The 132,213-nt window shown below is 34.2% G+C and overlaps 19 protein-coding genes and 1 long non-coding RNA gene across 35 annotated transcripts; 10 read left to right on the top strand and 10 right to left on the bottom strand.

Annotated features, from left to right (window-relative positions):
- Positions 1 to 3,423: 3,423 nt before the first annotated feature.
- On the bottom strand, positions 3,424 to 6,295 carry LOC127248681 (uncharacterized). Its single transcript, XM_051271148.1, has 3 exons — positions 5,553 to 6,295; positions 4,842 to 5,029; positions 3,424 to 4,270 (listed from the first exon to the last, which is right to left on the bottom strand). The coding sequence occupies exons 1-3, from the start codon at positions 6,142 to 6,144 to the stop codon at positions 3,725 to 3,727; spliced, it is 1,326 nt and encodes a 441-aa protein (XP_051127105.1). The 5' UTR covers positions 6,145 to 6,295; the 3' UTR covers positions 3,424 to 3,724.
- Positions 6,296 to 13,757: 7,462 nt separating this feature from the next.
- Positions 13,758 to 14,719, top strand: LOC127248775 (basic leucine zipper 1-like). Its single transcript, XM_051271296.1, has one exon. It carries the CDS (start codon positions 13,793 to 13,795, stop codon positions 14,423 to 14,425), a length of 633 nt encoding a protein of 210 aa, XP_051127253.1. The 5' UTR covers positions 13,758 to 13,792; the 3' UTR covers positions 14,426 to 14,719.
- Positions 14,720 to 22,033: 7,314 nt separating this feature from the next.
- Positions 22,034 to 25,067, bottom strand: LOC127248826 (growth-regulating factor 1-like). Of its 3 annotated transcripts, XM_051271370.1 has the most exons (5): positions 24,571 to 25,067; positions 23,953 to 24,156; positions 23,349 to 23,700; positions 23,040 to 23,124; positions 22,623 to 22,787 (listed from the first exon to the last, which is right to left on the bottom strand). In XM_051271370.1, the coding sequence occupies exons 1-5, from the start codon at positions 24,917 to 24,919 to the stop codon at positions 22,758 to 22,760; spliced, it is 1,020 nt and encodes a 339-aa protein (XP_051127327.1). In that variant the 5' UTR covers positions 24,920 to 25,067; the 3' UTR covers positions 22,623 to 22,757. The 3 variants fall into 3 exon arrangements, with proteins under 3 accessions (XP_051127326.1, XP_051127325.1, XP_051127327.1); XM_051271368.1 differs by lacking the exon at positions 23,040 to 23,124 and having other exon boundaries at positions 22,035 to 22,787; positions 24,571 to 25,065; XM_051271369.1 differs by lacking the exons at positions 23,040 to 23,124; positions 23,953 to 24,156 and having other exon boundaries at positions 22,034 to 22,787; positions 24,571 to 25,066.
- Positions 25,068 to 36,508: 11,441 nt separating this feature from the next.
- On the top strand, positions 36,509 to 39,884 carry LOC127248614 (AP2-like ethylene-responsive transcription factor ANT). Of its 2 annotated transcripts, none has more exons than XM_051271054.1 (9): positions 36,509 to 37,114; positions 37,203 to 37,851; positions 37,964 to 38,046; positions 38,205 to 38,213; positions 38,334 to 38,422; positions 38,522 to 38,595; positions 38,690 to 38,740; positions 38,842 to 38,918; positions 39,011 to 39,884. In XM_051271054.1, exons 1-9 carry the CDS (start codon positions 36,814 to 36,816, stop codon positions 39,550 to 39,552), a joined length of 1,875 nt encoding a protein of 624 aa, XP_051127011.1. In that variant the 5' UTR covers positions 36,509 to 36,813; the 3' UTR covers positions 39,553 to 39,884. The 2 variants fall into 2 exon arrangements, with proteins under 2 accessions (XP_051127011.1, XP_051127010.1); XM_051271053.1 differs by having other exon boundaries at positions 38,839 to 38,918.
- Positions 39,885 to 41,486: 1,602 nt separating this feature from the next.
- Positions 41,487 to 42,618, top strand: LOC127248617 (receptor-like protein 44). The gene has a single exon (XM_051271056.1). The coding sequence runs from the start codon at positions 41,567 to 41,569 to the stop codon at positions 42,380 to 42,382; it is 816 nt and encodes a 271-aa protein (XP_051127013.1). The 5' UTR covers positions 41,487 to 41,566; the 3' UTR covers positions 42,383 to 42,618.
- Positions 42,619 to 43,466: 848 nt separating this feature from the next.
- On the top strand, positions 43,467 to 49,218 carry LOC127248616 (DEAD-box ATP-dependent RNA helicase 16). The gene is made up of 15 exons (XM_051271055.1): positions 43,467 to 43,808; positions 43,915 to 44,073; positions 44,163 to 44,252; positions 44,357 to 44,485; positions 45,016 to 45,116; positions 45,431 to 45,545; positions 45,731 to 45,862; positions 46,231 to 46,296; positions 46,396 to 46,572; positions 47,293 to 47,388; positions 47,525 to 47,662; positions 48,160 to 48,242; positions 48,350 to 48,387; positions 48,488 to 48,702; positions 49,012 to 49,218. Exons 1-15 carry the CDS (start codon positions 43,662 to 43,664, stop codon positions 49,084 to 49,086), a joined length of 1,761 nt encoding a protein of 586 aa, XP_051127012.1. The 5' UTR covers positions 43,467 to 43,661; the 3' UTR covers positions 49,087 to 49,218.
- A 226-nt stretch (positions 49,219 to 49,444) lies between these two features.
- LOC127248884 (GTP-binding protein At3g49725, chloroplastic) lies at positions 49,445 to 53,537 on the top strand. 2 transcript variants are annotated; one of them, XR_007838184.1, is made up of 14 exons: positions 49,445 to 49,990; positions 50,316 to 50,380; positions 50,484 to 50,546; positions 50,649 to 50,738; positions 50,833 to 50,945; positions 51,096 to 51,164; positions 51,689 to 51,833; positions 51,918 to 51,973; positions 52,131 to 52,181; positions 52,274 to 52,328; positions 52,408 to 52,464; positions 52,549 to 52,668; positions 52,762 to 53,396; positions 53,480 to 53,537. XR_007838184.1 is itself a non-coding variant. In XM_051271434.1 (13 exons), the coding sequence occupies exons 1-13, from the start codon at positions 49,585 to 49,587 to the stop codon at positions 53,302 to 53,304; spliced, it is 1,833 nt and encodes a 610-aa protein (XP_051127391.1). In that variant the 5' UTR covers positions 49,445 to 49,584; the 3' UTR covers positions 53,305 to 53,537. The 2 variants fall into 2 exon arrangements, 1 of the variants encoding a protein (XP_051127391.1); XM_051271434.1 differs by having other exon boundaries at positions 52,762 to 53,537.
- Positions 53,538 to 58,969: 5,432 nt separating this feature from the next.
- LOC127248748 (1-aminocyclopropane-1-carboxylate synthase 3-like) lies at positions 58,970 to 61,106 on the top strand. Its single transcript, XM_051271265.1, has 4 exons — positions 58,970 to 59,356; positions 59,435 to 59,566; positions 59,648 to 59,808; positions 59,903 to 61,106. Exons 1-4 carry the CDS (start codon positions 59,213 to 59,215, stop codon positions 60,879 to 60,881), a joined length of 1,416 nt encoding a protein of 471 aa, XP_051127222.1. The 5' UTR covers positions 58,970 to 59,212; the 3' UTR covers positions 60,882 to 61,106.
- Positions 61,107 to 64,705: 3,599 nt separating this feature from the next.
- LOC127248486 (branched-chain amino acid aminotransferase 2, chloroplastic-like) lies at positions 64,706 to 74,855 on the bottom strand. Of its 4 annotated transcripts, XM_051270845.1 has the most exons (17): positions 74,311 to 74,855; positions 73,645 to 73,854; positions 73,308 to 73,561; positions 72,793 to 73,063; positions 72,635 to 72,718; positions 70,747 to 72,254; positions 70,495 to 70,636; positions 69,447 to 69,524; positions 67,708 to 67,790; positions 67,402 to 67,579; positions 67,143 to 67,319; positions 66,905 to 67,036; positions 66,459 to 66,557; positions 65,990 to 66,106; positions 65,565 to 65,660; positions 65,320 to 65,432; positions 64,706 to 65,029 (listed from the first exon to the last, which is right to left on the bottom strand). In XM_051270845.1, exons 1-17 carry the CDS (start codon positions 74,530 to 74,532, stop codon positions 64,912 to 64,914), a joined length of 3,882 nt encoding a protein of 1,293 aa, XP_051126802.1. In that variant the 5' UTR covers positions 74,533 to 74,855; the 3' UTR covers positions 64,706 to 64,911. The 4 variants fall into 4 exon arrangements, with proteins under 4 accessions (XP_051126802.1, XP_051126805.1, XP_051126804.1 ...); XM_051270848.1 differs by lacking the exons at positions 70,495 to 70,636; positions 70,747 to 72,254; positions 72,635 to 72,718; ... (2 more) ...; positions 73,645 to 73,854; positions 74,311 to 74,855 and adding exons at positions 70,052 to 70,161; positions 70,246 to 70,377; XM_051270847.1 differs by lacking the exons at positions 70,495 to 70,636; positions 70,747 to 72,254; positions 72,635 to 72,718; ... (2 more) ...; positions 73,645 to 73,854; positions 74,311 to 74,855 and adding an exon at positions 70,052 to 70,335.
- A 9,094-nt stretch (positions 74,856 to 83,949) lies between these two features.
- LOC127248389 (homeobox-leucine zipper protein HAT22-like) lies at positions 83,950 to 85,668 on the top strand. Its single transcript, XM_051270702.1, has 3 exons — positions 83,950 to 84,577; positions 84,672 to 84,751; positions 84,945 to 85,668. Exons 1-3 carry the CDS (start codon positions 84,074 to 84,076, stop codon positions 85,228 to 85,230), a joined length of 870 nt encoding a protein of 289 aa, XP_051126659.1. The 5' UTR covers positions 83,950 to 84,073; the 3' UTR covers positions 85,231 to 85,668.
- A 4,869-nt stretch (positions 85,669 to 90,537) lies between these two features.
- LOC127248434 (EPIDERMAL PATTERNING FACTOR-like protein 2) lies at positions 90,538 to 91,812 on the top strand. 2 transcript variants are annotated; one of them, XM_051270766.1, is made up of 3 exons: positions 90,538 to 91,130; positions 91,209 to 91,246; positions 91,315 to 91,812. In XM_051270766.1, the coding sequence occupies exons 1-3, from the start codon at positions 91,016 to 91,018 to the stop codon at positions 91,561 to 91,563; spliced, it is 402 nt and encodes a 133-aa protein (XP_051126723.1). In that variant the 5' UTR covers positions 90,538 to 91,015; the 3' UTR covers positions 91,564 to 91,812. The 2 variants fall into 2 exon arrangements, 1 of the variants encoding a protein (XP_051126723.1); XR_007838098.1 differs by having other exon boundaries at positions 91,007 to 91,130; positions 91,199 to 91,426.
- Positions 91,813 to 91,917: 105 nt separating this feature from the next.
- On the bottom strand, positions 91,918 to 93,438 carry LOC127248436 (uncharacterized). Of its 2 annotated transcripts, XR_007838100.1 has the most exons (4): positions 93,371 to 93,438; positions 93,226 to 93,281; positions 93,001 to 93,132; positions 91,918 to 92,681 (listed from the first exon to the last, which is right to left on the bottom strand). It is a non-coding gene; the product is annotated as an uncharacterized LOC127248436 (long non-coding RNA). The 2 variants fall into 2 exon arrangements; XR_007838099.1 differs by lacking the exon at positions 93,371 to 93,438 and having other exon boundaries at positions 93,226 to 93,339.
- A 1,356-nt stretch (positions 93,439 to 94,794) lies between these two features.
- Positions 94,795 to 96,828, bottom strand: LOC127248433 (cysteine desulfurase, mitochondrial). Its single transcript, XM_051270765.1, has one exon. The coding sequence runs from the start codon at positions 96,611 to 96,613 to the stop codon at positions 95,243 to 95,245; it is 1,371 nt and encodes a 456-aa protein (XP_051126722.1). The 5' UTR covers positions 96,614 to 96,828; the 3' UTR covers positions 94,795 to 95,242.
- Positions 96,829 to 97,064: 236 nt separating this feature from the next.
- LOC127248431 (uncharacterized) lies at positions 97,065 to 99,185 on the top strand. Of its 3 annotated transcripts, XM_051270764.1 has the most exons (3): positions 97,072 to 97,381; positions 97,465 to 98,713; positions 98,801 to 99,185. In XM_051270764.1, exons 2-3 carry the CDS (start codon positions 97,483 to 97,485, stop codon positions 99,025 to 99,027), a joined length of 1,458 nt encoding a protein of 485 aa, XP_051126721.1. In that variant the 5' UTR covers positions 97,072 to 97,381; positions 97,465 to 97,482; the 3' UTR covers positions 99,028 to 99,185. The 3 variants fall into 3 exon arrangements, with proteins under 3 accessions (XP_051126720.1, XP_051126719.1, XP_051126721.1); XM_051270763.1 differs by having other exon boundaries at positions 97,065 to 97,381; positions 97,446 to 99,185; XM_051270762.1 differs by having other exon boundaries at positions 97,070 to 97,381; positions 97,465 to 99,185.
- A 214-nt stretch (positions 99,186 to 99,399) lies between these two features.
- Positions 99,400 to 101,188, bottom strand: LOC127248435 (cytochrome c oxidase subunit 6a, mitochondrial). Its single transcript, XM_051270768.1, has 4 exons — positions 100,935 to 101,188; positions 100,538 to 100,644; positions 100,386 to 100,428; positions 99,400 to 99,669 (listed from the first exon to the last, which is right to left on the bottom strand). Exons 1-4 carry the CDS (start codon positions 101,053 to 101,055, stop codon positions 99,635 to 99,637), a joined length of 306 nt encoding a protein of 101 aa, XP_051126725.1. The 5' UTR covers positions 101,056 to 101,188; the 3' UTR covers positions 99,400 to 99,634.
- Positions 101,189 to 104,493: 3,305 nt separating this feature from the next.
- LOC127248744 (transcription factor NAI1-like) lies at positions 104,494 to 107,708 on the bottom strand. Its single transcript, XM_051271258.1, has 6 exons — positions 107,591 to 107,708; positions 107,413 to 107,456; positions 105,995 to 106,375; positions 105,656 to 105,892; positions 105,060 to 105,422; positions 104,494 to 104,967 (listed from the first exon to the last, which is right to left on the bottom strand). The coding sequence occupies exons 2-6, from the start codon at positions 107,449 to 107,451 to the stop codon at positions 104,890 to 104,892; spliced, it is 1,098 nt and encodes a 365-aa protein (XP_051127215.1). The 5' UTR covers positions 107,452 to 107,456; positions 107,591 to 107,708; the 3' UTR covers positions 104,494 to 104,889.
- A 2,406-nt stretch (positions 107,709 to 110,114) lies between these two features.
- On the top strand, positions 110,115 to 110,971 carry LOC127248831 (transcription factor NAI1-like). The gene is made up of 2 exons (XM_051271374.1): positions 110,115 to 110,518; positions 110,775 to 110,971. The coding sequence occupies exons 1-2, from the start codon at positions 110,282 to 110,284 to the stop codon at positions 110,847 to 110,849; spliced, it is 312 nt and encodes a 103-aa protein (XP_051127331.1). The 5' UTR covers positions 110,115 to 110,281; the 3' UTR covers positions 110,850 to 110,971.
- Positions 110,972 to 114,475: 3,504 nt separating this feature from the next.
- Positions 114,476 to 120,198, bottom strand: LOC127248909 (COMPASS-like H3K4 histone methylase component WDR5A). 3 transcript variants are annotated; one of them, XM_051271470.1, is made up of 4 exons: positions 119,406 to 120,198; positions 116,495 to 117,832; positions 116,288 to 116,372; positions 114,476 to 115,157 (listed from the first exon to the last, which is right to left on the bottom strand). In XM_051271470.1, the coding sequence occupies exons 1-2, from the start codon at positions 120,057 to 120,059 to the stop codon at positions 117,539 to 117,541; spliced, it is 948 nt and encodes a 315-aa protein (XP_051127427.1). In that variant the 5' UTR covers positions 120,060 to 120,198; the 3' UTR covers positions 114,476 to 115,157; positions 116,288 to 116,372; positions 116,495 to 117,538. The 3 variants fall into 3 exon arrangements, with proteins under 3 accessions (XP_051127427.1, XP_051127428.1, XP_051127429.1); XM_051271471.1 differs by having other exon boundaries at positions 114,476 to 115,036; XM_051271472.1 differs by having other exon boundaries at positions 114,476 to 115,031.
- Positions 120,199 to 120,489: 291 nt separating this feature from the next.
- LOC127248907 (uncharacterized) lies at positions 120,490 to 126,858 on the bottom strand. 2 transcript variants are annotated; one of them, XM_051271465.1, is made up of 20 exons: positions 126,484 to 126,858; positions 125,897 to 125,944; positions 125,773 to 125,806; positions 125,616 to 125,700; positions 125,397 to 125,525; positions 124,962 to 125,166; positions 124,320 to 124,454; positions 123,990 to 124,094; positions 123,770 to 123,868; positions 123,137 to 123,266; positions 122,585 to 122,635; positions 122,374 to 122,484; positions 122,033 to 122,142; positions 121,780 to 121,948; positions 121,563 to 121,649; positions 121,411 to 121,482; positions 121,199 to 121,312; positions 121,037 to 121,098; positions 120,861 to 120,957; positions 120,490 to 120,729 (listed from the first exon to the last, which is right to left on the bottom strand). In XM_051271465.1, the coding sequence occupies exons 1-20, from the start codon at positions 126,585 to 126,587 to the stop codon at positions 120,607 to 120,609; spliced, it is 2,070 nt and encodes a 689-aa protein (XP_051127422.1). In that variant the 5' UTR covers positions 126,588 to 126,858; the 3' UTR covers positions 120,490 to 120,606. The 2 variants fall into 2 exon arrangements, with proteins under 2 accessions (XP_051127422.1, XP_051127423.1); XM_051271466.1 differs by having other exon boundaries at positions 125,616 to 125,694.
- Positions 126,859 to 127,051: 193 nt separating this feature from the next.
- Positions 127,052 to 130,406, bottom strand: LOC127248908 (phosphoenolpyruvate carboxykinase (ATP) 1). 2 transcript variants are annotated; one of them, XM_051271467.1, is made up of 13 exons: positions 130,310 to 130,406; positions 129,979 to 130,231; positions 129,581 to 129,762; positions 129,348 to 129,501; positions 129,169 to 129,253; positions 128,957 to 129,057; positions 128,551 to 128,849; positions 128,305 to 128,478; positions 128,164 to 128,229; positions 127,915 to 128,093; positions 127,651 to 127,820; positions 127,387 to 127,555; positions 127,052 to 127,300 (listed from the first exon to the last, which is right to left on the bottom strand). In XM_051271467.1, exons 2-13 carry the CDS (start codon positions 130,227 to 130,229, stop codon positions 127,157 to 127,159), a joined length of 1,974 nt encoding a protein of 657 aa, XP_051127424.1. In that variant the 5' UTR covers positions 130,230 to 130,231; positions 130,310 to 130,406; the 3' UTR covers positions 127,052 to 127,156. The 2 variants fall into 2 exon arrangements, with proteins under 2 accessions (XP_051127424.1, XP_051127426.1); XM_051271469.1 differs by having other exon boundaries at positions 130,341 to 130,406.
- Positions 130,407 to 132,213: the final 1,807 nt, after the last annotated feature.

Here is a 132,213-nt window from a genome sequence, read left to right as displayed (position 1 = left end):
ACAGTTAAACCAAATCAGCTTCATAGAAACTCACTCCGTCCTATTTTATATTTTATGTAAAGGGAAATTAATATGAATTTTGTTCATTCCAAGTATGCATGAGATATACAACCGAAAGAAACAAAGGAAATTGTTGTGAGTGAGATATCGAGCATGTTTTAGAAAGAGAAAAAGTGTGTGAAGCTCTCGTTTTCTATCCATATCGATTTTCCTCAATCTGAATGAGTGTTTGACACTAAAATCCGTCGGAGAGTTCGACAATGATCGGAGTTAAAAGAAGTTTCAATCGGAGAAAATGATCAAAAACTAAGCTGCTATGCTATATAGTCGTTGTCGGTACGAGTTTGTGGCAACAAGAACTTGCAGAGGTATTTTCCTAAGTTAACTATGATAGGAGTTTGGGTCGAAAGAGTTGTGGTGGAATCTCTCATGGATTGGTATCCTTCGAATGTAGGCTGATTCATAACCGAACTGGGTCAACAAATACCTTGTCTTATATGTTGTTTTGATTTCTGCGTTTTTACTTGTTGTCAAGACGTTGTTTAAACAGTGAACTAACCACGTTTCGTGAGTTGGTCTTTATCGAAGTGTTCGAAGGTGTTTCGTTTGTTAATCACTTCCCAACAAGTTGGGACAAATTAACATGATCTACTGAAAAATCAATTGATCGTGTTAGCTATACATCTTGTATTTATATTTGTGTATACACTCATTTTGGTTAATATAATTTTATAATTTTCTCCTAAAAATTTCCTATGCTATTAGAGTTTTTTAGGTTAAATATATGCTAAATTTCATTTTGTTCATCTCCGGCTAGCCATCGTGGACTCTTACCGCCGCCACCATCATCCTCCGGTGAGTCAACCCTATCTATATATCTTGTATTTATATTTATATATACACTCATTTTAGGTTAAAATTTAATTTGATCACATGCTAATGTTTATAATTAATTCAACACTGGTTAGGTTAATAAGATTTCATATTTTTCTCCCAAAAAATTTACAGATCTACTCATGTGTCTTCTTGATTTATTTAAGTATCTTCTCTTATTTCCTTTATTAGGAGACGAAAGGTTTATTTGAAATTGGTTCCTAGCCACATTCTTTTCTTTTTGTTTTTTTTGTTTTTTCTTTTTGTTATTTCATTGGTTTTATGTTCTGTACCATTTTAGTATAATTTCTATTAATTTATTCTCATGCAATCTCAATAAAAATGAATCACTTCATCTTATAAAATATCATATTTAAACTATCATTCAACTAAAAAATCATATTAACGTGATGAGACCCTATTGTCAACTGATGGCACTTCATGATTATATTCTAAAATTTAGGGATATGATTTAGATATTATATTTTAGATTTTAGAGATATGATTAGGATATTATTAGTATAGGCTTAGCCTATAAATATTCATATATTCTCACTTTAACAGGGTATACGTATTTTATACGTAGATCATTCGAACTGGGTTACCAAATTATCGATTTCTTGTGTTCTTGTTCGTCTCATTTTGATTTCCTGAAATTTCCGTAACAAGTGGTATCAAAGCTTGGTTCGTTGATAAGGTGGATTGGGAGGCATCGGATATTGATTGTGGTTGTGGAAATCCCTTGTGGCCTGTGGAGGTGCCTTGTGTCGAAAGTCTCTTGGCGGTGGCGGTGTTGGGTCGGTCCTGACAGTTCTTGTAAGTCAGACAGCGGGTCCCTTTGTGATAGGCGGTGCAAGGTGGGCAGGGAAGGATAAAGGTTTCGGAAAATGCAGCGGATGAGATATCCGATTTGCTCTCATATCAAGTGAGCCTTAGGTTTGTTTGTGGGAGTCAAGATGAGTGATCGTCGTGTTGTCAAGGTATTCGGTGGGATGAACTTCGGTTTCTAGAAAATGCAGATAGAAGATTACCTGTATGGTAAAGATCTAAAGGCGGCGTTGAAGAAGAAACCCGAAGACACGGATGAAGCCGAATACAAGAAGATCGACAGGAAGACGATGAGTGCGGTTCGACTAACCCTTTGGGAGAATGTCTCGACTGAATTTAGATCTGAGGCAAAGGGAAATGATGAAGATCAAGAATGGTCAAAGTTGAAACCGAAGAACAAGGACAAGGAAGATACAAGTCAGGTGGTATGTTAGAATTGTAAAGGGCACTTGAAACGAGAGTGTGGAGCGGCAGAGAAGGATCAGGGTTCAGCATACGCAACGGAGGAAATCTCTGATGCGCTAATTCTGAGTGTCAGCAGTCCAATGGAGTCATAGATTTTGGTCTCAAGAGCGTCGTTCTACTCATGCAGTGATTCGGGAATCATGGATTCCTATACTGTGGGTAATTTTGGTGTTGATTATCTTACAGATGATGAGACACTGAAATTGTAGGTAAATGAATGATTTGAATCAGAACACCAAATGGTGGGAAGTGGAGACTGAATGACGTGAGCCATGTCCCGGGTTTGAAACGAAATTTGATTTCCTTGGGACAATTGGATGAGGTAGGTTACTCGACAGGTTTTTAAACTAAGTCGTGGAAGGTAACCCAAGGATCCATTGTGGTGGCCCAAGGGAAAAGAGATTGAACTCTCTACATGACGAAAACCATGTAAGACGGAATCAGTTCCGTGGCCATAAATAATGACACAAATTTATGACATTCTCGTCTCGGACACATAAGCGAGAAGAGGATAAGGGAGCTCATTCAAAGGGAAGATTGTCAGGTCTCAAGTCCGTCGATATTGGAATATGCGAGAATTGTATCTTTGGGAAGCAACAAAAGGTGGCGTTCTCAAACGGTGGGAGAGACATGAGAAAGAAAAAGTTAGAGTTGATTCATACGGACCTGCGAGAACCAGCTTTTGTATCGACCCTTGGAGGCTTACAGTACTACACCGCGGTCATTGACGACGTTACAAGGGAGGTATGAGTATATTTCATTAAGTGTAAATATGATGCTTTTGATACCTTTAGGAGGTGGAAAGCACATGCAGTGAGTGGGAGTAGTGAACCGATTTATGAACAATTTTGGAAGACAGCCTAAGGTGGTCACCTTAGATTCAATTGGCCTCAATTAGTGAAGAATGAGGCTTGACGCTGTTGTTGTCAATTAAGTAAAATTGAAATGGAAGATGCAATCCCTCTTCAAGTAGAAGATTGTTGAGATATGAAGTTTGATTATATACTAAAATCTAAGAATATGATTTGATATTATATTCTAAATTTTAGAGATATAATTAGGATATTATTGGCATATCCATGTATTCTCAATTTACCCTGGCTTAGCAGCGCCCCAAAAGTAGATCATCGATAACTGGATTACCAAATTATGGTATTGTCCTTATTTTTCTCTTCTTGATTTTTTGAAATTTTCATAACACCAACATATAAACATGAATATCTGTGTATTAATTCACTGCTAATGTGAATGATATAATAAATTTTTAATATTAAATTTGGGTTTATTCACAGAACACTTGAGCACTGACAGGGTATAATCTTCCACATTAAAGCAGCATCTCAAGATTATCCATCAATGCAGTATTTACACCATTTTAATGTTAAAAAACAAAAAACTTTAATTCAAAACAAAGAAAATGAAAAATGAATCTATTCACAGTAATTGAGCAGAGAGTAGTAGAGACACACTTGAGAGGTGATTCAAGTGTCAGCAATGTCCCGGCATCGAGCCGGTTCTTCGACTCTTGGTCATCTTTGGATGATATGGAAGTAGCACTTCAAAGTCGAACCCAATCCGGTGAATCTTTACCAGAACTATAGTTTGATTTTTCAAAACTATTGGAGGCCTCTGGATCATCTTCTTCAAGGTCGCTGAAGGACACATCATCGTCGTCCTCAATGGCAATGGTGGTCTTTGCAGCAGCTTCATCAATCTCAGAAGTCTCTTCCTTCAACCACTCATCTGCATCGTCTTCATCTTTATCTCCCGAAGCATTCGCTCCACCAGATTCGAGGTGTTCATCTTTACCTTGGTCAGCACCCTTCTCTGCCATGGCAGGTTTTTCTTCAATTTGTACCTCTTTCATATCTACAGGGTGGTTCTGAATTTCAGAACTAGCTGTTGCTGCCGGAGTATTATCATTGGGGTCAGTTGTTTTGTCGAGATTGTTTATAGAACCAACAGGCGATGCAATGGAGTGGTGTTCTTCATGAGGAGACAAACTTCCCTCTGAATCGGAAGATTCATTTCCAGACAAGTTTTCCGATACATTTGCCTTTCGGTTCTTTACTTCGTGTGCCAGTAAGCTCCTGGCTTCCATTATCTGCAGGGAGAAGTGATGATGATCATAAACCTCAGAAGTTGAGGAAAAAAGAACTTATTATAAACAAAAATTGCAAATATTAAGAAGTTGAAATAAGTAGTAGGAAGCAAAGCATTATTATTAATCCCATGAAAAGTTTCTGGTAAAACAAAATGTAATATTGCTAACCATAGTCTCTCCAAGATGCACAAACATAATAATTGCCAAAATATTGCAAATCAGAATTATAGATCGAAATGATGCCAAAAGATTGCAACTTACTCCAAAAAGACATCAACCACACGTATATTTTATACAGTGTATTTTTACATAATCCAATAACACAAATAGAAAATTCTTCTTGTTCATCGTAACAAAAGAGAATTCCACACTTCACTAATTTGAGGAATTGTCAACTAGAAAGAATTTAGAAGGGAGAGCTACATTCTTCTCTTTTTCTTTTTTTTTTTTTTCCAGTCATTAAATTAATGATCAAACATATTTGTTCACCTTTCTCACCTTGCACCAAAAGATGAAGTGTTATAAGGATAAGGGAAAGAAGGCAATGACATTAACAACGAAAGAAATCAACCTGCAGCGTCGAAAGAAACTCAGCATCCTGTTCATCTAGTCTAGGGTGAAGGAGCACAAAGTAGATCTTCCAGAAGTTGCTTTCACTCATATATTCTGGGCAGAGCTCAAGCCGTAATGCAGCCAAGCTTGGGGCAAGTCGGTCAATAGCTAAGGCATGCCCTTGTTGAGCATCGGACATCTCAAAACCTAGCATTGGAATAGAACAAACAGCCAATTAACTGAATTCTATAAATACTACATTGTAAAAACATCAGAAGAATTTTCAGCTGACATAAGTGCCTCCATTGTAACATGCCAAGAATAGACATTATTATAGAAACATCTAAAGATGTTTGTGTCGGAATAGATTCAACCTTATGAGAGATTGATTGAAGGAATGCATTCATAAAGCATTCAACAACAAAGCATTATGCATAATGGTGGCTTTTACATAGTTCCTGAAACCCCTAAACTCCCAACTCAGCAATTAGAACGAATTCAAATATATGTTGAAATTTGCTGCAATTCGCTTAACAGGGATCAACAAATAAACAACAGTCACTAATAAAAATAGTCTAATCACTATTAGGCATCACCATTCACTCTTATTCACAGTAAACTATGAATTTATGATCAGAAAGATAACTGTGAATCTCTTTCTCCATGAATGAAGATAGATGAACAGAAAGTAGATTATGAAAGAAAGTAAAACTAGCAGGGATTTACATACCAGCACCATATCCATCAATTTCAGGTAATGGAAAGTCCAACCAGGTCTTCGGATGCATTGACATGTCACGAGCAAATGCCAATACTTCCTCAGTCACGCCGATGGCTTCTTTACCCACGGAATCCAAGCTCGTCCTCTTCCCTGACTCTTCACTCTCATCATCCGATTCCAATTGCAGGAGATTCGAGGCAATTTTAGTAATTTCAGAGACGTTGATGTTGTTCGACAGCCGAGAAATTCCGTTCCTGAACTTCCCCCCAATCTCCGCTAAATCGCCTCTCATCCCTAACACTGGATCCCCCTCGGATTCCGGTTCCTCCGAGTCCTCTTGCTGCTCTGGTTGCGGCGGAGGTGCTAAGAATGAAGCGACCCCCCAAAATTGACGCGTTAGGGTTTTGCTAAACTCCGAGAGGTCCTCTTTGACGCCGCGCGACGGAGTCGTCGGAGATGAATCGTCGGTTTCCTGGGACTCAGGGCTCTCGGGGTGTTCATACTCCGGTTTTCGTTCCGAATCAACGCTATCACCATCACCATCATCATCATCATCATCAAATTTCAGCGAGTTTGCTATGGATCGGGCAAGCCATGACATTTTGATTCGTGTACAATCAGCCAATTCCGATGGTTAACGGAATCAAATTTCAGTCTGGATCGCCGGCGATCTACCTTTTGTGGTAACTTGATGTATTGCGCAGATACTGGACCCTTGCTCAACAGATTTGGCCATATTATAATTTTCGCCCCAATTAAACTCATCTTTAATTTTCAATTAACATCCTCAGCTTTCAAGTTCTGGTTCAACTCCCTTTAGAAACACCGTACTTGAGCTAACAAATGCGCGCCGTTTAATGGGCTATTAATAATAAATGGGCTTCCACAATAGGCCCAAAATAGCAGTAATAGTTTAGTTAACAGCCCACATGAACTTTAATTTGACCCAATTTATAGAATGGGTTCAAATTAGCAATACCCAATTTCGATATATCACATCCATCCCCATAAAATAGTATGTTTGTATTACATCCGTCTACACAGACTAATGTCATATTTTCGATTTGAGACGTCCAATAACTATGATTTTATTTTTTTTTTAAACACAGATTTTACTTTTTTATCCTTTATTTATTTATCACTTTTAATATCTACCTTATTATAAATTCATACCAAAAAGACCATTACCTAAAAACCATGCAAATATACTTTAGGACAATTATAAACAGACGGAGGGAGTATTCTATTAATATATTACAAGTACAATATATGAATAAATAGATAAACATATTTTACAAATATGTTCATACAACCCATATACATATATCAACTGACATCACACATTTTCAAATAAAAATAGAATAAAATGTACATAAGAAAGATGTATTTTCACCCTAATCATATATGGTTAGAGACCCTTCTAGTTAACCATTCTTCTTCTTCTTCTTTCCTGTCACAAAGTCTGCCACAGCTTACCTCCACTTGGATATCAACCTGATATATAATAAATTAAATTAATTAAATCATATATATAATCACTTAATAATTCAATCGATTATGTAAATTATATAAGTTTGAGTTTGAGAATGAAGTACTAAGTAACCTGGTTATCCACGTGGATCTTCTTGGCTTCATCGACGGCAGGCGGCTGCGGCGGCGGCGGACCAGCTTCCGATGAAAAGAGGAGAAGGGCCGCCGCGAGGATGAGCAAAGACGAGGACATATTTTGCTTAGGGTGGTCTTCTTCTTTGTTTTGCTTTTGATTGACTTATACACGTTAGAAATTTGTGAACTCATGGACTAGGAAATTAAGACACTCTGCAAGGAAGGTAATTGTAATAACGAATTTGAATTTAATTTCAGTAAATACTAATCTAGAACTACACAAAAAAGACGATGAAGAACTGTGTGTGTATATATATATATATATATATATGAATTTGTTATATTTTAAAATACAGAAGAGATGATTCGTGGACAAGTGAGAAATAATTTCGTGTTCATTGCCTTTCTCTCTCTGCTTTGATTGATTTTGATTGTCTTGGTACGTGTACAATATCGTTATATTAAGAATTGGTTTAGTTTATTTAATTAGACTTATGAGTATGATTTTTATCATATTCAATTATTCATATCTGATGTAGTAATTGAGACACGTGTAGAGTAACAGTTAAGTTTGAGTATATATTCAATATCATATTTTTTAAGCTTTAATTTAAAATATAACTTAAATGAATAATATATAAAATAAGGTAGAAATTCTAAATAAACATATATATATATATATATATAATAAAAGTCTTTAATCGTTACCTCTAGATGCAGATGGTGCTGTTGAAGATGGATCGTTTTGTAGGACCATTTTAGATTCGGTAGAGATTGTAAAAATTTTTCTTCACTACTTTAGAGATGCATGCATGCATGCATGCATTCTATTTCAATACTTTAATAAATAAAATAAAAGGGATTCGAATCACTTTAGTGATTATCTAACCATGGATAATGTAGTACAACTTCAAAGATCACATATTTATTATTTTTATTTGAATTTTGATTGAAATTTTATTTTTGGAATAATAATTTTATATGATATATATTGTTTATTATTTGAAATTAAAAAATAAAATAAACACACCCTATATCCTTCCCCAATATGATATTAAATTTAACATTCTTTGGAGTTATAAAAGAAATGAATTGTTCACTGGCTAGATCAACTTGTTTCAACTTATTTGGTATGTTTCTATTTGGACCTTCTTTTTTTTTTTTTTTTTTGCGTTTAATTTAAAATTTTTATTTCAATAATATTGGATATAATATTTTTATGAGCATTTTCTTGATTTGAAAGATGCCGTTGGGTTAAGCCGAAATTGTCACCATCAAAATTATTCATAGTCAAAATTGCGCATACACTAATTTACATTGATTGATTGAGTAAATATTATTTCAAACAAATTGCCAATAAAACACTGTTGATTATTTATTTAATTAATTCCTCAGTACTTTAGTCACAAAATGCAACACGTAATTTAATTAATTAATTCAACTATATATATATATATAACCAAAATTAAACATCAACCCACCAAAGTTACAAATCATTGTCTAACTTTATTACCACTATCTTCTGAAAATTCCGAGTATCATATTGTTAGTCAAAGACTATATACACACATGCCATATGTGTGTGCATGCATAAACAAGTATTAAAATTGACTCTTCTATTGGTATTTTTACAAAAAAAAAAAAAAAAATGAAAAATTGCATTGATTAATTACAATAAATATTTTGATATCTTCAATAGAAAATAAATAAATAAATTATAGTTGAGATAACACAAACAAATACACTCTTATAAATAAATAAAATTATTGAGATGAATTATTAACTTCTATTTTAATAAGTATTTGATTTGATATTTTAAAAAAATAATAATGAAATAGTAAAAAATTTCAACAAAAAATAAACACAAACCAAAAATTATATTATTAGCTCAATTATATTTTTTAAATAATATTGCAAAATAAATATTAATACGTTTTTATAATATATTACCTATATCAAAAGGCCATAAAAGATGGTCAATACCAAATATTGCCCCCGATAACTTTTGCTACATAATCTTTGGGAAACTTGAGTTGGATTGGTATAGGGGTGGCAATTCTTTTTTATTTTTAAAATTATTTTTTTAAAATTATAAAACAATTTAATAAAATTATTTGAAATATACATGAGAATTGAATTCATGACCCTTAACTAATAAAACAAGAATCCAACCATTAAATTATACTTTTATTTTTAACAAATATTTATTTGTTACTATATTTATAAAATTATTTATTTAAAAATTTATTAAATGTACTAAAACGGGTCAAGCCAGACCCAGCTAAAAAAGTATTCGGATCTATTCTTTAGGCTCAAATACAATTTATTTTTTATATTTTATTTTTTATTTTTTAAGCCACTTAGTTTGTGGCCAATTATAATTAATTATATGTCCTTATTCCTTAATCAATTTTCAGGTAAGGGATCCTTTCGAAACCCCATTTATGTCTTTTCTTCCTTTTAATTCCAAAGTAAAATCAATGAATAATCTTTCCATTTCAATTAAATTGGTATCCTATCACTACAACAATATTCATGGCGTAATTTAATTATCCATCATTTTTATTTCTTGAATTTGTGTCTATTGTTGTGGTGTCACAATGATAAACACACCTACCTATAAAAGTCATGAAATAATTAGCCTTACTTGTTAAGACAAAATGATCAAATTTTTTTAATTATCCCTTTCTCTCGCAATTTAATTTTTTTTACTTCGCATCACATATATGACATGAATGTCGAAGACCCCACAATTTATAATTAACCATAATAAATCATCAAATGGGCATCCCAACAATACTCAGAATTCAATGAAAGCTACAAATTAGATATAAATTAGGAAAAAAAACAAAAACCCACATCTTTCTCTATGCAAAAATTTAATATTATTATAATCAATCAATTTTTTTCCATCTTCTTATAATTTCAGTTTTATTATTCAGACAGCTTATTAATCCATCAATGGCCAAGGACGCCAACTGTACGTGCATTCCGACACGCAGCCCAAATTTCCGTTACGACACCACAAAACGGTCGGCGGAGGCGCCGCCGCCGGTCGCCGCCAATTGCGCGGTGGTGCCGAAGAAACTGTTGGGCGGAGTCATGGCGGCCTTCTTCGCCTCTCTGGAGCGCTGCTCCTGCTTCAATATCGCCACCAAAGATGACGGCGACGGTGACAGTGACGGTGACGGTGACGGCGATTTCCTGCCGTTGATCCGACAGGCGGATGATGACGTCAGATCTGGGGGAGACCTGATGGACTGTCAGGATCAGAAGAAGGCGGCGGTCGGAGGCCGCGCCGGCGGTGATTCGTAAATAAATTGTTTATCATTCTAATTGTTACTTTGTAAAGACTAGTCTAATTAATTTACATTCAAGTAATAAAATAATTTTAAAAAATAAAAATAAAAAAAGCTGCAGAATAATATTCTCAAAGAGAAAAAGGGATTCACTGGCCCTTTTTCTTTTGCATCTTTTTTTTTTTTTTTTTTTTTTTTTTTTTTTTTTTTTGTGTGTGTGTGTGTCTTTAATTTATTATTATTTTCCCAATTTTGCATGTGAGAAATGTGTAGTGATCTGGTAAGTAGGGTGACTTTAATTTTCTTGTTTGAGTGATAATTTTGGGTCTTTTTAGTATTTTACAACTCACTTTTGGGGAATTAAAAAGTAACATCCTTTATTGCTGTGTAATTTTGATTTTATCCACAATTTTGAATTTCATTTTTCCATACTTAGGGCAAAAAAGTATACTATTATGACATTACTAATATAAATTTTTGTTCTAGGTGGTGGTTCCATGAATTTTGTGTTTGTTTGGGGGATTTGATTGAATTTACATTATTCATCTCATTTTTTCTCTAAAAAAATATCAAATCAAACACATATTTTTTATTTTTTATATTATACTAAAAATCAATTTTACATTCACAATATCACATCAACACCTATTTATATCACATCATACAACTATTCAAATTCATAATTTTTATTAATCAAATCCCAACTCAAAATCCAAAACCTCCTAACAAACACACACACAGGTTAGAAGAAATGATGGCTCTGTTGATAGATAGTTTTAATTTTTTGAAGTTTCTTATTTCAAATATATATATATATATACATACTAGTATACATAATTTTTAATAAAAATATAGAATTAATTTTTCTTAAAACATGCAATTTAAATTAGAATTCAAATTCAAATTTAAATCAAAACCAAACAAAGTATTTCACATGTTGAAAATAAAAATATTTGAAGGTTAATTGATATGAAACAAGAAGTCTATTTGGAGCACAAAAAGAAAGTCAAGATACTAAAACAATACCAAACCAATTTGTGGGGGCAGTTGGTTGAAGTGTAAGTATTCTTTTTTACTATTTTAAAAAGTTAAATAAATAAGATCAAAATAGGAGATTTAATTTTTTACTAAATAATTATCGACAATGTATGTTGGAAGTTTTAATCTTAGCAAGATTTTCACAAGTTATTCTTGTAATCACAAATTTTCACCAAGAAAATTCGTAAATTAGTATATAAATTAAAATCAAGATAATCAGAATAATAAATTAATAAATACTACTTCTCCTGTCCCAAACAAGGTGCAATACAAGTTTTTACGTGGATAATATTAAGTAGGATAATTTAGAAATATATATTTTATTTTTTTTATTTGGATGATGCTAGGGGATAAAGGTATATGGTAGAGATTAAGTATAATTAATTATTTTCTATTTTAAAAATATTGCAGAATATTTGGGACATACCAAAAAAGAAAAGTTGCATAAGTCTTTGAGATCGGAGGGAGTATAATTTAAACAAGACCTATCTAGTTAGCATCTGGACCAAAGTGAAATCGGTGCAATAATATTTATAGTTAAAAAATTAGAAAAACAAAAGCCCCACAAAATAGATAGATTCAAGAATTATCATGTATTAATTAGAGTTAATAACTATTCTAATTATTTTCATTATGATAATTGAAAAAAGAATAAAATTTATAATTATTTACGATAATAAAACTCTAAATTGAAACGAATACAAATAATTAAACACGAATATTATAAGATATACAATGAATCAATAATTAATTTTCTATGGATCCTTTTCCCCCTAACTGTAGAAAGGTAAAACAAAAATAAGAATATTCCACTGTTGAAAGTATATAATTGGTGGACACGTGGATTCCTAATCCTACCTACCTTCCATTCTCCCAGCTCACAATGTTTAAAATATATTAGAATTATTTAAAAAAATGTAGTATTTTAATTAAATACTACATCCTTTCGTCCCAGAACGAGTAACTTTTATCCTTGTGAATATATTAGTATAAAAAGTAGTGATAATTGTGTAATAATAATAATAAAAAGTAATGACTGTTTTATAATTGTATGATTATTTATAAAAATAAAACTATTATTTTAGGACGGACAAAAATGGTAAACAATATTATTATATTGAGACGGATGGAGTATATTTTTATCTTATATAAAATTAATTGTATATAAGATAAATAAAAATACTTATATACAAGTTTTGAATATATAAATCTATTCATTTATTTTAAAGATATATATAAATAAATAAATAAAAGTAAATTCAATTAATTTTTTTTTTCAAAAAGTAGTTAAAATAAAATAGATATAAAAATAAATATGCATTATTATTATTATTTGATAAAAAGGGGAGTATGGAGTATGGTGTATGGCCCGGGTTGGCTTTACTCCAAAAAGTTGACTCAGGTAAAACTATTATCCATCCCCCTCCACATATATTTCTGTCTGATTCTAAGTAATAATAATATAGTAATTTTAGGATGTGTTTGATTGTATTAGTGTCTTGTATTTAAATAGTTGATGAAGTATTTTGTAAAATAAAAAATAAAAAACTAAAGTTTTGTAAGAAAAGCAAAACAAACACATCCTTACTTCTGATAAGTAAATTGAGTTTTTTCTTTTTTTAAAAAAATATATTTTGGAGGCGAATGACGAAACGACACCTGGAAATGTCGTTTCGTTTCCTCTTTACTAGGTTGTTTTTTACCAACATGTGAAAAGGGATACTGGACTCGACTCCACTGCAAATCTAATAAAGTAGTTTTCACACTCATTTTTATTTTTATTATTATTATTTTTTTTAAAAAAAGATAAATATTCTATGCCATGTCTGTCCCATGTGATCTCACTAATAAAGACGATATACCATTGCCCAGTTGTCACTCCAAACACCAACTTTATTTTATTTTATTTTTCAATTTTTCGTAACCTTTAATTTGAAATTATATATCTAGTTTTATTTTATTTTTTACAGGCTCTAGCGAGCGAGACCTACGTTGTTCCGAATAGTTCGGTATCCGTCGTGTCGGAACCTGACCCGTTTCTTCATGGGTAAGCCTAAAGTGGGGCCCACCATAAATGCTGACGTCATCCCATGCGCCACTTGGAAAGGCCAGCTCGATAGACGGGCCCCACCACAAGCCGGCCTGATATGATCATATAGCTTGCTTTTTTACCCGCTGAATATGCGGAATGACGAAAGTGCCCCTGCCCACGGTTTCGTTTCGTCGATAAATACCTCTCTCCTACACAGCCATTCTTCCCTTTTCCCTTTCTCTCTATTTCCCCTCCCACTTAACGGTTTTCCGGCAATGCTCTCCGCCTTTCCACCGGCCTTTCCCTTCGATTCCTTCACCGGAAACCAATTTCCGGCGTTCGAACCATGTTTTCCGGCGCCGGAGTTCTACGAACCGGCGGCTTTCACCTCTCTGGTGCAAGAAGAAACCGTCAGTCAAACACACCCCGCGAATTCCGGTTCTGACGGGACGAACCGGGATACCCCGACTCTGACCGAACCGGAACAAACCAATTCCAAAGGATTACCCTCCGGTTCCGACGAGGCCGGCCGGTTCGACCCCATCGTCGACGAGCGGAAGCGGCGGCGCAAAGAATCGAACCGCGAGTCAGCGCGGCGGTCGCGGCTGAGAAAACAGAGACACCTGGAGGATCTAAGGAACCTTGGCGGCCGGCTCAAAGTCGGGAACCGGGAGCTTCTGAACCGGCTGCGGTGGGTCTTGCATCAAACCCGAGTTGTCGCGTCGAAAAACGATTCCCTCCGGTCGGAGGCGGCGCTGCTCCGGCGACGCCTCTGCGACATCCGGCAAACGCTCCTCGTCCGCCACCATTTGATGAATCCTTCCGCCGCATGGCCTTGCATTATAAATAACGCTGCGCCGCCATTAACGGCCGACAGTTTCTGCAACATGCAATATTTGAACAAATAATAATCAACGGTTAAAATCAGTTATCACATCTATCAAACCCTAGATTGTACAAGATATATATATATATATATATATACAAATATTGTGTAATTAAAGTATCAGTGCATGTAATTAAATCAAACCTAGCCAGCTAGTTAGTGAAGGTAAAATTAGAACGAAACATGAGAGTGGCTTTGGGGACAGATTTGGAGATCGATTAGTTGTTGTTGGAAATTAGTAATTATGGCTTCTTGGTGTCTCCCAAGCCCATATAATTAATTAATTAATTAATAATGCATTTTGTAATTAATCAATTAATTAATTAGCATCACATCACATCGTGCAAACTTTCTTTCTCAAGCCTTTTAATTTTGTCCAGACAACTTTTTCTTGTTTGATTTATGTGTTTAATTATATATATATATATATCGCTTTATGCAAATTAACTATTGGTAGTCACTAAAGACGAAATGGCCGGTGGGATAGCAAATCTAAAAGCATTAAATAAATACTATAATAATAATAATAATTTGATGTGTAAACAACAATTAATTACTAATCTCTTGATGGAGGAATTTGGTGGATGATGATGTTAATTTAATTTAATTAATTAATTAGGTTATGGAATAAAGCGATGTCCACATTTACTATATATAATGTATCTTTCCTTCCAACAGTATGTTTAAATTAGGGTAAATTAATCCATCTGGTGGTGTACAATGAATGTAATTAATTGTCTGAAATAAGGTTCCATTAACGTAAGACATACATAATTATTTTCTTGTGCTGTAATGACAAAATTATAAATTAAATTAAATTAAATTAATGTTGTAGCATCCAAACAAATTAATTAAAAGAAACAGAAATAGCAAAACCCTAATACTGAACAAAGAATCGGTCAAATTAAAGACTGCTACTACGACGGCGAATCTGATGCTTTTTGTGCCATCGAAAGCCCTAAACCATTATTATTATTATTATTATTATTATTATTATTATTATTATTATTATTATTATTATTATTATTATTATCTTGTATGTCCAAATACGAAACCTACTTTTTCTTTTTCATCACTAAACTTAATTAACTTGTCTGGTTTGGATTAATTCCAGTACATACAAGATAGTGCCTTTAATATAATATTTAAATACTAAGATATATATGTATTGGATGGTGACAATAATAACATACTATAATTATTATTGACAGATAAATAAATTAATTAAAATGATGCCCCACGAAAATGCTGTCCATTTTATACTCCATACGATAAAGGGACATGATGGATAAACGCCAATATCGTTTTTAAGGAATTATTTTATTTAGTGATTGTTGGATTAAAAAATTCAACTGTAGGTTAAACCTAACTATTTAGGCTATCAGTCAGATTAAGTCTATATTTAGGGCTTAAATATATTTAATAAGTGCGGGCCTCCAATGTGCAGAAACCCGGTAAATTATTAATTGGATGATGAGATCAATTAATAATAAGGGATATAAATAGGGTTGTGATCCCAGGTCTAGACGCGACATCCATTACGTTTTATATCTCATCGTGGGAGTAACGGCATAAACCCTAGTAGTTTTCTCGGGAGAGGTTGCGACATAGGCTTGAAGAACACAAAACTCTCCATTGTTGGCAGATCCGAATTCGACTATGCTAATGGAACAAGGTCAGATTTATTTTGCTTTATTTTTATCTCAATTATGATAACACGGTAGATCCTGAGTTTAGGGTTAAATTCCTGACAAGTTCCAACAATTGGTATCAGAGTCTTTCCGTATTAAGTTATTGAGATATTATATTAGATAAATCATTTGGAATCAGATCTATCCATGTGCGAAATTAATCCTCCGTATTGTTATGTCCAATTAATTTAAATATGTGTGCAAAATTTGGTCATGCATCAATTTTTCTGTCTGTTTTCAATTTGAGAGTTGGTTATTGAAATATACAGGATGTTGCATATAAATATATATATATATATCCAATGACCACATGCGACTTGTCAAATTTCATAGTGAAAATATTAATGACAACGCATTGCTTTCTGCGGATATTTATGTATCCTAATTAGATCATCTAATTATTTAATTAAACCTAGTTATTTAATGGAGATTAATTAAGACAAATCATATGCTTCCACTCGCTGTGTGATGCTTGCACTTATTTTAGTATCTATTGATTAATTAATTATTTAGTTTAATCATTGATCGGTGTATAACGGAATCAGTTTAATCATACACACATTATTTGATCAAATCGTCATTAAAGTTTAATTGAAATAAGGTATGTTAAAGTCCAATTTGTATATGTGTGATTTGGTATTGGATTTTGTTATCCAAGAAATGGTTGGTCAAATTGACCGTGCGTATAAAGTTTACATTGTTTAATATTTAAAATCTTAATTAGATCATTTGATTATTTAATTGTAGAATAAGTTAGCATACATAAATTGGCATACATATGCATTAATGTATCTATAATTAAATTCAATACCTGTGTATATTTATTTATTTTGCTTCTAATTCAATGAATCAGTCTGCAACTCTATATACACTTTATGCATCTGTTGGAAATCATTTGTATGCATGAACAATTATGATTACAGTTCCCTACTTTATAGAATCAGATGCAGTAATATATTGGCTCATTCATTTAGAATTAATTTTCTAGAATCTGGATTGATGTCTTTCTTGAGTGTGCAATTAATTGAAATATAATGGATTGGTTCGATGATATGGAAATATACAGGTATTAAAAGTATTGATATTTATGCATTACATCAAATCGACATTCTTTACTAAAATTTGCAATGTCTATTGCTGGTGTGGCTAATTACTTTTATTGGAAATTCAGAGATTATTTCCATGAGTGCAAACCATACTGATTTATTTATTTTATTGTTGAATTTATTAAACAAGTCAGAATTACAGATTTCTTCTGATTTGTTTAAGATCCAATTAAATTTGGTATACAATAGCATGTGTTCTTTGCAGTATGCATTTGTTTAAATTCGACTCTAATTATTTGGTGTATTAATTTATAATCTCTTTGGGTGGCATGTTTTGCCTATATTATTCCGCTGCATTTAGTCTTTCTTGGACTACTTGATTATTTTAATAAGTCTATTAATTAATTGCTGTTATTATAGCTTTCATATGTAATGAACATACATAATTTATTTAAGGTGAATTTAATTAGCAATAAATAATATAATATATTTCATGAATTGGTTGAAACAGTTATGTTGCCAAAGCAGCCTCTGCTGTGTAAATCAATTTATTTTGTGTATTAGAAAGTTGTGTTAGTGACTTATAAGGCTCCTGATTAACCCAAAGGCAACTCAGCCATTAAGTAGTTACATACGTGTTTAGTGACATTGAATGTGGTGATGATAATTTTGATTGTTTGTATGTAAATAATAGATCTGTCCAAAGATAGGGTGTTGTTTGACACACTACTGTATTGTCACCATTCGATTGTCAAAACAAGTTTAGCACTAGTGAGTCAGTAATTTGTCCAACGACATTTGCTGATGTTGCTTGATAACTTGAGATATAATTGCTACTTTATTTTATAAATTCACATACGAAACATTCAGTAGCTTATAGACATGTGCATTCAGTTGCTAATAAGCATTCTTATTTTTTTTTATAGAATCAGACTCATATACATTGAACGTGATTCTGATTATAATTTAATTTAAGAAAATTATAAATTCATTAATAATAAATGCTGCGTTTTGACAGTGAAGATCAAGTATTTGACGTTGCCAAAGTAACCTCTCTTATATGAGATCTTTTTTTGATAACGTAAGTGTTTATGCGTATTTTAATTCATGTGATTATCTTCGGCCCAAAGGCAGTCGGTAGTTGACAGAATGAATATACATCTGCGATAATATGTATGAGATGATTATATGGATTTAACTTATGTGAATAGTAAATCAGTCCAACTGTTTGACATTACCTTATTATCCGAATATGATTATTGCAACAAGATGACTGCTAGCAATCAATGTTATTGATCTAAAGATTGATCATTGATGTTGGACTTAGTGTCTTGGGATGAGAATGCATCATTATTGAGCTTCATTATGATTTATTTGGTTGCATGAATCATGACTTGACATTAATAATAGACCAACTCACTCATACAATGAAAAACACTGCTCATGAAGGACAATTGTTTGAGAAGTGGGATATGTCCAACGCCTAAGTCTAATTATCATTAAGAAAAGCACTCCATAAATTTTAGGAGTACAATATATGATGATATGGATTCCTTGTCGAAATTAAGAAACGCTTTACCAAAAGCGATAAGGCATAAATGCGTATTCTTCTTAAGAGTCTCATTACCATAAAGTATAACGACAAACATAACATAAGGAGTACATCATGAATATGTCTACTATTGCTACTAAATTGAGGGCACTTAAGTTAGATATTTCGGAGGACATGTTTGTTCTATTGGTCTTGCTTTTGAAATTAATTTAATTTAAGTTCATAGACACACCTGGGGGGTGAATTTTGGTGTAACAACTCACATAAATATGTCTATGCAAGATTATTTCTATTGTCGAAATCAATTGGTGTTAAAAGATACATCTATATGGGTGACGACAAGAAAGTTCAAGTTGAAGTCATTGACAATTATAGATTATTATTGAGTACACGTTACTATTTGAATTTGGATGAGACATTTTTTTTATGGTACCATGTTCAGTCAAAATTTAATTTCCATCTCTATTTTGAACAAATTCAGTTATTAATGTTCATTCGGATATAGAGTTTTGTCTCTTCCAGAATTCAAAATTGGTTTGAACTAGTACATCATTTGATGATAATAATCATCATTTGCTTAATAGTCTACTTCATATTATGAATTAGTTATTGAACATTTTCGTACAGCTTTCGTGATTGTGGATCCGCTTTATTACTAAAGGGTTTCCACATAAGTTCTATAATGAGCATATTGTTCATATGTGAGTGGAACCATATAAGATACTTCGGTTTAGTGGGAGCTAATTAGTAGTGTTCAAATGCTATTAAAGTTACTTTGGTTTACACTGCACAGTTCAGTATTCAATGTTCAATATTCAGTGTGCAGTATTTAGTTATTCTGAATTAAAGTTAAGGTGGATAAGTTGGAAATAGGCATGTTAAGATCACATTACATGAAATTTTCATGTTGTGCATCCGCACTTGATCGAATCTTAGATTATATTAATGTTGTGACCACTGATCGGTCCCATTGCGATAAATGCAGTGACGGCCGCTTTGATCCGCATTGACGTGACTTATAGATAAGATTGGTAATATACATTAAGGATCTGATAGGAAAACATTCATGAGCTCATAAGGTTATTCAGTGTACATTTACCCAAGTGGGAGATTGTTGGATTAAAAATCCAATTGTGGGTTAAATGTAACTATTTAGGCTATCAGTCAGATTAAGCCTATATTAAGTGAACTATAAATTTATTGGGCTTAAATATATTTAGTAAGTGCGGGCCTCCAATGTGCAGAAACTCGGTAAATTATTAATTGGGTGATGAGGTCAATTAATAATAAGGGATATAAATAGGGTTGTGATCCCAAGTCTAGACGCGACATCCATTACGTTCCATATCTCATCGTGGGAGTAACGACAGAAACCCTAGCGGTTTTTTTGGGAGAGGTTGCGCCATAGGCTTGAAAAACACAAAACCCTCCATTGTTGGCAGATCCGAATTCGACTATGCTAATGGAACAAGGTCAGATTTATTTTGCTTTATTTTTATCTTAATTATGATAACACGGTAGATCTTGGGTTTAGGGTTAAATTCCTGACAAGTTCCAACAGTGATATCTTAAAAAACTACGATTTGGTTGGTTTTTCGGCTTGAGTTGATATTATACTTTCAAATTATTTTTTTTAATGTTATATTATATGGATTCATTCAAAAAAATTTAATCGTATTTCTCTCAAGAAAAAAAATATATATATTTATAATAACAACGAGAATTTATATATACCTTAATATTATAAAGGATTGACATTCGAATAAAGAAAATTATATATATATATATGTAAGCACGCACAAATAAAGTTGGATCACAATATCTAGCTAAAGTAAATAAATTTGTGAGTACATGATTTCATGATTACACAAATAATAAATAGCTCAATTAGTTTATTTAGCTCGACACTCTTTTAATAGGGTTCATTCATATATTTAATCATATATGCTTTTGAAGTTTGATATTGAATTTACTTTAAATAATAATTTGAATGTGATGCTATGTAAAAGATAATATTGTTATTTTACGGCCAACTGCGACTCATTCGTATTTTAAAATTACACAAAATTTTCTAACAATTGTATAAAATTCCCAAAAAAAAAAAAAAAAAACTTACAATAGTTTTTAAAATATAAGAGAAACTCATATAATTTCCAAATCATAAAAAACATGATAATTATAAATACTTTTACCTAAACCGATCCACTGCTCTTATACAAACTTTTATATTACAACATTCAATACCCAATAATTAATGTATGTACCAATCAAAGTTGGCTAGATTTGTTATTTAAATTATGTTTATTTTTTTTAGATTGTTTTTTAAGTGTAAAATATTATATATATATTGTATCTTTTTACGATAAAAGACAAACACAAATATTATTATCATTATAACTGTGCTAAAATGTTTTTGAAATGTTTATGAGAGAGAGAGAGATAATATATTATATTGTGTGAACAAATTTATTGCCAAATCAGTTTACGAGATTGATGGGCGATCAATTATACATACACATATTTTATATATATACATTAACTGGTAATAATAATAGTGGTGACTGGTGAGATCTAGTGAGATAGGTAGGAGATGCAGGACAGCATCGATCCATATATCTTACAATATATGATACTGCAGTTTGTTCTTAACAATGGATTTGGCATTGCCATTGCCACTGTATCTCTTCTCCCTGGGCCTGGGAAGTGGTGGAAATATACCTGTCGTCAATGGCAGCTTCAGGTTCGACATTCTCACCAAACTCCCATTTTCTACAGTACACGAATGCTGCTGCTTGCACCACAAACTGCTCAGCCGCCTCACCTGCTTCTTTCCTCTACCGGACGACGTCGACCACATATGTTGTACGACATTATCCACCTTCTGTCTTGATTCCTCCATCCAAACTTCTGTTTTCGTGCACGACTTGAAGGCTGCAAGAAATGGATCCTCGTCATCTAGCCGGCCGCCGGAGAAGCTTCTGCGCACGGCGGCGCATGGAGGAGGGATCAGATTCAGGGGACTGGTGATGGAATTGTGCCCTGTCTTGAATCCCAAGTACGAGGAGGAGGATGACTTGGGAACTCCCGGCCGTTCTTCCCACGAGAACGGGACGTGTCCTTCCGACGGACTCTTCTTATGACTGCTCATTATTTAGCAGAATCCATCGTCTGTTTGAGTGAAGAATTTATTTTGTTTGGGTGAAATTAGACGACGACGATGATAGATGTATGATATTACAACCATTTTGTGAGTGCGGATTAATTGGTATTTAAGAAAGGAATAAAGTTGGCAACAAGACACGTGCAGTCTTAATCCTATGATTAATTACAATTACAATTATTATAACACAAGAAACACCCATGTTTCCAAGATCCCATTTTTATAAGGTATATGTAATGTAAATCACAGAATCTTAATTATATATATATATATATATATATCATCGTCCTCAAATTCACACGGCGAGAAAGTGTACATAAGTTCCGACGACGGATAAGATCGATACATTATTCAAGCTCCTTTTCATCGAGCATTAGTTTAGCTGTTTCACAGCCATGACCGAGCCTTTCTGCAGAGCGGCGGCTGGGGGCAGTCCCGACGGCGGACCAGTAGTCTTCCCGGCTTTCATAGATAAGAGGTTCTCGCCTGCATTCGCCGGGGGGCTGCAGTTCAAGGCCTCCCCGAGTGGGCCGCCCATGGATTTTCCCCACCCCCACGTAACCGGCAGCTGAAACAAATTCTTTGGGCTGGGTTTGTCGGAGTCGTGATTCACCCCCAGGCTCATATGGAGCGGATACTGCTCGGGGGATAGCGCTGGAGTTGATGCAGGGAGCTTGTCATGCGGCAAAGGAAGATGCCGAGCGAACGGGATCGACATTGAGAGCTGAGTCCAGTCGGCATTCAGTTCTTCGGACCAGGAAGGTGAGACATTCGGTGTTTGATCTTTTTTCCAATCTTTGATAAATTGGAGAACCGGGTTTTCGTCCATTGGTTCTGAGCTGGGCGATTCTTCATATGTTGGATTCGACTTTTGAGTAGGGAATGGCGCGGATTTAGACTTCAAATCAGTTGTTGAGGGTTGAAATCCTTGCGATCTGCATTACAATGTTCACCATTTTAGTCGAGAACCAAGAGCAACAATTACTCTACATTAACCATGTGCTTATGTAAGCAATAAATGCCGGAGTCTAACAACGCAATTCTTTTTGACATGAGGCATAAATTTAATATACTTGGCTGTATTATCGAATGGAACATATGCTTAGAGACCACAAGACATCAAATTCGATATTTCAGACAATCACAAAAAACCAAAAGAAAAATGAGATCCGCATTACGTCATCCACCTGTTGCAAACATAAATGCAGATCGAACAATATGCCGCCATCCCAAAAGTACGGGGATACTTCCAAATTGCTCATTCGAATCATTCTTCAAGATCAAGCAGAGATTATTCAGTAAGAACTAAAAATAAAGATTCACGAGAAGGTGAAGAATTAAAACCTAAGTGAATAATCTCCGCATTGCTTGCTTAAAAGTCAGTCTGCCCTCCTCATATCATACGAATCAACATAGAGTGAAACCAAAAATGCACATGTATTTCTTGAATCTTTCAACTTTAGATATAATGAAGAAAAGTAAAAGTAATATATGACCTGGCAGGGGGGTCAAGAGCAGAGTCGGCAGCACTGGGCTGCAAAGGATTCTTTTGATGATGTATCGAACTTATGCGGTTGAGTGCGCTGCTACTGGACATCACTGATGCTTTTTGGGAAGAAGCAACCGGTGTCACCTTCAAAGTAGTGGATCCAGTGATAGCATGGGCAGTGCGGCTTTCCACAGGCTTTCTTGAACGATAACGCCCCCTATTGATATGCCTTTCGCAGTATTTCTGATCGGGAACAGCTTCCCTAGAGCACCGCCATTTCTTCCCATCGGTTCTCCTGCATCTACCCGGCTCAGGATCACCGCTGTTGGAATAACCTACATTGGAATGACCCCATCCCACTGCACACACAAGACGACAAAATTACAAACCAACTCGAATAATAATAGGAAAGAATGGTTCTTTGATCCTCCATTGATGAAACCTGCACTCTACACTTGGCACGGGGCTCTGATCAATTTAATTGCCCTCCCGAGAACAAGGAAATAACAGAATCCAAACCAAACCAAACCAAAAACGTAAAAATGCATAGCGGCTAAAGATCATTATTCTAACGGCAACCGAATTGGTTACTCAACAAAACAAAAACTTACAAAAGTTCATGGTGTAGGATCCAGGTGATCCGTACGGGTACAAGGAATTCTTCATAGGCAACAACAAGTTGTTCGGAACAGGGACATTTGCCACAATGTATTTATAAATTATAGCCTGATGCTCGAGTTCCATCCACTGCGACGGCGTAAAAGGACCCCTTGGCCCCGTAAACATCCCATGAATACCCTCCCTTATCCCCACCCCTGATGTAACAATTGAAGCAAGAAAGGCAGGACTCAGGTTATCCAATTAGGGGAGAAATCCCCAATCAAGAACAGTTAAAGGTATTTCAAACTGTAAGGGCTCATAATTATACATCACGCTACACAGTGTTTAAAGAACAGTGTAACCATGAAGATGCTAAACCTCCATTAATACAAAAGTGGAAGGCTTCCATAGCTACTAATTTAACTGTGCCGATACATTTCTAGATTAATTAACCCTAAACGAACATCATTGCCGAATGAATCTGTTACGAACCATTGACTGTACTTGCGATCAGAAAATGAAAACGAAAACGAAATACAAACCCTAGCAGAAAAGGAATCAAAAGTACCAGAAACGAAGGAAATTAAACCTAGAAATGCGCAAAACAAACTTGAAAAAATTGACCTTACCTCCTCCTGTTCTTCCGTAATGCTCATTCTGCGCGGCGGAAAACTCTATGGTACCGCCTGGAACATTCGCGACAGCGGGCGGAGACTCCGAGGAGGAAAACGACAGCATCTTCTGCCCATCGTCGACCGCCGACGTCCACAGATTGGATCCTGCAAAAGCAGCAAAATTTTCTGTGTCCTTACTGCTAGAGAAATCAGGTTGTTCAGGTTGGAGCACTCGCCAGGCGTCCTCGGCGAGCTCAGATCTTTCGCGTTTGGAATTCAGAGATCCATGGCGGTTTTCGTCGAAGGGGTCAGAAGAAACTCCTTCCGGAGTGGCACGCTTCCCGGTAACCGCCCCAAAATCCATATGAACGAGTTTACGGCTCGCAAAAACAAGAGCATGAGTTTATTTCAAGCAACTCCGCCAGACGAAATATCAGAGGTAGAGAGAGAAAGAGAAAGAGAGAGATATCGCATTGCTTACGCCATGTATATATTTGTAGTCCACTGTCCACCACCGTTTTTGATTTTGTACATTTGTATGTGTAGACTGTAGCTGAGAAACAAGGGAGAAGAGAAATGTGGACGTAAAATTACTACATTGCCCACCAGAAGATGCCGTAATAACATCACTACGAACGTAATTTCAATGGGCGAAAGAGATATTTTGAATGATACCACAAGAGAATGTCACCCGTTACAAGTATTTATTTATTTTTTTAAGTTTTATAAAATTAACAAAAAAGGTAGAAAAGTAATTTGTGTGTTTCTTTTTATTTGGTTTGACAATTTTAAGTTTGATTTTATTATTAAAATTATATATAATGAGATTTTTTTAAAAAAATATATATATTTTGGATTCCCATATTATTAAAAAAAATAATAATAAAATTTCAAACAACTAATTTTCAATACTTTCTGATTATTTGTCACATATAGATAGCTTAGTTATTTGTCTCGTCGGGTCTAATGAATATTAGATTCGATCGAAATTTACGGAGTAAACACTTTCGAATAGCGCCTGCAGATCTCACGTTATTAATAAAAAAGAGAAACTAATGGATTAAAAACCTAACATCATATATTTATCATGTAGTCAAATTAACATGAACAAAAACCAGTCATATTTATAAAAACTAGCGGATTAAATTCCAAATCAATAATATTCTCAAATTAATATTCAAATATTACTGAAAAAAAAGAAAAAAAAAAAAAGATTTTCTACGTGGAAAAAAAGGTGATTCAATATCATATGAGCAATTTGGCTTTAATTTTTTTTTACCTTTCATTTCAATCAAATTATAAATCATTGCATATGTCATATGTGCTCTTTTCATATGTGAATATAAGCTCTTAACTTTTTTACTTTTTATGTAAAATAATTATTACTGAAACTTATAAGGCTAAATTTTATAACAATTTCTTCTATATTTTAGTAAAAATATATTAAAAAATCTTATATTTTATAAAGTTTGAGCGAAATATCATTCTTGTCCAAAATTGATATTTGGTTCTTAATAAAAACCTAAATTATGCAAGTTTTATACAAATAAAAAACGCAAAATATTTTAAATATTTTTTTTCAATAAAATATCTCCAAAAATTATAAAATAAAGTATTAATTATTTATTTATTTATTTTAGACTGCTTGATTGTTGTCTGTAAGTTTAGGGTACTAATAATGTTATTGTATGTAGTTGGAGCAAATGTTAAAATTGATAAATATGGATGATGATGAAGTGTGATGTGTGAGAAATTATTCCTGTTTCTTGGACTTATTATGGAAATCAATTTATATATATATATAGAAAAAAAATTGCGCTATTTTTAATAAATACAAAATTTGTACAAATTATATATGATTTGAATTTAAAGCGGACCATATTCTCTAAATGGGTCATTTGATTCTCCCTTCGGGTCGATTTGTTTTTCAACTTGATTTTCTATGGCTTCTTTGATCCGAAGAGATTTGGTCTTCGGTTTGATTTTTGCCGGACTTTGGAAGACTTTGGTCCCCGTGTAGGTGATTTGATCGTCGGCTTTGGATTTGATGTCCTATTTGAACGATCTGAGGCTTTGATCTTTGATTTGACTTTGCCGCCTTTTGGAGGGCTTTGGTCTCCGTGTAGGCAATTTGATCGTCAGCTTTAGACTTGATGTCTTCTTTGGACGATCCGAGACTTTGATCTTAGATTTGGTTTTGCCGCCTTTTGGAGGATTTTGGTCTCCATGCGGACGATTTGATCCTCACCTTTGGATTTGATGTCTTCTTTGGACAATCCGTAGCTTTGATCTTTGGTTTGTCTTTTCCGTCTTTTGAAGAGCTTCGTTGTGTGGACGATTCGATCGTCGGCTTTGGATTTGATGTCTTCTTTGGACGATCTGTGACTTTGATTTTTGATTTGGCTTTGCCGCCTTTTGGAGGGCTTTGGTCTCCGTGTTGGTGGCTTGATCGTCGGCTTTGGATTTGATGTCTCATTTGGACGATCCGCGACTTTGATCTTTGGTTTGCCTTTTCCGCCTTTTGGAAAACTTCGGTCTTCGTGTGGGCGATTTGATCGTCGGCTTTGGATTTGATGTCCTATTTGAACGATCTGAGGCTTTGATCTTTGATTTGACTTTGCCGCCTTTTGGAGGGCTTTGGTCTCCGTGTAGGCAATTTGATCGTCAGCTTTAGACTTGATGTCTTCTTTGGACGATCCGAGACTTTGATCTTAGATTTGGTTTTGCCGCCTTTTGGAGGATTTTGGTCTCCATGCGGACGATTTGATCCTCACCTTTGGATTTGATGTCTTCTTTGGACAATCCGTAGCTTTGATCTTTGGTTTGTCTTTTCCGTCTTTTGAAGAGCTTCGTTGTGTGGACGATTCGATCGTCGGCTTTGGATTTGATGTCTTCTTTGGACGATCTGTGACTTTGATTTTTTATTTGGCTTTGCCGCCTTTTGGAGGGCTTTGGTCTCCGTGTTGGTGGCTTGATCGTCGGCTTTGGATTTGATGTCTCATTTGGACGATCCGCGACTTTGATCTTTGGTTTGCCTTTTCCGCCTTTTGGAAAATTTCGGTCTTCGTGTGGGCGATTTGATCGTCGGCTTTGGATTTGATGTCTTCTTTAGACGATCTGCGGCTTTGATCTTTGGTTTGTTTTTTCCACCTTTTGGAGAGCTTCGGTCTCCGTGCGGGCAATTTGATCTTTAACTTTGGATTTGATGTCTTCTTTAGACGATCCGCAGTTTTGATCTTTGAGGATGTGGATTTGGTGCTCCATAACACTTTTGGCGGCGTTTCCCTTTAACTTTTGGATCGAAGATGGCTTGGTTGATGCTTTTGACGAAAAACGTGACGAACACTTTGAAGCTTTGGAATGAACTTTGGATGCACTTTCTTGGCTTTGATGGATTCTTCAATGGCTTTTAGAGCTTTGATCCTTAAAGAGGTGGATTTGGTGCTCCATAACACTTTCGGCGGCGTGTCCCTTTGACTTTTGGATCGAAGAGGGCCGAGTTGATGCTTTGGTGGAGAACGCGATGAACACCTCAAAATTTTGGGATAAACTTTGGATGTTTTTCCTTGGCTTTGATGGATTCTTCAACGGCTTTTGGAGCTTTGATTCTTGAAGAGGTAGATTTGGTGCTCCATAGCACTTTTGGCGGCATATCCCTTTGACTTTTGGATCGAAGAGGGCCTAGTTGATACTTTGTGAAAAACACGATGAACATTTTGAAGCTTTGAGAAGAACTTTGAAGACCTTTCCTTGGCTTTGACGAATTCCTCAACGGCTTTGGGACCTTTGATCCTTCCTCCGGCTTGAACATACGACGAATAACGTTAACTCCATCGATTCATCAACCAATATTGAATCATTTGTCTAAATCAGTGACTTTTGACGAAGAACACTTTGAATGACACGAAGAATATGAAAAACAATACAGAGAGAGTCTAAAAGCTTACCATTTTGCTTGAAACCTCGATGTAACTTTGGTGTCTCAAATGAACTGGTCATAGCTCCTATTCTGATTGACCAATATAAAGATTTTATAATCTTTTCTTTTTCGTCAGATGTTGTTTTATATTCTTGACGGATTTGATTGTGCACATTCTTTTCTTGTCAAGATCTTTATATCATTATCCTTTTTTGGAAGATATTAATTTATATTTTTTTTTTATTGACAAAATTAATTTATTCTGATGCCAAATATATTATGACTCTATTTATGCATGTAATATTTGTACGATATCTTCCATCTTAAACAGATTTTTGCATTATTGATTGATATTTGTTGTACGAAATTAACATATATGCATAATTAAATATCATATATTTATTTTATTAAAATTTTATTTTCTTCCAAAATACATTATATTTAATTGAATTTAGACATATATATTTAGAGTCTACAATATATACGTCGGATTTATCTTCATTGTTTGTGTTACATATGTAAGTTTCGTATGTGTTTGTTATTTGTGTTCTTAGTTTGTTGTAAATTCTATATATATATATATATATATATTGTTGCTACGGATAGTGGTAGCAGACACCTACATAATATTTGAAATACATGCAATGTGTAGTATTTTTCTTTTTTATTTTCCACTTTAAGGTTAAATTATTATTATTATTTTTGTAATGCCTTTATAATACGTTGATATAATTAGACTTGTGTTTGTATATAGATATGTATTTATGCATGGTTGCATATAATTAGGTATGGATTATTTATGCATACATATGGAGATTGGGTTTGTGTTGGTGTTGGTGTTGTGTAAGCATATATAAGATTATTTATTGGCATTTATTTATTTTTATTGTAATTTTTACTTGGGCTCCAACTTTATTGCATACCGTCTTGGTTGATGTCAAATTGGGCTATATCCTATTTAGGGTGCAAGTTCATATGCAAAATAAAAACAAAGCAAAAAAAGACAAGGAAAATGTACATATTTAATAATAATAATAATAATAATAATAATAATAATAATCTCACAATTTAATTCATTTTCATACGGGTCAAATGGTCATATTTTTTTATTATAATAAGTTTGGATTATCGTTATAGTCTTAATTGAATAAATAATGTTTTATATTTAATAAATAGAATGTAAGTATATAAAAACTAAATATTTGAACTTGTTAGATTTCACATCTAATAAAAAAAATATGTTAATTGAGAAAGGGAGTAATTTTAAAATAAATAGCTGGACAATAAAAAATAAAAATTATATTTAGGATATTAAATTACATATAAAGTTTTTTTTTAAAAAAAAAAAAATATTACTTTAATATTTAAGATTTCAAATACTCGCACATTTCTATTTATATGAGGACAAATAAGAAAGAGTATCTAACTCTAGTTTTTTTTTTTTTTTTCGAATTACACAAAAAAATAATAATAATAATAATAATTGAAGATTCCAAATTCGTAAGAATATAATATAAAACCATGTGATCATTTTTCAATTCCATTCTTGTTTTATAGTGACATTATAGGCTTATACATAGGATTTCATAATTGGTACAATGATTAATTTGTGGCATCAAAATAAAGATTCCACTTCGTTGTTCGTCATTTTCAGTATTCGCTAGCTACTACCATCTTTAATTAATTAATTAGGGAATATATCAGATCAAATCAAATAAATCATGGCATATTGGCAGAGCCCAAAATCAAATTCCAAACTTTTCTTTTGTAATTTTGTCTTGATGTTATTAGTGGGGCCATATAATTTTGAGACTCGCATGCATGCATTGGGATATATGCCCTAATTCTAACATATATATATATATATATATATATATTATGACATGCATGCATTACGTAGGCTCCATTGGTCAGTGAGAGCACCAAACCAACTTTGTTGTATGTCTGCTTTAGGTATTCAAAGGCAGTCAAGTTCCCAATGTAAATTATTATTACTCCCAATTCTTCTTTTTCCTAAGTCAATCTCATCATTTGTTAATTACTATACTTCTCATTCATAAATGGGCCCCCTCCATACATATATATATATATATATATATTAGTAGTGTATAGAATAACGATCCAAATCAAGGGTGTGTTTAGATAGATGGATATTCAACCTATTGAATAAAAAAAAAAAAACAATGTATTTATTTATAATTTGAATAACAATTTGATATTAAATAGATGTTGATGTGATATTTTGAATGTAAAATTGATTTTTAGTATAATATAAAAAATAAAAAATAGGTATTTGATTTGATATTTTTTGGGAAAAAAATAAAATGAATAGTGTATTTAAAATCCAATCCTCCAAACAAACACACCGTAGGAATATGATTTATCTTTACACTTTTAACATTTAACATTTAACGGGGTGTGTTAAGATATATTTTGGCTTTTATATTTTTTATATAGTCAATATACCACTCCAATCCACTGCATTTATGCAGTGAGTTGTGCAAAAAAATTCCAACCCACCCCCATTTTTGAAGTAATATACAGTGTTACTCCAACCCACCCCCAGAAAATGGAGTAACACTGTGGAGAGGAGGTTTTATGATATTTTGTGGTATTTTTTGTATTTTGATGTATTGTGTAATTTTATTTTTTAAAATATGATATATAATTTTATATATTAAAAAATTATGTATAAATTTATTTTTTAAAAGTGATTGTATAATTTTATTTTTTGAAAAATGATATAGAATTTTATTTTTTTTTAAAATAATGTATAATTTTATTTTTAAAATTAATATATAATTTTATTTTTTTAAAGTTACATGTACTTTTATTTTATAAAAAATTATGTATAATTTTTTTATTTTAAATAGTTATTTGTCTTTAAATAGTTAAATGTTAATTTATATAAAATAAAATATAAATTATATGTTAATGAATTATAATGTAAAAATAATTAAAGTTGGGGTGTAATTTATATATATAAAAAGTTATATAAAATAATACTATAAAAGAAGAATATATAGGGAATATATTTTTGGACTAAAAATTGAAGTTTATAGTTGAAGTAAAAGTACGGTAGATCAATTGCATTTGTACTGTAGCAACTGCAAAAATAAAACGATGGGTTGAAAATAACCTTAGTTCGGTAGTTTTTATTATTTTGTATAAGAATGACTACGGTGTTGATTGGCCACATCAACACATGTAAAAAACCCGGACAACATGGACTTCTATTTAACACAATTGAAACTTGTAAATCATACATTGTTAGTTGATACTTGTAGATGTGTTGAATGAATATACTTCATTAATAGTCCAATTTTTTAATTTTATTTATTTTAAAATAATAGTTTCATTTTTATTTATGGTAATAATTTTTTTACTATTTTACAAAACTATTCTCGTTTTTTTTATAATAATTATATAAAGTATGAACATTTTAATCTTTTAAAAATATATTTACACCGACTATCAATATAATACTATTATTCTTTAATTCTCGTGTCAATCTCAAATGTCTCTATTATTTTTAAACGGAAGGATTATATATTATGTAGATTTACATCATATATTGTTATTTAATAGTATATATATGTTTTAAGTTGACATTATGTATAAGCAATACTTTAAAAAAAAATATATTAAGTACAAAAATACTAATTTTTATTATTTTAAAAAAATTCTAAAATTTAAAAAGTCTCTACGTAAATGAAGTTGTGATAGTTTTTCAAAAAATATATGACTAAGTGCATTTCCATAAGATAACGATGTTTGTTTTAACAAGACGAGAGGCAATGCTCATCTTACTTACATTATGGTGTTTTTATCTAATATTTTTTTTATGATACAATTTTGTATAAATGTTATTAAAAAATTTAATATATACTCCCTCTGTCCCAGATATTTTATTTGGTTTACCGTAGACACGAGAATTTATGAGGGGTATAATTAGTAAATAATTTAAAATATATTAATAAAAATAATTATTGTATAATAAAAATAATTATAAATTAAAATTAAAATAACTCATTAGTATAATTAAAATTTAAAAAATTATAAATTAAATTTTTTTTAAATAAAATTAAAGTGCATAATTTTTTTTTTTTTTAAAAATAAAATAAATAAAACGGACGAAAATAAAAATATGGACATTAGAAGACGGACGGAGGTAATATTATTTATTTATAAAAAAAGTAATAGAGTAATGTTTTTTTACTCGTAATTTTTTTTTGAAAAATCCATGTAGAAGACGTGCATGCATGAATATACATATAAGTCTTTATGTATATGTAGAGAGAGAGAGAGAGAGAAAGAGAATCTTGGGGTGAATATGACAAGACAGTCATGCTTGGGAGTAGGACATTTCAGAGACTACTACTAAAAGGTTAGGAGGAGAGAATAGAATAGATTATATAGAATAGTAGGCTAGGCTATACATACATATATACATTTATATATATATAGGTGATGCCCAATTAATTGTGTAGAGCCTTGCTGCAAGAAATTTGCCATGAGAGTTTTAAATAAATGCTTCCCTTCCCTTCAATTGCTTTAATAAATTTCGGGCCCTACCAAAAGGGCGAATTACTCAGACCCCTTTTCCTCTCTCTCTCTCCCTCTCTCTCTCTCTCTCTCTCATCCACAGATATATATATATATATATATAGATGAGGCTTCTGCTTTCTGATGCTGCTGCTGCTGCTGCTGCTCATTCTGATCAGTTATGTTGCTATCCCTAATCCACTTTATACACAGTTGACTCCTGTTTCACCCTCTAACCTGTCTTCTCTCGCTAGATCTTGTTTGGATCTCCTGATGCTCAAATCCAATTTTCATTTCTTCATTCTTCCGAGGTCCCAGGCGTCCCGCGCCAGATGGGCGGATGGCTCTGTCGTCTGGTGGGATGGAGTTGCACTCCCGGGCCCTCCCAAGAACAAGAATTCCCCATTCCTATTTTGTTCTTTCTTGATTACGTATTGGACTAAAAATCAAGGAAATTATATAAATTCAATTTTATTTATTTATTTATTTATTTTTTTACGTTTGGATCGTGAGTTTGAAAAAAATAAAATAATAATAAAATTAATATGATAATTTAAATAATTTTTTTTGATAAATAAAAGTATAAAACCAAAACGATCGATCAAGTGTCTCCGTGAAAGCATGCATGCAGAAAATGCCAGTGATGACGTGTCATGGGATCTATTGTAGTATTAGGATAATTTAGGGCATGCAGGGTAGAGGCCCTTTTGGTTTTATTGCCATTTTACACATGAAATATTAATTTGCTCTCATTTCTTAATGATTATCATTATTACTAACGTATGTATACTACTAATTGATTAATAAAAATAGCACTTTTAATTAATTTTAATTTAATTGTGCTCAAACATGTTTCTTCATTTATTTATATTTATGGTCTGAATTTGTGATGTCCTGAAATGGAAAGCTTCTGAAATCTTAATGTCTGTCCTTTTTGGATGATAGCAGAGCTATTTAATTAAACTGGTCCTAATACTACTGCTTCTAATTAATTAATTAATCATATCGGACAGAATGCCACGTGTCGGGAGTACGATCCATCATTTGGGTGGACCCCACGGAAGATTAATTGAATTCAACGCTCCTGATTTTGTGGGCTCAACTTGAAGTTCAACTCCAACTCCTTGTTAAAAATTATTACTACTATTCATTATTCCAAACAAACCTAAGCTAATTAAAGCTCTATTTACAGAATACATTTCTATTTATTTGTTACTGTTTATTTTAAAAAAAATATCACATCGAATTAATTTTTTTTTTTTTCACAAAATATTAAATCAATACTAATTTTTTATTTATTTTTTTTTAACTTTCAAATTTTCAAAAACCAACAAAAACTCCTATCTAAACAAACTCGGCTTTGCATTGGATTGCATGCAATAAAAAGACAAGTAATAGTTAAAGAATATTTCTTGAACTATGATAGATATTACGATCCTAATTTAATTAAATCAGCGTGATGATAAAGAATGGATTTGGTTCAATTAACACAACATGTGCTAATCGAAATATATAACTTGACATTTGATATGTATATAGTGTATTGTATAAGTACATTTTTATGGAGCATTAATTAAATGAAATAGAGTAACAAAAATGGTTTTTTTTTTTTTTTTTTTCTTCTAAACACTAGTATGAGGCAGCAGGCCTAAAGGGTTCCAACCAAAGCCCTTTTTCCAAGTCAAAAAACACACCGATAAAGAAAAAGAAATTTTACTACATAATGCTCCAATCTTGTTCTGTGGTTTTGTCTTTCGTGTCTGCCTGTGAACAACTAATTAATCAATATCCCAAAAGATGGATCGATCAAAGTCTCAAAAGCACTTGGAATAATTCATCATATATATACACACAAACATACTCCTTTTTGTATGTATGTATATATATATATGTATATCTATACATCTATAATTAATTCATTATAGAGAGCAATAAATGCATGACAGAGCCGAAGAATGTACAAACAAAAGTCATTAGTAAAATATGTGAAGAAAATGGATGCCCAAATTTGGACAAAGTGCAGAAAGAAGTTCAAATTTATTTCAAACTTCGAACAAACACTAACTTCCCTTTTTTTCTTACCATAGTACAAACAATTGCAATAAAATTAAAATTTTAAAAATTAAAAATTAAATTAAATTAAATTGTTGCCCCACCCACCCACCCACCCCGTAAGCATAAGCATGCTCTCTAGTCTCTCCCTCCTTTCAGTCAAAACCACTTTCTTTTCTTGCTCTATATAATGTAAGTATTCTCTCTTTCTCTCTTTCCTACTGTACGCGCGGCCGCTGCAAACACGCTTTTGGTTCTTTTTCTAATAAGAGTCGCTTTTTCGGAGGATGGTCGAGTGGTAATGAATAATATAGTACCTCTGTGTAATAAGAAGAGTAGATTAGATTAGAATAGATTATAGATACCTATGCTCTATACCAACTGTAGGTACCAGCAGCAGCAGTCGTCCAGAGCTACACAGAACAGGGGCTGGATATACATATATACATATACATATATATTTAGCAAGTCCAGGGTGCGGAGAACCGGGGGTAGGTAGACCGTTGATTGGGCTGAGGAGTGAAGGGATCCGGGAACTGAGGTCCGGGGACTGTCCAAGAATGTGTGAAATGACCGGATCGAGTTTTCCTTTCCTCTGCCTGGAGAAATCCATGTAAAGATTTTGGCTAGCATTGAATCTGATAACCTAAAATTAAGAAAATGGAAATTTTTTAGTTAAGGATGTTAGATATCGTCTAGGGTGGCTGCAGGGGAGTAGGACAGGCCAATTGATTGTTACATCATGTCGTATTAATTCTGCTCACCACAGCATAGTACCCACCCTTTTTCTTTGTTTCTTTCTCTCTATCTCTCTAAAACTCTTGTCTTGGATTGGATTGGATTGGGTGAATAATTCGTGGAATCCATTTGGATGGATGAGGATGATATTTCTAATACATGTCATTGCATTACATTGCATTGTTGGTGTAATAATTGTCTTTCCCGAACAGAGCATCGGGCTTCTCTGGGCAACAATGAACTGTTTTCCTGCATCCCATCAGAATTCCATACTTGGAATGAAGAAGCAAGCTTTAAATTTGGACGTTGCAGCCTTATCGACATAGTGGTAGTAGTAAAAAAAATAAAAATTGAGGAGAATTTCAAATGGCAATTGTGAATTACAAATCAATTATGTAATAATTAATGTATGTATGTATAGTCTCACGTTGTCTGTCTGTCTGTATGTATGTAATGAAAAAAGGGGATTGATTTGTGTAAAAAGGAAAAGAGAGGAGGGAGAAACAGAGAGAGAGAGAGAGAGAGAGAGAGAGGAGCGGAGGTGGAAAAAGCAAAAGAAGGTGTCTTTCTCGGGCTCGGATCCCAATGGAATGCAGGAAGGATGCCCAGCATTGTTTGCTGGAACTCATTCTTTTTGTTTAGTTTAAAGGGCCATGCTTTGTTCTCTTTAGAAATCCTTTCATTTCAGACACACATCTCTCTAAATTAAAGAAAGCAAAAGAAACGGCCATAGATTCAGCCAGAGAGAAGAAGAGATGCCCCTTTGGCTTTGGCTAGATTAGATTTTGGTTTAGATTTTCATTCTGCCGCTACAAAACAAAACAAACATATCCCCACCAACCCCCCTCCTCCTCTTTTAATCTTCTTTCAAATATGGAGGGAAGAAGAAGAAGAAGAAGAACCAGAACCAGTGTAGTGTAGTGTATGATTAGTTTACTTGCTTCCAATCATTGACACACATATCCATCTAAAATCCAATCCAATTAAAAAAAAAAAAAAACAACATGAGTAGTAATCAAAGTGGCGGCAGCAACCAGAGCAACTGGTTGGGATTTTCTCTCTCTGCTCCAACAATGGAGGATTCAGCTCCTCCTCCCCAACACCCACAGCCTCAAGATGATCCTGCTGTCTCCTCTGCTGCTGCTGCACTTCCCATTAACTTTTCTTCTGGTTTAGCCTTTCCAGGAATCTACTACGGGGTCATGGCGGATAATGCCGACTTGTACTCTCATCTCACAGTCATGCCACTCAAGTCTGATGGATCATTGTGCTTGATGGAAGCCATCAACAGATCACATCCCCAAGGTTCCATTTTTAACCCATTTTAAACCCCCTTTTTTTTTTTTTTTTTTGTTTTTTTAGTTTTTGTATGGACTAATGGTTAATTGGACAGCCAAACTGGAGGATTTTTTTGGAGGAGCAACAATGGGGGCCCATAACTATGAAGGGTGTAGTGATGGAGGTATGGCTCTAAGCCTGGACAGTATGTACTACCAGCATAACCCTGAAACCCACACCAACAACGGCCAAGATTTTCTGGGCCATCATCATCATCATCAGGAGGGTTCCAAGCAGCAACAAATTCAGGTTCATGAGTTCCCACACTACCCCCCGCCCCCATTCAGGGGCCAAGAAATGTACCAGGCAGGAGGAGAAGATTGCAATCTCCAGCTCCCAAGAATGGCTGACGACATGAAGAACTGGGTGCCGAGAAACTATTCGGACAGCCAGGGATTGCAGCAGAAAATGGGGATTTGTATTGACGACAATGTCGAGGATTCTGCTTCTGCTTCTGCTGCTGCTGCTGCTGCTATGGGTTCGATGGGGTATGGCGATTTGCAGTCTCTGAGCTTGTCGATGAGCCCTGGCTCCCAGTCAAGCTGTGTCACAGGTTCACAGCACATCCCACCAGCCATGGCTGAATGCTTAGTTTTGGATAACAAGAAAAGGGGCCCTGAAAAGGTTGATCAGAAGCAGATTGTTCATAGGAAATCCATTGATACATTCGGACAAAGAACCTCTCAGTATAGAGGTGTCACAAGGTTCAATTTATTTATTTATATTTTTAAATAACTAATTTCCTTTCCCCCTTTTTTGCTAATCTTTAGACATTATTGTAATAATTCTTCCTCCAATCTCGAATCTGTTTTTCAGGCACAGATGGACAGGCAGATATGAGGCGCATCTATGGGACAACAGCTGTAAGAAGGAGGGCCAGAGCAGGAAGGGAAGACAAGGTTCTTGAAATACTTACCTTATCAAATTTACTTCTTTTCCACATGTATATTTGTCTTTACATTTCTCCTCATTACTAACGTTTGCCCTGTTTTTTCTGTTTTTGTTCCGAAAATCTTGGTTCATCTGGGATGATGACACTTCAATACAACATATCCAGTTTATCTAGGTAACCAACCCCCCCACCCGCCTTTTGTGAATAAATTCTTGCTTTCTAAATAAAGTGTAATAAGATTTGCTACTTAAACCTACAATTGGGACACAATTTGATGCACATGTCAATCTTTAGGAGGGTATGATATGGAAGAAAAGGCTGCAAGAGCTTATGACTTGGCAGCACTCAAGTACTGGGGGCCTTCAACACATATCAATTTTCCAGTGTGTTTTTTGACTTATTGTTTGTCCTTCAGACAACATCGTTTGTTCCTAAGGCAATAAAGTAGTACAATGATGTTCTTGATCAAAACCCTTGTGCAGTTAGAGAATTATCATCAAGAGCTTGAAGATATGCAAAACATGAGCAGACAAGAGTATGTTGCTCACTTAAGAAGGTAGACTGAGGCCCTGTTCAATTCACTTCATTGTTTTAACTAATGATGTAATGAATTAATGATCATCATCAAACTGCCCTTTTTAATGATGTAGGAAAAGCAGTGGATTCTCTAGGGGAGCTTCGATTTACAGAGGAGTGACAAGGTCTTGATATATCACTTCTCTTGAATTGTTTGTGATCTTCTTGATTTGGACATATCTTTTTTAGGTGAAATCTGATCCCCTTATGTAATGTTCTTTAGCAGACATCATCAGCACGGCCGGTGGCAAGCCCGAATTGGCCGCGTGGCCGGAAATAAGGATCTTTACCTCGGCACATTCAGTGAGTCCATAGATCGACAGATCACCGAAAGAACAGCTCTTTTTTAAGGATATTTATACATGTAATGGAAATTCACACATTGTAATTTTCAGGCACACAAGAAGAAGCTGCCGAGGCTTATGATGTGGCTGCGATTAAATTTCGAGGCGTCAACGCAGTGACGAACTTCGACATATCGCGGTACGACGTGGAGAGGATCATGGAAAGCAATGGCCTCATCTCTGGTGAAATGGCGCGCCGCTGCAAAGACATTGTCTCTTGTAACGACAGCAGGATATCTTCTCCTAGGATCAATGTGGAAGAAAAAGACAGCAAATGTGGGATGCCCGATTTTAAGGATCCGAGTTTCTCCGTCCCTGTCGATGAAATGATGATGAGCTCGCGCCAACCGCAAAACGTGAATGAGCCGTCGCTGCCAGCGGCAGCGGGGAAGATGATGAGTTTGAGCTGCTCTAGGGAGGGCAGTCAAGAGAAGAATGCCGTTTTGCCGGTGCAGTTTGCGTTTCCGTCTCCGATTGCGTCGAAGTTTTTCCCGAGCACAGCGACGACGACGGCGTGGATGGCTGCGCCGTCGCCGGGGGTGGCTCAGATGAGGCCTCAGGTGCCATTGTTTTCTGCATGGACTGATGCATGATCGATCTTATGATGTATTGCTGCTTTAGTTGGTGGATTGGGGAGTTTTGGGAGATTAATGAATTTTTAAATCTTTTAATGAAATTTTTATTACGTCGTATGTCGAGCTTTGTTCTGTGGTAAGTGCAAGGAAGAAGATGATGAAGATTTGGGAATGGCAGCTGAATTGAACGTCAACAAGAACAGTGGATGGATGAGACAGATGCAAAATAGCCCAAGAAGTTGACTTGATGGTTGGATTATCATGTCATAATTAATAGGAATGTCATTTCAACGAGTCTGTAATTTTTAGACAACCACCATTTCTATATATGAGAGACCGTTGAGGGTGAAGTCCTTTTTTCGTACAAATTCAATCCACACAAATCAAGATTTAGATTTGCAACATCCATCAATCTCCAGCTGGATATATTATTATTAGTATCCAAAGGGCTAATCAACCAAGGAGTATATAGTTTCCATTCTTCAGGCCCAATGATTTCCTAGTCTTCTGGATTGTGGGGTGTCTTTTGAAACTTTGGTTCAATAGGTACCACACACTTTATGGTTGTTGCACTTTCATTACTCATTTTCTGAGACCTCTCTTCTCTTCTACACATCACCCGCCCACCTATAGATTTCTCTCTCTCTATGCATATATATATATATATATTTGTACGTGTGTTTGTAGAGAGTTTACAAATCAGCATCGAAGGCAAGCATGATTAAAATCTGTTGTCCAATTAGCCCTCCTCTCCCCACTCCCAATTAATGACCCATTCATCATCACTACTGTCTCCAGCATCTCCATCTCATGATGATCACAATCTGATTATTGTTGTATCTATCTATCTATATATATATATATATATGTTCCTGGAAATCAGGACCATCAAACATGTGTCTTACTCAAAACTCACAGCCCAGATCATATATATAATCCCAAAAGTGCTGTATACATACTGAATTGTCATGACAAATTAGGGTTTGGTGTCCGAAATTCTGACCACCATAGAATTTGGTCTCATCGCATCATTATTATATATCATCATCGCCATCGTCATTGCACACTGTCTCTTTGTCTGCCTGCCTGTCTGTCTGTCTATGTGAGGGACCATGACTGACTGCAACAAGAAAATTGAAGAAGAAGAAGAAGTTCTTGCACGGATATCCTTGATCACTTTGTAATTAATGGCCCAGAAAACTACATATGTCTTCGATCGTATAATAATGGAGTTATAGCTTAAACCCCAACAGAATGTTGGCCTTCTGCACTCATCATATTTACTCTTCTTCTTCTTCTTGTTTGCTTGCATCATATCATATCCTCCATCGGATCATTTTTTAATTTATTAAACTTCAATTCTTGTGCAAATTGCTTTCGTAAAAACACTCCTCCAAATCCAGGGCAGAATGGCCAATTTTATGCTTGTCTCTAATTTTACAAATCAACGATAATACACTAATTGAAAACAATTAATCCTAGCTATGTATATGAGTGAGATTAATTTTATATAAAAGTTATATTATCCTATATTTAATTAAACAATATATATCATGTGTTAGATATAATTTACATGTTGTATGTAGTTATAATATGAAGTTGGTCAGCACACAATATATACTGTGACCACTATAACAATGTCTTAATAAATATAAAAATAATTTCTTTTAAGTCAAATTACAAAAAAAGGGAAAGAAAAAATAAAAAAATGCATAGTCCAACTTAATTCAATTTGATATCCCCAAATTTCTCCTCAATAAATAGTGCGTAGGGTCGAATCAAGAATTGCAAACTAAAGGATATTTAAAGTATGAAATTACTATTATACCCCCTGAGACCAGAAGCTGGGGCGTCGCCATCTTCATCGACCCGTGTCACTAATTTAGTGCTGTTTTGCCAAAACCCACCCCCACCCCACCCCATCCCATCCACTACATATATATATATCTACACACAATTTAACCACTCCACCCCCAAATTCCTGCCATGCACCCCCACCCCTCCCACTAAACAAACCTCGCCGGCGGCGCACATGGCTATTTGCCGGGGACATCTACTGGCTGCGGCGGCGGCGGTGGTGCTGTACTTCGCGGCGGCGGACCCGAACGACGAGCTGTGCTTGACCCGGCTGAGCGAGTCCCTGGAGGATCCGACCCGAAAATTGCAGAACTGGAGTAAAGCTACCTTCGCAAACCCTTGCCAGGGATTCAATTCCTTCCTCCAGGGCGCCACCTGCAACAATGGCAGAATCTACAAGCTCTCCCTCCCCAACCTCTCCCTCAAAGGCACCATCTCCCCCTTCCTCTCCAACTGCACCAATTTGCAGGCCCTCGACCTCTCCTCCAACCAGATCGCCGGCGACATCCCCGCCGACTTACAGTACCTCGTCAATCTCGCCGTCCTCAACCTCTCCTCCAACCGCCTCGCCGGCGCAATTCCGCCGCAGCTCGCTCTCTGCGCCTACCTCAACGTCATCGATCTCCACGACAACCGCCTCTCCGGCGCCATCCCGCAGCAGCTGGGGTTGCTCGTCCGCCTCGCCGTCTTCGACGTGTCGAGCAATGAGCTGTCCGGTCCGATTCCGCCGACGCTCGGGAACCGGACCGGGAATCTGGCCCGGTTCAATGCCAGCTCCTATTTGGGGAACAAGGGCCTGTACGGATACCCTTTGCCCCCCATGAAGAGCAGAGGTTTGTCTGTTTTGGCCATTGTCGGAATCGGACTTGGGAGTGGCTTTCTCAGCCTTGTCCTCAGCTTCACCGCCGTCTGCATCTGGTTGAGATTTACAGACAAGAAATTGGCCGATGAAGACGAAGGCAAGATCAGCCAATTGATGCCTGATTATTGATTCATTAATTAATTCATTACTGCAGATTATATGATCATTTCTTTTAGAGATAATACTTGCTATTGATTCAATTAATTTTGCAGGTATGTATGCTTAGTTAATATAATGATTAAGAAAATTAGCACAAGGGTGTGATCACATGGGCTAATGATGACCATAAACATCAACAATGTCTTGTTTCTTTATGCTATTTATCTTGCTGACATTTTTATGAAAGTTATATTGTCAGTCTCTCTTTTCTTTTCAATAAATAAAATGATACTAATAAATCTGATTCATTAAAACCATTTACAAGAAAGTTGGGGGAAGTTTGGCAGAGAGTTGGGTGAGTTTTAAGATTATGTTTGAAGTAATTAATTACTGTTTGGAAATTAAAAGGGACAAAAAGAACAAGAACTCGAGAAGAGTGGAGTTGGGCAGGGCAGACAAGATTATTTATTAGCTCGTTGGTGATGTTTTATTACATTAATGCATGTACAATCAATCAATCAAATCAAATCTAAACCAGTTCAACACTTACAATACAAGTCGACTCAAATTATTAACAGAATGTGGTCCTTGACCTTCATTGCAGTACTTGTTGTACCTCACATTCATCAATACCAATGTTGTAGTAGCAGTGATAGTACTACTACTCTTCGAATTTCTCAATTTGATTATTATTATTATATTATATTTTTTTTTTTTGGGTGCCCTTAATGCTTGAAAAAAAGAAAAGAGAGCCGTTGCGCCGAAAGCAAAGGAGGAAGTCAAAAAAGTTTGGGGGAATGAACTGATAATGGATGTCCAGTTGAATTTTATCAATCATCATGTCCAGTTGAAAGGTACAAAGGGGTTTGTTTGGCATATAATTTCTTTTTTATTTGTATTTTATTTAATAATTTGTATTAAAAATCAATAATTAAATAATAATAAAAAAATATAGTTGATAAAAGAACAACCCAAATATATCCAAGAGATTTGTAGTTAAGGCATCCGCATCAGAATGGAATTGGGCTTTGTACGCTAATTCTAGCCCAATAAATTAAGGCCCATTACACGATATTTTATAATTTGCGTTCAGATTGAATTGAAATTGGAATGTTCCTTGTTTTAGTTAGGGTTTAACAGCGCCCTCGTCTTCCCTTCTTCTTGTTAGGGGTTTTTTTCGCTAAACCCTGAACCCGTCGATTAAGCGATTCAGTATTGTTCGCCTCGGAAATTGAGTTCTTCACATCTGTTATTGTTATAGAGGCAGTTTTTTTTTATCGTCATTTGGATAAACGACATTGGAATAACCATGGTTATAGCAGAAGAAAAAGAAGTGGATGCTGAGGTGCAGAGCTTCGAAGAATTGGGGCTGGATGCGCGCCTCATCCGTGCCCTTACTAAGAAATCAATCGAAAAGCCAACACCAATTCAGACCGTGGCCATCCCTCTTATACTCGTAATTTTATTTTATTTCTTTAATGTCTTCGCCCAATTTCATCAGCTAATTTTCTTGATTAATGTTTTTAGTTTAATTTGTATTTTCTGCGACTGTGTTTTAACAGGAAGGCAAAGATGTGGTAGCCCGGGCGAAAACTGGTTCCGGGAAAACTTTAGCTTACTTGCTTCCGCTACTTCAGAAGCTTTTCGTTGATTCAACTTCGAAAAAGAACAGTGCCCCAACTGCGTTTATTCTTGTTCCTACTCGAGAATTATGCCAGCAGGTACTTGTCTTCGAACCGTTTTCACAAGCCTGCAATTATTTTTTATTTTTTTCTGGTGCTAAATGTCTGTTTTGTAATTTGTTTTTCAGGTTTTCTCTGAAGTGACGTCGCTAATTGAATTATGCAGAGTGCAGTTAAGAGTTGCTCAGCTGACGAGTGCAATGTCTGATTCTGATTTGGTCGGTAAATATAGCTAATCATAGTTTCTGCAGCTTGACGTATTTTGATTTGATTATAATGTGCTATAATTTTTTAAAATGACCCTTGTTAAATATTTTCTCAGAAAACATCTTTGGCTGGGCTTCCCGACATTCTTGTATCTACTCCAGCTTGCGTACAAACATGCCTGAAGAAAGGCATTCTTCAAGCTAAAGCACTTCAAGAATCGCTTTCAGTTCTTGTCCTAGACGAGGTCGACATTTATCCCACTTACTGCCTAACTTCATTCTTTGAAGTAGTGGAAGATTTCCTTGTTAGGACGCTTGCAATTTTTCCAAATCTAGTCGGATGTCAGTATGTGTATAATATATAATATTTGTATCATCCTGGATACTGAAAACATGGTGTCGATCATCATATTATACTCCTTTCAATGTTTTTGAGTTCATTACAGTAAGATGCTAGTTTAATTGTTGGGTAATAATTCAGATTCTTATAAGTTGTTGACATAGAAAGTTGAATTGATATGGATCTAGATTTATTATGGATACAATTTATTATATAATCTAGGGAAAATATGTTCAATTTTCTCTGAAATAATAATTTGAGGTATCTATAGTATCTGTAGTTTTGTTTGTACGCTACTGTCAATTGGCATGAAGCATGTAAGAGGAATTTAGCACTTTTTCATAGCTCTATATGCTTAGGCTGTATGATAGTTGTATGATTTCAATGGTATTTATTTAAATTTAATTTTTAAATTTTTATTTGTAAATAACACAGGCAGATCTACTCTTGTCATTTGGATATGAGGGAGATCTAAAAGCACTGACAACACATATTCCGAAGCGTTGCCAATGCCTTCTTATATCAGCTACTTCAAGGTGGCGATAATTACTTTGTAATCATTACAACCTTTTTATGGTTATATTTGCTAATATCTATATGTTCATCAGCTTGACTACCCTCAAGGTGATGGCTATAAATGTTAAATGTGTGCACATACAAATCCCAAACTTGATCTTTATTTTTTTGATGCATGCTTAATGTACGTTGTCCACGAGACCAACACTGTGTGCATTCATGTATGTGTGTTTGTAAACTATTTATTTTGTCCATATATTTATATCTAACAATTGGGTGAATGAAGAACTAGTAATTGTGAGCTCTGAAGTCTCTTTTCATGGATATTTTGCAGTGCTGATGTTGAAAAGCTGAAAAAGCTTATGTTGCATAATCCTTACATTCTAACATTACCTGAGGTGGGAAATGTAAAGGATGATATCATCCCCAAAAATGTTCAACAATTTTATGTAAGTTTTCCTGTACATTAGAATTTCACATAGTACTTTCTACCTAGATCGGCCATTTAATGTTGTTGATGTTGTTGACAGAAGTATTTTTTCACATATATCTCATTACAAATTTAGTGTTTCTTGTAATGAACAATAAGCTTCTATTGCGTTGATATATATATATATATATATTTTTTATGAAGATTTCATCAAGTGCCGGAGACAAGCTTGTACATATACTTGCCCTTTTGAAGCTGGAGCTCATTCAAAAGAAAGTGCTGATTTTTGCTAATTCAACTGACACGAGTTTTAGGTTAAGGCTGTTTCTCGAGCAGGTAAAGTTGTTTGATTAGATAACTGTACAAGGATAGGCCTGTCATCTTCTATTTTATTTTATTTTTCAGTGGCACTAAAGAAGTTTCTATATTTTTAGTTACCTAGGTGCAATATGGATTATTTTTATGTTGGATTGATATCTCTTAATTCAGTCCAAATTTAAGCTGGGGAATTGGCTTTCTTATTCTAGTTATTTAATGTGCCTTTTTGAGGCGTTTATCTTGTATTAGATGTGCTTTCCCTGGATGGGTAAAGACTCTGCACAAGTTCTGAGGATATAATATATATTTTAGCTGAGGCATAATTCTTGTTATATTTTTTCCATGAACTTGGAATCATGACCCTGATTGTTGTTATGATCTTTCAGTTTGGAATCAAATCTGCTGTTTTAAATTCCGAACTCCCTCAAAACTCACGTCTACATATTCTCGAGGTACTTGATTAAATATCAATTTGTTGAAGTTTGTTGATCCAAAGTTTTATTTCACGTGCTGGTATATCTACTTGGACTCATTATTAACTTTTCAAATAGCAATTCAATGCTGGGCTTTTTGATTATCTTATCGCGACGGATGAAAGTAAATCAGAAGAAGAGCAGAATCCAAAACAAAGTCATGCTGCTACAAAAAAATCTAAGAAGAAATACAAACAGAAGTTTGATGCAGAATTTGGTGTAGTAAGAGGGATAGACTTCAAAAATGTGCACACGGTGAGTCCATATCTGCTGAAGGTGCAGGTTTTTAATCTTGTTTTTTCAGTTTTGTTCTCCCGTAGTTGTCAAATTGCTTGCTACCTATCCGGTTATATCTGGGTTATTCTTTTGACTACAATTAATTGAAATGGCTTAAAATTGAAATATATTGTCCTAATTTTACTTGGAGCAGTTAAAGTGTGGATTTATTGAAACTTGAATATTGTGAGGTCATGTGGGATCTGCTACTAGAAGAAAAAATCCATATTTTGGTTGAACTTAAAGAGGTTATAAGTTTGTTACAGAATTTGTATAAGCTAACATTTACGATGTGGTGAATCCTTATTGGTTAGTTTTAAATACTTTCTGCTTTTTCATTTGGTGCAAGAAATGTACATGTCCAATATTCTTGCAATTGTAAATGTTGAGAATTCCAGGATTGCCTATAGAACAATATAAGCTCAACTACTCACCCGCAAAGGTTATTTGCTTGAAATATCTAACCTCACTTCCAGCTACAGTCATCTCAGAAATTTATTTATGAATGTATGAGTTCTCCTGACAAGCCAGTCACATTTGCCTCCCTTTTATTTCTAACTTCAACGTTTTGTTTAGTTCCTAGGAATGGTTTTTCTATACTCGCATGCTTTTCATATGGATCATTATTTTATGATTTATTTATTATACTTATGTAATTGGCATTTATACCTCATACGTGCTTGATATTACTCTTTCCAGGTAGTGAACTTTGATATGCCTAAAACTGCAGCTGGTTATGTGCATCGCATTGGACGTACTGGAAGGGCATACAACACTGGTGCATCAGTCTCTCTAGTAAGATCCTTAATCTGTAATTCTAGTTTCTCCCCATAAAACTCAAACAGCTGGTTGATTGAGTATTTAAAACCTTTTTTTTTCCCAACACAGTGCAAAATGCTCATTGTTTGATTTGTTCTTACTCCTGGAATAGGTTTCTCCTGAGGAGATGGAAATTTTTGAAGAGATCAAATCTGTTTTGGGTGAAAACGACAGTGAGGATTCAAAATTTATTGCTCCATTCCCTCTGCTTACAAAGAATGCTGTGGAGTCCTTACGGTATAGAGCTGAGGTAAATTCAATTCTCTATGTTTTCCACTTGTCACAATTTTTTTCCCTTAAAAAACATCAAATTAAATATTAAATATTTAGTTTTTATATTATATTAAATATTAATTTTATATTCAAAACATCATATCAAACAACTATTAAATTCAAGATTTTACTATTCAAATCAAAACCACCAAACATCTGCTTTTAAACAAACCTGTTCTGTGGGTGGGGTTTCATAATTCTCCTGCATGCCTGAAAAACAGACATCTATCCTCTTTGAGGGTGCACAAATTTATGTTGCTTGCGGTTTATGATTTACTAGATATGAAATTTGCTGCATAACTTAAAGATGATATTTTCTGCGGTGCCTGGCTCTTTATTTTCTGTAGTGAGAGATGATGAAAAACTTTATAAGTATTGGGTTCTTGCCTACTAAGTGGCTAACATGAACTGTTTTGAGTTTAGTTTTTAGGGCAAACACTACACTGCATAAACTCTATCTTTTGTTATTTCCAGGATGTTGCAAGAAGTGTAACAAAAATTGCAGTGAGGGAATCACGAGCACAAGATCTAAGGAATGAAATCCTCAATTCTGAAAAGTGAGTTATCCTTGCAAGGACTTCTGAAAGAAATACTGAGGTTCTTAGTCGTAGTCTTGACATTTTGTTGAATCTTCTAATGGGATTTGGTCATTTCCTTCTTGCAGGTTAAAAGCTCATTTTCAAGATAACCCGAGGGATTTAGGTAAGAATATACTTGAATCATATCAATGCTCTGTCGGGTCCATATCAAACTTTCTAAATATTTAACAATTGCTGTATCACTGCTGCCTGCATTTAAACAGACCTGTTGAAACATGACAAAGTACTTAGCAAGAAAGCCCCGGCTCCCCACCTACGTGATGTGCCTGAGTACTTATTGGACCCAACTACAAAGGAAGCTAGCAAGATCGTAAAGCTAGCTAGAGCAGCCATGGGAAATCCCAACCGTAAACCCCATAGAGGATCTAGAGGGAAGTCCAAAAAAAGTCGGGATCCTCTGAAAACATTCTCTGCTGAGGTAAAAATTATTATACTCTTCATTCTGACCATTTAGTCCATCTTGTGCATTTGCTATTTCCCCAACAACTTTATTTAATGGAAAATTCATTATGACACCCGATGAAGCCCTGTTGGTAGATGATAGATTTGACTCATCACCTTCAATTGTCAAAACCACACAGCATGCTAGTAGTTTCCAAATCATTTTCTTGTCATATGTGACTTAATACGAGTCTGTATGTTGGGTACATGATCCATTGTCAATCATATTTATTAGATTTGAGAAGAGCTTGGTGGGTGCAATCTTAACAAAGTCATCTTGTTGCAGGGGCCAAAGCGGACACAAAAGGCTGGGATGAAGAGGAAAGCTCAGGACAGAGATGGCGAATTTTCCATTTCATAATAGTAATATATATGGATGATTAATTTTTGTTTTTGGTAGAAGCTTACCTTCCTCAAAAGTGGGAATTTGTCATGTTGCAACGATTGTATTCTGTATTTAGGTAATTATATTGATTTAAATTACACTCTTCAATTCGAGCTCCATTGCACCACTAAAATTACCCAAGGGAAAAAAAAGAGAACATGGCTTCAATCTTCCTTTAATTTTATGCGCTGAGAGTATCAACAAATTTTATTCCTAGTAGAAGTTAACTGTGTGATGAACAAAAAATTATTATTATTAGTATCACCCCAATAAAGAAATATGCACTGCTGATGTCGTTTCAGAAAACACGATTTCGCGCAATAAATGAAAGTCGTGTTTCTGGTCGGCGGACTCTTTTCTTTTGTTGCCTTCTTGATTTGATGCATCGCCGGAAACCAACGCGGTTGAGTTGATCGCGTTTTGAACTGTTGGCCTTTTTTTCCTCGCTCACTGCTCGTAAGGAATCAGTACCAGATGGCGAGAACCATACGGCAGCTGCATTCGCAGCTTTCCCTGAAGTCGCTGTTAATGCCGCTGCTAAACCCTTGTTCATCATCATCGTCATCAGCCCCCTCAAGACTTCCTTCGCAGTTTCCTCCTTTTTCTTATTTTTTCTCCAGCTCGCCAATTTTACAGAGAAAGCACGTTGATCAGGAAGATGATGAATGCAACGGCGATCCCGATGCCCCGCCCAGGCTTTTCGTGATACAGCCCAGGATCAGACCCGAAGCCCATTTGAAGTCGAAGCTTGAGGAGGCGTTGAATCTTGCCAATTCTCTTGAACAACAGCGCGATGGGTTTTATGCGACCGACTTTTTGGAAAAGGATATGCCACCTCATCTTGTAGTTCAGAACCCTGCAGCCAAATCACCTCGGGCAGGTTCATCATTTTATCCCTGCTTGTTACTGTTTCTTCTGTTGCTATGTTTCCTTCTAATGATTATATAATATTTCTGTTATTACATAGCCTAAATGATCATATAATTTAAGCTTATTAGGGCATACTGTTTTTAACATTTGTTGGTTTTAGACTCTTTTTTGTAGTTCTTCATATGCTGTCCTGAAAATTGAAAACTTAGATTCCAATGTGACTCTCTATCTTTTAATTTTTGAGTTTAGATTACAAATAATGGTAATAGCAATTGCACTTGTTGAAGCCTTGTCGACTGCATTAGGGTTTGTATTTACATCTAATGATTTCACAGACACATATTTTGGAATTGGGACGGTGAACAATGTAAAGTGCAACATATATGATTTGGACTCAAAGGTAGGAATGTAATGTTTGAACTCTGTAGCAATTCATTGGAACATTTCATCAATCTTGTGAACATAATGGATTAAACTTTTCATTTTTCTTATTCTATGGACAGGATGGAGTAGACGCTATTTTTGTGAATGCTATCCTCAGTGGTGTTCAGCAACGGAATCTTGAAGTGTGATTTATCTATCTGAATATATGTATATATATATATATATATTGTCGGCTTACTGTGAAAGTAATAATTATGCTGATTCCATATGTTCATGCTTCACAGCGGGCCTGGGGTAAACCTGTTCTAGATCGTGTTGGACTTATAATAGAGATCTTTAATGCTCATGCTCAAACAAAGGAAGCCAAACTGCAGGTAATCTTGTAATCTGCTGTCCTATTCCTGTTTGGCTAAACTAATGAGTTTAGCATTTTTACGACTCATTTTTTTTTGAAAAAAAAAATTACAGGCTGAATTAGCAGCTCTTATGTACAAAAGAAGTAGGCTTGTACGAGTTCGCGGTCCTGATGGGCGTTATACATTTGGTGGTACTGCAGAAGCTGAAGTTGTTAGTGCTAGAGGGCAAGTATATTTACCAATCATAAAGTTCCTAATTATTTAAATGAATGTGTATGATATACACTACTTTCCGAAAATTCTTCTAACTATTTTTACTTCTAACTATAATCACTTAGGTATTATGTTGATTATGTATACCGTATTGGTTTACAGGAGAGGAAGTGGTGGGCGTGGCTTCATTAGTGGTGCTGGAGAAACTGAACTTCAGCTTCAACGGCGGAGGTCTTTTCTAATTATTTAGTATACAGATTGTGGCTTTTCAAGTAATATTTGTACTTTTTGCCACTTGGAGTGATTTTTTTACTCTTCATGAATTATGTTTTCTGTGTTACTATTTTGGAAACTGTCATTTTTTGTACTTGCAATCTTGAATTCCTTATATTAACTGAATGCCATGAAATATATGCAGCTTATAACCCTATCCATGCCTTCCCTTCACCCTTGCCAATTGAATTGGTCGAAGACATTACATAAATCTTCTATTGTAGATGCTTTATTGACAATATTACCCACCCATAGTTTTACCATCTCCCGCATTACATGTTGATAGCTTTCAAAATTATCTGGATGCATCAGGGCTGTTGCTCTGGAAGGATCTACGGGGGCATAAGTCTAATGAGCAGTGACCTTATGGATAGATAAAAAAAAATGAAAATCCTGTGATTCTGAGAATGCATCATAGAAGTATTTGTTTGTCAAACTTTATAGTTGATGAGAATTTCATTTTACTTATTTTTTTGTTTTAGAATATTGGATCGACGAAAGAAGTTATTATCTGAAATCCAAGATGTTCGGAGGACTCGAGCTATGCAACGTGCAGCTCGAAAAAGACAGGGAGGGGCGCCAGGGCAAGAAATTGCTACAGTTGCTGTTGTTGGCTATACAAATGCTGTAGGTGGCTCATAGTCATGTTTACATACTTCCAACTGATGCAGCATAATATTAATTCACGATCCATTTTTTGACTTCTTTCAGGGAAAGTCTACATTAGTTAGTGCACTATCAAACAGCTATATGTATTGTGATGATCGGTAAGGCAAAGGAAAGGGAGTCCTTTCTGTTGCAAGTCATTAAATTTCGGTGCTCTTATGCTCTGCATCTCATTGCTCGGATTGATTTCTATACATGCGTGTGTTCGAGAGCTCATCCAATGGTTGGTACCTTACAATGTTATTTTCTTCTTGTCAGATTGTTTGCAACAGTCGATCCAAAATTAAGCAGCGTGATTCTTCCGTCTGGGTAATACTTTTTGCACTATAACCTTATAAATGTTTCTTTCTACCTTGGTAAGCTTTCCCCGTCTTGTTATTAATCGAATGCTTAATATTTAGGAGGAAAGTGCTCCTTAGTGATACAGTTGGGTTCATCTCAGATTTGCCTGTTCAGGTAGCTTTCAGCACTTAGCGGCAAATATATTCTCTTGTCTTCATGCAGTATGTGACGTGACTGAAATTTCATTTCGCAGCTTGTAGAAGCATTTCACGCTACTTTAGAAGAGGTCGTTGAAGCTGACATGCTTTTGGTATGAATTGATAGTGCCATAGTTATTGTTGTGATCCAAAGTTGGTGTAATTCAAGATGTTTAACAGTTTCTGAAATGTTGCAGCATGTGCTGGACTCGAGTGCTCCAAATCTCGATGAACACCGTAAATCTGTAATGGAAGTCCTTGTGAAGATAGGCGTGTCAGAGGACAGGCTCCGGAACATGATTGAAGTTTGGAACAAGGTACATGACCTCATTTTGTGTTTACTTTCCGGAAATGTAAGAAAAGCTAGGGAAATTGAGTGCTGAATTGTCGGTTCCTCCAAAATCTTTAAGGTTGATCTCCTGGATAAGGAATTCGACAGAGGTGGACCATGTGACAGCAGTTTCACAGGCGAAGAAGAAGAAGAAGAAGAAGAAGAAGAAGAAGAATTTGATTCTGCAGCCTGCGTGACAACTGATCAGGCTGAGAATGAACAAGATATGCAAACTGAGCTTTCCGAGAATCTTGAAGATGGTGTCTATCTCGAACAAGTTGATTGTGCCGACGATTGGCTCTCAGGCGAGGATGAACAAGACTCTCTGTTCGAGTACAATATTCACTCCACAGGACGTGATATGGCGAACCATCAACAATATGAGATATCAGTGGACCGTAGCGTAGATTCCCACGATTCTCGATCTCTATCCAGCCCAGTCAAAGTGTCTGCGGTAACTGGAGTTGGGCTGCAAGAATTGCTAGAGGTAATTGACGAGAAATTGGGACAATGTAAAGCAGTGGAAAGGAACATCTTCAATCGAAAGTGGCGCCCGCCGCGCACAGAAAACAACGAGATAGCTGCCGCCGCCGCTGTCGTCAAGCAGAGGATGTACGACTGAAGCCATAGCTGCTGTTCTTCCTGATCAACAAAATTGATTTGGTTTTGGAACATCATATCATGTCGAGACACAAGAACATGGCGTGCTGAGCAGTGGGGGATCATTATATTATCCAATTTTTGATTGTTTACTGATTTAGTTCATAGGAAATTAATGTCTGAATTGTTTCTTGAAGGTGGCAAAATTGGCAAGTAGCTGCTACACAATGCCCAGCTGGGTCTTTTCATCAGCAATTCAATCAGGCAACCAACATTATGCCATTTCTGTTCTGTGGCAACACCAACACCAACATGGGTTATTATCATTATTATTTATCCTCAAATCAATTTTCTTGATCTACAAATTTGTTCGACATAAACTCGTGCTATTTCTCCACCTGGGATGACACAATTTCTTGCCAGAATTAATATCGTACGTACACGTCAGAAATTGATTAAAATGATTATTACCATTAATGCTGAAGACTGCCTGTTATGGTCTTTCTAATTTCTTGTGTGTTGCAATATATATATATATATATATATATAGTTAATTTGTTTAAATTTTTTTCTGGGCATATCATATGGTCAGTATATATAAGGCCAAGATTCTGAATTGGGGCCCTGTCTGAAACTGAAACTGAAACTGATGGGGCAGTTGAGACCAAATAAATTAGGTTTGACGTTAAATTTCTGGAATATATTGTTACCTCTTGACAGATAATTTAATTTATGATTTACTAATATTTAATAAATGTCATATTGGCTTTGAGCTGTTTTGGTGAATATGGAGTATTATTTTTCAATACAATGACTTGCATGGTAGTGTCCATATTGACAACTAATTGTGCCCTGCATTGCACTATTAAGTAAAAGTTGTTGAAAATCTTATTCAACCATAGGACCACTATTTCTTGGAAATTGAAAAAGTTGTTGCGAATTAATATTAAATGGCAATATTATATTTATTTAACATTCAAATGTGAAAATTGTTATTAATGTTAGACTGATATGATATTAAAATTAAATTAAAACCAGTATGGTTTTTTTATTTATTTATTAATATTAATATTATTTACGGAACACAACCATATATACTTGAGCTTTTTTTTTTTTTTGGTTAAATTAAATTATTCACGACACCGAAAATATATTAAACTATTAAATATAGGTTATATATATTGACTTTAAATTAAATTCAACACGTACTTAATTTGACTTTAAACACCTATATGGATCCTTTCCTTGTTTGATTTAATTAAATTAAATTTGTGTCTTGCATGACTTTTGGTAGTCACACGTCAACCACTTCAGAATTAGTTTAGTATATATTTGCTTTCATGCATGCTGACTTCAAAATTTCCATGCACTACGTAAATATCTTAGCTTGAAGTATATATATATATATATATAATTACTTAATTAATTCCCATGACCTCCAACTTGGCTTTTAGAAAGTGACAATACTGCAATTTGATTTCTTTTCAACCATTACTACCAAGCATCATAATCAATGACACATGCTCGATATATATATATATATATATATATAGTAAATAATTGATTGGTAAATAGAAAAATAAAAAATGATATATATTGGGGGAGTTGGGACCTAGTTGAATAAAAAAGAGGGAGCAAAGGGTCCATGGATATATGTACATATTATTGTAATTTGTAAGGAATGGAGTTAAGTGTGGTAGTCATGTTACTTGTCACTAACGTAAACATAAGCAAGTGACTATATATATCATATCCTAAAGCTCCATAACTCCATTCTTCCTCAATGCTATACATACATTTTGGGGGGTGGGGGTGGGGGGTGGGGGCACTTAAGACAAGGGTTTCACATGCCCTAATCACCCCTCCCACAACAAGCCACGTGGCCCTCCCTCAAATAATCATTGATTGTGTACTATGATCATATGATCTAATAAAATGGATCACTCCCTCCATTAATGACTATAGCTACCCTATGTTGCAAGAAATCAGTGTATATATTTGTTCTCTGCCTTAAATAATTAATTTTATGACATAAATAATTTGTTGAAGGGATGGTGGAAACAATTTTAGAGATACATTAAATTGGCCATATATATAAATGCAAGTTAATATATATATATATATAATAATTTTATTAATGGGATATATCATTTCATATTCTTGATATATATATATATTTATATATAAATGTATGTATATGGGTCTGGCCTTGTGGGTTGACAAGGAACGTGCATGTGCTCTTCTTGCTCGGTTTTCTACATGTGAATAGAATTAAAAGTCCCATATGCCTATATAACACATATAATAAATACTATTCAATAATATATATATATATATATAGATAGGAAAGGCCAAGAAAATTTTGTACATATAATGGTCCACCCTCAACAAAGTCAATATTGCATTCCTTTCTTTAATTTATTCAATTACTTCGATCTTTTAATTTTTCATTTTTGGATAAATTATATATATACATTTAGTATGTATATATGCTTAAGACATTACTCTTTCACCATTATTTTATTTTATAATTGTTTTTTAATATATAAATTCCTTTCATCCGATGTTAGAGTGTTTAATTTTTTATTGGGTTTGTTTGTTTAGTGTTTTGGTTGAATGTATTTTTTTTTTTTATGTAATATATAAGAAATCATGTCGATAATATAAAAAATTATATTTTATACGTATATTATGCTTATGCCACTTTGTTTGGGTAAGGAGATTAGGGTGTACCTCAAACCCCCAAATTTTAATATTTTGATTCTATGTTTTTTCAAAAGAAAATATATATATATATTTCTCAAAAAATATCTCATTATATATTATTTCATATTTCACACAATTTTTTTTAAACCCTGCAAATCAAAAGGAACACATAATGATATTTTAATATAAAAATTTGGGAGATAAAAAGTAAAGTGAATGTATTGTAGAAAATATATTACAAGTTTGATAAAAAAAAAAAAAGTGTGATATGATAAGTAGAAAAAAAAAAGAAAGGAAAACATAGTGATGAATTGATTATTATTTGTTAAAATAGAGATAATAAAATTATTTTCTATAAATGAATTGTATATAAGTTTAATAGACAAAAAAAATGAAATCTAAGAAAATTATAACCGACAGAGAGAGTATTTCATACTAAATATTAACTTTTTGTAAAAAGATAAAAGATATACTCCCCTAATCAAATGGACTCTTTGGGGTTTTTTTTAATAGATTAAGAAATAATAGTTGTTTATTAGTTAGTGAGGGTGTATAAGATTTTTTGATATTTTTACTTGATTTTATGTATAAAGTAAGTATATATGTAATATTATGTTTGTAATTTTTATAACAAATGGAATACTCCCTTCGTTCCATAAGAATGATACCATTTTCTATTTTTGTTCGTCTCAAAACAAGGATACCATTTCCTAATTTAGTAACTGTACTACCTATTTAACATAATAAATACCCTTACAACTTATAATATATTACACAAATGTCATCACTTTTATAACATACCATACTAATAGGGGTATTTTCGTCTTTTTATTGCATACTAATATTATAATACTAATAGTAAAAAATTTATGTAAAAAAAACAAACGACGCTCTTCTTGTGGGACGGAGGGAGTATATATTAAATTTGTATTTTTCATTAGAATTGTTGACTGAGTGATGAATGATAACTTCACTTAATACCAATTGATTTTAAGTTAGAGTTTGGAATCACTTCTTAATAAAAATATTACATTGAACTTCAATATTTTTTTTTTTTTTTATATATTACATCAGTAAACTATTTTTATTTATTTATTTATTTTACTATAGTAAATACACTCAAAATTTAAAAATACTTGGACACCATATTTAATTAGAGTGATAGATGAACGTTATTGTCCCAGTCCCAGGTGTCGACGAGTGTCCATTGCAAAGTCAGAAAGGGTTGAATCAACCTATCAACTCTGCCTCTGTGTGGTTAGGCAGAAAAAGACATGAATGAATGATCATGTAATGTATATATATATATATTACATTACAGTCAGCTTATACAATAGTCAATATATAATTAATTAAATTAACTAAACACAAGACCATGGTTAATGTAACCATGTCTGCAAATTCAGTGTCATCTAATCCTACCTCAATCAAATCAATCACACAAAAATACAATTCTTGTCCCTTTTAATTACCACCTTAACAAAAACACACAAGTCACAAATACAACCAAAATATTCTGACCAAGGATTTAGCTGGATAGCTAGGATCGATCTAATTCAAAACAAACAAACAAAATCGATATATATATATATATATATTCCATTATTATTATTTTATTTTTATTAATACTATAATTTATTCCCCAAATCGGCGTCTAATTTCTCATCGATTTGGAAAATCAAATAAAATCACCTTTTCATTGAATTTTTTAAAGTTAAAGATTCGATCTGCTAGCTCGCCTTGACTATTTAATATCATAATATAATTAATAATTATCTTCACTTTTCATTTAGGGTTTATTATAACTCACACAATATAATATATATATATATATATATAGTTATATATGGGTCTAGCTTTCTCAATATGTTATTAAATTATTTTTAAAAAATAAGGAAAGATAATTTATGAAACCTACAAGATTCCCATATCACCCTTGGAAGATTTTGCATTTATGGAGAAATTTCATCATACCATATAGAGAGAGATATAATAATTAATTCGAGCTTATTAAATTTATATTTCATGGGTTTAAAAAATCAATTAGAACAAAAATCAGGCCCTCCAAATCAGAGACTTCCCCTAGATCACACATTAATGTTCACCTACTATGATATATTTTATTCTAACCAACCAAATTTCAGTTATTATATTTTGAGTTCTCTTATTTATATATTTATGGGTTTACTACTTTATTACAAAGAAAATCCTTGGTCTAAATTAAATAATATCTAATACTAACGGCAGAGTCACTGGTTTTCTAATAATTAATTAGAAATATCCAAAAGCGTTATAATTAAAAACCACGATTACGTATATAAATTTACTTTCCTTTTATTAGGCGGCCAAAATATGAACAGTCAATTCGTTAAGAGGAAAAGGGGAGAACACAAGGAGTTGACTTTGGGTTATTGCATTAATTAATTAATTAATAAATTTAATTTTGGGAGGATAAATAAAAATAAATAATACTAATACTTACGAGAGGAAATTTTATTAATGAAAATAACTGAAAAGGAAAGGAAGGGTAACGGTCGACAAAGAAGTAAGAGATGGGCCCATCTGGGCGGGAAATATTTGGACCAAACCACGATTGTAGGCCCGGTTGTGTATGGGCTTTGTTCCTTTTTAACTGTTGGTTTTTTACCATACCCCTCACTGTAATAAATAAATACACGGCTGCTTGGTTCTTTAAAATAACGATGAGAATAAGGTATTTTTAAAAGGATTGAATTTGACTGGAGTTAAAAGTTTATATATATTTAATTTGATAATTTGAGAAATAAATAAATAAATAAAATTGATGAATGTTGGTTGCCATACAAAAACCAAACCTTAGAAAACGACCAAGTAAAATAAAATGATATATATATATATATATTTATTTATCTAGAAAGAAATGAGCTTCAGTGAGTAAGAAACATACTGGGACACCTGACGTGACGTTTTTTTTTTACAATTGCCAGGCTGCTCTCTCTCTCTTCTTTCTCTCTCTGAATATGTATATATACCCACGTCGCTGCATAACAATTCTCACAAGTCTCCAGTCTTCTTTCTCTCCTACTACATTATTATTCATACACATATTTCTCTCTCCAGCTACAAACCTGCGAGCACTGGATTTTTGACGTCATTTCAACTGTTGATATATATATATAGCAGCAAAGCTAAGTGAGTAATAATTAATTAATAGTGTCTCAGGATCGATCGAAGAATCAGGAAAAATGACGCTGTCGAAGAAGGCTACCTGTAATTCTCATGGCCAAGATTCTTCCTACTTCCTGGGATGGCAGGAGTACGAGAAGAACCCCTACGATGAGGTTCGAAACCCCAACGGGATTATCCAGATGGGGCTTGCCGAGAATCAGGTATTTATTAAATCAAATCAATTCAATTATGATTAATTTAATTTAATCTAATCCCATTATGTATCTATCTATATGCAGCTGTCGTTCGATCTGCTGGAATCATGGCTGGCAGAAAACCCCGACGCCGCCAGCTTCAAGAAAAATGGAGATTCCATTTTCAGGGAGCTTGCTCTTTTCCAGGATTACCATGGTCTTCCTGCTTTCAAGAATGTAAGCACCATGCACCACCCTATTTTTATAATTAATTTGTTTATATATATCTAACAAGTTGAATTGAAAATTTTCTTACAGGCACTGGCGCAATTCATGGCAGAAATCCGAGGAAACAAAGTCAACTTTGACCCCAACAAACTGGTGCTCACTGCCGGCGCCACGTCAGCCAACGAGACACTCATGTTCTGCCTCGCTGAGCCCGGCGAGGCCTTCCTCCTCCCCACCCCATACTACCCTGGGTAAGAATTAATAACTTTTAACATTAATCAATTAATAATTAATAATAAATATTTATAGTAATTAATTAATTAATTAATCAAATTACCAATGCAGCTTCGACCGAGACCTGAAATGGCGGACCGGAGTCGAAATCGTGCCGATTCAGTGCAGCAGCTCGACCGGGTTCCGGATCACGGCGGCGGCTCTGGAAGACGCCTACAAATCGGCCCAAAAACGGAACCTCAAAGTGAAGGGCGTCCTGGTGACGAACCCATCGAACCCGGTCGGGATCACCCTGAACCGGGCCGAGCTGAACCTCCTGGTCGACTTCGCCGACGCCAAGGGCGTCCACCTCATCAGCGACGAGATCTATTCCGGCACCGTCTTCGACTCCCCCAGCTTCGTCAGCGTCCTCGAAGTTCTCGCCAGCCGCAACTTCCACGTCAGCAGCGCCACGTGGAACCGCGTCCACGTGGTGTACAGCCTGTCAAAGGATCTGGGCCTCCCGGGTTTCCGGGTCGGAGCCATATACTCCAACGACCCCCTCGTCGTCGCCGCCGCCACCAAAATGTCGAGCTTCGGCCTCGTCTCCTCCCAAACTCAGTACCTCCTCTCCGCCATGCTTTCCGACGCCAAATTCGCCAGAAATTACATCGCCGAGAACCGCCGCCGCCTCAAGGCCCGCCACGACATGCTCGTCGGCGGCCTGAAAACCGCCGCCGGCATCCCCTGCCTGGAGAGCAACGCCGGCCTGTTCTGCTGGGTCGACATGAGACACCTTCTGACCTCCAATACATTCGAAGCTGAAATGGATTTGTGGAAGAAAATCGTGTACGACGTCGGACTGAATATCTCGCCGGGATCTTCCTGCCATTGCCGGGAACCTGGATGGTTCCGTGTCTGCTTCGCCAACATGTCCGAAGACACGCTCAACCTCGCCATCCAACGGATCAAAGTGTTCGTCGATTCCATCAATTCCAGTCGAATTAATTCCAGGAATGATTCAACCAAGAATTCCAGATCGAGAAAGGCGCTCACGAAATGGGTTTTTCGACTCTCGTCGTCGTTTCACGACCGTGAACGTGAACGGTAGACGATAGTCCGCCGCCGGCGGGGTGTCTGTCGACGCGCGCCACCCATTCATTCTCTTCTTCCAAAATTTTTAACTCAATCATACCTATTGAGTTACCCATTTTTTTTTTTTTTTTTTATAAATTTGGAGTTGTTCACAGCTCTCTGGTTAGAAAAAGAGAGAGGATCGATTCGCACTCTGTCCACGTACATGGACGTGAAGTGATAATCATTCAATTTGTTATGATTAATTTTATTAATCATGTATTATTACCAAATTACAGCGTAAACATTACATATATCAAATCAATTGTAGCAATATAATTATATGTCTTTCATCATTTTTTATGCAATTCATGATACTGTAATAATCACATCATCAGCTAAATAGCTGAGCACAATGCATGCCCGATAAGTTAAACGGATCCGGTCCGATCCGATTAGGTCGGGTCGGGTCAGATTTCAGACGGCATACGTGGAAGTTGGTCGGTCGGAGAGCTGCCTAGCTTGCCGACGTTTTCTCAACGTCGGCAAACTTTTCAAACATAATACAAATCAAATTGCTTGTCCAATAGCCGACCATTAACTGTGTGTTGTCTGCCGCCGCATAAATATAATAGATATATATTTGTATATATATGAGCATACAGCAAGACATCACAGGACTATGATTATATTCATTTTGAAAATTTTGACATTGTTAATACTTTTTTCTAATATTATCAGATTAAATATTTGTTTCATCTAACTAATTATATGGAACTCTTCACTTCATTCATAAACAGTCGATGAACAATGCTTAATTAGTGTTCTTATGATATATATATATATATATTTTTAAGAAAGTGATTAATTAAGTAATTAATTAAATAAGTTGATAGAAACAGGTGTTAAGAGCAGAGTTGGGTAACGAGGATGAAGTAGTAATTAATGTGATAAAAGCGTGTGTGTCGTAAATACATACGTACAATACAATTTGTCAACCCCAGATTTCTTCGAAAATCAAGACCAAGAAAAGTCTGATTATGTGTCCAAAAAGATCAATATCTATCATTGGTAACGACGAAAAGTGGTTGTTGATGATTAAACCAGCAAACGCGTTTTCGTTTCATTCACATAACATTATATATCTATACTAACTTAATTTAATTTATTAATAAATTAATTGATCAGATTACACTCAGCATTTAAACAAGTGTCTGCACTGCTTTAATCTCTTTGTACGTCACCATTTGTTCGACCTCTTCTTTAATTAATGACATTATTAGTTATTGAAAACATCAAAACTATGTCATAGCTCATACGTGTGCCTTGATCAATGTTAAGATGACCCAATTCTTAAATTGACAGGGCATTAAATTATATATATATATATGTATGTTGCGGGGGCTTCGATCGATCGATCGGGCATTATGAGATGTAATGTATTAGAAGAAAAAAATAATATGAATTATTATATAGTAGAGAAATTGAAAAAATTAAAATTAAAATAAAAATTAAAGAGAATTAATGTAGCCCAAATGTGTGAAATATGCTACAATGAACATATTAATGAAAAGCTTGATCTTGTGTTCAAAGATGTTTAAGTAATTAGCCTAAAGGGAAATGGAATGTTATCCCTTATTTACAAATTTAAAAAATAATAATAATAATAATAATAAAACCATTTTTTATAATCAAGGATACTAACAGAAGGGTGCAAATGTTCTTGATAAGTCATCTAATTATGACAAAAGATTTAATCTTTGTTATAGATTATATATTAAAATGGGAAATATAAAAAAATATACATACTCATATATCTAACTTTGATTTGTTGTTTTCTTAACTATGTATGATGACGAAATATTCCCAAATATTCCAATGTATATCTCTTTAACAAGATTAGATTATGTCCTAGGCAGAAAATCCTTGAATTAATCATTGAAACAACATTTCTACCTAATTTTTGCAACTTTAGAACAAAAGAATAATAAAATGATCACCTACATAATGCAATGTAACAAACACCACAATTAATAAATAATAAGCAACAAGATGCATGACCAACAAGAATATTTTCTGACCATTCCTAAATAATAATTAATTAGCTAATCCTAAATCCAGTTGCAGAATTGTATCTCTGAAGATGACAAGCACCAATGATTGATATAATTATTCATCTACATATATACAGATAAAATATATATATATATATAATACTTGTTTTCTCCAATTACATTATCCAAATAATCCATTCCCATGTGAAATAACTGATATCGTATCTTCAACAAGAATATATATAATTTTTTTTTCTTGCATTTATATATGGTTTTGCATATGTAAATATGTATAGGATTTTTAGGACTTTTAAATTTCGACTCGTTTTTGTTTGTTAAAGACTCATTTAATAAACTAATAATTATATTTTTATTGAATATATATATATATATATTCATTTTTTAAAGAAACAATAAACAGGATTGTAATGAGTTTTGCTAGAGAGTTCGAGAATTTTGTCTCTTGCATTGGGCATATATGTTATAAATAATGCCCATCTCCATGTGCTTCTACAATCACTTGAGCATATAATTTGTATTTATATATGAATCTCAGATTCTGTTGCATCTCAGATTTTGCCTTTTTTATTATTATTTTTTTTTCTTGTATAGTGGTTAGGGTGCAAATTGCATAATTATTTCTCAAGAACCATACCCTTTTTCAGTTTTCGTCAAGTAAATGCTGCATGCAACGTCCACTATATATATATGGGTGGGCAATGATGAAGATGTTCAACAGAAGTAAATATATATATTTTTATACGTCTTCTCTTACAACAGGATATTCACTGTGGCATGCAGCAATGTACGCACACCAATATTAGAATTACTTAATTAATTCCTATACGAATCCACTCTATAAATTACAGAATCATATATTGATCATCGAATAAACGTTAGTTGAGATATTATAATTGTGTTTGTATTTTTCATTGCAAACCAACCACCACTTCTTAATCGATATATATAACACAATCTAATTTGTGTTTTAGATTTTATTTTGATATTCTAGATTTTGAGGTAATTAAAAAGTTCGAGTGTTGAATTTATTTGGTGTTTTGTGCGAGCAAGTTAATTAATCACCACCGGTCTCCATGGCCCAACAACACAAATCAACCAATTTAAAACCAAATTAATTAATTAATTAATTAAATACATTCGAGAATTAATGAAATTGAAAAGACAAAATAACATGATAATATGATCAATCATGATATGTATGATTTATATATATATATATATATATATAGGGGCAGCAAGTTAAGGTTCATGTGGGATTCACATTGCAGTCACATGGTGAGGTAGGAGCAAGTCAAGGGATAATACACACACCAATATCTGGTTGACTATCCGGTAATCGGGCCGGGCCGGTTCGGGTCCGGGTTTTTTTGTGTCTTCCTTTCTTCATTAAACCTGGTATGGTAGGCCTCTTGGGTGCAGGTTGCAGACAGCTTTGGCCACTGCAACATGATCTCTTGTCTCAATCTATTACAATACTTAGGTCCACTTCCCATACCCATATTTCATATTTTGGCTTCCATTTTCTCCCCAAGAATTAGGAACATTATTATTATTATTATTGGATTCATGAATAATCAATCATACAATAATTATCAGTTGGTCTAGTGAATTTTATTTTGTAGTGACTTGACACTAGACACTTGAGAAGGTTGCGGTAGTATGTGTTTTCAAAATATCTTTTAACTTAAATATTTCTCAAAATTAACCAGATGGTTTATTTTTCTAATTTAGATATCTATCTACCTATTTATAATAAGCATGTTGGAGAACTACAAGAAAAGTAATATCAAGATAACCCACAAGAAAAGATCATATATATCTCCAAATTTACATTAGTGACAGAATCAAAATCTGAAATGAAAGATAAATAGGAAACATAAAGCCTATTGCCTTCTCAAGAGTCAGAGAAGCAGTAAACAAAACAAAAATGAAAGATCCATAGATTGACATTTCCAAAACCTACTATAAATTATATCGATAGTACGAGATCGCCTACTTGAGTTCAACTATCCAACCCATTTTATCCTCTGCAAGTCCCATTTGTAGGCTGGTAAGTGCCGAGTAGAGTTGTTGCGACACTCGGCCAACTCCATCACTTCCATAAGTTATCCTGCACCAAAGTAATTTATGTAAGTTGAGTGACCCGAAAATGGAAATCATTTCTATGTGCACCCAACACAAATTTATATATTTCATATTTGAAACAAGCAGTTCAATCCATTGTTTTGTTTAATTTTGAAACAGTCCTCAACAGGGATCAGCATTATGCAGCTGATTATCGAAACACAATGTACCAAGGATAACAAGATGTAAGAGCTGATTAAAACCATGACTGCTATTAATTTAGTCTGAGAGTTGTATATCGTGAAATAGAAATATAATATTAGGTGCTGGGCTAACCGTTTATTGTTATATGTTATGCTTCCTACAGGTGAAACTACAACAGCTGTTCCTGTACAAAAGACTTCATCAGCATCAAGCAGTTCGTCTACAGACACCAGACGTTCCTCAACCTAGACATAAGACATTGCAATAAAAGCTTTAGTGTTAGTTGTAAGATCAGTGCCGAAGAAAACTTCTCATCCAGTTTATCTTTTGATATTTTTCAAAGAAGAAAACACCACAACAACAACAACGACTAATACCTGAAATCCTTGACTTCGAGCAACATCGATTATGCTCTTTCGAGTAATTCCAGGAAGGATGGTCCCTTTTATTGCAGGAGTAGATATCATATTCCCCTATACAAATAACAATTAAAATAGAAAAGAGATTCTTAGTGCGTATATTTTAAATTTTATTATTTTTAGAATGATGAAATATGGCCAATGTAAAAAGGAATTCACAATTATATAAGAGAGGAGAAAGAATGAAATTTAATGATCTTTTTTAGGCAAGCACAGAAAGCCAGAATAACTCTGTTTTGGAGGCTCTGATGCTTTATATATGCTACTAACAATGACAGTAACAGAAAAGTACGGAATTCAGAAAGGTGAAGTAACAAAATTTGAAATTTATCTTTTCTTTTTCTTATATTTTTTTTCCTCAAATCACTTGCAAGATACTTTACCTTAACAACAAACACATTGCAAGAGGAGACCTCTTCCAAGTGTCTCTTGTTCACGCAATCTAGATACAGAACGTCAGAAAAGCCTTTTGCTTTCGCCGCACTCTGTGCTTGTAGAACCTATAAGGGATCATTTGAAGATGTAGTGGTGCATCAGAATAACCTCACATTTGTCAAAGAATAATCACAGCCAAAAGGTACGATGCCAATAAGATAAAATAAACTACACAGAATAAACTGGTGTGAAGAATCTAATTTCCTACTTGGGCCAACAGAAACAGTGTAGCAAATTTGACAATTCGAGCATAAACTTGTTGATTATTCAGAAAGGATATAGTAAATAACCATAAACTAAAATTTCCAAAGAAAGAAATGACTATGGTATACTTTTAAGAAAACAAATAAGTTCCTAACAATTAATAAATTATATTAAACAAATCCACAGAGTAGAAAGAATAAATGAGTCACATACAGCCGCATAATTCCCAATGGTCTTCACTCCTCCTGTGCCACCAGGAGTTGCTCGATGCATTTCAGTCTCAACCAATAAATTAATTGGTGCCAAACCTTCCTGAAAACAGAGCAGATAATCAACTGCAAGACACACATTACGCTAGAGACAAAAGAACAATACAAAAGTATGCAAAAGATACATGGTATCACTATCATCGAGCAAATACAAAATTATTCAAGAAATACAAAGTCAAAGATAACAAAGTTCCCCAATTTAGAGGCCATTATGTTCCTTTGTAGTTGTGATCATAGCATTATTTTTTAAGGGTTTATGGTCACAAACCATATGCACGTAAAGAGCAGGATCTGACAGAAGCACAAATCCATAATCCGAAAGGGTATAGATTCAAGTGGCATAAATAAACCAACTTTATGGGCCATTGCAGAAGAAAATTCATTTTTTACCTTAAAATAGTTGCCCACAGGAGAAACATAAATCAGAAAACTGTACTCAGGAGCTGGTGCAAGACCGAGAACAGCTCCAGTACCCATGAGCAATGGTCTTATATATAATGAACCTTTACCGGCTGGAGGAATCTGAAATTGGAAACAAGGAAGAAGTTGTGATCTCAAATTTATAAAACTATTTTGAGCAAACAATGAATCAACTTCAACAGATTATGGTTCTAAACTATAGTATTACCCATCTTTCATTTGCTAAAACAGTGGCTTTTACAGCCTCCAGGAACTGCTCCACAGATGGTGCAGGCATACACATTCTTTCGGCACCCATACGAAGTCTCAGTGCATTTTCCTCCGGACGAAATAATAATATATTTCCATCATGTCTCCGGTAAGCTTTCAAGCCTTCAAATAATCCCTACAGGTTTGTTTGAGAAAATTTACATGAATCAATATATATATATATATATGTAACTTAAGAAATTGAAACAGAAGCCAACCTGACCGTAATTCAATATGCCAGCAGATGGACTTAATTCAATGTTTCCAAACCTCTGTAATTCACCATGGGAAAAAGCCTCTCCTTGAGAAGCTTTCATGATGTACATATAATCAGTTGGAATAATAGAAAAGCCAAGGCTGTCCCAATCAATGTCGGCTAATTCTACCGTCGCATTGCTGCAAAATCAGTTCGATCCAGTTTCAAAGAATCAGAAAACCACAACAACAACAACAAAAAGCTACACGGATCCCTAAGATTGTGCATCATTTATCGACCTGGACAAAAAAGAAAAAGAAAAAAGTACCTAGCAGTAGATACCAGACTGACAGATTTAACATTCTTTCTGCTGTGATTACCAAGAGCCGCCAACTGCAGTTTCTTCGGCAACTGCACACAAATCATTTTTCTTAATAACCATACCGAACAAACAAACAAACAACACCGTTCCAGTTTCCACACAAACCGAAATCAAAACAAACTTTCAAGATTCATTAAAAATAAGAAACAATTAAAAAGTCACAAAAGCGCAAACAAACGCCCTATCACGAAATGCAGACCCGATATCAAGAAGCAGCCAAAAAAGACTACCTGCACAGAAAGAGGTTGAGAATGAAAGGGTTTTCCATCGGGGCGAAAAGGAAGCGAACTATGTAAATGGCCAAAAACAAGGTTTCGGGAAGGAGGATTGGGATTCAGGGCGGCGAAAGCAGGGCCTCTCTCCATTTCTCGTTTGCTTTCGCTTTGACCAGTGTGTTTCCGTCTCTCCAAAACGACGAAGCGGTTTTTGAGTAATGAAAGATTCCTCACTAAATTTATGTCACTTTTATTTTAGTAAATAAAAAAGTATAGATATTCAAAAGTTCCACGACTCCGAAGTGCATCCTAATCTCAATTTAAAAATAGGTTTGGAAAATTACGAAAATACCCCGAGTTGTTGTGAGTTCTTGCTCCAAAAAAAATTGGATATACTTGTTAATGTTTTGGATTTTTTTAATATAATTATTTCAATAGAACTATATGTTTAATTGTAATACTTTTTTATATAAATAAATATTACATATATAAGTTTTTGTACTAGTATAGAAAATTAAAAATTAAATAAATAAATATTATTCCCTCCGTTCACATACAAAATAAACATTAGTTTTTGGGCAATATTTAACAAATAATAATATTATAGTGGTTAATTAAAAGTAATATAATGACATTTTTGTCTATTATCTGTTGTAAAAGTAGTGTAATGTCATAAAAGTAGTGTAATGTTTATTAAATACTTCACATTTATTGTTTTTTTTTTGTTGTTGTAAAAATAATGATGTGACGTAGTAAGAGTATTTGCCGGAAAAGTGAGACATTTAATAAAATGTTGATTTTGTAATTGGACGTCTCAATAGAAATATATATAATTTCTAGCTGAACAGAAAGTATGTCCGATTAATTATTTATTATTATTTGATCAATTTGCAGCATTTTTTTTACCCTTCTTAACTGAAATCGTTATTTTACCAAATAAAGAATTAATTTTCATTTTCTATTATGTAAGGTATAGGTTCGGTCAAGAGTTTATTTATTCGCACTTTCGACTGCGGATTTTCATATTATAGAAAAATATAATAGTACTATTACTTTTTTTTTACATAAAATCAAATCCAATCTCTATTTAAATAAATAACATAAAAAAGAACACACTAAATTTCTATTTAGCAATAGATTAGTAAATTCTAAAAGTTGCTACGATGAATAGACCTGCAAGATGGCGAAATACTTTCTAATAATATGTTAAGAGCATTTAAAATCATTTTAAATGACCTTTTTATTTTTCAACTGTAGCCAAATAAACACACGTACATATAGTGAAATTAAATTTCAAGGTTAGAAAATGCATGGTTTTTTATCGATCCATCGTGCTTAAATATATATGCAATAGTAATAAATTCTTCATTTCTGTTATGTCCTCCGTCAATAATTACAAGCTATTGTGTATTTTACACGTAGTATTCACTAAAAAAAAATTAAAAAAGAAAAAGAAAAAGAAAAACCAACCTCCTCCATTGCAATACAGTTCCTAAATTGAAGCAGAGCAGCAACTGTGTATGTGTTTGTTGTTGCTGAAACCTGAACCTATTTGGTGATTTATATATGTAAAAACCAGTCAATAATGGAATAAATTCAAGTTTATTTAAGTCATAAATAAAGTAATTCCTTTCTAAACAGCATTATTGTGAAAAAGGGATGTGTACACAAAAACTATTATTTGTAACAACTAAAGTTAGAGTCTTAATTGTAGTGCACAAAAATATTTCATTTTCACAATTTGTTCATTAATAAATTTATCATTGGTTTATATGTATAAGAACATAGATGAACATAATCACTGAAAAGAATAAATAAATAAATAAAGGAATAGATTCATTCATACACGTAGACAAATTATATAAATGGGAATGGAATAAGAATTGATGATACACAATAAAATGTAATTTTGATTCTTATGCTTTCATTTTAAATTGTGCAGCAATATCATATCATTAATTAATTAAAATTTTCAATATTCATAGAAAAGGTTGAGAGATAGATCACATCATCAAACAAGAGCAAAGCTGTTCTAAGTAGGATTTCCTCAAAATATACAAATCTCAAAGGCACACCTTGTAAGAACATGAATAAGCATCCATTGCTCAAAGTTTTCCGATACTTCACAGCCAAGGTATCGATCAACTGCTACTATGTTAGCCCGAGTGTCATTTACACACAGTACCTAGAAGAGACATCCGACGTCACTCCACACAAACTATGAGCCGACAAAGCTGTAGGGACAAAAACCAACAGCAACTACTACTACCTATAGAGAAATATTAGTTAGATTTTACTCAAACAAGCAATTAAGATGTCCGGGGAATCGATAGGGAGATGATCCTTTCACATCTTCCTGTTAGTTTACAGTTCAACTACACCATTGTTCTCGATTTTTTCATTATTGGGATGGAGCATAGGTTCCTGCTACAGAAAATCATAATCATGAACTAGAAGTAATGAAAACCAGAGCATGATGAAAATGATCGAATAAGACAACAGTGAATGTATTAGACACCTGATAGTTGCTCATTGTTGTCACTTCTTGAATGGTGATTACTTTGTCGATAAAAACATCACTGTCTGGATCAGCAAGGGTTTGGCTTATGGATTTTGCTGCACTTCCATTATTAGACGTTTTTTGGGACTTCTGTGGCAAACTGTAACAAAGAATCAACAGGTGAGTATGCAAACTAAGAAAAAAAGCACTGTGAAAACCATCATCACAAATATTGAACAAATAATGGGTTAAGTTTCTAGAAGAAATTACCGTGGTGTCATTTCTTCTGAATCGTGTGATATTGCATCTTTCTCTGCCTTTCTTTTCTTGTTACTCTGACCATGGTCAAGTAGGGTATCAGCACATCGCTTGAGCCATGATAATGGAGCTGAAAGGGGAGAAGATGACTTATTTTGATCCAAGGAAGCTCTACGTCCAGGAGTATTGCCCAAACTTCCGTTTTGATCCAAAACAAATTCCTTCTGTTCTTGAACATGTCTTTTAACAGATTGCTTCCGACTGTTTTCCAACATTTGGGCGCGGTGCATTTCATGTACCTCAATAGAATCTAGTTTCTGTTGTAGATCTTCCAATTTCTTCAAGGTGTCAATCTGAACAAGAATTTCTTCCCGATCAGCTCGCAGCAGTTCCCTTTGTTTCTCCAATTTTTCCCTCTGTATCTTGAGCTCTTCAATGGAGTTATTCAAATCAACCCATTCTTGCTCCCTCCTTTCACGATCCAAATTGATCGCTTTTCTTTCAGCATCAAGCCTCTGCATTTCAGAGTTTACATGGTCTAGTTCCTTTTCTGCTCTTTCCTTGAGAGAAGAAATATGATCGAGTTCTCTCTCCTTTTCCTTCTCAAATTCCTTCTCTCTTTCCATGAGATAATTCTCAATTTCTTCACGTCTCTTCTCAATGCAGTTATCCAACTCCTTTTTCTGCATCTCAATATCCTGCACGAAATTAGATCTTTCCTTCTGAATCTTAACAAACCACTCATTACGTTCACTCTCAAGTTCTTTCATAAATGTTTCACGATCATGGGAAAGTGATTCCAAGTCACGTTTATGCTGCTCCCTCAATGCATCCTTCTCAGCTTGTAAGCTGTCACGCTCTTCCTTGAGAAATTTGAAGACATTAAGTCTCTCTTCAGCAATACGGTCAGATTCCTTTTTCAGCTCGTCTCGTTTCTCATCAATAATGTCCCACTCAGCTTCAAACTTTGCCTTCTCTGCTTTCAAGTGGCTTGCCTCAGCCTCAAGCTCCAGTTTTTCTGCACTTATAACATCAATCACTTCCTTAAGTTTCACTTGAAGGGCCATCAATTCATTTGCTTCATTCCTCATGGCCTCTATCTTCTTTTCTGCATCAGTAACATGTTTTTTCTTCTCCTCCAGCAATTGAGAATACTTTTCAAGGTCAAGTTTTACCTGGCTGATTTCTTCTTTCTCTTTATTGAGATCTTTTTCCTTCAGTCTAAGGCTTTCCTCAGTAGCTATGAGATTTTCTTGTTTCTCTTCCACCATCTTCAGCCTATCTTCTGCTTCCTTCTCTGTTTCTTTGAGATGTCCCAACTTAACTTCCAAGTCACGTTCTCTTTCAGAGATATACTCCTCACGGTCTTTGAGGTCAATTTCTCTCAACTCCCAATCCCGCCTCCGAGCATTTAGTTCATCTTCCAGCATTTTGCGTTTCATTTCAGCTTCAGCCTCGAAAGCAGAGTTCTTGACTGCCAGAGTAGCTTCATGGTTAGATATTACCTGTTGAGTGCTCTCCTGCAAATGTACCAAGCCACAGAACAAGATCAAAATGTTATCCCAAGGATTACTGGTGGCTTGGTAGACCTTCATGAAACTAAGAATGATAATCAATATTATGCAAATTAAACAACCAGGCACATGTAAACATTTTTATATAATCACAGTGTAAATAGGCAATCCATAGATAAAAACAATTTCTATGTGTTCAATATGCCAGTTAATATGCAGAAGAATTATCGAAACATTATTTGAAGGATAAACCAACTTGGTGGTTGAAAGTTGAAGAGACAGATCAAACATCATTGCAGCAGATATAAAGTGATTTAAAAACGGCACTTCAGCTTTCAGTTCAAAACACATAGCAAGAAACTATCAACCTTTCTTTGAGAACTTACAGATTCTTTAGTCTCCAGTTTAGCTTGCAACACGAGTAGCCCTTGTTCCTTCTTGAGGAGATCATTTTCTCTTTTGACAACAGCCTGAAAGCATAAAAATGAACTGCATGAGTAAAAAAATATATTGATATATTGGCATAATAAAAAGGGAAAGTGACCTCTTCTCTGGCTGACAAAGAACTTGCTCTAAGATCTAGGGAAGCTTTTTCTTCATTTAAGTCTTGACGTTCTTTCTCAATATTTAACTTCAAATTGTTCAACTCTTTCTCAAATCTCTTTAACTCTTGGGTTTTATCGAAAACATGCTCTTCTCTCTGATTCTGGAGCGTTTGCCCTTCCAGTAATCTTTCATGCATTTGCTCTAAAGCCTTTTGCCTTTCAGATAAGGCTTGCCTCTCAAGCTTGATCTCTTTTTCCTTAGCTTCAAAGCTGGAATGATGATAACAAAACAAAATCATGTTTATCGATTCAGAGATGCCCACTTAAATATTCATAGGCCAAAAGCACAACCAGTTTAGCAATGATTGCCAATATTGTGAGCACAAAAAGGGAAGAATAATCCACCTGAATATGGGCAAACAACTACAACTATCTAAGAGATTAAATAGGGGACCATAGATAAGGACCTATGCAATCCCGAAAGACACAATATAATAATAGAACAATAGCTTACTCGAACTTTGAAGACACAATACTCTTCCTCAGGTTATCTTCTCGCTCTTCAACTTCATGCAGCTTTCTTTCAGCTGTACGGTGATATCGACTGGCCTCCGCCTCCAGTGATTCTGCAGCTCGCATCCTCTCATCAGCCTCAGTCATCTTCTTTAGAGCATCTTCCATCATACTCCTAGCCTCAGTGAATTTACTTTCGGAAGCAACCTTCACCTCAGCATATTCTGCCCGCATCTCATGCAATGTCTTCTCAATCTACAAAACCATTCACAAGCTCAGATGCACCATTTAGATGATCCACAGAACAGATCAAAAGAAAACAAATGACAAACACTTACATTCTTAACACATTCCTTCTCAATACCAAGAGCTTTCTTGAGACTTTCTTCCCTTTTCTTGGCATCAGCCAAGCCTGAAACACGGGAAGCCCGTTCCCGCTTAAAATTCAGCTCAGCAGCATCAGCAGCAGCTTTGGCTTCATCGTACTTCGCCAGCCAATCCTTCCTCTCTAATATAAGAAGCCCCATTTGATGTTGGAGATCATATACCTTATAGAGGTACACACATGCAAGAAACATCAATTAAGGTATTGCAAGTATAAGAAATACAAATAGGAAAGTTTCGAACAATTCATTAACTAAAAGGATTTCTTCACTATAATGTCTAATTTCATATCAGCAGATCAAAACTAAAAAATAACCAATACAGACGCCAATTAATGAGAAAACTTACAACTATAAATACCATTTTTTCCCCAAATGAAGCATCAATTGGTAACTAAGCAAGTAACAATTAAATAAACACAACATTTCCACGGATAATTCAAGAACAGTAACCACATACTGCTTGTCCAAAAATCACAGTTACAGTACTAACAACACAATTCACGATCTCAAATCCGTAGCAATCAACAAGGAAACATCATAACTCTCAAGCGAAAATTCCCAATCTACGATTACACAAACAGGAAAGAGAAGATAAAGGAAAGGGTAGCGAACGCATACCTCAGCTTCCAGTTTGGCAATATAGGCAATAAGTGCGGCCTTATCTCTGCGTTTAATGGACTCCTCATCGAAGCCTGCTTCTTTTAGCCGTTTCCAAATAGCTTCGTCGCTCAAAGGCGTTTTCAAAACCCTAGTCGCAACTGAACTCGGGGACACTGCAACTGTTGCAAAAGTCGTCGGAGTCGCCGCAAATTTCTCCGACCGAGAAGCCGAGCTCGCCATGGACCGATCAAAACCAAGAATTCAAATTGCTTCAACAGCTGCGCCGCCTCAATCGAATTTCGAGCCGGGAGAGGGGGGGGGGGGGGGGGGGGGTTCTCAACTTTAGCTTGAAAATCAAAAAGCAAAATTTGTGGACTCCACCACTTCCACCTTACACACTCTCCACCCTCAGAAATTTAGGGCTCTCACTCACTGCCCCCTTTTTGCGCTGGCCATTCTTGAAATTCCTACGCCTAATTGGGATTCAAGAAAGAAAAGTGCAATCGAGTAACTTTGGCAATTACCTTAATGGCAATGCAAGATTTTGAAATTGAATTGCGAAGCAAGATACAGTCTGGATTACGGCCGATCTTCGCTGTCCGTTTCAATCATGACTTTGACTAATTTTATTGAGATTTGCATTTCTGCCCCACTTTAATTTCATTTAAATCTCCTCTAATTAATTTCATTTATTTTATTATTTTCATTCCAATAAAAATCACGGCTCCCGTATAGACGGATATTTTTTAATATGTAGGTTTAAAGTTTTTGTAATAATCATATTTTATAAAATAAATATTTACATTAGTAAATATTTTTGAAAAATTGCAAAAGTGCTGTTATAACAAATTACAAAGCCCAAACCTGAGTGAGATATTTATTTATTTATTTCAGTATGAAAATAAAAGGACGATATTTTCATATGCTAGTTGTTAATGGGCCTAAATAATTTAATGGGCCAACATCTGATCTGGTCTAAATAATTGAATGGGTCAAAGATTGCCCAATAGGATGTGCAATTAGAAAGCCCAACTTAAGTTAACGCTACTTACGTTTTTTATTTTTTTGCTGATCCAAATAAATTATATTCCATGAATTGTTAAGAATATTATAACAATCGAATTAGAATGTGTTTAATGATTATTTTTAGACAGCATATCTGTGTTAATTCCACCGATTATAATATAATATATATTGTATTATAAATATGCTCAAATATGTATAAATATATGTTGGTCACGCCTATAAAATCCGATCAAATCAGTATCATACTGATTTCAATGGATAACAGCTAATCTATGCCCTTATTTTTAAATACTCAGTTCTCACACTATATAATCGAGTAGACTGTAATAAAAAAAAATTGTTAAAATTTAAATTTATATAAGGTGTGTTTATTTTGTATTTTTTTATATTATATAAAAAAATTGTATAGTCTGTCCTAAATATCATGTACTATTTCTAAAATAAAAACTAATTAAATATATTTAATTCAAATTTCACATTTTATTTCTTCACATTACTCAAACAAAGATACATTCTTCTCTCTTATCATATCACTTAATTCCCAAATTATCTTATTTAATACTTTCTCCGTCCCAAACACCTGCAACATTTCCTTTTTGGTATGTCTCAAACATCCTGCAACATTTCTTTTTTGGTATGTCCCAAACACCCTGCAACATTTCCTTTTTGGTATGCCCAAACACTTGCAACATTTTCAAAATAGGAAATAATTAATTATACTTAATTTCTACCTTACACTTTATACCCTTACATCATCCAAATAAAAAAATAAAATATATATTTCTCTCTCCATCACATCATCTAATTTCTAAATTATCATACTTAATACTACCCACCTAAAAACCCGTGCTAAAAGTAAATGTTGCACCTTGTTTGGGACGGAGAGAGTACTATTAATCTAAATTCTCGTACTAAAAATAAATGGTGCGCCATTTTTTAAATGAAATGATATATTGTGTGTATACAATTATGTGTATATTGTATTTCTTAATAATATTCATTTAATCATGTTAATAAAATAAAATTTAAAAAAAAATAATTGGGTGAACACGTCGGCCTTATTTTCAAATTGAAAGCAGCTATTTGTTATTAATTTATATTAAAAGTGTAAGAAAAAAAAAAAAAAAAAGAAGAAGATATTTTTCTATACATACAAGTTGGAGGGTTTCTATGCCCATGAAGTCTTATCATTACTTTGATTGCATGTATATGATTTGGTTTAATAATTATTTTCTTCTACAATTATATATAAATATATACTATTCGACTTTAATATACATATAATAATCTCAAATTAATTATTATCCCACTTTGCTTTTAGTCTAGATTCACTACACAAATATATTCTTCAAGATTTCAATCAATATAAATCGTCCAATTGTAAAATTAAAATGGGATAAGGTATACTTACTTTTCATTCCCTTCAGATGAGACAGATTAATTAATTATATATATAATTTAATTTTTCCAAACATGCACATATACGTCAGAATATAATTTTATCTATTGATACAATTATTGATCGATTCCACAGTACCGAATAATTTGTGACAACAGATTATAATATTCTTCGAATTGGGAACTATTAGCTAAATGATTATGCCGATTTTGCGCCGTCGAAACGTCGTCGTCGTAGGTGGTGGTGTTCGAGAAAAGCTAGGTTATTCGAACAATCCTAAAAATATGTCGAGAGATGCCCATAGTATGGACTGAATCGTAAGAAAAAGTTTGCAATTCTTCTGGAAGGGGTGATGAATATTTTGACATTCCTAAATCGCGATAAGCAAAGAATATATATAATTTTTTTCTAGAATTAAAAAGTAATCCCCACTAGTAATGATAATCACTTTATCGAATTTGCTGAGTACATCGTACCTTGCATGGAATTAAAGGTATATATATATAATTAAAAAATAATGATAATAATCAATTATTAATTTGTCCCGGTGTGACGACCGTATGCATGCATATACGCATTCAATAATAATTTATTCATATTTTAAATGAAATAGCTTAATTATATATATATATATATATATAGGTATAAGTTTGGTGGTACTGTGGGAGGGAAAGTGGTTGGGTAGATTCTAAATATAGTTGTAAGAATTAAAGTAAAGAAGCATTATATAAAGTGGGCAAAAAAATGTGTGTGGGATTGCAATTGTGGGCTAATCATTTATGAAAGTTGAGATATGAATGTTTTGACATTCTTGAAATAATTTTATTCCTTCCCCACAAAATATAAAAAAAAGAAAGGGGTTTATTCAAATCTATATATATATATATATATGAGTATTTGGAATCCAATAATATGTGTAACAATCATGTACAAAAATTGACCCTTGCCCACTTTTGATGATTTCCAAATTGAGGTCGACATCTGCACTTGTGAACTTGTCCCAATTCCAAGAATGACTCCCCACATTAATCAAAACTATTACACATGATCGATCTCATAAATCGACCTGGTCTGCAAATTTATTAAATCCATCGACACCCAATAATTTCTTGTCCAAATAATTAATTAACACCAACTATGTTAGTTAATCGAATAATATATGTTTACGTATATATGTCGTCCGAATATGGATTGCTTGTCGACAACTCATGCCGCCGCATGCACTCAAGAAATAATGGTCCTAAGATAGCTAGCTATCGCATATATGCTTGGTTTTTGTGTTAAAGCATGTATCTTATACTAGTAAGGGAAAAAAAGAAGAAGGTAATTTCTACCTTCTTGAAATTACCGATAAAAAGAAAAAGTATCCGAAGTTAATTTGAACTTATAATTCTATGGTCATAAGTTCACCTACTAAATCAACTCGACCCCTCTTTAAAATTATTTGAATATTGCATGATGGAGGGAAGATGTTTAAGAAAATTTAGGGGTATGTTTGTTTGAGTGATTTCATTTGTTTTATATTATTTTCAATCGATTTTTCTAAAAAATATCAAATCGAAATCCATATTGTTTGTATTACATTAAAAATTAATTTTGAATTCAAAATATAAGATCAATTTTTATTTATATCATATTAAACAACTATTCAAATTCAGTTTACTATTCAGATCAACCCTCCCGCAAAAATATCCTGATTTTTAGATATCACATTTAACAACTATACATATCCTGATTTTTAGACGTCACATTTAACAACTATTTAGTTCAAAAATTAGAGCGCAAGAATCCTCTTTTTGTGTTTGCACAAGAATATATTTAATAATATACCCCAAATTAATTTAATTATTAGAAATAAAAATAGAAATAAGAGAAGTGGGGAGGGGTCCCATTTGCTCCATCTTTGTGGAGCAAGAAGAGGGCACCCGAAAACCCATCCAACCTACTTGTCTCAAGTGGGACATATTATTAATTTTTTTTTTTTTTATTATTATTATTATTATTATTATTATTATTATTATTATATCATCCATCCTACGTACAATATATATTACAACTCACTCACTAAAATTTAATTTGCTTCCACTTTTAAACGAAGCAATGATGCCTCCATTTGAAAGTCTATAGTCCCACAAAAAGTATTGGGACACAAATCATAAGAGGTATAGAAAAATTATTTTTTTAAATATAAAAAATTAAAAGAAATATTTGTGTGTGTATCTTTTATATTCTCGAAAGCATTCATTATATTGCTCGGATGAAATTAAAGTCGGTGCGATGTGATATTAACGCTTTACCTAATTCGGGAAATACTCAGAACTGTTTTAATACTTATTACATTGCCAACCAATTATTGTCAAATACCATTCATTACTAGAGCATGCAATCCCACCTACAAATATGATGGAATTTAATTTTATTATTCATTCCCAAGAAAATAAAATAAAATAAAACAAAAATTAAGAATAGACGAAGAAAGAAAGAAAGCAAAGCATTAATGAATGAATGGAATTAAATATCATATGAATTTCGTCCAAATCACGCATTGATTTATTACAGCAGTTTTTCAATAGTGATGCATTAGCTAGTGCCGTTGGTCATTGCAAACATAAATATAAATAGAATATATATATATATATATGTATATATATTCCTCCATTAATTAATGGTCTCCCAAGATTTTCCAAATCTCATTGGATCATTTTTTTTGCTAGGGAACTAGGGATTATTTATCATCGGAACTATTATTGCTGTCTTGAAAATCTAAGACCCATTATTTAACTGGTTAACTAAATTAAAAACCTCTCTATGTGTGGTAATAATATATGGAATCTCTTTTATTTGTATTTTAGACAATTCTACTTGCTTGGGAATTTATTTATTTATTTCATTGCAAGACTTGTTGCTGTATATAATTTTTTTTTTTTTTTTTTTTTATGAATCATAAAATAATTTCACTATAGATGGACGAAAACACAAGTGAACTCTCTCTCTCTCTCTGTATATATATATATATATGTGTATATATATTTATTGGAGAGGGCAAGAACAAGGAGTATGGACAATGAATAAAGTTGGGATGCAACCATGGGTGGCTGGGCGTAAAGACAGGAACTAACAACGGATACCACGAAACCTTATCCTTACAGATTACATATACATATGATCGTGCATGCAAATGCAATGCTTTTGGCCTTGGGCTTGGACATACAAATCCTCGACCATATCAAATTCCTCATCATCCAAAATCATTGGCGGGTCCCTTTTGTCTCCCCTTCTTTCTTCCTAAACCGATCGAGGGTTTTCTATATATCTATACATAAATAATACATATGCATATTTATATTTGCTTTATTCCTATTCTCTTCGAAAACTAATCAAATAAAGTATAATAGCCATCTTGATATTTATTTATTGGAATCTGTTTACAAAAATATTAAACGTGATTCTGAAAATTGTCAAGTGAGTGGATGATTTTTAATATTGAGGTTAAAAACAGTCGCTAATTAGGCTATGTTTACTTTGAGGGGTTTTCTTTTTTTCCAATTTTTTAAATTATGTAATCCTTATAAATTTATTTTTTTAAAAAAAAAAAATATCATGCATACTTTTAAAACGTCACATTCAACTCATTAATTAAAAAAGAAATAAAAACGAAAAAGAAATCAGCAATAACATACTAGAATGCATTATTATAATTGTTCACTTTTTAGTATAATTAGGGTTTTGTTACTTCTACCCTTACTAGAGACACACTGTTTGTTTGGCGGTTTAAATTTTAAGTAATGATTTAAATAGTAAAAATTTTGAATTTGAATAGTTATATTATATGATATAAATAAGTGTTGATACGATGTCTTGCATGTATTTTAATTTTTAGTATAATATAAAAAAAAAAATATGTGTTTAATTTGATATTTTTTTGGAGAAAAAATGGGATAATAGTATAAATTTCAGTATATGTAAATTTCCATGCTTTTTTTTAGTGCTTAAATGTAAAATACAAATAAAAAAATTGAAGAAAATAAATTTAAAATTTCCATTGTGGTTCAACACATTTTGAAAGTGGGCTCGATCCGTTGATTTCTAATATAACTCCATACATAACATAATTAAGTAACAGGTCAATAATGGTTCAACTGCATTATTGTATAGTTAATTCATGAATGTTTAAATAAGAATTGAGTAGTTTTGAAGAAGTTTGTATATAGTAAACAATATAATAAAAAAAAGTATAAACTAGTTAAACAATGATTGCGACATTTTTGTATTTAAGTTGTATGATTTTATTTTTCATGTTGAGATATTTTAGATATTCGATTTTAGATTTAATAAATATATATTTAAATTTTCATTTTATTCATATATTAGATTATTTATATTTGAGTTTTGACTTTGAGATGTTATAACTTCAATTTTTATTTTAGTTTTCCTTAACTTGAAGCCTCAAGTTGAAAACTAGGGTTTTGTCCTTGCAGTCCAAAATTAGGTTTATGGAATTAAACTGAGCACATGAGGACAAACAGCTTTCGGCGATTGAGCTTATAATGGGCTCTATCTTACATTTATAATTATATATATATATATAAAATAATTATCGATCACTAAATATATATTCCACACCAATCATTTATTATATAATTGGCTGCCTCAGTTCTTCCCAAAGGATATGTTTATTTGTGCCGTAAGGGATGATCGATCTGGTGGTTAAGGAAGTAAACTTATGATCGTGAGGTTATTGGTTCAAACTTCGATGACGCTTCCAGGTCCACCTGCCACATATAATTCGTCTAGTGTAACTTGTCTTATCGGATCTGGTTTGTAAAGTATTAGGTTCGATCGGGATTTACCCGATGCGAATTTTTTTATAGCAGCCGTGGATTTTCACATTATAAAAAAAAAAAAAGAAAGAGTCTACTGTAAATTTAATCACTGTATAGCTTGACCTCAAGCAACCCATTATTTATATATAGTTATAAACAGTCACAGTACATACATGTTGTTTAAAGTAATTAAATTATGGGTTCTTTCACCTTAAATATATATATATATATATAATGAAAAATTACAAATAAATAAATCCTAAATATATACCAGTGGTGGTGATCGATCCATTGCAACTCAGCAAATTGTAGATATCTAATTATTACTATTACATAAAGTCAATTAAAAGATCTATTCAAATTATTCATCTTAAAGTCAATTATTCACTATCATTTTTATTTTGTGGGAAAAAAAATAAAAATTTACCCGATACTCATATGTGGTGGAATTGAAATAAATAAATATATATATGTATATATATTGATTTATTATTATTATTATTGTTATTATTATTACATTGATTTATGGAGTGGATGGATCACGCCATCCAACAATTGGTTGGTTAGTGTCACCCTTTTCAATCCAAAAGTCCAAAATTTAAAAACAAACAAATATATAAAAAGGAGCAAATTAAATTATGGCACTTACCAAAAGAAAACTGAAATATTCAATCTTATCTAATACTACTAGCAAGCAAATGTGTATGTCTTAATTGTCATTATTTATGCACAATCATAAGGATAAAGACATAAAATCACACAAATAGGGACAACCATACACAAATAAATACATACATACGTGTATAAATAAATAAATTAATTAATTAATTAATATTTCTTGAATAGGTCGTAGAGAAGTCCGTGCGTCATCAATGTTAGTTCTCATCATTAACTAAGGCATAAAAAAACACACAAATATTAAATGATAGTTTGTTGGCTAAGCAAGGGCAAATCGGTAAATTACTATACCAGCTGGAGGCATGAGAACTGGCGTCTCCTCAACCCAAAAAAATTAAAAAGAAACTAAAAGGGTGCGGTAATATAGACTTCATTGATTTAATTAAATAAAAATAAAATAACAACAATAATAATATATGTGTTACTGATAAATAGTATTAAAAAAAGTAATCATGCTTAACTGGTGACCTAACTTCTCATCAGCGCAGCCGACAATGCATTATTGAATGTGCTCGAAATCCTACAGATTAAGTGGGGCCCACCCAAAAAAATATAAAAAAGAAAACCACATAGACATACATACACACACACACACACACACCCTATCTTCTTTGTAGTTAAGCAAAGATCCTCATTCGTGTTCATGAATCATGTTCTGTGTATCTCCACCATTTATGATTACAAAACTGCCCACATCCATGGTGTGTTTGGCCTACCACCATTTCCCTTTTTCTCATCTTCAAAAATAATAAATAAAAGAAAACCCTAATCTTATAACATGTATGTATATATTAATGTGTTAGAATGATCGATGATGATCTTGAGGTAGCAGTGGGACAAACAAATTCCATGCTTCACATTCGTGTCGATGGGAAATGGGGAAAGGGGTCTGTCAGCAAAGTAACATGATCCACATCCATCTCCAGCACAAGAAACATGCCATGTGGCCTTGTATTCTATTCTATTCTATTCTATTTGGATTAATATATATTTTTTTAACTGCAATTAAATTAATTAAGTAATTAAACCTGATCGATTATGATGATGTGTGAATCCCGCCTTTCCAAGCACATTTAATTTTGATTTAATTTAATTTAATTTAATATATTAGTGTACAATAATGAAATGTAAATAGTGAATTAAAATTGGGTAAAAGCAGCACCAAGGGACTGACTGACTGACTGACTGACTTTAAGACAAGTTGGGTAATGATTGCCGATTGGTGCGAAATAGGGACACAGAATCGACGTGTGAAATGGAGATTAATTTTAATTTAATTAATTAAGGTGAGGGGTAGTGGTGGAAATAGTAGAATTTGGCGTGCTAACGGGTGGCGAAGGGGAGGGAACAGACGAATCATTCTCTTGGTATGTGCATTACCAATTTGCCATGTGAATCCCACGTGTTCATTCGTGTACATACACCATTATATTAATTGTTCCTTTCATCTCAGCCGACGATTCTCCGGGCCCTCAATGAAACCAACGCTCTGGATCGTTTCGGGAGTGTAGGTCCCGGTGTCGCCCTCCTGCTTCCTCGTCGCTGGTCATCGGAAACAATAAAAGTGGGTGTCAAATGGTCAACCAAGATGTGTGTGAGAAGGATTATTCATCATTTCTTTACCCAAAATTCCATACCAAAATAATATTATTATTATTATTATTAATCATGGAATACAAATATTAATAAATTGAATATATAGCCACCCACCCCCACCCCCATCCCCATCCCCACCCTTACAAAAGCCTCCTCACCCTTTCTGTTAATCCTCATTTCTCCCTCTTGCTTTTCTCTCTCAATATATACACACACCTTTCGTTCCCCCTTTCCTCAATCCACAAAATAAATTAATTTAATGGGTTTTGATGATTTATGCAACACGGGTCTGGTTTTAGGGTTGGGGTTTCCGACGCCGTCTTCGTCGCCGGCCGCCGGGGACCTGATCAAGTCCCGAAAGCCACCCGCCGGAGCAGCCCAATCGAAGCTCGATCACCTCGCCGGAAAATTTTCGGAGCCGTCGCTGACTCTGAGCCTGTCGGGGGAAACCTATGCGGTTAAAAAGGCGGAGCCGGAGGAGATCAAAGGGTTCGCCGGCGTCGGCTACAGCGAGCATCACTCGTCGGCCGATCTGTACCGACAGGACAGCGCAGCCTCGTCTTTCTCGAACGTCAGCAGCGTGAAAAGAGAGAGAGAGATGGGGAGCGAGGAGGGCGAAATTGAACGGAATATTAACGTTGTCTCGTCGAGAATTAGCGATGAAGACGACGACGGGTCTAATGGAAGGAAGAAGCTTAGACTTAGCAAAGCCCAGTCTGCCCTTCTTGAGGAAAGCTTCAAACAGCACAGCACTCTCAATCCTGTATGTATTTAATTTTATTACAAAATCGTAGTAATTAATTAATATTGATCGCGATGATCATGTTTTAATTTGTAAATTTTGTTCGATCGATCAGAAACAAAAGCAAGAGCTGGCTAGGGAATTGAATCTCAGGCCACGACAGGTCGAAGTCTGGTTCCAGAACAGAAGAGCCAGGTCTGTCTGATTATTACCAGCCCCTCTTCATACATAAATTTTTTTAATTTTTTTTCAAAATTGATTATTTTACTACAAGAGGTAGCAGTAGGTCAGCCATTGCCCCTTTTCTAAGATAAGATAAAATAAAATAATCTGGGCATCAATCTTCTTCATAATTAAATTAAAAAATTGAAATCATTTATCTATACAGGACAAAGCTGAAGCAAACAGAAGTGGACTGTGAATTCCTGAAGAAATGCTGCGAGACGCTGACGGACGAGAACCGGCGGCTGCATAAGGAGCTCCAGGAGCTGAAGGCCCTGAAACTGGCTCAGCCGCTCTACATGCAGCTCCCGGCGGCTACCCTCACCATGTGCCCTTCCTGCGAACGGATCGGCGCCGCCGTGCCGGAGAACGCGGCTAAGAGCCCCTACGCCGCCATGGCTCCCAAGCCGCACTTCTACAACCCCTTCACAAATCAGTCCGCAGCCTGTTGATAATTAATTAATTAAAAAGCTTGTAGAAAATTAAATATATATATATGTATTAGTACATATATACATAGATATGAAATTAAATTAAATATGGATCCATATATATATATATATATGTCCCTCCCAAAACCCTGTTTTTTAAATTTGGTTTAGGGCTTTCAGTAAAATTAAAGGAGAAGGTCGATCAGCTAGCTAGCTAATCTATAGATCCTCATCAATTAGCTAGGGAATTATACTACTAATTAGGTTTTCAATTTCCTCATCGACGATCCTTTATTTATTTTAATTTGTATACCATAATTATTGTTATTGTTATAATTATTTCATTACTAATCGTAGGGACTCCTCCTCGATTTTATTATTATTATTCAATTATTGATCTATGATTGGTGATTGTATATTAATACTATTATGGATTAATTTTACAACCACTTTCATGTACATTGTATGGTCCATTAATTTGATAAGATGATCAGACCCACCCGAGCTAGGCTTTCTTGTCATGACATTTAACGAACACCAATCAATCAAACTCGTACCAATTGGCACAAGTTCACCAATAAAATCATACCCCATTTATATATTATTAATTACAAATCATAATAATATTCAATTATTAATTTTGAGGGATGATTACTTAGGACATGTGTATTTCTCGGGACACATTGGGGGGGTTGGGTCACATGTATTTGTCTCTGAATATTTAGTCATAAATAATAATAATGTAATGTTCTTTATTTTATTTATTTAATTTTCAAAGTCCGAATGATGTGCATATAAAGCCCTGCTGATATATTGTTAGATAACTAAACATTGTAATTTATTATTAATAAAATAATTATAAAAATATAATATGATATTTTGAAATTCTATTTATTTATAAATTAATTACGAAATAGGCAGAGGAGGAGTGTTGGCGTTGGGTGCCCTGTCTTTTAGGGGACCGGTGGGTCACGCCCCACGTGATGATATCTGCTGGACCCACCACTGGTTTAAATTTCCAATTCCGATATTATATATATTCATTAATTTTGACTATTTAATTTTGACTTTTCTAACACGTTGGACCTGTGTCTGAACCCGACCCACTTTGGACCTCTTCACATGAATGCACCAAAAATTTGTAAACCTATTTTCCATCTTCCTCGAAATTCTTTTGCACTTAGACACCAATTTCCGAGTGTCGATACGTTGGAGGAGAAAACTTTAACGTCAAAGCTTAATCATTTACTTGATTTTATTATATATATTTCTGTAACGAGTCAAACCTAATTAGCTTTGGACTCCAATTAGTCCACCGGTGGAATGAGGCCTAGTGCTCAGTTGATTAAATTAATTAATTGATTTATGTGACATTAGTCAAATGAGTACGATTCTGCACAAGATTTGCAATTATTTGATTTGCATATTGTAAGGATTCGTGTGGAATAAGAAATCAAAGTAAATTGTGTAATCCCCACTTCTATTTTTTTTTTTATTTTGGAATAAAAAAGAAAAAAAAAATGATCAATCCTTTTATTTTATAAAAAAAAATTAAAAATTGATATTTAGAACATTTCATCAAATTTATTTGCATAACACATCATAATTAGATGTCTATTTAGGACCAATACATATATATATATATACACACATATATATCACCGTTTGTAAAATACGAGAAATTTGTCGGCCTATTACAATAGTTCATTAAATAAATGGCACGGACATATATGTATTTATATACATATTTAAAATGTCTACTTGAATTCAGAGGGAAAAATAAGGATATATATATATATATGCTATTCAATGTTATTTATTTTTCTAGTGGATAAAAGAATTCTTTATTCTAGAAATAATTAGGCATTCACATAGACGTGTTACAACTCACACATCTATTCAAAACTTTGTGTAATTTCTTCGTGGTTTCCTAGAATATAATTAAAAATATATATATATTTTTTAAAAGAATGGTTTTATGAATTTAAAATTAGGAGATGAATTTAATTACAAAATTTAAAATTATGAGTAGAATTGACAAGGAATGCACTAAATAAGTATATCCAATATATGCTACTTTCACTCTAAAGCTGACCCAACGCGTTACTGTCTTCTTTAGGACCAATCTATATATATATATATATATATATATATGCACTAATTTCTTCCTAAACACGCCATACAGAAATGCATGCATACATATCCTTGTGCGTGCATATATATCATTAAAATGATCTTTCAAGCTCTTTTATTTATTTTATTTTGTGGTCCACTTTGGGATTATTGTCCTCCCTTTTCCTCCTTGATCATATGAAGTTTTCAATAACATTTTGTTTAAATTATTATTGAGATTGAAAAATATACTTTTTCCGTCATAAAAAAAATACGTTCATTTGACCGAATACAAAATTTTTAAAAATACAGGTAAAAGTAAATACTTTTTCTTTTTAAAGGAAAGAAAAAGTAGAAAAATGATGTTTTGTACTTAAAAAAGAAAAAAAGAAAATTTTTTGATAACAACTTAATAAATTTGAATAATAGAAGAAGTAATTATATATTTGATCATATCATTTTTATGTCGAAAATTGAACGATATATATATATATATATGTTGGGGTGCAAACCCAAGTTCCACATTGGAAGCGGTGAAGAAAAATTACACACTTTATAAGTCTCAAATAAACTCCACTAGTACGAGGCCTTTGGAGAATATCCAAAAACAAATCCGTGCAGAAGCGGACAATATCATTCTCAATCAAGTGGATCGCTAATTTCGGAAGTTTTTCACATCGTCAAATCACTAACAACTCTTACTAAGAAATTTATATATATTCCATTTTCAAGGAATTTTATTCTTTTTAGCTATCTTTAAATATGTCTTAATCATGCTAATTCCATACATTCAATCATCAATGAACTCAATATAGTCTTCCTCACTTTTCTATGTAATTTATTGTAGTCATGCATAATTTATTATTCATTATTTTCCTACAATACACTAAATTCAAGAATTCATCAAGATATCTAAAAAATTCTACTATCAATAAAGGGTTTTTGTTCATTGTGTGTATTATATTATTATCATTATTTAATGTTTTTTTATTTCTCTAAAAAAAATATATAGTATATATATATAATCCAACCATTATTTTTCAATACGCAACATCTCATTAAATAATTTCTTACCTCAAAATTACCCGTAAATATTGTTTGATCAAAACACCTTTATCACCAACCACTATATGTATATACATAATTTATTTTTTATTTTTATTTTTTAAAAAAATTATTTTATTGTGACATGAATGTCATGATGAACATGGTGACTTTCACGGAAGCTTAATTGATGGGTTAATCATGTTCATCTCATCACTCATCAACATCAACATTATTACATTCTTCCACTCTTTCAACACTTGCTTTGATTGTATATACACACACATATATATCTATATCTATATCTATATCTATATATATTATACGCAATTTTAATTTCCTCTAGTGTAAAATCAATTATGATATATAATTCCAGTGTGGACCCGAAATACAAAACCATATCTGAAATTTAAATTGCACGATAGTAGTGTTGCAAAATCAGCCACTAATATATATATATATATATATATAATGTAATAAAATATATTGAGGTAGCTTGCTAGGAACATATTGGCCCTTACCAAGGCATCCTTGTCTCGATTGAAATTAGGGTTTTCTTGAAACTTAGTGAAGCCCCCCAAAAAAGACGAATTATAAGAAGAGTGATGGACAGCAAGAAATTAGTAAAAGGTGGGCACGTCACAAATCACACATATTGTCGAAAAACTGATCAAATTATTAATATATATATGTATGTATGTATTATATGATAACATTGATGATAGCAACAATATTGCATTTGTAGTTTAATTAAAATCCTCTAGTGTGAGTGCACACGTAATGTCTACATAAAAAAGGTAATGAAAGGACCTGGTTTTATCGCGGACACGTGTCGCGCTGTGGATCAATGGTCGGCGCTCAGTTTCCTTAATTCCTAAAGTGTAATCATTAATTACGTCTAATATATCATTATATGTAAAAATATTAAATTAAATTTATTAATAAGGTTACATATATTAGAAGGAAAAAAAAAAAAAAAAAGTAAATGAATACACATATATTGCATAAGGAGAGAGTATTTTTTTAGGTTATATAATACCAGGTTCAATGTGTACAAAAAGATAAGTAAAATTTGATACTCCCGTTGTCTCATAAAATAATATTCGTTCATTTTTATCTCGTACTATTTATTTATTAAAAAAAAAAAAGAATTTATTTATTAATAACAATGATAATAATAATAATAATAAAATGATAGTGTAGGACATGAGGAGTTTAGTCATGTTGACGTCAGGCTAATAAAGGGATGCTGATGTGGAATTGCAGCAGATCTACGTCAACCTACGGAAACTTGCATTCGGATTATTAATCTTTATATATATATATATCTTTTGTCGACATAAAGTAGCATTTAATAAAGCTTAAAATATATATCATTCTTGTAACTTTAAAGTGCTGCTACCTCTACCTATTACAATAAATTAAAGATAATAGAATATAATTTGAGTGTGGATTATTCTCAATAAACTATTTATATATATACATATACATATACATATATATATATGCTGACAACAAAATTTGGAAAAAGCATCCAGTTACGTATTCAACTTTTGTTCTTATAATTGGGATATTGATGTCATTTCCTATTTTCCTTTTTATTTATAGAGATATAATAAAGTATATTAGTTTTCGAATTATTTTAGGGCATTAATTGTCACCTATTTTTTTCTTGTGAGTTTTAACCATGTAAATATAATGAAAGTAGCGTTTTTTGTGAAATAATTATTGAATATATAAAAATGGATTTATCGCATTAAAAAAAAAAAAAAAAAAAACTATAAAACATATCAAATGAAATTAATAAACAAATAGGCCAATTATTGGGCCTTAAGGCTAAGTTAAATTACCGGACATGTTCATTCCTTAGAAGCCCAATATGACAACCAAAAGCCCAATAAAAACAAAATATTTAGATGTGTCTTGTATTTAAATAAAAAATATACTCCATATATTTAGTCCAATAACACACCTATCATCTGGTTGCTTATCGATTAAGTCAACCCACGATGACAGATGTTTGAAAACGACAGGAGAAGATTTTTATTTTTATTTTATATTTTAAGCAGCAGTTAAGTTGGTGGTCTAAAAGTTGTTTGGTGTTGTTTTTTGTGCATATATATATATATATATAAATATATTCCTACTCCTATTCCCATCCCATCCCATCAATCATTCTTTCTCTTGTTTGAAAAGCCAAAAATTTGCAGCAGCTTTACTTTGCTGCATGCTCTTGATATTATATATTTTTCTTTCTCGGGTTAGCTTAGCTTATCATATATCTTAGGTTGTTTGCTTCTTTCATCTCAGAATCTCAAAAGTTGAGAATTGAATTTGCAAGAATGGGACATCTCAAAGATTTACAAATTCATCTCCATCGTCTTTCTTTCTTTTCTTTCGCATGTTGTTTTCTTTGATCATTTTGTTTCACAAAAATATCCATATCCATATCCATATCTATATATATATATATACGTACTTATATATGTGTGTAGATCTGAGAGATTCAGTACCAAATCTCAACTTTCTTACCTCAATTTCTCTTACATTCTTACATATATAAATATAAATATATATATATATATGTACATATTGTGTCTGGTTCGCCATCTTGGTTCATCTCAATTAATACTTATTGTCTGAGGCAGAAATGGTGTGCTACAGTAGTAATCAAATGTGCATCCATTTACAACAACATTTCATCGTTTATCTTCTTGTCCTCGTTATTTCCACCTCGTCCCACTCCAAATTATTCACTGCTCAAGGTAAGTATGAACACACATTTACATAATTATGGATAGAATATCGTCTTCTCCATGATAAATAATCTCAGTTGGTTTCAGGTAGACGACTGCTCCCCAAAACAGCTGACAACTCCACGGTAAGGATGAATAGTATCTAATTTTGTCAAAGGCATTATAATTTACAAATGAATTAAATTTGGTGTAGAATAACTCAGCAGTAGTCGAAGAAAAATCGATATTCCGAACCCAAATCGGGTCGCGGCCGCCGCAGTGCGATCGGAGGTGCAGCTGGTGCACACACTGCCAAGCCATTCAAGTCCCGACGAACCCGACAAGAAGAAACTTCCCCGCTACAAACGACGTCGTTTCAGAAAGATCATCCGACGAGGGCACCTCCAATTACAAGCCCATGAGCTGGAAATGCAAATGTGGAGACCTAATCTTCAACCCCTAATCATTCATCATTACTACTCCTACTACATTATTAATTAGAACCTATCCATGTAATTAATTATCTCATCATAAGGTAATACTAGTATTATCAAGTTTTGATTTTTGAAGCAGCTATGAGCTATAATAAGCCTATAAGCTAATTAGGGGGTTTTGTGGGAAGCCATTACTGTACCTTTTCGTAAGCATCTTCAAAATTTCCCCATCTGTTCCTGTCTGCACAAAAAAAAAAAAATTCAAAATATTCATGGCCATTAATGCAGTGATACTGTTTACACACCACCAGATCAGATCATCAAGGCAATCATATACAAAGCTCAGGTTCAGGTCCAGCTCTGATTTCCGAGAGGCATTGGTGTTGGGTGGTGAGGTGGTATATTGTTTCTGATTTAATAATAATAATAATAATAGTAATAGTAATGATATTGTACAATCCTGTACGCATAATAAAGCTCTTACTGTAAATTTCCACATTCTGCAAACATCCCCCCCGATCAACGGCCAGGATGCGTCCGGGACTTGGACTCCTGGGACCACTACACTGAAATACCACCCAGGGAGCTTGAAACGGGCAGGTGAAAGATTTGGTTTAACTGTAAAAAGCCCGGTGGAGATTTTTCCTCCCAAATAAAATGGTAAATGAAATTTTGGGGCAAGCACATCATCTTGGCTGCTCCCTGGTCTAGAGCTCCTGCGAGTGATTGATCACTTATCAGGGCTTATTTGTGTACTCTACCCTGGAAGCCCCTGCTCCAGGTCCAGGGGATTCCATGTTTGATTATGGCTTCTCCTTTAATAGCAGAGAGATGTCTATTCGGAGGAGCAATGGTAGTTTGAACACGCAAAGATCAACTACCCTTGTTAAATATAAATAAAATAAAAAAATATTTGGAGATTGGGTGGGGTAGAGGTAGAGGGGTAGGGTTATAGGACTGGCAGCAAGCAGTAGCAGTTAGCTGGAATTGAATGCTTCTTTACCATTTAAGTAGGTGGGGTTGCTTGATTTTCAAGAAATTTGGGGGGCTGGGCTTCCTGGTTGAGACCAGTCACAGTCTGCCATTGATGGATGGACCAAGCTCTCTGAGTAAGGGGTTGGTTTGTTGTCATCATCTCTGATCTGTCCTGTAAGTAAATGATTTTGTTGGGAAAGTTAGATGACTGCAATCTTCATTGATTCTTAGGGAGTCATTTCAGATTAGACTTTTTAAAAGAAACACCACAAATTTCTCATCAAGAAAAAGAACAGATAGCATAGTAATTAATCCTCATCATTCATAGCAGCATTTTGATTTCCTTTCCCATCTCTAATCTAGTCTAATCTTTTCATATAATGGCAATTCAGCAAATGTGCTTATGTCAAATCTCAATAATGGCAATTCAATTCAAATTCCAAACACCATAAAGAAGTGGATTGGATTTGGAGTATGATGACTGGGTGTACCTGTGAAAGAGGGGTGGGGAACACGCGAGAGTCACGTGTGGAATCAATCATAAGTCTGTCTGTCTGTCTGTCCTGACCTGACCTCCCTGAAGCCATTTCTTCTTATCTTATCTTCACTATCCATCCATTATCCTAAAATCCAAAGAGAATGTTATAAAGGCAGAACAACCTGTGTAAGTTGTGGGCAAAAGGGATTCGGATTCCCTTGAAAAAAAAAAAACCTACTTTTTTGAAGCTTTTGTCTGAAATATGCTTCAATATGCATGCTATCATCCGTTCTACTGAATCACAAAAAGAACACACGACCCACCATCCCTCGTTACAAATGACCTCAGAAAATAATATTAAGAGATCATGGGATGGGGCTCACCAGATACTACAGTTAAGATTGAAGCTCAACTCAGAAATCAATATCATCTATATAGTTGGATCAAGAACACTGCAGACACAAATATGTGGAATGATTAGCCTGGATCAAAGAACTTTTGGCTCTATGTCGTCAAATAAGCTACTCTCAGAAAGCTTATAATTTGAAGGGAAGTCAATTTGATATCTAATTCATCTTCAACAATGTTATGATGATTCAACAAATTGGGTAAACAGCACAAAATTGTGAAGGCTTCAGCTTCCAGATGCATAACTCCAAAAAAATGACTCCAATTGTTACATATGTCAAAAATGACTCAAATCCATTCAGAATAATACCTGATTGAATAATAACATACCAGAAAAGAGGCCCAACAATGCATGTATGTCAATTGTGTATAAGAAGCACATCTGGTCTTTTTCCTGATTTCAGGATACTATACCAAAAGAAGCCTGAAAAGGTGGTGAATTGTATGTGTTGTTTGGACAATGAAAATTTTGTATATGATATCAAGTTACTTAAGAACGATTGAAGCCCAAAATTTGAATACTCCTAGCAGTTTCCATGTGACAGTAAAACTGCAGTTTATCCAATTCATTAAAAACTAGAATTATAAATTCAGCGGAATATAAGTTCATGGCAAGCTGTAGTCAAGGTATATAAAACCCAACACAATATAAAAATAAGTATATTATCCCATTTAAAATAGAAATTTCATGATAGGATAATTAATAACCTCGAGGAGATGTCCCTTCCTTTGCAGAGGAAGACATGACAGCTAAATAGGAAGCCAATGAACTGCTGAGACTACAGATGAAATTTCTGTGCAACTGTGGATTATGTGGAAGCCATTTCTGAATATCCAAAATAAATATAAATCCCCAATACCATATTATAAATGAACCATGAAGAAAAAAAAAAAAGCAGAACAATCCTGCATAATGTTATGAAGAAAAACCTGAAAATTGCAGGACAAAGCGGGAGTGAATCTCAATTCACAAAAATAAACATCTTCAGACTTCATCCTACAGGGACTCTTCACCATAAGTACACTACTCTTTTTCAGTATGGCATATGTAGTGCAATAGGAAAACAACCAAAAATTGCATTGTTCAAATCAGATATTTTATACCGTTACCAAGTATGGAGCTGATTCTGAGAATTTAAAGCTCGAACAGTATTCCAGATGCCTAAAAACTAGTTAAATCAAATTGATCTTGACAACTTTGCTTATATATATATATATCATAATAGTATTTCATAGCCCACAGTAACATTAACTCAAAACAAACTTTTACTGGCTCAGATACAGCATCAGGGTGCTGTAGCATAAACCAACCAAGCCATGACACAATCTATGTAGACGTTTCATCAAACAAAATCAATCTAAAAAACAGCATAAGCAATAATACAGTACATTTGCACCATATCTGGAACATTAATACTCATTCTCTTCCTGGATGTGTTAGATCATTTAACACATAGAACAAATGATAGCTCAGAAGATATCTTCAGCTACATCCACATAATAGACTCTGCTACTTTGTCAATCTACATGCGCTGCAAGCGCATGAACTGAAAGAAAATTGAACCAACCATCTGATGCCATTGACAATAAATACTATAGAAGTCCCAAACAAGTGATTGCATAAGTTTGCTACATTACAACGATGTAAACAGCAAAATCTATCGATCAAGATATAATAACCATGGCAAATTAGGATTCAGATTATATGCGTGTATACTAGAAATTGAACATAACCCTGTAAATACTGCAAGTGCCCAGCCAAAGTTGGAAGCAGCATCTATGATCGGCCAAGAATAACCCGAGCTCCTCCCAGAAGATCGCTGCTATAATGTATTTATTCCAAAGATCTAATGCTGTGACCATTGGATACTCTTAATGTCAATCCCATCCTTATACATTTCATAGAGAGGACTCATCTCCCTTAATTTCTCCACCTGCTTCACAGTAAGCTCCACAGCCTTATCAATCTCCTCCTCCGTCGTGAACCTCCCTATTCCATATCGGATTGAGGTGTGTGCCATATCTTCATCCACTCCCAATGCCCTCAACACATATGACGGCTCCAAACTCGCACTCGTGCATGCGCTGCCACTCGACACTGCTACCTCTTTCAGCCCCATCAACAAGCTCTCCCCTTCCACAAAAGCAAATGACAAATTCAAATTCCCTGCATATCGCCTATCCTCACTCCCATTCACCACAACACCCTCGAGTCTCCCTCTAATTCCATTCAACAACCGCTCCTGCAACATTCTTATCCTCTTGTCATCATACTCCATTTCCTTCATAGCAAGCTCACAGGCAGCACCAAACCCAACAACCAAGGGTGTCGGAACTGTGCCACTCCTAATCCCCCTCTCCTGTCCTCCACCATTCATTTGAGGCTCCACCCGAATCCTCGGCCTCCGCCTCATGTATAAAGCCCCAATCCCTTTGGGGCCATAAATCTTATGACCGCTCAAAGACATCAAGCTTATGTTCATTTTGTCCACATCAACTTGAATCTTCCCCAAGGCCTGGGCAGCGTCAGTATGCAAAGGAACATTAAACTCCTTGCATATTTTCCCAATTTCCTCCATAGGTTGTATCACACCAATCTCATTATTCACCATCATCACAGAAACTAGACCTGTATCAGGCCTAATCGCAGCCCGGAGCTTCTCCAAGTCTACAAGCCCATCAGGCTTCACAGGAAGATAAGTAATCTCAAAACCCTCCTGCTGCAAGTGCCGGCACGAATCCAACACACACTTGTGCTCGGTCTGGGTGGTGATTACGTGGCGCTTCTTGTCCTTGTAAAAGTGCATAACGCCCTTGATCGAGATGTTGTTAGACTCCGTGGCGCCAGAAGTGAATATGATTTCCTTGGGAGAGGCGTTAATTAGGGCAGATATTTGGGAACGCGCAGCTTCGACGGCCCGCTCCGATTCCCAACCGTAAAGGTGAGTTCGCGAGTGAGGGTTTCCGTAGCGGGAGAGATAGTAGGGCAGCATCGCGTCGAGGACTCTAGGGTCCACCGGCGAAGTCGCCTGCATATCCAAATATAGGGGTCTGCCCAATATTTTGACTCCTTTCATGTTGATTCCATTCGCCTCCTCTTCCAAAGGCTCTACCGCTGCCGCGGCTGCAGATGTGGAGAAAGGCCGACGGACGATGGTCGCCGCCCTAGGCCTGCAGATATTACGGCGAATTGCGCTGGCCACAATCTTCGATGCCATTTCCGCAGGTCTTCAAGCTTCCCAAATTCGATGCACAGACGCTGCTTGAAGATTAACCCTCAACTTCGATGATTAGAAAAGAGATTCGCACACTTCCGATTCTGTTATCGGATAAACAAAAAGAGACTTCCACTCAAACGAAGCAAGAGGGGAATAACGATCGAGCGAGCGACCGACCTACAAATCGCTCACGACGAGATGACACATCAAGAACGGGTTTCACCCATCCTCAGCCAGGCCAAGTATCTAAAATTATGAATGGGCTGAAGTGTTCTCGGCCCACTAGCCCATAAGCCCCAACTTTAACCAGTATTCACAAAACACAAAACATTTTAAGGGATCCAATCCTACCTCGACCCTACCCGATAATGACCGGGTAGACCCAAATTGTTTGGGGAGGAGAGAGAATCGAAGGATTAAATCCAATCTATATTAAAACAGGCAAAGTGTCAGTCTGACTGACTAATAGTAATTGCAGAATGTAGTTACTAATTCAATCCCTATCGAAAGTTTCATTTTAACCTTTGGAAATCTACTCTTCACCCACCAGAAATAATTTTTGCTTCATTTGTGAAGTAAAGTGGGTTGGAGGGAGGGCACCCTTGCAACCAACGATCACCCAATATGTTAGTAGTATAACTATTTATTGAACTCACACTGCAGTTCTTGAATCTTCATTCATCATCATCATAGTTAGTTACTACTCCGGAAATGATCCCATTGGCATTAAGCAGCTGAGGATCTGTCGACGGTGGCCATTGACATCAGGTTTGGTTCTTGGTCTGAAACTTGTACTGTAATAACTAATAACCTGCTCTGTTTCTATTCTAAGGGCATTGGGTGAATTGAAGGTTTGGGAGTGATCCATCATGTTTAAGCAATCGGTAAGGAATCAGAGAAGCCAGGGGATGAAAGTGAAGCATGTGGTGCAGATAAGTCTGCTGCTTGGAGTTTGCTTCTGGTTGCTTTACCAGGTGCAGCAAGCCCACGGCGACAAGGTTCGTGATGTTGCTAACAAGATCAAGCGATTAGGGCGAAGGGATATCCCGCCCGGGACAGAGGAAGTCAAAGCCAAGAAGGCGACCAAGGATTCAGTGGAGGAAAGGGGTCGTTTTGATGGTGGAAACAGGCCGGAGAAGGAGCAGGAGCAGGATAAGACTGGGGAAGACAGGGCTGCAACTGAAGCATTGAATGAAGAGAATCAAGAGAGGGAGAGTAGCAGAGGGCGCAAAGATGGCAGAGGCGAGGTGACTGATAAGGATGAAGATGAAATGAGCAAACATATAGATGAAAGCAAACCTGAAGCTTCATCAGTTGAGAGTGGAAAAGGGAGAATTGAAGAGATGGGAGAGATTGAGAACAAGGAAGGAAGTGCAGAGGAGGACAGCAAAGAGAACAAAAACGAAGAAAACAATGTCGAGAATGTGAGCAAGGAAAATGAGAGTGAAGAAAACAGAACAGAGGAGGCAGAAAATAAAGACAACAAAAGTGATGAACCAGCACAGGAGGACGGGAGCAATGAGAACAAAAATGAGGAAGAAAAAAAAGCAGTCGAAACTGACGCTCCAGGGAAGAAACCAACAGAAGCTATAGAAAATAGTCACTGGGATGAAAGCAGCTTGGAGGAGGCGGAAGGCAGCAAAGGGAGGCCGCAGACAAACAAGGAGCAGAAGCAGAATGATGGCCTTGTTGAAGAATCGGATTCATTGAAGGTTGACAATCAAGGCCAAAAGGATGAAGTCGAAGGCAGGAAGGAAGAGAATGGGATGCAAGAAAGTATCTCCAGTAACACAATTCGGAGTCCTGAAATGGTGGAAGAAACAGAGAAAGTCAGACTGGCTAATGCCAATCAGGAAGAGAAGCCAAGTAGCCAAAAACAGAATAAGTCCGAGAATAATACTAACTCATTAAAGGTAGGTGATGATCATGTAGCTTCCGGTCACAGTCTAGATTCTTTGTCAGGAAAAACTGGTGCTCACAAACACCACCACCACCACCACCACCGCCGCCATAAAGTAAATGATACTGTAAATGATACGACTCAAAGCCAAAACAACACAGAAATCGTCCTGAAGGACCCTGCAGGAGACAACAACATTGGTAACAAGTTGCATTTAAATATAACAGGAAATATTGATACAGAAAACAGGATTCCTAATGGCTCACACATCATACAATCTGGTGCAGTCAAGCAAAATGCTGAAGTTAAGGAACCCCAAGGCATGTATAACAATTCCGAAAATTTAACAAGCAACTCAGCTGAGCAACAGAAAGCTCCAGATAAGAACAATGATTCTTTTGCTTCTGCCCTAACTAATCAGGTTAATTCATCCACTCCAATTCACCCAAAAGAGAAAGAAGGCACCCAAGAAGCAGTCAATGAAACCACCGACCAGGGCACGACTGTGGAGTGACATCCACAATAATTTTATGTATGCCTCTATTCGCATGTAAAAGAAAGCAATAATACCATGGCAATGTAGCCATGGAACCTCATTAGGCAACTTACTGTAATTAGATGATAGTGTAATATGATACTCCACTGTAACAAGTGATTTTCTATTTCATTTCCCACCACTATGTTCATTTATAGGTCTGCATATCATTTGGAAATATTTAGAGATATATGATAACAGCACAAGAAATGATTCACATAGCATTGTTTCCGAACTGATCCAAAAATATGTAAATAATTATCCTGTTACACACCTTTCTTCATTCTTATAGTTTTCATCTGCCAGTCACATGGAATGGTGAAAATCATAGTCTCAAAATGGCTGAGCAGATAATGGAAAAGTTTCACTGGTTCCTTTTATTTCAACATAACCACAACGAAAGTACATAAAACTTTGGGGGGGGGGGGGGGGGGAACATTAACACTGCTTAAATGTTCGGGATGCAGCGCTTGAAACAAAATATGCAGTATCAGCATCTCAACAGCATGAGTTCAAATGCATTGAAGAAATAAAGTACTAATCATCAATTATCCTGTGATCCCTTGCAATGGATGGCCTTGAAGATTCAATGATGTTTGCTCTCAAACAAACCATCTGGACCTGCATTAGCAAAATTCAAGTTAATTAATACTCAGCTAAGTAATAGGTAACAATAATAATAATAATAATAATAATAAATAAATAAAGCCCGTTGCTGCAGGTCAGAGTATATAAACGTCTACATCTATAGTCCAAATTTTCAATTAAATAACTCGTTGCCCATAATAAAAATCTAGAAGAATTTCTTTGAATTGCATGGATTGCAAAACCAATTTACCAAGTATTTCAGAGCTTCAAATTTTTGAATGAGGATACAAGTAGGATAGTAAATCCAATTTTCCAAGTATTTCAGAGCTTCAGAAATTGAATGAGGATACTAGTAGGACTAGTGATACAAAAAGCATATGTAAAACGTTTCAGTTCATAAATTCAACAGATAAAACGTTAGGTCGTGAACAAATAAAGAGTACATTTTAAACTCAGAACTAATAACACGATGCAGCATAATAAAATCCAACGTATTTTTAGGCATTGTTCTTTTTAGCATAATAAAATCCAATGTCTTTGCAGGCACTGATCTTTTTATAGTGTTAATACGATAAACATATCTCAGTAACTCCCTCAACTTGGATAATACCATTCAAAACATAGATGAAAGGTTTGTACTTAAACTCCCATAACTCAAAACCCTCAACATCCACACAATAACTGTGAAAGCATTAAGAAAAATAGAAAACAGATATGCAAAAATGTTGAAGAAGCCATCTGAGACTTACCCCACGGAAACTCCTTATTGCGGATGTGCAAGTATGGATATGCCTGCCGGATAAGTTCAAATTGTTATGGTTAAAACATTTATGCAAGAAGATGTATAATCCTGCAAATGAAGAATGAAATTTCAATAGATTAATTAACAGAGAACTCTTACAGGTGGTTCTTCGTGATGGGGATGACCCTTGGAGAGATTAACAATAGACAGAATTGTGCAGGCTGCTATTCCTAAATAAGTTATCTTCTGCCACTTTGATGCCTCAGCTACATTAATCAATGGAAATAGGAATGCAGCAATGAATAATCAGGCTAATTAAAATAAAATAAACAATAAAATAAGAAACATGGTACAACATAGTCCTGGAAGATAATTTCTAAACTTTTTCCCAATCTACATAAACACGATTCAAACCCTAGATCCGAATTACGCGCAATCGAAACCTAAACAACCAAGTACAAACAAAGTCAAAGACTTGTACCACATATCTATTCCATAAACATCAGTTCCAATACATCAAAACGCTCTAATTCGTCAGATATAAATGATTCAATACCAGCTTCATCATGATGACCGGAAGAAGCAAAAGAGCGCTTAGATGCCGGAGTAACACGCGGGGCAGATGTGGCACTGCGAAGGGACGAGCGAAGGCCAGATCTAACTATCGCCGATGCCATCGAAACCTCTCAGGTTCTCTTCCCTCCGATTCGATCGCTTATTTGAAAGACCAAATTACAGCTAGCTAGGTTTTCCCAACGCAGGGTTTGCGCAGGCCGTAAAACACGATTTTAGTTGCAAATGAAAAGTCGCAATCGCTAATCGAGCATTCCATCAAGAACTGTCAAAACACCATTGCTGATGAAATGGGTAAATTGCATCTGACTCCCTGAACTTCTATTATTTGACAATATTACCCACCCCTGCAAACAATGCATTGTTAGAACACGTAGTAGCTACGCGTATATTATTGGATGCTATTTCTTACCATTCAAGGATTCTGTAAACTATAAATATGGGTATGTAAATAAAATACGATCATCCATTTTCCATAAATCATTATTGCATTGAAACTTATTCGAATAATATTCAAAGTCATCATTACATATTTATAACTATATATATTTATAATTATTAATCATTTTCTTTTATTATTAGTATTATAAGTGAAATGGTATTGTTTCAATTGCACGAGTGGGTCAAAAGCCATGGCTCTTTTTCCTCTTTATCTATGAATATAATTCAATATATTATATTATATTATATTATTACTGTTCATAAAGTCAAGGGAACATTATCGATGGTTTGACTTAAGCAACACAAACGGTTGAATTAGTAGTCCAATTAATTAATTATAGAGTTTTGTTTAATCTAATTAATTAATATCTACCTCACCTAATTATTCTTTTAATGGCATTCATGGTATCATTATTATAATCAAATCATTATGTGAATCAGACATTGATGGATGACTTTCATTTTCTTGTTAACCTAGAAAAAGTTATTCGATGTTTGAAATATCAATTTTTTTAAGTGACATAGAAATTAATAGTTAATAGTATATTACACAAAATTGTATATATTAAATAAAAATTAAGTAATAATATGAATATTAGGAGATTAAAAAGTAACAAGTCTATTAAACAATCAAACCCAAGTAAAAGTCATTTTCAATGATTGTCCTAATTTCTCCACCTAATTGAGTTGTCGCACAAATGATTAAGCTAGCTTCTTGATTTATTTATTTCATTAATCTAATTCCCCACGAGCCCTTTTAAATTTCTTGTGTTGTTGTACGAAAATAAGCACTCGTATTCCCACTTTATATATATATATATATGTATATTGTCACTAAAGAACAAAAAAAAAAAACGCAGAGAGTCGACATTAATTTTGACAATAAATGGGCTATTGGATGAGCTTCAAAATATATCAATTCAAAATCTGAGAATTACTGACATATATATTTTTAAAAAACCATTCTTGATGATATATATATATATATATATATATGTATTTAAATATAAATGCCTTTATCAGAAGAGGAAAGACAGCAAAGACCCAAAATTTGGTAAGTAGCTAGGGTTTGGAAATGAATCATTTCTAATTATTAATTTTTGAAGATTATCATTTATAAGCTTCATTAAACTGAGATAAACATACAAAAGAAGTATTAATCAATATACGATGCGAAAAACAAAAGGAAAAGAAATTCATTGAAGTAATTTAACAGTGTAGTAGGTTACATAAAAGCAGACTTGTTGAGTCAGAAAAAGAAAGAATCTTTCTTGGTTGTGCAGGAATGAAGAATTCCGTTGCCCTTGAGATTGATTCGTGGAGGATTAATGGAGGCCTGTGGGTGTGAATTCGAATGCATAACAACCTAATTATTACATTCTAGGAAATTAGCAAATTAAAACGTACAGACGAGAAAGATATAGCAGAACTTAAAACAATAATAATGGAGGAAAAGGAGATGATGAATTTCTCCAACACAAAAATAAGTAATAATTAGTGTTATTGCCTGGCTCCATTCTGTGTGCCGCTCGCTCGGTAGCTAGCTAGCTTCCTAAAAATAATAATTATACAACATATACATATATATATGTATCAGCAATGGTATTTTGGTATTGGGAATCGGTCGGCCGCCATGGAAATGAAGGTAATTACCTTAAGAGTGGAGTACTGTTGCAGGTGGATCCACAGACGGGTGTTGATGTTATCGGCGGAAGGGATTTGAGAAGAAGAAGAGCAGGAATATGATATGATGATGATTTGTGATGGAGATTATTATTTTTGTTTCTGATGATGAATTGCCCATTCTTGCATTTGGGTTCCCATTCATATTCCACCAACTCCCTCTCTCTCTCTCTCTCTCTCTCTCTCTCTCTCTCTCTCTCTCTCTCTCTCTCTCTCTCTCTCTCTCTCTCTCTCTCTACTCTAGTCTAGTCTAGTCTCTACCCGATCGAACATGGGAATATTGGGATGGGGGTGTATAAGTTTGTATATATATATATATACACACACATGTGTGTGTGTGGGGAGATCGATGAGAAGAAAACCAGCAAGCAAGCATACGTATAGACATATATATATATATACGAGTGAGAGTGAGAGGTGCGTGTGGATGTGTGTTATTACAAGTTTGGGCTTCAAGTTGAAGTTGAAGTTGAGGTTCCCACTGTGTCTGTGTCTGTATCTGTGTCCTCCTCCGCCTCCGTCATAAATGTAGTAAGTAAGACTAATTACTTAACGGCGTTGGGGAGTGCAAGAAGGCGTAGCAAGAGCTGGCCTGTCCGGGGTTTTTAAGACTTCTATCCGGGCCGGGCCGACCCGACCCTTTTTTATTATCATTATTATTATTACAACAATATGGATATGGATATAATATGTAAGTGTTGATAGATCACTCTCAACTTCTTGTAAATAAATCATCCATTGATTTCCAACTTGTCTCTTGTTCGTTTTTAATCTAAATCTGTAATCTGCTACCGTATAGTATATCACATTAATTAATATAAACAAATTAATAATTAATTAGAATTGAAAACTAGTAGAGTAGCTAGCTAAATTTAAATTTGTTGGTGATCATTATATATAATGTCAGCCTTTAATCGCAGTAGCATGTGATCGTGGTGATTATATTAGCCAATTACATTATCCATATAAATATTATTAATTAATATTAATGAATTCATCCTGCTTAATTAGATTTAGATCCACCCTGTGTGTATGTATATATGTATATGTATAGCCACCCGAAACACGACAACGTAGGAATCGGAGGACGAAAGGGATGAATATAATATATATATATATATATATATTAGGAGATGAGGGTGAGGGTGAGGGGGTATTGTGCCTTAAACGTCAAACTAGTATTTCCAGCAAATGCAATCTGGAAACATCAATCATTCTCCCCTTTGAATTCGTATTTGTTTCTAGAAGCCCACCCCCACCCCACCCCACCCCACCCCACCCACTCACTTGTCTTTAATTTATTTTTATATACTGAATAATAGTAATATATATATATATATATATACCCTTGGGTGATCCGATGGAATAGAAGAAGCACAGCACAGGCACAGCACGTGCAGAGGAGGCCACATAAACATAGTGCGCAACATACGACCAGCTTCTCTGTCTCTGTCGGTGCAATTCATCATTCACACACTCACACAGTTGTACTTTGGTCGGAAACGTACACTCACTGTTTCTTCCTTATCATGTGGTTTTGTAGTTACTTTTGGACTTCATAGTTGGGCTATGAAGAGGGCCCAGCCCAGTCCATTAACATACTCTATTCTCTTGTTTAGTTTGTTTTTCATTAACCCACTATTTAATTTATTTGTTCCTCAAGACAGATAAACCCAAGCCCAAGCCCAAACCCGAAAATTACAAAGTATAAATATCATACACACTCAAAAAGTCTCAAATTACCCAAATACAAACGATAACTACAGTACATCTATAATCCGGCCGACGTTGCCCGAGCCGGCCGTAAATATATTTTAGTTGCAGCCGGGCAGGAGAGCTGCGCGAATGCCCGTCACGATTTGCTTGGCGGTGAGGCTGAATTCTCTGTCCAGCTGCCCGCCACAACGATTCAATTTCAGAAACATTTATCATCAATTATTGATGATGAGCTAAAGATCAATTTTGAATAATTAATTAAGTATACCTGTGCAACAATGGTGATGTCGAGGGCGACATTCCCGAAAGCCATGGCGCTGGTGTTGACGACGGTCATGCGGAAAGTCTCCACCTTGGAAAGTAATTTGACGAGAATGCCCTTCTCCTTCTCGCACTGCACTCTGACAAGGACCTGCCCGTCGCAGAATCGGGCTTCGATCTCCGGCAGCGCCTGCTCGTCCACGACCTCGTCGGAGTCCTCGACGACGTCGTCCTCCACCACCTGCGATTTCTTCACCACCACCGTCGATTGCGTCCCCTCCCTCTGGACTTTCTCCTCCAGCCTCTTCACGCTCTCCTGAAGATATTTCAGATGCTTTATTGCATCCTCAAGAACTGAGCTTTTGTCCATCTGCAAATTCACCATATATATGATCGATCAATTGATGATATTAAAATAGTGACATACATATTTTATACTTGACTCTATTTAATTTCTTGGAATTTTTTATTACAACCATGTGGGCATCGGGGGGATTTAAATATAATATTTTTTAATAGAAAACTGTCGTGATCGAACAATATATTTTCAAATAATTATGAAAATGATTATATATATATATATATATATATATATGGGAGTACCTTTTTGAGGCCTGGAATTAGGGCAGAAAGGGAGACAAATAACTGGCTGAGCTGCTCCCGCCGGCGTCTCTCGGCGATGATGTGGTCGTAGGTTTGCGACAGTGGCCTTGTCCGAGTCCTCTTCTTCGACGACTTGGCAATATTATTACCCATTTCTGCACATTGCTTATTAACTTCAGGAACTGCATGAATCTCTCCCTCATCAGCCACGACGACTTTCGAACATGGATGCAATGTCTTGATTGGTTCATGCACAAATTGAATTTAGATTACCTTAGAATCTGACCATGTGAAGAATTGAAGATAATCCCTAATTTCAGACAGTACGTACGTACGTACCTGTTGGAAAATTTGTTCCCAAGAAGTTTGGTCGACGAAATTAAGGATGGAAGTAGAAGCATCGAGAGGAGTGTTGAAATCAGGATTGATTATGTTTGTCAAATTGTAAGATTGTTCCAGGGAATCATTATTAATGATGTTAGGGATATTATTATTATGATTATTCAGCAAGGTTGTGGAAGAAGGTGAAAGCGTTTCATGAGAAGCCCAATTATTATTATTATTATTATTATTATTATTATTATTATTATTATTATTATTATTATGCTGGTGATCATGATCTGATTGCCCAAAAAATGCTGCAAATTCTTCATCAAAGGGATCCATGAAATCATACTGATCCATGCACGAACTATACTGCCTGCTGCTGTTCTCCAATCCCTGTAATTAATTAATATAATATCATTCAACATTTTAATAATATGCCATTACTGTTTAATTTCCACTCTATGCAGATTGATACATTTGATTAGTGATACGGTATATTAATTAATATTACTTTATCTAAAAAAAAAATCAAACACAAATAAACAAACCCAAAAAAATTACATCAGATTTTAATTTTTTTTGTCAAAAGTATTTATGTAAATATAGAACCCTTATTAAGTGGGATGACAAAAAGTATGAATGCATGTGTACATGTATGTATATATGTAGAGCATATTATATTGAGGCATTAATGAGTCCTAATTACACTGTTAAAAATCAACAGCTACTACCTATATATCTAAAATATTCAAAACTAATTTGCAGTGGGAAAAAAATAAAAAATTCAAATAAGTTGATCGTGATGCATGATTGATAAATAATTATTTGCCCTTTGTAATCCCTAGTCGCTACTCTTCCTTAATCATTAATTTTGTAATTAAAATTAAAAAAAAAAAGAGTAATTGCCCTTTGCATGCAACACATAATGTAGTTCGTCATTTTTTGTCTTTCGAATTATGGCTCAAGCGAAATTGGACAATATTCCGCATGTCTTATCCAAAACAATGCAACAAATCAAATTCATCACACATTTGGTGCACTGATGGTGTCCGATGTTTTTTCGGCCACCGGAGTACATTTAAAGCCTTAAATAATATTTTTCTAGTCGGGTTTTTTTCCCACAAATTTATTTAAACAAATCCAACCCCCCAACAAAAATAAAATTAAAACATCCTTTTAACATCATACACGACCTTGGAAGGCTAAAAAACATTAGATCGAATAATAAAGGAAAAATGATGGCTGAAAACATTTATGGGTTTGTCGGTCCTTTCGAATAAGCTTTGTGAATTTCATAAATTCTGATAAAAAGACACGAAAAGTTGAAAAATACTGATGAACTGCATCATGCATATATATATATATATATATCCATTGTTTTACCAATATTAAAAGATATCAAAGTAATTAATTAATTCTTAGTTACCAACCAGCTGTTCATGGATCCATGGATCTGCAGACGAATTCATCGTAACTGAAACACAAAATTAATGATGTAATGATAATAACAGCATAAGAACCCTAATATATATATATATATATATACACGAAAATACAGAGGAAGAAGACGAAGAAGAACATTAAACTAATTACAATCAATATGCCTACCAGAATGCTAGCTTAGCTTGTTAATTAATTTGCAACTGAATCTCTCAATTACTCTGCAAGGAAGAAGAAGAAGAAGAGCTCCATAACTTGAAATGAATCTCCTGTCTGAACTGAAACACTGAACAACAACTTTCTGCCTTTATATAGAGAATAAGCAACAGTTAAATATTAAAAATAAATAAATAAATCAATTTCACCATTAGAGGCTTAGAAAGTTATCTCAGCTGGGCAAAATTGGAACGATCACCTGTAAATACCTCAACATAAATATATACATATATATATATATATATTTTATATAGAGTTTTAGAAGTTTCATATGTATGTTAGTTTTTTTTTAATTATTTTTTATTGATATATATATGATGTAAGAATAGGAGCAATATTGCATCATAGTTTTCGACGTTATGTCCGTGTCACATTATGCCCATCATTATGTTTTTGACACACACTTAGATTCACATATATTGTTTTATATGTATATATATATATGGTTTTATTATTATTATTATTTTATTTTATTTTTTTGAATGGCTAGCTAGTTTTATTATCTGATTTGCAAAAGAGTGCATTTCTTACGTCATAATACGACCAGCATTCATAATGCTTTTTTGTTCTTTAATTACAGATCAAATATACTTTCTCCCTCCCGAATCTTGCGTCAACTTTACTGTAGATACGAAAATTTAAAAAGTATGTAATTAGTAATAATTAAGAATGTATTAGTTAAAATAATTATAATATAATAAAAATAATTATAAATTAAGATTAAGAAAAGTAAAAAAGAGGGAGTATTAAACTGATAAAACCATACTTACTATATATAATTGCTAATTAAAACAAAAAAAAAAAAATGACAAATATGTACTCCTTACAGTAATAAACTGATGTTGGAGCATGCAGTAAGCAGTTCACATTTATTTATTTATTTATGTATTAATTGTATCTCTTCGCATGTCTATATTTTTTTTTTAAAAAAAAAAAACATTCTACTATTTTTAAGTATATTTTTTTTAAAAAAAAATAATTACACCAAATTTCCTCTTATTATATATTGCATCAAATTAAATATCTAAAAGATTTACTATTTTTAATCTTTTTTTTTAAAAAAAAAATTTCAAAATATCTACCGTGACAAAAAACTAAAAAACACGCACTATATATATATATATATATATGCAATATTACTGGAAATAAACAAAATTGCACAATCAAGTATGGACAAGTAGGTTTTCATATTTTTGTCGTTTTCCAAAGCAGATTTATAATAAGAAATGGGTGAAATATTATAATATGCGTGCATCGCGTGCAAAAGGAAGTATTTTGTCATTTCACATCAACATCTGAAAAAATAAATAAATTTAATAACTATAATTCATTGATTTGAATTCATGCTCAATAATCTAAGTTTTTTACTATTATATAAACTTTTGTAATTTTTCCTTATTTGCTAACCATTTTTTCTCATTACAATTTTAATCTAATGGACAGATAAATAGATAGAAGTTTCGGAAATAAATAGTTTTTTTGGAAAAATAAAGAGACAAATATATATATTTGATCTGATCTTTATTATTTTATTTTATTTTATTTAAAAATATATATATTTAAAAATGTCTAATAACAGAGTTTTTATATTTCACCAAATTATATTTTCTACATACCCATGTTGTATGGAATTGAAAAATATATTACGATAAAAGTTGTGCTATGACGAAATAACTAAACCAAATAATATAGAATTTCTAATATACCTCTATGGATGTGTTTACTTAGGATTATCGTATTGGATAAAATAGATTGTATTAATTAATATCTTAATCATATTATTATTGAAATAATCATAAAAATTGAGGGTGTATTTGTTCATAATTTTATTAAAGTTATTTAAAATTTTGATCAAAAATCATTTTTATATATAAATTTAATATATATAAATACTCATAATAATTTCAAATGTAAGTGTACGGTATACCAATTAAATTTATATGTTAAATTTAGGATTTAATAAAGATTAGGGCTGGGCTGATGTAGGCCCTGTCTTGTTAATGGGCTAAAAAGTAGCCCATGTAAAAGCCTAGAACGAGCAGCCACTAGAGTAAACCTAATATAAGACTAAACCGGCCCACTAATTACCCTTCCGTACAAACCATTTGAGGAGTTGTATTTTATTTATTTATTTATTTTTGTATAAAATTGGCCATATCAGCATATTTAATCGATCTTTTAATAAAAATATATTATTATTACTATTATTTCATATAAAATCAAAATATTATTTAACGTAAAAAAATAATCGTCAAGAAAACAAACTTTTAAAATAATGATATAGATATCGGTCCTCGTGGCACTAGAAGTAGTGCATATTTCCAGCTAGCATTAAATTAAATTCATAAACAAAATGCACGAGTTGCCCGCAGGCTCCCTTGCTTGCATAATTAATTAAATAATTTATTAATTTATTAATCATATATATATATATATCGAGCAACGGTATACTGTTTAATTACGTCCACAACGGCTATATAAATAAATCTATAATGTAGTGCCTAGCTAATTGTCAACGTACGTATCAAATTAGTATGTAGGGATCGTATATGATCATAAATCTATATATATGGAATTAATTGGGTTCTTGTTTTGGACATCATCAATTCTATATATTACAATATTAATTTAAGACAGAGTATTATGAAATCCGGCACCGGAGAAGAGGGAGAGGGCTCTTCCGACACAAAGAGCGAGCCCTTGCCGGTTATCCAAGCTCGAGTCGCGGCCGGAAAAATCCACATTTACGTACACTGCCGGAGACAAAATGGAGCCATGACAAAATTGATCGAGAAGGTTGAGAGCCTCGACATGGTTGTCCTAAGTACTAATTTCATCTCCTTGGGCGATTCCGCCGTGGATATCACCATTGTCGCCGAGGTTGTTGTCATTCATACATGATATCTATATATATATATATATATATATATAGTAATTGTTAGATTTGTGGAATTATTAATCGAGTCACTCAATTTAGGGGTGTTTTTTTTTATAAGATTTTGAAAATTTTATAGTATTCATCAATTTTTTTCTCCTTAAAAATATAAATTTAAATATTTATTTTTTATTTTTTATATTATACTAAAAATTAATTTTATATTCAAAACATTGTATCAACACCTATTTATATGGACAGGCGGAGAAGGAGAAGAGACTGAAGATGACAGTGAAAGAAATCGAAACAGCTCTAAGGAGATGTTTGAATGAATAGATGTATTGATATATAGGTCGACAATTAAGTGATTGATTGTACTTACGATTGAAATTAAAAGACATAAATTGACGACTTATATATATATATATATGTTAACTTTAATTTTGTCAATGGATCGATTTGTTTATCACACTGATTAATTACATTTAAAATTAGTTTTTTTGATTGTTATGTAAATGTTTTCATGCATGGATAACAGTAATGTACTACTCAATTATCTTCTCATAATATCTTGCTATTATTTTATATTAATTTTTTTTTTTCCAAATTTTGTAAGTTTCTTTCATTTATTTATATTTAATTTTTCCTCTTTTACACTTTTAAATACAATATATAAAATTATTTTAAACAAAAATAGCATAAAAAATAATGGTAAAATTGCTTATAACTCTCATATGGTTTCGAAATTCAGCGTAAAATCTCTCTCTACTTTAAAAATTGCATGTTACCCCTTTATACTTTAAAAAATGTTACATGAAACCCCACAACCATAAAACTTTCCTCGTGTGATAAAAAGATGATTTCCTATCTATATGTTTTGCATGGCATAGGAGGTTTCATGCAATATTTTTTAAAGTATAAGGGACCGTCATGCAACTTTTTAAAGTAAAGTGGAGATTTATACTAAGTTTCGAAACCACAAAATAATTTCATGCAACATCTTTTAAAGTATAAGGCGACGTCATGCAATTTTTAAAATAGAGGGGAGATTTACGCTGAGTTTAGAAACCACAAGGGAGTTATGGACAAATTTGCCAAAAATCATAATGAAAAAATGAACATGATAGTAAACATGACCATGAACAATTCAAAAGAGGGCTATAAATAGAGGTATAAACAAATATGTTTTTGTTCAGAACATGACCTTAAACATACCATGAACACGACCCTCTTCAAAACATGACCGTGAACAAAGAGACATGAACATGATCGATCAAAAATACGGCTGTATTGATTATCTGCGGAACTTAATTAGTCAGTTTTCTGAATCATTCAATACAATCGTGTTCAGTCCCTACTAAAGAAAACACGGCCGTGTTTAGTTTGTGTAGTATTATTTATCATAAAAATTGATCAATTTTAGTTTGAATGAAATCAAAATTGATAAAAAAAAATTTAATAAGAGAAAAATTTATTATTATAATTTATAATGAGACTAAAAATATATTTTTTTCCATATACTCCCCCATCCCACCTTTTCTATCCACTTTTCTGTAAATACACAAATTTAAGGTAAAGTATAGTTGATAAATAATTAAAAAGTATATTAGTAAAAATAATTATTATATAATATAAATAATTATACATTAAAATTAAGATAACTATTTAATTAAATTAAAATTTTAAAAATATTAATTGTAAAATTTAAAAATGCTTAACAATATTTCTTTTTTCTTTTAAATGACAAATAAGATAAAACATGCAAAAATAAAAATAGTTGATACAAAAAAAAAAAAAAAAAAAAAAAAAAAAAAGAAAGAGACAAGGAAATACTATAGTAGATTACAAGCAAGTCGGCCCAATAATCCGACATCTTAATTAAAACACACAAACATTATTATTATGACGTAGTTGTTATTTCGTATGCAGATTTATATGGTGTGTTTGTTTGGGGTTTGAATTTTGTGTTAAAATTTAAATAGTACTCTCTGTCCTATTTATCATGTTCATATTATCGTTTTTATCCGTCCTGTATTCCATGTTATTTTTCCTTTTTTATTTAAAATGATTATACACTTTAATCTCATTTTAAATTTTCTAATTTAAATTTTTTTAATTTTAATTAAACTAATTAGTTATCTTAACCTTAATTTATAATTATTTATATTATAAGATAATTATTTTTACTAATATATTTTTAATTATCTATTAATTATACTTATCCTAAATTCTCTGTGTCTACAGTGACTCAGACATCCAACGTGAGACGGAGGGAGTAAAATTTTAGAATTGAAATAGTTTTATGATACGATATAAATAAATGTTTGATTTGATATTTTGAATGTAAAATTATTTTTTATTATAATTTAAAAAATAAAAGATAAGTATTTAATTGATATTTATGAAGAAAAAAATTTTAATAAATAATCGATTTTCTTACAAAATCTTTCAAACAAACACACTCGTAGAGCATTAATTGAATTCAACATGTATGAGCAAAATATGGCAAATAGTTCCGCCTAATAATTTTTGGATAACATGATTTTCACAATATTACTGAAAATATAATATATATATAATATTATTCAGTTAATAAAAAATTAATAATTTAAATAAAATATTAATTTTTATATTATTGTTTTCATAAACATATCAAAACGCAAAGTAAACACATTTGGATTTTTTTTTTTTATATACCGCGAGAATTCGCAACTGTTACGATAAACCCTCCGGCCGAACCAACTCGAAAGTGCGCACTTGTTATCTTTAGTGTATAGGAATTTGTTGGATTTTTGTTTTTAATTATTGAAAACTACAAAATTTTTATTTAAATATTTATTTTATTGATTTTTTAAATATTTTTTACAAAATAAAATGTAGTATTCTATTCTCACTTGAGAACCTATTGGAAATTGAGATAAATTGAAAGGAAACACACCTTAAATTTTCCAAATTCGTTTCGAACGCTTAATTATTACAAATATAAATATATATATATTAATTTTAAATATTACGATTTAGACATCCAATATCAGAACTATACTTGTAAGGTGTGTTCGTTTGTAGGATTTTGATAAAATTCTACTATTCATTCAAATTTTTTTCCCAAAAATATCAAATCAAACATCCATTTTTTATTTTTTTATATTATACTTAAAAATCAATTTTACATTCAAAATATTACATCAACACCTGTTTATATCACATCATACAACTATTCAAATTCAAATTTTTTACTTATTTAAATCCCAACTCAAAATCCAAAACCCCAAACAAACACACTCTAGTATAACTCGAGTATAAAAAACTTCCCTCAAAACACGTTCAAACAAAATGTCATGTGTTGTGAGCCGGCCCTACCCGTATATACTGAAATTAATTAATTAATGGTAATTGATATCCAAACTGGAATTGGCAACTGACGAAAGTGACTGTGTGTGTGTGTAAGAGACAACTGTACTAGGTAAGGACACAAGAGACTCGTCACCTCCGCCAACATTATCCCTAAAAATCAGGAACATATATATTAGCAGGTGCGGATTTTCTTGCAAAAAAATAAACTCTATCTCTATATCTCTATACATATACTATATATATATATACATACACACTATATATATGCGGAGATAGAAGAAAATAGAGTCTTAATGTGTGTGTATTATCTATGCATAAATTTACGTAAATCAAAATAAAATAATTGTGGAACATTTTAACGAGCAAAATATATATTGATTAAGAAATTGAGAGAATATATTTTTAATATTTGGGTTTACTTTTTGGATAATGCGGGTCCTTTAATAATACTAAAAAAATGTATGTTTATTTGACCGGCTATATATATTTAAAAAAAAATAGGTAAAAGATAAAAATATGTTTTTAGGATAAAGAAAAATTAAGAACATAGTATTTTTTTTTTATTGAAAAATAAAATAAAAATAAATTTAGATTACAATAAATAAAAATAATAATAATAAATTTGAATAACAGATAAAATAATAATTTTTAAAACATGCACGCGAGGCCATGCAGCAGGGTCCAATGTTCATGTAAGAAACAAACGACAAATGATTAAATTATAACATGTGCATTTGCATGCGTGACACTTGAGCTGAATATATATTACTTAATTTATTTATCCCAACAATCCCAAGTTTCCCATATATATGAAGGGCTTTTCCAATCCGCCTGAGAAGACAATGTCCGAGCTAGCTAGGATCCATCCATATATCTATCGACATATATATTGATATACATACACACACATATATATATATATATATGTATATATGCGCGTGCGTGCGTCGACAATGTCCAGGGAGAAAGATCGATGGATGACCGCTCGGCATCAACGTAATAAGCTAGGTTTAGAATTCTGGGCGTTGATTTGCATTACTTACCCTTGCATTACAGTGCGGATGCAGAATCCGAGTCTAGGACATCAGTGTAAGGGAAATGTGTACATACTTATATAATTGTCGCAGGCGAAGGAGCATCCAATGGCTGGCTGAGCTGCTCACGCTGCTCTATACACAGTGGCAATGTTGTCAATTTACCATTATGGGATTTAATTGCTTTATTACACGCAATTGATCGACCGATCAAGCAAGGAGGGTTCCAAAGACCCGGCTTCAAGTCAGATCACGGCTGCAAGAATATCGATGATATATGGGATTTACCATTATGTATTTATGCGTACCATTATGTATTATGTATTTATGCGTATGATGATATATATATATATGTTAGACTGGACAAACTTAACACTAGTACAATATTGTCCGCTTTGGACTAAGTTCATACGGATTTATTTTTATATATTTTTTTTCAAAAATATTGTACTAATGGAGTTCATTTGAGACTTACAATGTAATTTATTTTTTCATGTTCCAATGTGAAACTTTGTACCGACAATACATCAGGAGTCTATGTATGGAATGAAAGGAGCACAGAAAATTAAATTGAGGAACAAAAGCATTTTCTTGGGGCCTGTCATCATTTATTATGAATTGCCACACAAGATGGGAATTTGGACATATTAGGTAATTAAACCGTAAACGATATGATAAGTCCCCGTTACTTTCAACAACACTTATATATATATATATATATATATTAGTGGGAATGAATATTCTGCTTAATGGAAAAATCAGTACCAATACAACAGGCATGTAGTAACATATCCGGTGTGAAATAAAATCATACTCCCTTTTATACTCCCTCCGTCCTATTGGAAGGGTAATATTTATTTTTTGCACGTAAATTTTTAAATATTAGTATTATATTGAATTGTAGTGAAAAAGACAAAAACACAGTAATGATATTTGTGTTATATATTGTAAGTTAAAAATGTATTTATTATGTTAAATAGGTAATACAATTACTAAATTTGAAAATGATAACCTTATTTTAAAACGAATGAAAATAGAAAATTGTAACATTTTTAATTAGACGGAAAAAATATGTTATTTTTTTTTTACACTTGCAGGTATATTGTATATAAATATATTATATGTTAAAATTAGCAGTAACATGTGTTGTGTTAAAATATATCATATATTGTTAATTTATTTCATATATTTATATTATATTAATATAAATAATTTTTTATACGTGATATATATGTGATATCAATTCGTACACTTATCAGTATCATCAGTAACAGCCGTTGTATATATATATATATATGTCTAAATTTGTTGTATATCAATAATTGACATAAAACCTGCAGGAATAATAATAATTATTATTATTTAATTAATTACTGAATCAATTACCAGCTGGTGCTGTAGCAGCCTCGGGCAGAAGAGATCGAAGAGCTTCCACAACGTCCCTACCGACAAGGCTTGCTTCTTCCTCCATCTACACCGCACCACACCACCGTTAATTAATTAATAATCATGAACATGATGAAGCAGAATCATGCAATTAAGGATTAATTGGGGAATAATTAAATTAAATCAAAGGAATTAAGCTAACCTAACCTGTGCAACAATGGTGATATCAATGGCGGAATCCCCAAATGATGTGACGCTGGAGCTGACGACAGAGAGGTTGAGATTCTCGACCTCAGCGAGTACTTTGACCAGAATTCCTTTCTGCCTCTCGCACTGGATTTTTATCAGGACCGTCCTCTCGCTCACGCGCGCCTCAATCTCAGGATGATTCTGATGATCGGAGGAGGAGGAGCGTCTCCACCTTTTGCCGCCGCCCTGCGATGCTCGCTCGACGATTGCCGCCGCCGATTCCATGACTCAAATTAACAAGTTTTTATTCTATTCAATTTTGTGCGTGTGGCGATCTGCTCTGCTCTGTTCGACCACTCTTATCCATCCATCCATACATATATATGGCCGCACTGTTCTGTCCTCAACCTCCTCTCTCTCCTCAGCTCAACTCGCGGGCAACGACAAACATATCTATATACGTATATGTAACACCTGATACTTACTTTTTCTCTCTCTGGAGATCTAAGCGTAGAAGTGAATGAATTATATGCGTTGAAATCAAATCTAGCAACCCTAGCCCAATATTTTTCCAAATCCATCTCGAGTGTGTTTGTTTGGGGATTGGATTGGATTTACACTATTCATCCAATTTTTTCCCCAAAAAAATATCAAATCAAACACCTATTTTTCATTTTTTATATTATACTAAAAATCAATTTTACATTCAAAACATGACATCATCACCTATTTATATCACATTTATACAATTATTCAAATTCAAAATTTTTACTATTCAAATCCCAACTCAAAATCCAAACACCCAAACAAACACACCCATGTATCAGCACAAACAATGCTTATGCACCACACCAAAAATGTGGGCTTCCAAAACAAGTCAATGTTAAAGCTTTAGGTCAGGTCACACTCAGCCATTAAAACTAGTTGGAAATTACAAGTAGATGCCAAGACTTCAATGCATGCTAGACACCCAATAATCAAAACATGTATTAAAACATAAACACTTTCTGCACTACAGAGAGAGAGAGAGAGGACCGGAGATAGTAGCGGCAAAGGAATGAATCAATCCTCGTCTTGGGTCCAAATCTTTACTGTCTTGTCGTTGTCGAGAGCACCAGACGCGATCATGTTCTCATTTGCGTTGCATGACACAGATAACACGGCGTCTGTATGACCTTCTAGCTTCTGAACTATTTTCCGAGACTGCAGCTCCCATAGGTAAACACAATTGTCCTCGGAACCGCTCACAATATACTTCCCATTTGTTATGGAAAATGTCGAGGAGATGCAGTACTTGGTGTTGACATGGCCAGTGTATGTTTTTAGATACTTCCCTGTGGAAAAATTCCAGAGTCGCTGCAAATATAGCCAATCAAGAGTGAAAATCCTGTAATCCCAGACAAGAAGTTTACATGCAACAGAGCAAGAAAGGGAATAGAACACAAGGACTGATTCAAAAATTCCATGATAAGAGCTCAAGGAGCTTAAATCAATCTCTAGCAGCTTTTAGCATAAATAAAGTACACAAATCCACAAACTGAATCAGGCTTTGGTTCCGAGAAGCAGAAAATTCAAAAGGGTTGACATTAAACACATTCAAACAGCATCAAAGGACATCCAGTGTCATGTTACAATGTATAATGCTCAGCCAATCGATTATGTTACATATCAAGGACTAAAATCAGAAGTCTATATAACACGAAAATGGTGCCAAACTGGTAAGTAACTTAGCAATTGAATAAATCATCTTAGCAAGGAAAAAAAGCTCTCGCCGCCCAACATTAAAAAGGGAGTTTTACAATTCAGCTCCACAAGAATAAAATTTATTGCAAAGAGATCAATACTATTACAGAACATAAGAGCATCCGGACATTGGATTCCAGGATGATAATGGCAACTAGGGAGTTCAATTAAATATTTCATTATCTGCTGCAATGACTAGAGATGTCAGTAGAACATCAGGAGGAAAGATAAAAAGGGGCAGGACATCAATTTAAGAATTCTAATTGGGATTATGTAAAATTGATATAAAAGATTATTCATTTTGAATTCAGAAGTAAAACCAAAGAGCAGTGGAATAGAGTTCTAATGGTACTTAATTCCAGTTTAGCAGCAACTAATTTCGACCAGATAAACCGGGAATTGCATAAAGTCGGAACAGGGTTGTATTCACAGTGCAGATAAACCAGGAAGCAAATGACTCATACAGTAAATAATGCAGTTATGAATTAACTAGTTTTACAACAGTATCACATTAGTTTTTTCTGTGCAACAGGATGCTAATCCTTTGAATTATTATAACAGGATTTATCATATCCAAATTAAATCAATGAAGTAAGCATGGTTCAACTTCAAAACAAGCACCAAGACTCAATGTTCATATACAAGGCCCATTCGGATTTACAAAAATAGCAATATCAAATGTTCTAAACTGACGATTGAGCATGACAAAGATTCCAAATTAAACAATTATGCAGGTAGATTAGCTTTCAATAACAACAATATCAAGATTCAATCTCTATAATATGTAAAATGCTTGTCTTAATACCATACAAATACAATTCCTGCCCTCAACACAGGCCAACCAAGAAGAGAACATAGGCATAATGAATAGTCTTTGCACCATTAACAGATTAAATAATGAGTAGTGGCAGCATCAACATATCATTTTCAGGAGGCATTGAGAAATTCAGGTCTCAGAAACTATATGGAAGTTCAACACAAACTGCAATACTTAAGATACGCCAAACATCTCACATCTCACGCACCAAACAATCTTTCTTTACTTTTTTTCAGGTCTGTCAGCTAAAGAAAAATCTGAACTTGGCAAAATCAAACAATGAACATATAACCAACTTGAAACAGCACAATAAAAATTATACCAATATCGTAAGTTTCATCATGGAGTTCCCGAGAAAGAGAGACTAACCAAAGTATTGTCCAGCGTTCCCACCAGAATAAATTTTCCATTGGGTGAGAATTTCACAAAGCTAACAGGCGGATGCTCATCATCAATGAGTGTTTTCATACAATGACCAGTCGAAGCATCCCAAATCCTGCACAGTCCATCATAACTGCTCGAAACAATCAAGGATCCATCCAGATTAAAATGAACCGCAGTAACAGGGTCGGAGTGAGCAGGTAGCACCTTCAAGCACTTCCCAGACTTGACATCCCAAATTCGGACGGTCTCATCGAAGGAACCGGAAGCAAGCAGATTTGATTGGGGGTTAAAATTGACGCAGAAAACGTAATTACTGTGGCCAGTTAGGGTTTTCAAAAGCGACCCAGTCCCCACATCCCAGAGCCGGACCGTACGGTCGTCGGAGGCGGTGGCAAGGAAGCGGGAGTCGGACGAGAAAGCAAGGTCCGATAGGCCGAACTCGTGGCCATGGAATTCGTTGTGCGAAGCCTCGGGTGAGGACACGGAGTAAGTGCGAGCGGTCTTGTCGGCGGAGCAGGAGGCGAGAAAACGGCCGTCGTCGGAAAATTTGACGCAGGAAACGGCACGCTTGTGGCCCGATAGGGAGTGCTTGAGGCGATAGGGTTTGAAGGACTCGACGGCGTCGGTCGCGGCTGCCATTGAGGCTTTACGCACTTCCTTTTCCGATCTCTCGGATTTTGGGCGTACGGTAAGCAGAGTCGAGGGTTCTGCCGAGGTTTCTGAAACCGACCATACAACAAAGACAGTAATTTTGAATAATAGTAAAATTGTAGGGACTAAATTTACATTATTAAAAGTTCACCCAAGCCTTTTCTGGAAATTACATAATTCTACCTCCACTTGTAAGTTTAACTTAGAGTTGCCCATTTCGGTTTCAAAGTGTCGAAATCGACGGTTTATAAACTGCAATCGAATCCGTTAAACTATAATTATTACTCTCATTCGAAAAATTCGATTTCAATTTGATATTTTAATAAATCGTAACCGAAGGTATAAACCGTTTAGGTAAGTCTAGTTTAACCCATCCAGAATATATAAATTTTATATCTGGCCCTAAAACATATTAAACTTCTTTAAACATCCTTCTGGTGAGCAAACAGCAATGTGTTACATAAATATGTTCACTTCTTATGACTTTCCTTAGAACATCATGTGTATATGTATATACATTCAATGTACGATGATCTTATTGTAATCTTTTTATTGCTGCATAGGCGTCGACGTGCACGTCAGTGCACTCCGAATCCCACGAAAAGTCCTTGCTCATGCCATCGATGATCCTCGAGTTCCACTGGGATGGATTTGTCTTCTGCAAATTATAAGAAGTCATATAAGATGTCCTCCATTGCAAAAAAATTCCTTAAATCAAACTCAAACAACACAAATACAAATACAAATACAAATACAAATACAAATACAAATACAAATACAAATACGTACTATTTCATCGATAGCTTGGTCTAGAGACATGTTAGAGAAGGTATACTTGATGTACTGCAAAAACTTAGAGCTCTCAGCATCGTCACTGCCAAAGGAGCTGTGGAAATAATGGGACAAGATGGGATTAAAAGTAGTTTGTGTAAGAATTTTTGCTTGGATCGCTAGACTCAAATCACCTGAATCGGGTGTCGGAGAAATGTAAAGGAAGAGGAGGTGAGCCGTATTTAATAGCCTTCAACTGTGTATATATATACATGAGTGGTGAATAAGGTTAGTTTTGGAGATGGAGAAAACAGTATAGAAATGTACCAAAGGAATTGCAGAAGAAAGACACTTGCCGGCACTTGATGCAGAGGATCGTCAAGAGACGGGCATACTATGATGTCCGATCCGGCAATGATCAAATGTGACAATTCTTCATCATATTCATCAATGAATCTCACATTTTCACCCTGTCACAGAAAAGCATCAAATACTGCATCGATAAGACATATTGTGCTAAAATGTTACTGTCAAGAAATCTTAGAATTAGAAATTTTCAAGAATCTACCTTCACTTCTTCGCGGATAAGTTTTTCAGGTATTCTCATTAAGGAACTTTGGCCAGATTTCATGAAAATAAACTGTACATTACACCTTCAAAATCAGTGCCGAATTGTCACAGCTGACTTGAGAATATGACAACACCTGACTGAACAAATACCTGAACTCCTTTTCTAGAAGCCATCCAAACAAGCATCCTAAGCTTCTCTAGGTCCAAATCTAAGATGTCAGAATAAATGCATCCAACCTTGTAAAAACAATTACTTTAGTTCGCCACTAAATTGTTTCATAAATAAGTTAAAAAGAATCATATCAAGTAACCCGAATGCTGGTAGGAGAGGACTCAGAAGAACATTATTTATAGGATGGATACTCACAAGGATTGTCGATGTGTCTTCAGGAAATCTCATACGCCTCTGTAATGCCACTTTACATTTGGGCTTTCCAGTCATGTCTTCTGCACTATAGTTGTGAGGAAGAAGATCGTCACATGAAGGATCCCAACTTAATTTATCGAATCCAAAAGGAGCAATCGCCAGCTTTTCCCTATACAGGCAATCACAAAGACAACTCAAAGATTGACACAATTTCAAATCCAAACGTTGGGAATTAGAAATATGCTAGGCATACTTGTGAATAGCTAAAGTAGGCTCTAATCCATGAGCTGCTGCACCAATGATCCAGCTTTTCGATTGTAAGGCCGACATAATGATTACTTTGTTAGAGTAAACAATCCCACCCTGCACAACATTAAATAAGAGAAGATAAAATAACAGAGAATATTAGAATATACTATGTATATATAAGATAGGTGAGTTGATGGATATTCTCTCAAAATTGAGCAGTAAAAAGCACATACACAGGAGACATCCAAGTTACGGAATTAATTGTTTATTTCTTAGGCTACCTAAATAGCTATAAAATCAACCTGGAAGTTCATGGGTATTATGGGGGTAAATACAAAAAGCTACCTTTAATAAGTTGATAAGATGAGGTTTGTTGTTATCTTGAAGACGATCAGGACGAATCAATCTCATTGGATCAAGCCCACAGAGTGCTAGCTTCTCGGGTTGCTCAAGACACTAAAATAATGAAAAGGCATAAGCAAGATATGTTCACAACTCCTGCTTCAGATCAAGAGGAAACAGTTAAGATTTAGAATCCAAAAAACATGAAGGTCACCTGGGAATCAAAGCCCTGGCAACTCAAAAGAATTCTTGTACCTTCAAAACCCTGAAAATCAACACTGCTTTACATCATTGGATAAAAATTGCAGAAACAAAATGATTGGTAAGAGCAACAGAGAGGTTAAAAGATAAATTAGCAAAAGCTCTCGAGTAAATGTTGGTATTCGTAAAATTTGTTGGCTACATAAAGACATATGTCTCACTTTAGGTAACAATATGAGAAAACAAAACTTGCAAGGCCATCACAAGAATGGGTTCCTCACAGATGGTCCTTTGATGATTAAATTGAAACAGTCGAGATTGAATGCTTATCATTTCAAAATAAATAAAGAATGAAGAAAATGGGTGCATTCTTTTAATCTTATTTATGTAAAAAAATTTAATTTCTACAAGCCTCCTCAAACATGCATTTTTGTATCAAATTTGTATCAACTGTAGAATGTTACATTGATTCAACAAAGTGGGTAAAAAAAATGCATTATTCCTGTAACAGCATCTCTATTGTTTAACATATATCCATATGATTCAAATATATTCAGAACCATACCTGATTAACAAAAACATCCCAGAAAAGAGGCCCCACAATGGAAGTATGCCAATTGTGTATATGAAGGACATCTGGTCTTTTTCCGGATTTTACGAGATAGTCCAGGGAAGCACGAGAGAAATATGTGAATCTGACAACATAAAGAGAACACACACGTGCATAGTTAACAAAGAAAAGTCCAGCTAAGGAAAAGCATAAAGCCGTATGCATTTGTAAATATGTATTCCAAAGTTGTTACTCATAAGAATTCATCAGATTTATCAAATTGATATAGATTATCCCAAATGTAAATGGAATTTGTAGGCAGGCTGTCAAGCTGCAGGTATAGCACCACAAACAAGGCTTGTTTCACATTGATAAGATCCTGAATCAATTGAAATATGAAACAGATTTGGGAACTGTTCAGAACAACACAAAGGCTTTTTTATTTCAATCCTACCATCTATGTAATTCACTAAACATAAATTCAAACCATAGAATACCCCATCTCCAACATAAACAAAAAAAATTGAAGTTCACCTCTCAAAGGAGTATGTACTAATTAAGCCCACCATCATAACACCAAAGCAAAGTATAAACAACTATATTAACTCATAAAAACTATTATGGATAAAAAAGAGAATGTAATCAAACCTCTCAAAGTCATTTGGGCAACCATATACTTTCTCGTGGCTAAATAGAGATGCATAATAGATGGGCTGTATAAAGGTAACTCCAATTCCATAGACAACCCTGTATATGAAGTATCCAAAGCATGACATAAGAATCTGCATCTTTGGGATTATCCTGGATCCTACATTTCTCACTTAGTTGTCTTTATTAATACTGGTAAAAAGTGTAAGCACAAACTCACCCAGTCCATACTTTGTTTCCATGCAATTGACCATTAAAATATGAGTAAAATTCACCCTCAACTTCTCGCAATCCTTGAACTTCATCTAAATTCAAACAAGCATACCTAATTGATAGTTAAAAATTCAGAAGGTAAGCAGACAATACTGAGAAAAGAAGCCTGAAAATGGTGGTTAAATATATGTGTTGTCGATTCAATAAAACTACAATTAAATATACTCTTTAAAGTTGGGAGCAGTGAGCCGCAGGAACTCGCTGTGTTGAAGATACGCAAAAGGCAACACAATAAAAACAAGTATAGCCCATATTAAAACAGAAATTTCATGATTACTTGGGTAAAATAACCTCGACGAGATTTCCTTTCCTTTGCAAGGCGCAAGACAAGCCAGCAACATAGGAAGCCAATGAAGTGACTGAAACTACAGGTGACATTTCTGTACAAATGTGGATAATGTGGAATCCATTCCTGAATATCAAAAATAGATATAAATGCCAGATATTATAAAACCACCACGAGTTAAAACAGAGCAATCCTGAATAATCACATAGAAAAACCTGAAAGGAAATGACAAAGAGGGAGTGGATCTCAAAGATAAACATCTTAAGACTTCATCCTAGAGGACTCTTTAGCATAAGTAGGCTATGATCAGTATGGCATATTTAGTGCACTAGGAAAACTACAAAACATTGCAATGGTCTAATTAGAGATTTTAAATCATTACCAAGTCTCGAGCTTGTACCGAGAATTTAAAACTCCAATAGTATTTCAGATACCTACCTAAACACTGGCTATATCAAACTGATCTTAATATATATATATATATATATTTAATATCTCAAGTATCTGTCAGAGTCTACCAACATCTAGGAGCAACAAAGAATCCCAAAACAAACACATAATCTGTGTTCTTTTGTTCAACTATTGAAACACAAAGCAAAGTTTTGGGATCTGAGGCAAAATGAAAGAACTCACATATCACGTCTCTTGGAAAAATGGCGCAGCTCAGCCAGAAACTCAGCATCATTCTTGGAAATTATTTCATACAAATCACCAGCCACACTACCCCTTGAATCTGTGACTAGCCTTCTGAAATCAGATGCCTCCACATTGCCAATCACACCATTGAGAACCAAAGAATCTATTCTAAGAAGCAACTCTGCAGTGATTGCAAATTTATCTGTTTGGATTTCAATGCAAACAACAATATCACAATTAGAACTTCAGGCATTCATTTTCTCCCACTTATATGCAAAAAAATTTAAGCTGAAAAGGATTACAGCATATGGAAACATCTCTCGTGCAGTCAATCAACAAGTAATAAATCATGTTTTTCATTCAGTATTATGAATAATAAGAATAAGAAAATGTACAAAAACAATCAGAAACTCCATATACAAGTGTGACAACCTTTTCCAAGATACGCCTGTTTTTTCATCTTGGGTTGCTTTACTTTATCAAGTAATGAGTCCCTTTCATTCTTTACCCTGTCAAGCTCTTCCATGGCCAGTAAGCGCTGTTTGTTTAGGCACATTATATCTGAATCATAATAATTCAAATACAAATCAATCATTTTTTCATGAAGAGTGGATAATGAAACATACATAGAATAAAGCAGGAAAATTTTACTTTGTTGAGCTTCCTCAAATAGTTTCCAAATGTCACGAGTCTTCTCTTCCTTTTCATTACCAATTGGATCCAAACGGTCCTGCAGCTAAAAGAGAAAGGACACAATAATTTTCTGAAGAAATATACCTAAACAGCTGCAGCAAACTAAAAATGATACCTTATGCACCACTTCGTCTGAGGGGCTTTGCAATCTAAATTACCCAGGGAAATGAATGAATTAGCTTTTCAACAAAATATCTAATGTAATGCACATAGTAAAAAGCACTGGAATGGCCACTTACTCCACTGGGGAAGCATTTTTAGACGAACTGAAACTCTCTGTAATGTTCCTGGAATTGTTGGTTTCAGCATAGAACTCATGAAATAGTAGTGATTAAGAACTTGAAAACTAATTGGATCACTAAATCAAAATTGCAAGGTCGTCTAAATAACCAAAACCATGGGAGTATCATCGATTCAATGCCACTCTGATCATCAATGGTTGTGAAAAGCTTAACAGACTAAGTTAAATGTACTGGCTGCTTGCTATTCTCACCAAATATTAACAACCATATATCTAGATCTTCCCAACCATCAATCGAATTAACTGAAGACTAACTTTTATTTGCGCAGATAAAGCATCAAATAAACCAAACAAGCCTCGAAACCATGGCACAATCTACACAGGCATTTCATCAAACAAGTTCCATAGCTACGTGCTAAAAGGAATCCGATAAGACTAACATTTAAAGTGCTGGATTTCCTTACAGTAAAAGAAACGCCTGGTGAAATCTATAACGCAGAAACTAATAATCCCACAGCTAATTACCCCCTGTCGCGAGAAATCAAAGAATGCAAAGAAGAGCTGAAATTGGAGAGAGACAAGTACTTGGAACAACGAAGGAGTTGCCCCCTCGCAGATTTCTGACCTCTCCCGCCAAATTGAGGGCACACAGGAATTCTCGGGAGCGGCCCAACTACAAGAATCCCCATTTTCAGGTCGCCTTCACTCAAAGAGTAGAAGCTCTGACTGTATGGCTGTTCGCTTGCGAGGGATATACGAAATCACAGATTCATTTCATCGTAAAGATAGTCCAGCAATTCATGCTGCAATCAGAAGATCAAACAGACTATGCTTTCTAAAAGGCCCTTTTGCTTCTTCTTCGAAATACGGTTTCTAAAGGCCTTTTGCTTTTTGCAAGAAAGGTTTTTGTTTACTAGTGATGGGTACTTTCTCAATTTTGCAGAAATGTCTCTCACGTGTCGCCGTTCTAAACTTCATAGAAAAGTGTGCCAGATTATCGTTTCTGGATAAACCCACATTCATTTTATTGTTGCGTCGAAGTTATAATAACAAGATTTAATCCAAGATCCCAAGACAATTCCCAGAAATGAATTTCATTACATTGATGGACTCTAATGTATCGTTTCGTTTCATCCATTATGGTCAAGGAACAGATCTCACTCGCACTCATTCATTCAATTTAAAATGATTTATACACTAAAACAGGACAATCATATTTATTTCCTTTCAATCAATGCATCCCAATTTGTTCCTTCGATCAGAATATAGGACCAGCAGCAAGAATTTCCTCAGTCAAGCTGTCGTCCTTGCCAATCTTGTGACTCACAAACACCTGAAAGTTGTTCTTAAACAGGCCACCCAATTTCAGCAGTGTGTCCTTGTAGGCCTTCTTATCCGACCACTGCAAGCATTAATTCGACAATCACACCAAACTTGGTTAGTAAACAAAAACCTAAGAGAAGCTGTTAAAAATGTCTGAAAACTCACGGTGTTGATAGGATCCAAGATTTCTGAAGGGACTCCTTCGATCTCTGTCGGGATCTCAAGCCCGAAAACCTCCGTCTTCTTGTACTCGGCATTCAACAGGCTGCCGGAGTGGATTGCATCGATGATTTTCCGAGTGTAAGCTAACTTGATCCGACTCCCGGAACCATAGCTGCACAATGTGGAGAGTAATCCATTAGCTAAAACTCAATTTTCAGACAATGTAGTACACAATACTCTTATTATTCGATGCTCTTGATTCCAAACCTTCCGCTGGACCAGCCGGTGTTGACGAGCCATCCGGTGGCGCCGTGCTTTTGCATCTTCTCCGCCAACATGGCTGCATACTTGGTAGGATGCAGCATTATAAAAGCAGCCCCGAAGCACGCCGAGAATGTGGCCTGTGGTTCCTTGATCCCATCCTCAGTTCCCGCAACCTGGACAACATTTAGTGTAATAACAATGCTCATCTTCACTTGGTAAGAAAATGAAAGGGAGGAGATGGATTTAGGATGTCTGAAGAAGGCTTACCAGAGCAGTGTAACCACTGATGAAATGATACATTGTCTGTGCTAAGCTTAGCTTGCTGACAGGCGGGAGCACGCCAAATGCGTCGCACGCCAGCAGTATGACGTTCTTCGGATGCGGAGAGACACACGGAATTTTCGCATTAGGAATGTATTCGATCGGATAGGCAGCACGAGTGTTCTCTGTAGTAAAACAAAGAATGTTTAGAAGCGAAGCGTTTTATGGATCGTTGTAGGATTCTAGTCGCATTACCGGTCACGGATTTGTCCGAGTAATCCACTTCTCTAGTATGATCATCGAATACAACATTCTCCAAAACTGCGCAAAGACGAAGGAAGATAATCGAACAAAGTCCTCAAAGGTTGTTCGAAGATAACAAAATTGTCTAACTACCTGTCCCGAACTTTATTGCATTCCAAATGTCGGGCTCCTTCTCGCGCGAAAGATCGATGCACTTCGCGTAACACCCGCCTTCGATGTTCGACACGCCGTTGTCGCTCCAGCAGTGCTCGTCATCTCCGATTAGGTAGCGGTTGTGATCAGTAGACAGAGTTGTTTTTCCGGTGCCTGAGACATGCAATAAGGCATTAAAAGAAGCTAAGACAGACATATTGATCCGATGATGTTAGAAGCGCTTACCTGATAAGCCAAAGAAAAGAGCGACGTCGCCATCTTTTCCCATATTGCAGCCGGAGTGCAATGAGAGAATTCGACGCTTAGGCATGAGATAGTGCATTACACTGAAAAGTCCTTTCTTCATCTCGCCGGCGTATTGAGTGCCGAGGATGACCATTTCCCTTCTTGCAAGGTTTAAATCTATGCTAGTCGAGGATGTCATGTAGTGTGTGTAACGGTTACATGGAAACTGGCCGGCGTTGTATATAGTGAAGTCCGGAGTACCGAAGTTCTCTAGCTCTTCGGGAGTTGGTCGGATGCACCTGTTATCCACGGGGTTATCAATCGAATTTGTACCAACAACGTTGACACATGGGTGAAAATAAAATAATAACCGGTGTTTTTTCTTTTTTTTTTCCATTTTTCTTACATGTTATGCATGAACAAGGAATGGTATGCTCTGGCTGAGACTATCCTCACTTTGATGCGATTCTCAGGATCCCAATTGAGGAACTGATCGTTCACAAACACCTGATATCAACCACAGTTGAAAGGATGTTATTCCGACAAGTCTTGTCCGGTCAAGAGCCGAATCTTGCCGGTAATAAATTTGAGGTGAGTTTAAAAGGATGAAGAACATGCCTTGTCTAGAGAATTCAGGTAATCCACAGCTCTCTCTCTGTTCACCATGAATGTGTGCTCGTCCATTTCAATGTTCGGCGAGCCCCTGACATGTAGTTACCCGCGGCGAATTAGGTTGTTACAAGTGTGTGGATGTTATGTAATGAAATTAATAAACAGGGGAGAAATTTTGCACTTACTTCCCCCACCACAGCTCATGCTCTGTAGTTTCATCCCTCACGACACGCTTGTCCTTAGGCGAACGCCCTGTCTTGGCACCGGAAAGTGTCGCCAGCGCGCCCGTGAATGTAATGAAAGAGCCTTTCTCGTACTTGATCGCCTGCTCGTACAACTCTGCATTCATCACGTAACTGTCATTACACAGTCCTCAAAAACGTTATTACAATGTCTCGGATATACATATATATATTACCTGCAGGGGAAAGATTGTAGAGGACATGAGTAAATTTCAGAGAACTGTCACTGACGCTGATGGTGGGGCTGACATGGTGGTGCTGGTCGTGGCTGACCACCCGCGGCGTCTCCAATTGCCGGGCAGGATCTCCCTTCACCAATTTCGGACCAGTCTCCCTCGTAAGCGAGGCCAATGAAGCACTGTCGAAAAACAAATCACCAGATTTCGATTGATTCGAGTATAATCATGTTCAAAATCAAATTATACGTCTCAAAATTTCGATCTAACCTAACCTAATCTAAAGATAGTGTAATGAGTCCACAAGAGAGAACTCTGTCCGAACCTTACTACGCAGCTACAGTAGTATTATTACACACGTAGAGAAATGTCGAAAATCTCGAAACCGATGATAGTACCTTATAGACTGGAGCTGCTGCTTGCTGCGCTCCTCCTCGCCAAACGGTGTCTGAATCCCTTTGATCGGAGTTGTCGGCGCCGATTTCTTCTTCTGCAGTGAATGAAGCTCGTCGATTGTCTGAGCCTTCACCGGCGGCGTGCTGTCGTCATGGCAGATTCCTTCCGCTCTCTTCTCCGTATGAATCTTTGCCAGTCCGTTCCGTCCCGTTCCGACGCCGTTCCCCGCGCGTGCGTTTCCGTTCGTCGCCATTTCTGCGAATCACAGACAACTAAAAATTATTACAACCATCCGATGAAGCAAAATGAAAGAGCAATTAAGCAATTAATGACCTGACACGGAATGGATATATTATCTATCTACCAGACGTGTTCTGATCGAAGACAGGAAAAAGTATGTAAGAAGTGCGAGTCGACGAAGAAGATGGTGAGGGAACGGTGAGAGGCGAAGGGCAATTTATAGGGAGCATCTGACATGGATTTAACCAGGGTGGAGTAACCGTGGTTAAGTTGAACCCTATCCGGTCGGGTCAGGTTCGAACATTGATAATATCAAAAATTCCGTGTATTTTGCATCACGAAGTGTGACCTTTTCCTTTTCTGTGCGTTTGCTAGATGCCCGCGGCTAATATTTTTAGTGGTGCTGTTTTAATTTAATATATATATATAAAATATTACTACAATATATTATATATCCTATTTTAATGTAATATATATAATATTAATATTTTATACGTAATATTCTTATTATTTTACTCTTTTGAATGTAATATTAGATAATAGTATTATTATATAATGTATTGGGTATTAGTAAACGAAGAAAAAATATATACTATTTTCATCATTTTATATATTACGTTAAAAGTTATATTTTATTTTAAATTTTATTGTTTATTATTTATTTTTAATTAAATTAATTAATTGTTTTAACTTTAATATATAATTATTTGTATTATATTTATGATTAATTTTACTAATATATTTTTAATTATTTATTATTTAAATATCATGTACAACAACTGTGACATTATATATAAGAGCGAGGAAATAATACTAAAAATATATACAAAATTGTGTAAGTAATATAAAATAATATTTTATTGAATGTTGATTTTTGTAAGATGATTAAATATATATATTGAAAATTCAATCGAGAAAAAAATATTGTGCAAACAAACTCGATGCTTTCCATTGGAATGAAAAAATATGTATTTACAAATTATGTTTAAATAGTAGTTGAATGTAATAGGAGTAAATTTTTATAAAACATTGTAGGGATTATATACAGTAGATAAATTTACAAAATTAAAGAGAACAAAATATACGTTTGTTATTTTAGATATTTTACTATATGACATGGTATCAGGTAACCCGAACCCGAATATCAGTGGACCAATTGCAATCCACCCGATCAAAGATATTATTTTGTTTAGAGATTGTGAGCCGTTGAAGATTAGATGTATGACCCAGATTAGATTAAGCCTTCTTAGCATATATTCCTTATATTATACTTGTAAAATATTCATTGCATACATTTTCAGATAAAGTAACTACCACTTTGAAAAAGTTTTTTTTTTTTCGGAGAGATTCCAACCATTCATTGAAGTGATTCCAATCAACCGAGATGGTTAATTTTTTAGCCTTCGGAATGCAGCTTACGTTATAGATGAAAGAAGCATTCACAAGCCTCAAACAGTTCGTGTGGATTCGTGAAGGTGTTTGCTCGAGAGGAGTATTGGTCGATTGATTCCAAATTATTCGCCAGTTTATTTATTCGATTTCGTAGTTGATTCTTCTCTTGAATTGAGATTAGATGTCATGGATTTGATTCTATCCATGTTACTATAGAATCTTTTATGGTGTGTTTAGAACTTCCTACTATTTAACAATTTTTTTAAAAAAATTATTAAAAATTAAATATATTTTTTTATTTTTTATATTAGAATAAAAAAATTATATTCAAAATATTAAATCAACTTTATTTCTATAATATTAAATAATTATTCAAATTCAAATTTTTTGCTATTCAAAATTTATTTTCAAACACTAATTACTTTCACTCTAAAAATGTCATGTATTCATTTTTAATAGAAAATATAACATTCAATTATATAATTATCATAGAAAAAACAGAGATATTAAAAAAATATACTATATAGAGATTGTTCCTATAAAATTTAATTTCAAATTTTTACTATATGATTATTGTCGTTGTCTATATAAATATATTATTTTCT

This window comes from Andrographis paniculata, unplaced genomic scaffold, assembly GCF_009805555.1.
Source record: "Andrographis paniculata isolate CXL003 unplaced genomic scaffold, ASM980555v1 Contig34END, whole genome shotgun sequence".
Lineage (NCBI taxonomy): Eukaryota > Viridiplantae > Streptophyta > Magnoliopsida > Lamiales > Acanthaceae > Andrographis > Andrographis paniculata.
This window is presented reverse-complemented; position numbering and strand designations above follow the sequence as displayed.

Excerpts from the sequence above, each read along its gene's own strand:
- LOC127248616 (XM_051271055.1), top strand. The coding sequence starts at position 43,662 with ATGGTTATAGCAGAAGAAAAAGAAGTGGATGCTGAGGTGCAGAGCTTC. Across the intron at positions 44,074-44,162 it reads CTCGAGAATTATGCCAGCAG|GTTTTCTCTGAAGTGACGTC; the intron begins GTACTTGTCTTC and ends TTTGTTTTTCAG. Across the intron at positions 47,389-47,524 it reads CTGGTGCATCAGTCTCTCTA|GTTTCTCCTGAGGAGATGGA; the intron begins GTAAGATCCTTA and ends CTCCTGGAATAG.
- LOC127248486 (XM_051270845.1), bottom strand. The coding sequence starts at position 74,532 with ATGGCGAGCTCGGCTTCTCGGTCGGAGAAATTTGCGGCGACTCCGACG. Across the intron at positions 73,855-74,310 it reads TTGCCAAACTGGAAGCTGAG|GTATATGATCTCCAACATCA; the intron begins GTATGCGTTCGC and ends TACCTCTATAAG. Across the intron at positions 72,719-72,792 it reads CTTTGTCAGCCAGAGAAGAG|GCTGTTGTCAAAAGAGAAAA; the intron begins GTCACTTTCCCT and ends TTATGCTTTCAG.
- LOC127248884 (XM_051271434.1), top strand. The coding sequence starts at position 49,585 with ATGGCGAGAACCATACGGCAGCTGCATTCGCAGCTTTCCCTGAAGTCG. Across the intron at positions 49,991-50,315 it reads AGCCAAATCACCTCGGGCAG|ACACATATTTTGGAATTGGG; the intron begins GTTCATCATTTT and ends ATGATTTCACAG. Across the intron at positions 51,165-51,688 it reads CTTCAGCTTCAACGGCGGAG|AATATTGGATCGACGAAAGA; the intron begins GTCTTTTCTAAT and ends TTTTTGTTTTAG.
- LOC127248614 (XM_051271053.1), top strand. The coding sequence starts at position 36,814 with ATGAGTAGTAATCAAAGTGGCGGCAGCAACCAGAGCAACTGGTTGGGA. Across the intron at positions 37,115-37,202 it reads CAACAGATCACATCCCCAAG|CCAAACTGGAGGATTTTTTT; the intron begins GTTCCATTTTTA and ends TTAATTGGACAG. Across the intron at positions 38,596-38,689 it reads TATGTTGCTCACTTAAGAAG|GAAAAGCAGTGGATTCTCTA; the intron begins GTAGACTGAGGC and ends TTAATGATGTAG.
- LOC127248435 (XM_051270768.1), bottom strand. The coding sequence starts at position 101,055 with ATGGCATCGGCGATAGTTAGATCTGGCCTTCGCTCGTCCCTTCGCAGT. Across the intron at positions 100,645-100,934 it reads CGGTCATCATGATGAAGCTG|CTGAGGCATCAAAGTGGCAG; the intron begins GTATTGAATCAT and ends TGATTAATGTAG. Across the intron at positions 99,670-100,385 it reads CAATAAGGAGTTTCCGTGGG|GTCCAGATGGTTTGTTTGAG; the intron begins GTAAGTCTCAGA and ends TTGCTAATGCAG.
- LOC127248748 (XM_051271265.1), top strand. The coding sequence starts at position 59,213 with ATGACGCTGTCGAAGAAGGCTACCTGTAATTCTCATGGCCAAGATTCT. Across the intron at positions 59,567-59,647 it reads GTCTTCCTGCTTTCAAGAAT|GCACTGGCGCAATTCATGGC; the intron begins GTAAGCACCATG and ends ATTTTCTTACAG. Across the intron at positions 59,809-59,902 it reads CCCACCCCATACTACCCTGG|CTTCGACCGAGACCTGAAAT; the intron begins GTAAGAATTAAT and ends TTACCAATGCAG.
- LOC127248681 (XM_051271148.1), bottom strand. The coding sequence starts at position 6,144 with ATGTCATGGCTTGCCCGATCCATAGCAAACTCGCTGAAATTTGATGAT. Across the intron at positions 5,030-5,552 it reads AATTGATGGATATGGTGCTG|GTTTTGAGATGTCCGATGCT; the intron begins GTATGTAAATCC and ends TTCCAATGCTAG. Across the intron at positions 4,271-4,841 it reads AGTTTCTTTCGACGCTGCAG|ATAATGGAAGCCAGGAGCTT; the intron begins GTTGATTTCTTT and ends TTCTCCCTGCAG.
- LOC127248831 (XM_051271374.1), top strand. The coding sequence starts at position 110,282 with ATGAAATCCGGCACCGGAGAAGAGGGAGAGGGCTCTTCCGACACAAAG. Across the intron at positions 110,519-110,774 it reads ATATCACCATTGTCGCCGAG|GCGGAGAAGGAGAAGAGACT; the intron begins GTTGTTGTCATT and ends TTATATGGACAG.
- LOC127248389 (XM_051270702.1), top strand. The coding sequence starts at position 84,074 with ATGGGTTTTGATGATTTATGCAACACGGGTCTGGTTTTAGGGTTGGGG. Across the intron at positions 84,578-84,671 it reads AGCACAGCACTCTCAATCCT|AAACAAAAGCAAGAGCTGGC; the intron begins GTATGTATTTAA and ends TCGATCGATCAG. Across the intron at positions 84,752-84,944 it reads TTCCAGAACAGAAGAGCCAG|GACAAAGCTGAAGCAAACAG; the intron begins GTCTGTCTGATT and ends TTATCTATACAG.
- LOC127248617 (XM_051271056.1), top strand. The coding sequence starts at position 41,567 with ATGGCTATTTGCCGGGGACATCTACTGGCTGCGGCGGCGGCGGTGGTG.
- LOC127248744 (XM_051271258.1), bottom strand. The coding sequence starts at position 107,451 with ATGAATTCGTCTGCAGATCCATGGATCCATGAACAGCTG. Across the intron at positions 105,893-105,994 it reads GGGAACAAATTTTCCAACAG|ACATTGCATCCATGTTCGAA; the intron begins GTACGTACGTAC and ends GAACCAATCAAG. Across the intron at positions 105,423-105,655 it reads TAATTCCAGGCCTCAAAAAG|ATGGACAAAAGCTCAGTTCT; the intron begins GTACTCCCATAT and ends GTGAATTTGCAG.
- LOC127248433 (XM_051270765.1), bottom strand. The coding sequence starts at position 96,613 with ATGGCATCGAAGATTGTGGCCAGCGCAATTCGCCGTAATATCTGCAGG.
- LOC127248434 (XM_051270766.1), top strand. The coding sequence starts at position 91,016 with ATGGTGTGCTACAGTAGTAATCAAATGTGCATCCATTTACAACAACAT. Across the intron at positions 91,131-91,208 it reads CAAATTATTCACTGCTCAAG|GTAGACGACTGCTCCCCAAA; the intron begins GTAAGTATGAAC and ends AGTTGGTTTCAG. Across the intron at positions 91,247-91,314 it reads AAACAGCTGACAACTCCACG|AATAACTCAGCAGTAGTCGA; the intron begins GTAAGGATGAAT and ends AATTTGGTGTAG.
- LOC127248775 (XM_051271296.1), top strand. The coding sequence starts at position 13,793 with ATGCTCTCCGCCTTTCCACCGGCCTTTCCCTTCGATTCCTTCACCGGA.
- LOC127248908 (XM_051271467.1), bottom strand. The coding sequence starts at position 130,229 with ATGGCGACGAACGGAAACGCACGCGCGGGGAACGGCGTCGGAACGGGA. Across the intron at positions 129,254-129,347 it reads CATGAGCTGTGGTGGGGGAA|GGGCTCGCCGAACATTGAAA; the intron begins GTAAGTGCAAAA and ends ACTACATGTCAG. Across the intron at positions 128,850-128,956 it reads TCCTTGTTCATGCATAACAT|GTGCATCCGACCAACTCCCG; the intron begins GTAAGAAAAATG and ends CGTGGATAACAG.
- LOC127248907 (XM_051271465.1), bottom strand. The coding sequence starts at position 126,587 with ATGGGGATTCTTGTAGTTGGGCCGCTCCCGAGAATTCCTGTGTGCCCT. Across the intron at positions 125,167-125,396 it reads ACAGGCGTATCTTGGAAAAG|ATAAATTTGCAATCACTGCA; the intron begins GTTGTCACACTT and ends AAATCCAAACAG. Across the intron at positions 124,095-124,319 it reads GTCGAGGTTATTTTACCCAA|GTATGCTTGTTTGAATTTAG; the intron begins GTAATCATGAAA and ends ACTATCAATTAG.
- LOC127248431 (XM_051270763.1), top strand. The coding sequence starts at position 97,483 with ATGTTTAAGCAATCGGTAAGGAATCAGAGAAGCCAGGGGATGAAAGTG.
- LOC127248826 (XM_051271368.1), bottom strand. The coding sequence starts at position 24,919 with ATGGATTTTGGGGCGGTTACCGGGAAGCGTGCCACTCCGGAAGGAGTT. Across the intron at positions 23,701-23,952 it reads ATCCTACACCATGAACTTTT|TGGGATGGGGTCATTCCAAT; the intron begins GTAAGTTTTTGT and ends TTGTGTGTGCAG. Across the intron at positions 22,788-23,348 it reads GCTCTTGACCCCCCTGCCAG|ATCGCAAGGATTTCAACCCT; the intron begins GTCATATATTAC and ends ATTGTAATGCAG.
- LOC127248909 (XM_051271470.1), bottom strand. The coding sequence starts at position 120,059 with ATGGCAGCCGCGACCGACGCCGTCGAGTCCTTCAAACCCTATCGCCTC. Across the intron at positions 117,833-119,405 it reads GAACGCTGGACAATACTTTG|CGACTCTGGAATTTTTCCAC; the intron begins GTTAGTCTCTCT and ends CTATATTTGCAG.